This window comes from Maniola hyperantus, chromosome 26 (assembly GCF_902806685.2).
Source record: "Maniola hyperantus chromosome 26, iAphHyp1.2, whole genome shotgun sequence".
Classification (NCBI taxonomy): Eukaryota; Metazoa; Arthropoda; class Insecta; order Lepidoptera; family Nymphalidae; genus Maniola; species Maniola hyperantus.
Window position 1 is genome coordinate 5,728,239 of NC_048561.1, and position 122,791 is coordinate 5,851,029.

A 122,791-nucleotide genomic window follows, 5' to 3' on the forward strand; every position below is an offset into this window, starting at 1 on the left:
CACTCCTCCTTATATTCATAAGCTCGTCACTTACTCGTTCTGATTTACTATCACACATTTGCACTCTATACTCATGCATCATCTAATCCCATTCCTCTTACACACCATTCAAATTTACCTCTCATCAATCCTTTCGTTAACACATCTGCAACCATACGTGAGGTTTCTTTATATATCAGAGAAATCTCACCATTTTCTATTGCTTCTCGAATAAACTGATATCGTACATCTATATGCTTAGTACGTTGATGGTGTACAGGGTTTTGTGCGATAGCCATAGCTGACTGACTATCAGTGTATAGAGTTATCGCTTCACAAGGTTTCCGTGTTAGTTCAGCCATGAACCGTCGAAGAAATACAGCCTCTTTAGCAGCCTCCGACAATGACACATACTCTGCCTCTGCAGTAGATAATGCTATTGTTTTCTGCTTCTGACTATTCCAGCATATAGCTCCTCCTTGGCACAGAAAAACTGATCCCGAGTATGACCTGCGATCTCGGTCTCCGGCGTGGTCGGCATCTGCGTATCCCACAATCCATTCTCTCTGTACTGCTTCTCTAGAGTACTTAAGTTTTAACGATTTGGTTCCTTTTAGATATCGGAGAACTCTTTTCAATGCTATCCAATGGCAATCATCATAACACTCGTTAAACTGACTCAGACTATTCACTGTATGTGCTATGTCTGGCCTCGTGCACACGGCAACATACAAAAGTGAGCCAATTAATGCTTGATAAGGTACATTAGGTGATACATGATCGGGTCCAGGTTTCTCTAACCTCTGCCCTTGAACCGAAGGTGTGGTCACTGGTTTAGCAGCTTCCATTCCATATGCATGTAATAACTTGCCTATGTAATCTTCTTGGTCAAGACTTATCCCATCTTTCTCCTGTGTTATGTTAATTCCAAGCATAAGTTTAGCGCTTCCCAAATCTTTCATTTCGAAATTCAACGTTAGCTCTTCTTTAACCTTCTTCATTTCTTGCTCTTCATTCCAAAAAATAAGTATGTCATCTACATACACTGCAAGTATGATAATTTTTTGCTTGTCACCTCTGTAATAAACACATGATTCATTTTTGGATCTATGAAAGCCAAGTTTTTCTAACGTCTCATTGAGTCTTTTGTTCCATGCTCTAGGAGCTTGCTTTAAACCATATAATGCCCTGTTCAGACGACAGATGTAATCTCCTTGCTCTTCAAAGCCTTTAGGTTGGTTCATATATACTTCCTCTTCAAGATGTCCATTTAAGAACGCCGTTTTCACATCCATTTGATCTATATGAAGTCCTAGTTTAGCTGTCAAAGCTATTAGTAACCTTAACGAACTGTGCCTGACCACGGGCGCAAAAGTTTCGAAGTAATCAATGCCTCTTCTCTGACTGAAGCCTCTTGCAACTAAGCGAGCTTTATATCTTTTTCCTCCCGCCTCTTCTTTAATTCTAAATAACCATTTAGAATCTACTATGTTGCATTTTCTCTCAGGTGGCTTCACCAAAGTCCATGTGTTATTCTTTTTTAAAGCCTTCAACTCCTCCTGAATTGCAGCTCTCCACATGTGACTGTCTTCTCTTGACAAGGCTTCTTCTATAGTCAGTGGCTCATCTCTAGCTACTGCTACTGTATGATATAGAATACAATCTTTGAACACTGTAGGTGTACGTTCTCTTAAAGGATATCTCCTACCTTCATCAACGTTCTCCATTTCTGTTTCTGGATTACTCTCTATAACCCCAGATCCAGGTTCTTCTCTCGTCTCTATATCATTCTCCATCTGAATAACTTCTTCTGAACTAATTGGTATTTCTGGTATTGTGGGTATATCTTGCACATCCGGTTCTTCTATATTCCCTAGAGGTATTATTACTTCCTCAACTAATCTCTCCTCATTTTTAGATGTGTCGATATCTTTAGAGTTTTCGAAGAATACAACATCTCTAGATTTGTATACCTTATGAGTTTTCGGGTCTAATAAACGATAACCCTTTGTTGTTTCGAAGTAACCTACAAAAACTAACTCCAAACTTTTTGGATCAAGCTTTTTCCTCTTTTCATCTGGAATGTGCATGTATGCTTTGCTCCCAAAAATACGCAGAAAACTTAAATTTATTTTCCTTCCAGTCCAGGCTTCTTCTGGAGTCTTTCCTTTAACCGCCAGTGTAGGTGATCTGTTTTTCAGAAAAACAGACGTTTGAACAGCTTCCGCCCAATACACTTTTGGTAAGTTTGCTTCAGCAAGCATACTTCTTGCTCGTTCCACAATCGTTCGATTGGCTCTCTCGCTCACTCCATTTTGAGCTGGTGTATAGTCCACAGTTAGCTGATGAACAATACCATTTTGTTTTAAAAACTCACTAACTCTTTTATTGACATACTCGGTCCCGTTGTCGGTTCTAATAATTTTAAGCTTTCTGCCAGTTTGTGATTCAGCTAAAATCTTAAACTCAACCAACACAGAAAAAACTTCACTTTTTTCTCTTAAAAAATAAACGAAGGTTTTTCTTGTTTTATCATCAATAAAAGTAATAAAATATCGTTTGCCTGAGAATGACGGAGTTTCTATAGGTCCACAAACATCACTATGTACTAACTCAAGAATTTCAGTAGCTCGCTTCGCCTTCTTCTTTGGAAAAGGTAGCTTAGTCTGCTTACCTTTCAGACACGAAACGCATTGTACTTCTTCGGCATCCTTAAAGTTAATACCTTCAGCCATTTCGTCTCTCAATATCTTCATATAGTTGAAACTTAGATGACCGAGTCTCTGATGCCATAATCTAAAACTATTATCAGCAATTGTGTTCAAAGCTGAAACATACGAGTTATATGTACAAAGTTTTGATCTAAATTTATAGATCCCTCTCTCTTCCTCGCACATCTTTTTCCCAGAACCTTTTATCTCACAATCATTCTCTGCATACATCTCACAACCTCTCTTTGAAAATACTACTACAATACCTCGATTAACTAATGTACTTACACTCAATAAGTTCACAGTTAAATCGGGTACAAACAAAGCTTCACTCACCGTAAACTCTAACTCTCTAGTCGAACATACATCACCACGACCTTCTCCATTTATTCTACTCCCGTTCGCGCATGTAACTTGTACAGGCTTCTCTAGCTCTACATAGTTTCTAAACCAATCCTTGCGACAAGTCATGTGAGATGACGCGCCCGAATCAAGGATCCACTCTCCTTTGCATGAACTCTCTGTAGTAGATAATGCAGTGAAATTGACTTGATGACCATTATTGTTCGTCTTCTTCTTCGATGGGTTAGATGGACAATTTATTGCTTTGTGGTGTCCTTTACAAATGAAACATTTCAGTATTTTCTGTTGTTGTTTGTTTCTGTTTTTCGAAAAATTGGTTTTCGTAGAAACTAAGGCACTCGTAGACGGCTCCTCATTGTCGCCTTGCTCCTTCTTCTCCAATTGTAGAAGCTTCATTTTTACGTAATCAGTAGTTAGTACTATATTACTGTTTTCCATTGCCATTCGTAGAGGTGCGTATTTTTCTCCTAAACCTTGTAACATGAGCGCTGCTAACAACTCGTCGTCCAGCTCTTTTCCTATATCATTCAGTTTTTGAGCGATACTCATGATCTCAGTTACATATTTTTGTGAAGATTCGTACATACTGAGTTTCTGACTAACCAGTTTGCCCAGTAAATAGCATCGATTATTTACGCCTCGATCTTCGAAAGTTGAGCACAAGGCATCCCAGCACTCCTTTGCCGTTTTTGATTGACGAACGTGAATTAAACAGTGTGGTTTTAGCGTTAAGCAGATTTTTGCTCTAGCCTTCTGATCATTTTTAATACCTTGTACATCGGTAGCACTTGGTGTTGTCGCTGTGTATTCCCAAAGGTCTTCATGAATTAGATGTAGTTCCATTTGGAACTTCCATGTTCCATAATTCGTACTACCGTCCAATTTTTCCATACTTGGAAGACCTGACATATGGGAACTTTGCGATCTCTCAACATCTCTCGTTTCCATCACGATTTCCTTAGATACTGTATGCTATGCTATGACCCATAACCTGTTGGTAGTTGATTCAACTACCAATTGTTAAAAGAAAATACGTAAGGATATTCTTCGTCAGTTTTTATTTAGTTGACATGTTGATGTGAACAGCAAACAAAAGAGAATGACATATTTATTATTGAGCTTATAAATAAACCTAATACCTACGAAGAAGTATTTATTCTAACAACTTGACTTGTAGAAATCTCGGCCGAGGTCGTGCCACCGTGCTCGTTAACTAATGATAGAGTTATTTTTCCGGTCGGACGTCGTCGGCGGACTGAGCCAGCGTCTCTTTCATTACACTCCCAGTCTCTACTCGAGTAAAAATAATAATCTTGCCTTTCCTCCTACCTATATAGTTTCGCTTTTTAAAAATACCGTTATTTTATAAATTAGAAGGTAAGTACTAAAAAAAATCATTGGTGTAAATATTATCTTGATTTTATTTCATTTCACTACTAGAATCATAAAGTAACATATTACACAAAAATGTAATGTAAATAACGGGTATGTACCACGATAACTAGCGTAGATTATTACAGTAATATAATAGTACCTCTATATTATTTATATGCAGTACGCGGCGGAAAGTAATGTACATCGGCTTTTAGAATAACATTTCGGCTTTTGTCGGTCTCAACGACAGAGACAACGCTCTAATCTGCTATCTTCTTCTAAAGATCGATGTACATTATTTTCTGCCGCTTGCTGTACTTGCTTGCGAACCGCCCAATAGAAATAAATAATATAAAGCCTACACTCTATTACATAAGCTGTGATAGCCTAGTGGTTAGGACGTCCGCCTTCCAATCGGAGGTCGGGGGTTCGATCCCGGGCACGCACCTCTTAACTTTTCGGAGTTATGTGCGTTTTAAGTAATTAAATATCACTTGCTTTAACGGTGAAGGAAAACATCGTGAGGAAACCTGCATGCCTGAGAGTTCTCCATAATGATCTCAAAGGTGTGTGAAGTCTACCAATCTGCACATGGCCAGCGTGGTGACTATGGCCAAAACCCTTCTCACTCTGAGAGGAGACCCGTGCTCTGTAGTGAGCCGGCGATGGGTTGATCACGATGACTCTATTGCACCTGCAACTCAGGATGATGCGTTTTGATATGCCCTTTCAAGCTGCAGTTCTGTACAAAAGCCTGCCCACACTCCTGACACGCGTACCGTCTGTCGTTATTGTGTATCCGCATATGCTCGTGCAATGTTCTCTTTCTCGCATAAGTCTTTTTACACACTGAGCACTCGTGTACCCGTTCCCCATTATGTTTTATCATATGAAGTTTCAATGTAAAGTTCGTGAAACAGGTGTACGAACATAACTCACACTGGTAATCTTTTTGTTTTAAATGATACCTCTTCTTGTGAGCGGACAGACGGATTTGTCTGTCGAATACCTTGTCGCACACCTTGCATTTATACTCCAGTTTAGCAGCACCGTGCGTTTCCTCCATATGCTTTTGTCGTTTCAAATACTCAGTGAACCGTTCATCACACTTCATACATTTAAACCTTTTAACCATTTTGTGAACGATATCAATATGATTTTTCAACTTTAGGGGGGTAGCGTAAACTTTTTTACACGTCTCACATTGAAAACTACCCTCATCGTGCTGTTTTGAATGTACTTTGAATCGACTTTTAGTGACAAAGCCCGTACCGCATTCTTTACACACGTAATTTCTAAAATGTACGTTCATATGTCGCTCCATAGCTCCGAAAGTTTCATAATTGCATTTGCAGACTTGACACTCGAATATATTCGGGGTTAATTTAAAAGGGACAATACGGTCGGGGGAATCCTGCATTTTCTTGTCGTGTTTCTTAACCAAATGGGATTTCAGCTCTGTCAGACTTGGAATTTCTTCGTTACATATCGTACATTTCAGATCTGTGACATCGACATAGACTATGAATGCTTCAGCTCCTATTGAATTCAGTACATTCTTTAGTTGGGTTTTAGTATGTTTCTGTTGATGCTTCCTCATAGCTGCTAAATCTTGGAGTGCCACGGAGCAATAGAAGCAAGGGAAGCCGTTCTGGTATTTAGGTTTGAACGGAGTGACATTGGAGTTCTCTATAATGAGGGTAGTGTTGTGAATGTATGCGAGTTTCTCCTTCCTGTTGTTGTTTCTTATTTGCCACGGTGATGGACGGGTGTCTTTAAATTCTTTTGTTGTCTCTGTGGACAAAATTGGACAATTGGTTGGTTGGATGATGATGATGATGATGATGATTTAATATATACTTATAAATAAAATTGAAGTGTCTCTCTGTAACTGTACAGTTTTTCGGTATAGTTTCGGTGAGGTTTCGGCGAGGTTTCGGTACTGTTACAGCCGGTTCACACATGTTTCCGTTTTACTGTTCCGTTTTATCGAATACGTTTTTTTTTCGTCGATGGCGTATGTAGTTGTATGAGCGACTTCACACATGGCACAGTATTCTGTATACAGTAAAAAATATCGTTCCGTAAAAAATGACATTCCGTTTTGTCATCGAATACTGGACGGACGGAACGGAAATACGTAGAATTTTAACGGATATATACTGTGTGTTTTACTGCGTGTTTTATTGTGTGGTATACTGCGAGTTTTCTGTTCACACATCGCATCCAGTAATGACGGATCCGTTGAACGTTATACAGTGCCTATGTGTAAACAGAGCATAAATTTATGACGTATCCGTTAAAAACGTACCAGTAAAACGGACTCCCATGTGTGAACGGGCCGTCACGGCGCGCAATTTCAGTACGTTTTCGGCGCGGTTTCGATGCGATTTCGGTAAGGTTTCGGCTGGACATCAGTGAGGTTTCGGCATACTGTCAGTACTGTTACGGCGCAGTTTCAGTACGGTATCAGCGTAAAATCGCGCGCGGTTTTAGTACGTTTTCGGCGAGATATCGGTGAGGTTTCAGCGCGTTTTCGGTACAGCCTCGGTGAGTTTTCGGCGCGGTTTCAGTACAGTTTCTATACAGTTTTGGTAAGGTTTGGGCGAGGTTAAAACTAAAATAGAGCAAAATAAAACAAATTGATAATTACCTGCTTCTTCCTGCTCAGGCATAGAATCATTATCAGAGTCTTCATCATTGCGTTCTGTTTCAGTTGATTCTAATTGTTCACTCTTTATTTCCACAACAATCGACGACATATTGTCTGATGGGTCTACTGCATCTGTAACACCAATACACTTTATTTAACACTGGCAACCCGCCCCGGCTTCGCACAGGTAACTTGAGAGGAACTTGTACCAGAATAAATAAATAAATAAAAGTTTATTCAGCTTACAGAACAAAAGAAAGCATAAAAAAATTAAAACTAGGTAAACTTAAGACTACGAGTGCCCTAGTGTCACAACCTGACAACGAAACAGTGTTCTCTATAAAATAAAAGTCAACAAAAAACTTAAGTATTAAAAAAACTAATATAAGTGTGTGTGTGTGTGTGTGTGTAATATAAGTGAATAGTAGTGGTAATAAAAAAAACTATTTCACTATACATTGTTTTCATTTAACTTAAATTAAATAAAATCTTACCAGTTCCAGCATCTTCTTGCTTCACCTCACAGCTGGTCAGGCTTCGCTCCGCTTCCAGCACCATCTTCTTGAAGCTGGTGGCATCTCTCAGCCGCAACACGCAGGATGTGCAGATCAGGTTGCTCTTACTAGTGTTTGTACAAAGCTAAAAATTGTAATTTATATTGTCATAATTATATAGTTATATTATATTGTCATAGAAAGAACTGCGCCTACGAAGTAAAAACAAAAAACATATGAAAATAATACTTACAAACACATTAAAACACTCCAGAAATATTTTGAAATAAACTTCCCGGGTCCCGTTCCACTCGTACTCCTTCATCAGATCGCAGTGGTTACCCAGCGTGGAACAACACCTGCATTCACCGTATTTCGTATTATCTTCACTTTCATTCATTTTTCTAGTAAAATCATAAATATATTGAAAAAAAACAGTTCATTGCATGGGAAAAATTACTCTTTTTAACCACAGACCAATAACATTTTTTGATACTGACTTTTTCCCAACTAGCTAGTTTTACGGCTCTGGATTCTAGCCGATGCTGACATTTTTATCCCAGCTGGCTTTACGGCTCTGGATTCTAACCGACAGTGACTTTTTACGACTCTTTCGAGCTGATACTTTTCCTTTACAGCTCTGGATTCTAGCCGTCAGTGACATTTTTGCCACTGGCTTTACAGGTTCTTGCTTTTTGATCCTTATAAAAATAGGATGAATTTCAGTTTAAACCACTATCAAAAATTAAGGTATTAATTAAACTCAAGTCAAAATAATAAATTATTTATTAAATAACTACATTTTATACAGTTTTGATAGAAAATAGATTTAAATACTATTAACTCAGCAACATTTCTTTAATGCGCATTTATTGATATATCACTAAAAAATTATTACACCTGCAATTCAGGATGGTGTGTTTTAATATGCCCTTTCAAGCTGCAGTTCTGTACAAAAGCCTGCCCACACACCTGACACGCGTACCGTCTGTCGTTATTGTGTATCCGCATATGCTCGTGCAATGTTTTCTTTCTCGCATATGACTTTTTACACACTGAGCACTCAAATATACGCGAGCCATTATGTTTTATCATGTGACATTTTAATTCTTTATTAGTAAAACAAGTGTATGGGCATATTTCACATTTATAATCTCTCTGTTCTAGGTGATCTCGTTTCATATGTGTAGACAATATATATTTTTTGTCAAATATTTTATCGCAGACGTTGCACTTATACTCTAGTTTGGCCTCGCCGTGTGCTTCAACTAAATGTTTTTGTCGTTTAAAATAATTATTAAAACGTTCACCACACTTCATACATTTTAACCTTTTAACCATTTTGTGAACCCCGTCAATATGATTTTGTAGCTTTTGGGGGGTAGCGTAAACTTTCTCGCATGTCTCACATTGAAAACTACCCTCATTGTGTGACTTCGAATGTGCTTTGAAACGACTTTTAGTGACGTACCCTGAGCCGCATTCCTCACACACATAGTTTCTAAAATGTACATTCATATGTCGCTCCATTGCTCCGAAAGTTTCAAAATTGCATTTGCAGACTTGACACTCGAATATATTGGGGGTTAATTTAAAAGGGACCATGCGGTCGGGGTAATCCTGCAGTTTCATCTTGTGTTTTTTGACCAAATGTGATTTTAATTCAGCCAAACTTGGAATTTCTTCATTACATATTGTACATTTCAGGTCTGTGACATCGACATACACTATAAATGCTTCAGCCCCTAGTATATTCAGTATAGTCTTTAATTCAATTTTCGTATGCTTCTTTTGATGTTGTTTCATTTCTGATATATCCTGGAATATCTTAGAGCAGTAGAAGCAAGGGAAGCCATTCTGGTATTTGGTTTTGAACGGAGTGACATTGGAGTTCTCTATAATGAGGGTAGTGTTGTGAATGTACGCTAGTTTCTCCAGTCTGTTCTTGTTTTTCATTTTGCAAGATGCTGAGCATGCATTTGCTCGGCACGCACTGGGATCGCATACTTTAACTTTGACTGTGAACAAAATAGAAAATTACTATTATCAGTAACGAATAGTTACATTATTTAATTCTATCTTACATAATTATTCTAGAAAATTGGTAACACCAGCACTGATTTATGGATAGTAAAAGGAAAAGCTGTCTGACTGATCTATCAACGCACACCTCAAACTACTGAACGGATCGGGCTGATATTTGGCATGCAGATAGCTATTATGACGTAGACAACTGCTAAGAAATGATTTTTAAAAATTCAACCCCTAAAAGCGTAAAATAGAGGTTTGAAATTTGTGTAGTCCACATGGATTATGTCGCGAGAATAAGCTAGTTCATGGATAAGGTTGTGCTCCTTTAAGACCTAGTTACTATCTGAAGTGAAACATGTAATACCTGGTTCTCTCTGCTCAGGCATGGACTCCTCGTCCGAGCTGTCATCCTTCTGCTCTAAGTTTGATTCAAAGCTCACATCCAGTTCCCTTTTTATTTCCACTTTTAACATTGATGACGATGGGCTTATGGGATCTGAAACATAACATGTTATCATAGAAAAATGTGTAAGACTGAAATATCCATGCTAATACAATAAATATGAAAGTTTTTTTATCTGTCAGTCTGCTAGCTTTTAACTCCCCCATCTGTTAAAATTTGGAGATAAAGGCTAGTTTTTGTCTCAGAAAATTGTAGAGTTCCCACTGGATTTTAATCCAAGCAGATAATAAAGTTGTGTACATCTTCTATGAATACTATAGAGGTCTTATAATTATATCGGAAGAATTTGGCTCTTCATACCATAATAAAGTATAAGTCCCGCAAATTGCTAATGCGCCTGGCCGCGATTTTAGTGACGTCAGCACTAGACTGAAGTTTCGAGCTGATGGTATATTTTTATTTCGGCTGACGTCAAAACGACGTTATTTCGATGTTAATGAGACATTAACATAGCGCGCGTGAGGTTCCAGCGCAATAGCAATTTGCGGGACTTATACCATACACTGAAATCAAATAAAATATTCATCTCACCAGTCATGGAACCTTCTTGCTTCACCTCACAGCTGATCAGGCTCCGCTCTGCTTCCAGCACCATCTTCTTGAAGCTGGTGGCATCTCTCAGCCGCAGCACGCAGGATGTGCAGATCAGGTTGCTCTTACCACTTTTGGTGCACAACTACAAAATATATCATGACTAGCGTATGCTCGCGACTTCGTCCGCGTGGACTACACAAATTTTAAAACCCTATTTCACCCCCTTAGCTGTTGAGTTTTCAAAAATCCTTTCTTAGCGGATGCCTACGTCATAATAGCTATCTGCATGTCAAATTTCAGCCCGATACGTCCTGTAGGTTGAGCTGTGCGTTGATAGATCAGTCAGTCAGTCACCTTTTCCTTTTATACATACATATATTTAGATAAATACCTTACCATACCATACCATTTGATTTACACCTCTAATTAAATATCACATTAGACATCATTTTTTGTTTATAGTACTTTCTACAAACTTCAGATTGGCTTGTAGGTTCACTCTATAGTAACAGACACCCACTAAAATTTTGAGAAATTCCAACAGGATCATTTAAAACCTAATCCACGAGAACAAGGCGCAAGAAAAGCCAGTTGTGTATGTAAATAAAATATGATGTTTGATCACACATTTTTTTTGTGGAAACTAAAAATCTAATAAATTTAATGTGAGTATCTAAAATAGTATTCTATACTTACAAACACATTAAAACACTCCAAAAATATTTGAAAATAAACTTCGCGAATGCCGTTCCATTCGTACGCCTTCATAAGATCGCGGTGGTTGCCCAGCGTGAAACAACACCTGCATTCGCCGTATTTCGTATCTTCACTTTCATTCATTTTTCCAATAATTTATATTCAAGTTCATTACAAAAATGCATTATTTGTATGCATTTATTTCATTTCCTCCAGATTTCCTCAAAAATATACCACAGCACCGAGCAGAAAAATAAGCATTCCACCATAGAGCAAGATATGGATGATACCACCACAGCCACAGACAATAACATTTACCACAGCAAAGAGTTACAGTCTCTAGTAATATAGTAGATAAAATCTGTGGTTACAGTTATATCAGTGACAGTTCATAGATTTTTTTTTGAACTCACTTTGCAGCTCTAGCCTCTGTGTTCTAGGCCCCTACCGCGGTTGTTTGACAGCTACAATGTCACGATCGCAATCATCTCTGATTGGTTAATGCTCGCTTACTATTGGCCACAATGCATTGTTGCTACAAGAATCGCACAAATTCAGCCAATCAGAACAATTGAGATTGTAATAATGATTGATGCAGGTTTTAGACAATCGCCCTACTAATTTCACTAGTCTGGCTAACGAAAAGACTGGAAAAGCGCGGCAAATTTAAAAAATATCAGTATGGCAGCTCCAAAGAAACTGTATGTAATATTATGTAATACTCAACAAAGGTTCCTCCCAGTGTTGGCGACGATAATGTTGGAGTATATAATATGGGGTGCCAGCCAGGTAACCTCCCAGTGTGCCTGGGTGCTGCTGGTCCCTTTTGGATGCATCGGGCATCAGAGGGGAAGAACAGTATTCGGGCCGGTGCACCCCGGTAACATGGGTAATAATCTCTCTTCGGGGATATTATTATGGCTGATGACCTGGCAGGGGGGAGGTTTCTCCGCGTGTCCCTCTGACTAGCAGAGGGAACAGTGGACGAGGCGGAGGATGAGACGCGGGCGACGTGCGCGGGATTGCGTTATCGCCCGTTGTCTCCGGGGGAGGTGAGGTGCACATAGTTGGTGCACTTCGGACGAGTGGCGGGGGACCTCGTGAGTGGGTTCCCGGTGGAGGGTCCGCCTCGGCGGACGTCGCTGGCTGGGTCGCGGTGGTTTGCTTCGGCGTTCCCGTGACCCAGTCGCCAGGCGATATGCAGGAGTGCCACTGGGTTTTTAGTGGGTATTCCGGTCGCTTCTCGGCCGGTGAGTCCCACATACCTTCCCTCCAGTTGGTTGGCTGGCTGGCTTCCAGGAGGGGGGTATGCGTAAATGCATTTCCCAGCGTTAAAAAAAAATGGAGTATATAATGTACTCTGTGTTGGGGGCAATACACAGAGAAACTTTCAGCTTTTATAAAATAACGAAGGTCTGGCATGCGCTGGCCGGGCGCTGGCCCTCTCTATAATAAACAGGATGATATTTTGGGAGTGGTCAGTGAATCAAACAGATCTAAGAAGAATGATTTGGTTATTTGTTACAACTATTTTTTTATACATGGCATAATCTTGTACCTATATCAAATATTTGAAAAGAGCAACCGCCGAGTTTCTTGCTGGTTCTTCTCGGTAGGACAGGCATTCCGAACCAGTGGTAGATGCATCCGACTATTCGAAAGTACTTGTAAAAGTTTATTTGAATAAAAACAAAGATAATGTATCACATAATATATTTCATTTCATATTACTTTCACTTAAACTATTTTATTTTAAAAAAAGGAGAAAGAAGTGAAACTTGGTTTATATTCGTAACAATATGCTCAAATGACAAAAAAATAATTGCTTTTAAATATTTTTTTTTTATTACAGGGAACACCTGATGTCGATTTAAAATTGGCGTAATGTTATGTTATTAATTTCATACTATAATGCCATACCAAATTATAAACCCATCTTCACAACAAAATGAGGACCTAAATAGTTACGTTAAGATAAAATTCAAGGAGAAATGTTGAAGACAGCGGGTCGCGGTGGCACCATATACAGTGCGACAAGGCTCTCTTGGCACTTGAATGACATTGACAGGGGGGCGCTGTTGGAGAACAAAGGCTTAGAATATTCAAACAAGAACAAAGGGGACACTTGACGGCAAAGTTAGTTCCGATTTTCGCCACGCGCCAAGATAGCCTTGTCGCTCTGTAGCCGCGGTGTTTAAAGCCACTTCCTTCAATCTAGATATTCAGCAGTCATATCCACGCGGATAACGAAGTTTCACTTCAAGAAAATCAGTACCCTTATTATAAAGGCGAAAGTGGTGTTTGTTTGTTGGTTTGTCCTTCAATCACGACGCAACGGTGCAACGGATTGACGTGCTTTTGTTGACTAAAAAAAAAATCTTAAGGAAAATAAGTATTAAAAGGGCTTATTTTTTTATTTTTTTTATTCAGATACAAGTTAGCCCTTGACTGCAATCTCACCTGGTGGTAAGTGATGATGCAGTCTAAGATGATAGCGGGCTAACCTGGAAGGGGTATGGCAGTTTTTATTAAACCCATACCCCTTTGGTTTCTACACGGCATCGTACTGGAACGCTAAATCGCTTGGCGGCACGGCTTTGCCGGTAGGGTGGTAACTAGCCACGGCCGAAGCCTCCCACCAGACCAGACCAGAAATTTAGAAATTATAAAATTCCAAACCCCTGCCAGGAATCGAACCCGGGACCTCCCACTATTAAGACCACAGCGCTCACCACTGCGCCAGGGAGGTCGTATAAATCTAATGAATAAATAAACCAGCGCCCCAATTGTGTAAGAATAACCATTTCATGGCCATCGCAATCGTCAAGAAATTCTGCCCTTTGATTGGTTGATTCGCTGTTTACATTTTTTCACAGCCAATCAAAGGGCAGAATTCTTGACGATTGCGATAGCCATGAAATGGTTATTCTTACACAATTGGGGGCCAGATTCCACATAGTAAATAGTTCGCGACAGGTCGACATGGCAATTGGGGTGGGGACGCCGTGCACACCCGCGCTGTCCCGGTGCGGGTTAGCGCGGGCACCTCCTCATACCCCAATTGCCATGTCCACCTGTCCCGAACTATAGTTGTGCTTGTGAGATAAAATTAGGTTATAAATAATTATAATACATTTTCTCTACCGAAAATTGGGGCAATATACACACGCGGAATTTCATTATAAACCTCTTTCCGCCGTACTCAGAGTCGCTTAATCGTTAAGTTTGATTATAACGAGACAGAGCTCTCACATAAATCTGTCTCGTTTTAACTCAATCTTAAGTAACGATTAGCGGAGGATGTTACTTCAATTCCAGTCAAGAAGGTGCTGCTGTATTTGGTGACCATAGGATTTGCCAAGGAAGTGTGAAGCGGAGGCAAACACAATAGATCGGAGACGGTCGCAGTGATACAGGGATATCAAGGACCTGTATAACCCCAAAGAAGAAGAACGATTAGCGACTTAGTACGGCGGTTAATACCTAACCTACGGCATCTGCAATTCAGGATGATGCGTTTTAATATGCCCTTTCAAGCTGCAGTTCTGTACAAAAGCCTGTCCACACTCCTGACACGCGTACCGTCTGTCGTCATTGTGTATCCGCATATGCTCTCGCAAAGTTTTCTTTCTCGCATATGACTTGTCGCACAACGAGCACTCAAATATACGCGACCCATTGTGTTTTATCATGTGATATTTCAAATCATTTTTAGCGAAACACGTGTACGAACAGATTTCACATTTAAAATCCCTCTCTTCCAAGTGATCTCGTTTCATGTGTGTGGATAATAGATATTTTCTGTCAAATATCTTATCACAGAAGTTGCATTTGTACTCCAATCTCGCCTCCCCGTGCTCTTCCACCATATGTTTCTGTTGTTTGAAATAATTAACGAAACGCTCGCCGCATTTCATACATTTCAACCTTTTGACCATCTTGTGAACGAGGTCAACGTGTTTTTTCAGTTTTAGGGCGGTAGTGTAAACTTTTTTGCACGTCTCACATTCGAAACTACCCTCATTATGTTGCTTAGAGTGTACTTTGAAACGACTTTTAGTGACGTAGCCCGTCCCACACTCCTTACACACGTAATTTCTAAAATGAACGTTCATGTGTCGCTCCATTGCTCCGAAAGTTCCAAAATTGCCTTTGCACACTTGACATTGATATACATTGGGGGTCAATTTAAAAGGGACCATACGGTCGGGGCAATCTTTGACTTTCTTCTTGTGTTTTTTGACGAAATGTGATTTTAGTTCGGCCAAATTTGGCATTTCTTCATTACAAATTGTACATTTCAGGTCTGTGACGTCGACATAGATTATAAATGCTTCAGCTCCTAGTGTATTTAGTATATTCTTTAGTTCAGTTTTCGTATGCATCTGTTGGTGTTGTTTCATTTCTGATATATCCTGGAATATCTTAGAGCAATAGAAGCAAGGGACGCCGTTCTGGTATTTGGGTTTGAATGGAGCTACATTGGAGTTTTCTATAATGAGTCTAGTATTATGAATATATGCTAGTTTCTCCTTTCTATTCTTATCTTTCACTTTGCCGGGTGTTCCAGGTCTTTTTTTTCGGCATGCAGTACTGGGATTGCTATTTTTTACTTTGACTGTGAACAAAACAAAATTATTTTATCAGTACAAAATAAAAATCAAGTCACATTATGTTTCACTTCTTTTTCACTACAACCCGTCGGAAATATCTCAGAACCTGGTTTATGACATATATGGTCATGCAAAGGCATAAGTCCCGCAAATTGCTAATGCGCGTGGCAGCCATTTTAGTTACCGTCAGCACTAGATTGAAGGTATATTTTTATTTCGGCTGACGTAAAAAATGACGTCATTTCGATATTAATGAGACATGGTTCCAGCTCAATAGCAATTTGCGGGACTTACAGTTAAAGGCAAGTATAAAATAGAATTACCTTGTTCTTGGCTGGAATCATCATTCTGCTTGGCGTCGTTTGATTCAAACCCTGCGTCCCCTTCTCGTTTTATTTCCACTATGAGCATCGATGAGGGATCTGTAACATACAATGCTATCATGAACAGAAGTGTGTGTTAGCATTCTCATAGAGTAAGTGAGCTCTCTGTTTGATCCTGAATCGACATCTTGTAAGTTACATTACCTTTGCTCAGTATTTAATTAAAAATAAAAAGATAATTGCTTTGGAATAGTCAAATTATGTAAAGTAAAAAGAAGAAAGAAAGAATCTATTAGTGGCAGCAAAATGCTAGAATCCATAGATGTAATATGGATGATTATTAAAAAAGAAACATATCAAAAAAGGCACTGTTGAAGAACCTGAGAGAAAAAAACATGGTGTCAGAGAACGGACACCGTAAAAAGGGTTGAATGTAAAAGTTGTACTATATGCAATGGAACAAAGAATATAAGTGTCATATTGAATTAATACAGTGTATTTAATTAGTATTTGGTGTTTAATTTAGGTGTATATTACAATCTATCAAATTAGGTATTTAGACTGAGGTGAAATCAAAAATTTAAAAAATATTTTAAAATAGCTATTATGACGTATGCTTGCGCTAAGAAAGGATTTTTGAAAATTCAACCCCTAAGGGGGTGAAATAGGGGTAGTCCACGCGGACGAAGTCGCTAGCATAAGCTAGTCTAAATATATAAAAGGATTGACTGACTGACTGATCTATAAACGCACAGCTCAAACTACTGGACGGATCCGGCTGAAATTTGGCATGCAGATAGCAGTGGCGTGCAGGTCATAGAGGCATAAATGCACTGCTTACCCCAGTTGTAATAGCTTAATGCAAATTTTACATTATGACCTGCCAGTAAACAGGTTCCTACCTAACTAATGCCTATCCTGGCTTCAAACCCTGTGCACGCCACTGGCAGATAGCTATTATGACAAAGGCATCCGCTAAGAAAGGGTCTTTGAAAATTTAACCCCTAAGAGGGTGAAATGGGGGTTTGAAATTTGTGTAGTCCACGCAGACGTAGTCGCGGGCATAAGCTAGTCTGAAATAATACTCGAGAGATTACCCAGCTGTTCCTGCCCATGCATGGAATCATCATTGGAGTTCTCGTCATTCTTCTCTCCGTTTGAGTCGGAGCTGTCTTCCGGTTCACATTTTATTTCCACCATCAGCATTGTTGATGATGATGGGGTCACAGGATCTGAAACATAAAAAGCTATTGTACAGAAGTGTAGGCTCGAGCGGTTGTCTGTGCTCGAGCGGTTGTCTGTGTTCGGTAGCGCCAGCTGGGCCGACGGTTGTGTCCTGAAACTTCTATATATAATGCATATCTCTACATAGTATAAAATAAAGTAGCTTCCCACTGTCTGTATGCATGTTTGAACTTTTAAACTATGCAACGGATTTTAATGCGGTTTTCACTAATAGATAGAGTGATTCAAGACGAAGGTTTATAGGTACTGTTCAATTCTCAAAAAGTAAGGGAACCCTAGGTAAATTAAAATAAAGGGATAATTCCCATTATTTCAATTTACATAGGGGTCCCTAAGGGTCGGTAAAAAATCGAAGGTAACGCACAATAAAACGAGACGGAGGAGGCGCGGTCGGTCGCATTTATAATATTAGTATGGAAGTATCGATTATTAATCACTCCTCACTGACACCACATTAGTATCTACATTGCACCCAAGCGAAGCCGGGGCGGGTCAGTTAGTTCTTAAACATTTAAAAACCTAATTCCACATGGTCCACACTAAGTCACGGGCCTCAGCTAGTAAATAATAATTTAACCTCACCAGTCACAGAACCTCCTTTACAGCTGGTCAGGCTCCGCTCTGCTTCCAGCACCATCTTCTTGAAGCTGGTGGCATCTCTCAGCCGCAGCACGCAGGATGTGCATATCAAGCTGCTCTTACCAGTTTTGGTGCACAACTACAACATAAATTGTACTCAACCCTGGGAACAGGCTACCATTTTTTGAAGTACGCTTGTAGCTGTTAAACAACATGCATCACATATAGATGCATCAGCGAAAGCTGATTAGTTTATCTAAATATATAAAAGGAAAAGGTGACTGACTGATCTATCAACGTACAGCTCAAACTACTGGGCGGATCAGGCTGAAATTTGGCATGCAGATAGCTATTATGACGTAGGCATCTGCTAAGAAAGGATTTTTGAAAATTCAATCCCTAAGGGGGTAAAATAGGGGTTAGAAATTTGTGTAGTCCACGCGGACGAGTCGCGAGCATACGCTAGTTACCTATAATAGTAATATATAGTATCTCACAGACAATTCTCCCCTATAAACAAAGACTTATAAAACTTAGACTCAGCACCCTAAAGCAGGCGAGAAAGAGGTGATCTAATTGAAACTTAAAAATACTAAATAATTATTATAATGTCCCAAATTTTCAAAAGGAGCAATCCTAGATTTAGGGGACATGATATGAAGCTACAATATCAATTGCCATCGTCAAATCCATAAAAACACTTTCTGACCAATAGTGTTGTTTACATTTAGAATAAATTGCCTAAGGATGTGGTTATGTCAAGTTCTGTTAACCAGTTCAAGAATAGATTGGACAAACATTTGGAAGATTCGAAACACTTCTGATATAGATGCATCAGCGAAAGCTGCTTAGTCTATTAAAAATAATAATAATAACAAGTGTGTGAATGTCTTCACTTTTTAAAATACAATCATACGAACTCTACCTATCTAGAGTTTTTTAATATCTTATATCCTAGTAGGTATGTACTTACTTTAATAATAATTCTATTATAAGTAGAAATTCCTGATTGCATCAATGTACAGCTAAAACTACTAGGTCTTGAAGCTTGAAATTTTACATGAAGATTCTCTCTATAAGAAAACATTTCCAGAAATTCCTACAGGTTCTTCAAATTCTTAAATCCACGAGAAAGAAGTCGCGGAAAAGAGAGTGTTGATTAAGGTAATGCTCTAAGTCTAGGTGTTATAATGCAGAGTATGCAAGGACTACGTTTGATAGAAAAGGACTCGTAAACGAAGTAGTAAAGTAACGTAAGGAAGTTCACAGCTGAATTTTTTTAGTACCTAAATACCTAATTAATATTTTTTACTTACAAACACATTGAAGCATTCCAAAAATATTTGAAAATAAATTTCTCGCGTGCCGTTCCACTCGTACTCCTTCATCAGATCGCGGTGATGGCCCAGCGCGAAACAACACCTGCATTCACCGTATTTAGTATTGAGTTCGCTTTCATTCATTTTTTCAACAATAATATTTACAAAACATTAAAATGCATTTCTACAAAAAATACCACAGAAAAATCCATGAAAAATAAAGTCAAACGAAAAATTTGAGATGCTATACCTATTCTCTATCTACGTCTATAAAGAGGAAATAGGGATGCACATTACGATTCGATTTGTAAGATCGAGAAGATCTAACGATTTTTTTGTATCGATTTAGAATCAGGATCTTTAAGTCGATCGATTACAAAGTGATACTCATCAAATCAAATTTATTCGTCGCTAAGAAAACTGTGATAATTATACAATAATTGTGGCTAATTCCGTTGTACACAATCTCTAAACTAAACTAAAATGGAACGTCTAAATCGATTGCTATCCCTTTCATAATTTTGCCTGCAGAAAAGGCTAGCACTAGATTTAGACCTGTTAATTTAGTTTAGTTTAGAGATTGAGTACAAGGAAATCGGCCCCAATGTAATTTTTAACACTTATGGGATCGATTCAAGCAAGATTCGAAGATGACTCGATCTGAGAAAATCGTTAGCTGAAAACTCTACTGTGCCCTAAACTGAAGCTTCAACGTAGACAAGACTAAAAGCTTCATGACCGTTCTAATTAAATAATAAATAAATACCTACATAATAATAATAAGACAGAGAACAACAATAATTTATGATAATAAAATACGTCATAATAGAGACCAAACGAGATCAACCCTCAACCATAAATTAGGCACCACAGACCAAGTACAACACAACAACTCTCAACTTTTTAAACTGGCTTTTCAGCTCTGGATTTTAGGTCCATGCCATGGTTTTAGCATGCGCATTGTATGTCCCGCAAATTGCTAAAGCGCTTGGTCGCCATTTTAGTGACGTTAGCACTAGACTTAAGTTTCAAGCTGATGGTATATTTTTACTTCGGCTGACGTCATTTCGATGTTAATGACATAATTCCAGCGCAATAGCAATTTGCGGGACTTACGTGCTTCGTACAATATGTTGACAGAGAAACCTAAGAAGTAAGATATATTTGATTTAAGTTTTTAAAAATCCCGCGGGAACTCTGATTTTCCGTAATAAAAAGGAGCCTGTCACTCTCCACGTCTTCAACTATATCTATGCAAAAAACAGGTCGATCCGTTGCTCCATTGCGCCGTGATTGAAGGACAAACCAACACACTTTCGCATTTATAATGTGGGTAGTATGTAATATTCTGTGGCACTGGCCAATGAGGCAATGATAGAAGAATTAAAACCAAATTAACTTATCATAATTTATTATGTATTGGTTTGACTTAAAACTAAATAGACATAATTAGGTATAACAGCCGTTCTCAGAGTCACTAATCGTTACTTAAGATTGGGTTAAAACGAGACAGATTTATGTGACAGATATAGCTCTGTCTCGTTTTAACTAAACTTAAGTAACGATTAAGCGACTCTGAGTACGGCTGTTAGACTCATAATTAATAAATTAAGTAGTAATTCTGACTTTCTGTAGAAAGTAGAAACTAATTCTACAAGATCAGTTTTTAACCGACTTCAAAAAAGGAGGAGGTTCTCAATTCGTCGGAATCTTTTTTTATAATTTAAAATAAGGTATAACGAACCATAAGTTTTATTCAATTGTATCCGCCAAAACCTTGGACGATCTAACCTAGATCGTCCAAGGCCAAAACGGACAAATCTGTACAAGTCCCGCAAATTGCTATTGCGCTGTAACCATGTCTCATTAACATCGTAATGACGTCATTTCGACGTCAGCCGAAATAAAAATATACCATCAGCTCGAAAGTTCAGCCTAGTGCTGACGTCACTAAAATAAGACAGGTCGGCACTTGTCGGATCTAGGTCTATTAGGCTGAATGTTCTTGCATATCAAAAAACTACAAGGTCTATATTCGGCCTTACAAGACCTACTTATTAAAGTCTGAGCCATACTGAAATCTTGATTTTCTGAAGTTATTGTCAAAAATGGTAAAGCAATTTTATGGCAGTCGCAGGGAGCCGCTGGATGGCGGCGGCGCAAGACCATGGCGTGTGGCAGTTCCTACAAGAGACCTATGGCCAGCATAAATGTGTTCCCTTTCCCTTTAGATTACAACATGGGGTTATTCAAGGGGCGGACCAACAAATTCCTAAAAGGCCGTCAAAGCATCGGCGGCGGTTCCTCTGGTGCTGCAAATGTTCATGGGCGGCGGTAGTCATTTAACATCAGGTGACCCGCCTGCTCGTTTTAAAAAAAAACCGGCCAAGTGCGAGTCAGGCTCGCACACTGAGGGTTCCGTACTACAGTCGTATTTTTTCGACATTTTGCACGATAATTCAAAAACTATGATGCATAAAAATAAATAAAAATCTGTTTTAGAATGCACAAGTAAAGCCCTTTCATATGATACCCCACTTAATATAGTTATCTTACTTCGATAATTGAAAATACTAATTATTAGTTCATGACCACAATTTAATTTTTTTTTGTGTGATCTAACCCTAAATTCACGGTTTTTAGATTTTTCCCCTAAAGCCAGCCTATAAGACCCACCTACCTGCCAAATTTCATGATTCTAGGTCAACGGGAAGTACCCTGTAGGTTTCTTGACAGACAGACAGACAGACAACAAAGTGGTCCGATAGGGTTCCGTTTTTCATTTTGAGGCACGGAACCCTAAAAAAATGTCCATCTTGATGATGAACACTCACGAAAATCACTTAATTTCTAATCTATTGCACCTGCAATTCAGGATGATGCGTTTTAATATGCCCTTTCAAGCTGCAGTTCTGTACAAAAGCCTGTCCACACACCTGACACGCGTACCGTCTGTCGTTATTGTGTATCCGCATATGCTGGAGCAAAGTTTTCCTTCTTGGATATGACTTATTACACACCGAGCACTCAAATATACGCGACCCATTATGTTTTATCATGTGACGTTTTAATTCGTGTTTAGCAAAACAGGCATAGGAACAAATTTCACACTGGTAGTCTCTCTGATCTAAGTGATCCCGTTTCATATGCGAAGATAATAGATATTTAATATCAAAAATTTTATCACACACGTTGCACTTATACTCCAGTTTCGCATCCCCGTGTGCTTCCACCATGTGTTGCTGTCGTTTGAAATAATTAACAAAATGTTCACCACATTTCATACATTTCAACCTTTTTATCATTTTGTGAACAAATTCAATATGATTTTTTAACTTTAGGGGGGTAGTGTAAACTTTTTTACATGTCTCACATTCATAACTACCCTCGTTATGTTGTCTAACATGTCCTTTTAAACGACTTTTAGTGACGTAACCCGTCCCACATTCTTTGCACACATAATTCCTAAAATGTACGTTCATGTGACGCTCCATCGCACCGAAAGTTTCAAAATTGCATTTGCACACTTGACACTCAAACAAATTTGGGGTTATTTTAAAAGGGACAATACGGTCGGGGCAATTGGCCATTTTCTTCTCGTGTTTTTTGATTAAATGTGATTTTAGTTCGGGCAGATTTGGAATTTCTTCGTTGCATATTGTACATTTCAGGTCTGTGATATCAACGTAGACTATAAATGCTTCAGCTCCTTGTGTACTTAGTACTGCCTTGAGTTCTGTTTTCGTATGCTTTTGTTGATGTACCCTCATCTTTGGTAGGTCATGGAATAACATTGAGCAATAGAAGCATGGGAAGCCGTTCTGGTACGAGTATTTGGGTTTAAACGGAGTGACATTGGAGTTCTCAATAACCATTATGGCGTTGTGAATATATGATAGTTTCTCTATCCTGTTGTTTTTTTTCATTTTGCAGAAAGTTGCACGTACCGTTTCTGTGTTTGTACTGGGGCTGTAATTTTTTAGTTTGACTGTGAACAAAACAGAAAATTTGTTACAGTAAAGATCAAGTCAGTGGGAGTTCACTGTGAGTGGAAAAAGGACAGGATCATAAGCGAAGACATCAGAGATAGAACCAGGCTCACAGGCATGTTAACTAGGATGGATAAGCTGAAGTGGAGGTGGACAGATCATAAGCTCCGAGACACCCAAAGATAGTGGAGTACCCTTATGGCACAGTGGTACCCATAAAAGAAACAGCATTCGGCAGCAAAGACATTGTGAGGAGGAGCTGCAACTAACATTTTGTGTATTCTGGAGAAGCGGGCAGCGTGAACACTGGCGTGAACAAAAAGGAACCCTTATAGGATCACTTTGCTGTCTGTCTGTTTGTTTGTTTGACTGTCTGTCTGTCTGTCTGTCTGTCAAGAAACCTACAGGGTACTTCACGTTGAATCGTGAAATTTGGCAGGTAGGTAGGTCATATAGCAGACATTAGGGGGAAAATCTGAAAACAGTGAATTTGTGGTTACATCACAAGAAAAAATTTAAAATGTGTTCATGAACAAATATTGCTATTTTCGACTTTTTAAAGTAAGATTGCTATACCAAGTGGGGTATCATGTGAAAGGGCTTTACCTGTACATTCTAAAACAAACTTTTATTTATTTTTAGGCATAATAGTGTGGCTAATTCTCTTGTACACAATCTCTAAACTAAACTAAAATTACACGTCTAAATCTATTGCTATCCCTTTCATAATGTTGCTTGCGGAAAAGAATGGCACTAGATTTAGACCTGTTAATTTAGTTTAGTTTAGAGATTGTGTACAAGAGAATCGGCCCCATTATTTGATTTAAAAATTGAATATTCATTTTGTCCCTTTTTTGCAATATCAAAAAGAAAAAGATGCAAATACTCTAAAGTTAGTTTGGAGATAAACATCAGAAACTACACCAATATTTCGTAAAACCATGATATAAGTTTTCAGTAGGTAGTTGTGTAAAGCTATTTTTTTTTAATGTTTTTATTTCCACAAAAAACAATTTTACAATGTTGGTTTCTTTGTGCTCGTAAGCGCTTGGCAGCTTGTCTGAGCACTGCACATTCCTCTGTCGTTAGCTTAACAAAGTATATATAATAAAATAATTACCTGGCTCTTTCTGCTCAGGCATGGAATCATCATACAAGATTCCGGCATTCTGCTCTGCATCGCTTGATTCTGAGCTCAACTCTCGTTCACTTTTAGTTTCCACATCAAGCACTGATGATGATGATGGGTCTATCGGATCTGCAATGTATAATGGCAGTATGCTTTGATTATTCCTCTGATACTTCGGACTATGAGAGTGAGGGAATAGAGAGTGCACTATAATATCTAAAAAAGCTAGCTCGACAAATTAACAAGCTGAAGTGGCAATGGGAAGGAAATGTCGGTTAATTTCCTCAAAATCAGTTAAACAGATGGGCTCCAAAAAGCTAGCAGCCAAACACTAATAAAATAATCCATCTAAAACCTATAAATTAAAATGTCAAACTTTTAGATATCTGTTGGTCAAAAAATATTTTTACTAGATGATGCCCACAACTTCGTCCGTGTGGATTTAAGTTTTTAAAAATCCTGTGGGTTCTCTTTAACTTTTCCGGGATCAAAGTAGCCTATGTCCTTCCCCAGGATGTAAGCTATCTCTATACCAAATTTCATCAAAATCGGTATAACTGGTGGGCCGTGAAAAGCTAGCAGGCAAAGAGACAGACAGACAGTCGGACATACACACTTTCGCATTCATAATATTAGTATGGATTTTGAAGTTAATTTTAAAGAAATCTCACCAGTCACGGGATCTTCTTGTTGCATCTTACAGCTGATCAGGCTCCGTTCCGCTTCCAGCACCATCTTCTTGAAGCTGGTGGCGTCTCTCAGCCGCAGCACGCAGGATGTGCATATCAGGTTGCTCTTACCACTTTTGGCGCACAACTACAATATAATATATACTCAACCCTGGGAACGGGCTACCATTTCTCCAAGCACTCTCATAGCTGTCACAAGATTCCTACACTGTGCCAATATTTATGTAGTCTATGTTACTACAGTTATCATCATCATCAACCAATAGACGTCCACTGCTGGACATAGGTCTCTTGTAGGGACTTCCACACGTCACGGTCTTGCGCCGCCTGGATCCAGCGGCTCCTTGCGACTTGTCTGATGTCGTCCGTCCACCTAGTGGGGGGTCTTCCAACGCTGCGTCTTCCGGTGTGAGGTCGCCATTCCAGCACCTTGGGACCCCAACGTCTACAGTACGCAGCAGAAAATAATGTACATAAAACTTTAGGAGATAGTGGTTTTGTAGAGCGTTGTCTCTGTTGTTGAGACAGACAATGCGTCATATAGATATGAGTGATAGGAACAGCGCTCTACAAAGCTGAAATGTCATTCTAAAGGCTGATGTACATTATTTTCTGCTGCATACAGTACATGTAGAAAATCATTGTCTTTACTTTTAAAAACAATTGTATGACATCTGCCTATCTGGAGTTTTATAAAATCTTTGTATGAAAATTGAATGTATATTCATGGTATGCACTTTAATTCTATTAAAAAGATAAATTCCTGATTCCATGTACCTACGTATCCCATGTAGCTCAAACTGCTGGGTCAAAAAAGTTGAGAGTTTACATGAAGGTTCCCTCTTTAAACATTTTATACGATTCGATACGGTAATGCTATCTTAAGTACCTTATTATGCAAAGGACTCGCAAAGTTCACGTCAACTTTTTTTTAGTGAATAGTAAAAAATCAATATCCACTCTGAATACCTAAATAATTTATTTATTTTACTTACAAACACATTAAAGCATTCCAAAAATATTTGAAAATAAATTTCGCGAGTCCCGTTCCACTCGTACTCCTTCATCAGATCGCGGTGATGGCCCAGCGCGAAACAACACCTGCATTCACCGTATTTAGTATTGACTTCGCTTTCATTCATTATTTCAACAAAAATATTTACAAAACATTAAAAATTAAAATGCATTTCTTCAAAAAAAAAAATACCTACAACAGAAGAATCTAAAAATCCCGTAGATAGAATAATAGGTAGATTTAAGTACTGTGTAACCGCGTATGAGATAGCGATAGCACGACGTAACGATGAATAACACTACAATTATTACCATTGTTTAGTAGTCATGGCCCCGATTCTCTAGTCTCACTCTAAACTAAATTTAGAGTATCTGCATCCTTTTCTTTTTACTAATGCTAAAAAAGGAACGGAACTTGACTTTCACATTTAAAGACTCAAAATTTTAGTGCACAATACAAATTTAAACAGTAGGTTCGCAAGTGCGTGCTAAAATCACGGGTTTTACCATCTAAAAATTAAATTTAGAAATGTCAAACTGCTTCTGTCCTTTTCATATTACAATAGTAAGAAGAGGGTGCGAATACTCTAAAATTAGGTTGTGCTTAGAATCGGTGCCAATATTTGTATTAACCGATCAACAATATTTGTATTTAAAAAAATTACGTTGTATGGGAGTCTCCTTAATTATTTATTTTATTTTGTTTTTTAGTAAGTACCTATTTGGTGTTATAGCGGCAACAGAAATACATAATCTGTGAAAATCTCAACTGTCCAACTATCACGGTTCACGAGATACCGCCTGGTGACATACGGACGGACAGCGGAGTCTTAGTAATAGAGTCCCATTTTATCTTTGGGTACGGAACCCTAAAAAAGCAGACGTAACATCAAGTTGGTCGGCAATTAGAAGTCCAGCGAACAGTTAGTAGAGGTCAGTGGCGTAAACTACCGGATCCCGTAGATAGGGACAAAAAATAGCTTAGCTGCGTCTCTGTTTATCACATTAGTAACTTTATCTGTGCTCTCTTTTTAGTGCGAATGAGAAAGCAAACGTTCCTGCATCTACCTTTATTACTCTATCTACGGTCGAGACTCGAGTCGCATGTCGCCTATAATCCTTAATCTACGCATGTCGCACTTCGCCACAGAACACTATTAGAATAGAATAGAATAGAATAGAATGTTTTTTTATTCATGTAAACTTTTTAAAAGTGCTTATGAATAGTCAGGTAGTTTTAATTTACCCTAGCCGGGCACTTCGCACCATAGAGTAGGATTATATGCTTCGCACTGCAGGCTCAAAAGGTCATTACCAGAGCCGTAAAACAAGTCAAAAAACCAGACACCAGTTAAAACGTAGTGATTATATTCTCTTTGACACCAGTTAAAAAAAATCTTTTATCAAAAATATCGAGGAGTCTCATGTGGTGTTAAAAATTAAATTTAATATTTACGTCTTTTATCCTGGTCGGTGATTTATGTCGAATTCACAGAGTTTATAATACCGGTTCAAGCTTGAGATTCAAGGCAAAACAATAAACATCGACAATGCGGTGTTGTGTGCCTTTCTGCAAAAATACTTCGGACAATGTATCAGAGGGAACAGGGAAGGAGATTAGTTTTCATGGGTGAGTATATCATTTGAGTCATAGTCATGATGATTTGAACTCGCAAGTAATCGTAACCATAGTCGAGTTCTCACTAATTGTGTAGTCAGTTCTGTGCCGACTGCTGGTCTGAGCAGTAGTCAGTCAGTACAGATCAGCTAGACACGCTGGTGCTCCTTGAAACACTGTCCTGCAGCCCACTTGCAGCAAAGCAAGAGCATTCAAGTGGTTGTCATATGTGTTACAGTACTTTACTTAAAACACGAGTTCACAGTTGAGTGTTTTTTCAGTAGAACCACCTATACATATAGGTGGTTCTACTGTGAAACACAAATACTACGGGTACAGGTTTATTACGTACTAGCGACCCGCCTTGACTTCACACGGGTAGCTTATTACAATTTTCACAGGGATCTCTAGTTTCTTACAATAAAATATAGCCTATGTCACTCAGGAATAATGTAGCTTTCTACTGCTGAAAGAATTTCCAAAATCGGTTCAGTAGTTATACAAACAAATACAAATACAAATTTCTTTATTGCCAATCTGGGTAAACAGTGGAGATGTTACAAAAAACAAAAAGGTACAGCCAAATTGTGCCTATTAGCATGCAATATGTTATGATATATAACTAAGATTAAGAGATTACCCCCTACAAACAAACTTACTTTACCTCTTTATAGTATTAGTATAAATAACATAAAAGGTAATTTCCAGTTTCCCCAGTGAAGCGCATCTCCGTGCTGCTTGGCTCAGAGCCCTCGGCAAACAGGATAACCTACCAGGCTCTGCTGTGGTCTGCTCGCAGCACTTTCTACATGATGTCATTTTTGAAACGGAAAGCGGCTTAAGGCAACTTGGTACTGGTGCTGTTCCTTCAACAATGCAGGTAACTCATAATGTCATGTTATGTATTGTTAGTTGTAAGTAAACCAAAACCTGTTGCAGCATTGTATGGAAACAGTAATGTACGTGTAACTAGATACATATGTATTTACAGGTTTGCATGATATGCCTAGACACTGACAGCAAGCTGTTTCTAATGAGCAAACACAAATTGGACGAAGCATATGAAAAGTTAACTGGACATCCTGTAAGTTGTTAATGTATGATGTTGTTATGTGTTGTATACACACACAGGATAGAGCCATGTATATTGTATACACACAGGATAGAGCCATGTATATTGTATACACACACAGGATAGAGCAATGTATATTGTATACATACACAGGATAGAGCCATGTATATTGTATACACACACAGGATAGAGCCATGTATATTGTATACACACAGGATAGAGCCATGTATATTGTATACACACACAGGATACAGCCATGTATATTGTATACACACACAGGATAGAGCCATGTATATTGTATACACACACAGGATAGAGCTATGTATATTAAAGTTAAATCCCTAGATTGAACCTACCTCGCTGTACACTGTCAAATGCTTTTGATAAATCTGCAAACAGTGCACGGCAAACCAGGATTATTTAAGGAATGTCTGATAACTTTAATTATGTGTTGTTTCAGCCGTGTGATCTAGGAAACCTAAAACAGACACTTTGTGTACAATGTGCTCAGAGATTGATGAATTTCAGTAGATTTAGAGACAAGAGCTTGAGAGCCCGTGCACTGATGATGGACTTAGTTGAAAAACATGAATTAGTGAGTACTTAATACATAATGTGAACTTATTAGTTCCACTTTTGCTCTTAGCCGTGCGTTCTTTCTATATTGTTGAACTGTACACATTGAATATTTAACTTATCTCTCAACAGATAACACGACAACATATCAAAATGATAAACAGCACAGAACACCAACTAAAGAGTAATATGGCGTTGACAACGCTAGGACCTGACTACTGTGACTTACACATACTAGAACCCTCAGAAGACATACAGACAGAATTAGAGGAAACAGGCCACCAAGTTGTAGTGAAAGCTGAAGGGAGTGATGACTCTATGTCGGTTGATGAGGACATAGATGTGGTCAATGAAGATGACAACAATGCAGACAATATCAAAGATGAGTATGTAACTTGTAATGATGAAGACATATCCGACTATAGCATTATGGTGGAAGCAAGAGCAATGGATGAAGCTCTTTACAAAGCTCTCAACATGAAACATATGAGCGCCAATCTCGAGGTGAGATAGTTTTTCACATTAAACACTTCAATAAATTCATATAGTAGCTTGTTTAATAAAACATGCTACATGTTTATGAAACTACAAGGAAGGGAATGAATCTTGAAGTAAAAATTCTTTACTAGTTATAGTAAAGAATATTCCTATATATTATTATATATAAGAAGAATAATATTCTAGTTAAGTTTTAGAGATAGACACAGTCACAAAAATGGTCTAAAACTGACAAGTTTTCCATTATTATACGCATATATATATTCATATAGTTCTTCTTTCTTTCTTCACTCTGGGCTGGTTTCCGCACTATGTTTCCGTCTGTTGTACGTGCATTGCCCCTCCCCGCTGAAGTCTTCACTCCAGCCATCCAAGTTTTGCTCCAGGAGCCGAGTAGACCGCCCATGGCGTTCGCGTTGTTGTGCCACGCCCGTGCACTCTAGGAGCACGTGCGTCGGTGTTTCATCGACCTCCGTACATCGACTTGTGGAGGGGAATGAATTTTGAAATGAAAATTCTTTAGATGCGACTTGAGAGATTGCTTGAGAGTAATTCACATCTTTTTTTGAAGTAACATTCAAACATCACTTCTGCAAGAAATATAAACAGATCAGCTGTTTTGAGACCACCATCTTTTATTGAGGTGGCCTCAAGTAGTTAGTGCCATAGATTTTAATCTTAACCTACTTTTAACCTTTTCGAGCCAAAATGCAATGTAAGTTATCCTTCGATCGTGCTTTAAGGTTGCACACTAACTTTTTAGTATTTGGCAGAACGGTGACAGTGATGCTGAATGTGACATGTCACAAGTATGCAAGCCTCATACAGCTGTGAGCTCCAGCTCCTCACACTCTTCACTCATCACTGGGAACAAGTTAGTATACCTGCCAGTACCAATAACGTTTAGTTCAAGTTAGAGTTAGAATATACCCATACTAGTATCAGAAATCATAATACAAAGAGTATGTGTTACCTTTTCTCTAACCTGCTATAATATGCAGTACAGCTACTTGCCGGCTGGTAGCTTCCCAGTACACTCTAGTAGTGATGTTCCGGATATCCGCGAGAGAAAAAGATCCGTATCCGTTTCTTTTTTGGCGGATCTTTAACCCTAAAATTTTTTGATAGGTACATACATTAAATTCTATTATTATGTGATTAGGCAGCAATAAAATACTATTAAATAACTCCACAACAAACAACAAACAAACACAAACGTTATTGCTGCTCAATGTCACACGAAATTATAAACAAAACAAAAGAAAGACACGCGCAATGCAAGTCGAAACATGTCTCAAAGCGTTAAGTGGCGTCAAGATCTGTATCCGTATCCGTATCCGCGGATCTTGATGCCAATGATCCGTATCCATATCCGCGGATCTTGACGCCAATGATCCGTATCCGTATCCGCGGATCTTGACGCCAATGATCTGTATCCGTATCCGCGGATCTTGACGCCAATGATCCGTATCCGTATCCGCGGATCTTGACGCCAATGATCTGTATCCGTATCCGCGGATCTACATTTTTAATGATCCGGCACATCACTGCACTCTAGATACATTCTGATTATTTCACAGGCAGGCAGGCCCCAGCCCTTCGGCACATTCTGCTCAGACCTTCGGTAAGATACGGCGTTATTTATCATTTGACATTTTACATATTTTTATAAACAAGGTAATAGTTAAAATGTTTCATTTCAGACACTCCTCTGCGCGCGAGTCTAGCGACAAGTAACGAAGTAAATGTGCCTCCAACTGAAGAAGCCGATACAACCGTCAGTCGTCGTTACAACAAATTAACAGATTGTTTTGTCAAATTATATGATGTTTTCTCTAAGAAAGTTGTACCAAGAGGAGACGGAACAGCTGTTAGGTCTTGTTTAAATCAAAACATTGCATCTGAAGATATCTGTTATCAGGCAACAATTAGTCAGGATGACATCTCTACATCAGAATACGTTGAACCAGGCACTAATACAGTACAAGTAATTGTATCGAAAACTGTACAAAGTAAAACTGATTGTTTGAAGAATGACATTAATATACAATGTCCGTTACAAAATAGTTCACACACTGAGGAAAGAGGGTTCATTTGTGATATTTGTCGCAAAATATTTACACGAAAAAGTCTCTTAGTTAAACACATAAAGACTCACGCTGAAGTAAGACGGTTCACTTGCAAGATTTGCCAATACAAATGTAAATATCAAAGTAATTTGAAGAAGCACATGAGATCCCACACTGGTGAAAGACCTTTTTCTTGTAAGTTATGCGATTACAAATGTACACAAAATAGCAATCTAGTGACGCACATGAGAACCCACACTGGTATTAAGCCTTTCTCGTGTAAGTTATGCGATTACAAATGTACAACAAATAGTAATCTAGTGACGCACATGAGAACCCACACTGGTATGAAACCTTTCGCGTGTGAGTTATGCGATTACAAATGTACACAAAAGAGTGCTCTAGTGATGCACATAAGAACCCACACTGGGATAAAGCCTTTCTCGTGTAAGTTATGCGCTTACAGATGTACAACAAATAGCGCTCTAGTGACGCACATGAGAACCCACGCTGGTATGAAACCTTTCGCGTGTGAGTTATGCGATTACAAATGTACACAAAAGAGTGCTCTAGTGATGCACATAAGAACCCACACTGGTATAAAGCCTTTCTCGTGTAAGTTATGCGCTTACAGATGTACAACAAATAGCGCTCTAGTGACGCACATGAGAACCCACGCTGGTATGAAACCTTTCGCGTGTGAGTTATGCGATTACAAATGTACACAAAAGAGTGCTCTAGTGATGCACATAAGAACCCACACTGGTATAAAGCCTTTCTTGTGTAAGTTATGCGCTTACAGATGTACAACAAATAGCGCTCTAGTGACGCACATGAGAACCCACGCTGGTATGAAACCTTTCGCGTGTGAGTTATGCGATTACAAATGTACACAAAATAGCAATCTAGTGACGCACATGAGAACCCACACTGGTATTAAGCCTTTCTCGTGTAAGTTATGCGATTACAAATGTACAACAAATAGTAATCTAGTGACGCACATGAGAACCCACACTGGTATGAAACCTTTCGCGTGTGAGTTATGCGATTACAAATGTACACAAAAGAGTGCTCTAGTGATGCACATAAGAACCCACACTGGGATAAAGCCTTTCTCGTGTAAGTTATGCGCTTACAGATGTACAACAAATAGCGCTCTAGTGACGCACATGAGAACCCACGCTGGTATGAAACCTTTCGCGTGTGAGTTATGCGATTACAAATGTACACAAAAGAGTGCTCTAGTGATGCACATAAGAACCCACACTGGTATAAAGCCTTTCTCGTGTAAGTTATGCGCTTACAGATGTACAACAAATAGCGCTCTAGTGACGCACATGAGAACCCACGCTGGTATGAAACCTTTCGCGTGTGAGTTATGCGATTACAAATGTACACAAAAGAGTGCTCTAGTGAGGCACATGAGAACCCACACTGGGATAAAACCTTTCTCGTGTAAGTTATGTGATTACAAATGTACTACAAATAGCTATCTAGTGAGGCACATGAGAACCCACACTGGTATGAAACCTTTCGCGTGTGAGTTATGCGATTACAAATGTACACAAAAGAGTGCTCTAGTGAGGCACATGAGAACCCACACTGGTATGAAACCTTTCTCGTGTAAGTTATGCGATTACAAATGTACAACAAATACTAATCTAGTGAGGCACATGAGAACCCACACTGGCGATAAGCCATATTACTGTAAGATATGTGATTACAAAAGTACAACAAATAGCCATCTAGTGAGGCACATGAGAACCCACACTGGCGATAAGTCATATTCCTGTAAGATATGCGAATTCAAATGTGCAGATAAAAGTAATCTAATGAGGCATATGAGAGCTCATACTATCACTGCCGAAAAGCCTTTATCATGTTTGTGAGCCGCATGTCTCACTCCGCCGGAGACGGCTCAGGGGAAGAAGTATACAACAGACAGCGAGTGGTGTGCTTTGTGTAGTGTAGAGTGAATGTTGGAGGGTCTGGGGGTGACGCGCCCGCTGCGGGAACCATTTAGCGCAAGTTAAAATGTACTCGATCGTAGAACGGTGAAGTATTGACGCACACTACGATGGTCTCTGTGTGCTTGAGCGTTGAACCATCTTGATACTTTTTTTACCATTATGATATTATTTTGATTATAATTATTAAATAAAAAACCGGCCAAGTGCGAGTCAGGCTCGCACACTGAAGATTCCGTACTACAGTCGTATTTTTTCGACATTTTGCACGATAATTCAAAAACTATGATGCATAAATACAAATAAAAATCTGTTTTAGAATGTACAGGTAAAGCCCTTTCATATGATACCCCACTTGATATAGTTATCTTACTTAGAAAATTGAAAATACTAATTATTAGTTCATGACCACAATTTAACTTTTTTTGTGTGATCTAACCCTAAATTCACGATTTTCAGATTTTTCCCCAAATGCCAGCTATAAGATCTACCTACCTGCCAAATTTCATGATTCTAGGTCAAGGGGAAGTACCCTGTAGGTTTCTTGACAGACAGACAGACAACAAAGTGATCCTATAACGGTTCCGTTTTTCCTTTTGAGGTACGGAACCCTAAAAATGATGGGGGTTGGTATTTCACGTATTGATCGCGAATGGATCATATAAATAAAATTATTAGCATAAAATTAATTCCTTGTGGGTGCCATTAGGTTGACACAAACTGCGACACACTGGCCGTGTGATTTTGGAACAAACCCAATCTATAAAGCGTGAAAAATCTGTTCTACAAATATCCAAAACACATGACACCGTAGCCACCATGTTAATTCTGACAGTGACGTCATATGGATTGAAATCGTTATGTATTTCACTAACACCGTTGCTTACCAATCCATGTGACGTCATGACAGCTCATGAACCTAAGATGGCAGTTAACGTATATTCGCGGCGAAATTTGACATGCAAAATTTCAATGCTTTTTTGCATTTATCGATCAAATAAAATTTTAGATTTTTTTTGGTAGTTTATTATCACTTTATGATCAAATTAAGACACCCTATTCTGTGCCACTGGCCAATGAGGCAATGATAGGGGAATTGAAACCAAAATAACTTATCATAGTTTATTATGTATTGCTTTGATTTAATCTAAATAAATATAATATAGTTACTAGACTCCTAAATTTTAATAAATTAAGTATAATAAACCTCATTCTTTAAGTTCAGTTTTAATATAAAATAAAGTATAAGGAACAGAGGGCTGATTCAGGCGGCGCAAGACCGTGGCGTGTGGAAGTCCCTACAAGAGATGTCCGGCATAAGATGTCTATCAGTTTATAATTATTCTGATGATGATCACTCACGAAAATCACTTAATACCTAACCTACTGCACCTGCAATTCAGGATGATGTGTTTTGATATGCCCTTTCAAGCTGCAGTTCTGTACAAAAGCCTGCCCACACACCTGACACGCGTACCGTCTGTCGTTATTGTGTATCCGCATATGCTCTCGCAAAGTTTTCTTTCTTGCATATGACTTTTTACACACCGAGCACTCAAATATGCGCGACCCATTATGTTTTATCATGTGATGTTTCAATTCGTTTTTAGCGAAACACGTGTAGGAACACATTTCACACTGGTAGTCTCTCTGTTCTAGGTGATCCCGTTTCATGTGTGTAGATAACAGATATTTTCTGTCAAATATTTTATCACACACGTTGCACTTATACTCCAGTTTTGCTTCCCCGTGCGTTTCCACCATGTGTTGCTGTCGTTTAAAATACTCCGTGAAACGCTCATCACATTTCACACACTTGAACCTTTTTATCATTTTGTGAACAACGTCAATATGATTTTTCAACTTTAGGGGGGTAGCGTAAACTTTTTTGCACGTCTCACATTGAAAACTACCCTCGTTATGTTGTTTTGAATGTACTTTGAAACGACTTTTAGTAACGAAACCTGTACCGCACTCCTTACACACATAATTTCTAAAATGTACGTTCATGTGACGCTCCATCGCACCGAAAGTTTCAAAATTGCATTTGCACACTTGACACTCAAACAAATTTGGGGTTATTTTAAAAGGGACAATACGGTCGGGGCAATTGGCCATTTTCTTCTTGTGTTTTTTGATTAAATGTGATTTAAGTTCAGGCAGATTTGGAATTTCTTCATTGCATATTGTACATTTCAGGTCTGTGATATCAACGTAGACTATAAATGCTTCAGCTCCTTGTGTACTTAGTACTGCCTTGAGTTCTGTTTTCGTATGCTTTTGTTGATGTACCCTCATTTTTGGTAGTTCATAGAATAGCATTGAGCAATAGAAGCAAGGAAAGCCGTTCTGGTATTTGGGTTTGAACGGAGTGACATTGGAGTTCTCTATGACCATTGTAGCGTTGTGAATGTATGACAGTTTCTCTGTCCTGTTGTTGTTCTTCATTTTGCAGAAAGTTGCACGTACCGTCTCTGCATATGTACTGGGGCTGTAGTTTTTTAATTTAACTGTGAACAAAACAGAAAATTTGTTACAGTAAAGATCAACTTAGATTAGAGTTATCTTAAACTTTGCTGCTTTGTTGCTTTCAACACTGCAAATCTGTGAGCAATGAGCCTCAATAGGTCAACGCTTAAGAAGCAGACTGAATTCCGAATGGTCGGCACTCGGCGGTTCAAACCCCACCCATTGCACTATTGTCGCACCTTCTATTCTACTACCCACTCTCTCTCTCCCACACACAAACACACCCACACACAGAGACACACACATGCATATGTTGTGAATCACCTACTGGGTATTTTTACTAGTTAATTGACATTTATTTCATATTATTATATTTTAAAGCTTGAAAATGAAAATGAAAATCTTTTTTATTTGTATAAACTTTTACAAGTGCTTACGAATAGTCGGATGCATCTACCACTGGTTCGGATGCATCTAACACTTGCTTAAATTATGTGGTCTCTTCAAACATACTCAACAAAATTGTAATCCTATTTGGCCTTATTTTAACTCTGAAATGGAAAATTATATTATCTGTAACGCTGTTGATTACAAATAAATGAATTAAATAAAATAAAAGTACTCTTAGCACAAGCTTTACGCTTAGTTAGCGGGGAAAGGGGGAATATTAGTCATAAAATATTAACGTGGAATATTAGTAGTAAAATTACTTTTATACCCAATATTACTTTTATTTAATCCCGACGGAATGCAACTGGGTCGTTTTTTTTTTATATTTTTTTAATAGAGATAGCGAGCGAGACAACGAGCAGGCGGGTCACCTGATGTTAAGTGATTACCACCGCCCATGAACATTTTCAGCACCAGAGGAACCGCCGATGCGTTGCCGGCCTTTTAGGAATATGTTGGTCCGCCCCTTGAATAACCCCAATATCTAGTGGGAACACCGCCGATGGGAGTTGGTTCCACAGTTCGATTTTTTATATCGATAAAATTCAAAATCATAGTATTAATTGTGGTACTTACCCGTTATTTACACTATCATAATATTTTGTTACCTGGCTGTTTCTGCTCAGGCATGGAATCATCATCCGAGTTCCCAGCATTCTGCTCTGCATCGCTTGATTCTGAGCTCAACTCTGGTTCACTTTTAATTTCCACATCTAGCACTAATGATGATGACGATGATGGATCTATCGGATCTGCAATGTAAAATGACACCATGCTCTGAGTACTTGCACCTCACACTATGAGAGTGAGGGAAGAGAGAGTACACATATTGTTCAAAAATTCAAAATTCAAATAATTTATTCAAAATCTATAATATAAAAATGAATCACGTGTTGCTCATCGCAAATCTCGAGAACCGCTGAACCGATTTCGCTAATTCTTTTTTTATAATATTCCTTGAAGTACTCGGATGGTTCTTACGGAGAGAAAAATTTAAAAAATTTGAATCGGCTGTTAGGCGGAACGAAGTTCGCCGGGGCAGCTAGTTGTGTAATAAATTACACTTTTTGATTGTTGGTTGTTAGATTTGTAAGATATAGTGGTGATAATTATTTGCGTATACTATAATATTTTGTGCAAACAATTTTTGTGGATATCAATTATTGCCATCGGCAAATCCATTAAAACACTTTCTGACCAACAGAGTTGTTCACATATGGAATAAATTGCCTAAGGATGTGGTTATGTCAAGTTCTGTTAACCAATTCAAGAATAGATTAGACAAACATTTGGAAATCTCAAAGCACTTATGATAAATAGACGCGAAATCAGCGAAAGCTGCTTAGTCTATTATATGTATACTAATAATTATAATATCTAGGAAAGTAACCGACGTAGCTCAATGAGTTGGGGATTTGAGTTAAATACATTTTGACAAACAAAAAAAAGTGGCCACGGTGATAAGGACAAAACATAATCATTTTGTCACGTTCTAACAAGAGCTTAAATGCATTTAGCTATCTCGCTCTAACAGTAAGTGTCACAATAGGGCTACTTCTAATAGTCCTTGTTCTGAGGTGCTTTAACTGTCGCGTACTGAGCTTTGAAGATTAAAAAGAAATCTCACCCGTCACGGGACCTTCTTGTTTCATCTTACAGCTGATCAGGCTCCGCTCCGCTTCCAGCACCATCTTCTTGAAGCTGGTGGCATCTCGCAGCCGCAGCACGCAGGATGTGCAGATCAGGTTGCTCTTACCAGTGTTTGTGCATAGCTAAAATACAAGCTATAAATAAATGTACAATACATACTAATATTATAAATGCGAAAGTGTCTGTCTGCTAGATTTTCACGGCCCAACGGTTTAACCGATTTTGATGAAATTTGGTACAGAGATAGCTTGCATCCCGCGAAGGTCATAGGCTATTTTTTATCCCGGAAAATCAAGGAGTTTCCACAGGATTTTTAAAAAACCTAAATCGAATCGAAATCGAAAAACGAAGTTGCGGGCATCATCTAGTTTTATATATTTAGATTCCCAACTCGCCATGGTTCTTGCAGATATCGGAACACCCATGATTTTTTTAATTTTTTTATTCACATACAAGTTAGCCCTTGACTGCAATCTCACCTGGTGGTAAGTGATGATAGCGGGCTAACCTGGAAGGGGTATGGCAGTTTTTATTAAACCCATACCCCTTTGGTTTCTACACGGCATCGTACCGGAACGCTAAATCGCTTGGCTGCACGGCTTTGCCGGTAGGGTGGTAACTAGCCACGGCCGAAGCCTCCCACCAGACCAGACCAGAAATTTAGAAATTATAAAATTCCAAACCCCTGCTAGAAATCGAACTCGGGACATCCCACTAATAAGACCACAGCGCTCACCACTGCGCCAGGGAGGTCGTTGTATGAGCACTTTATCAACATAGTAAAGGAAGAAAAATATTAAAAGCTATAGTTGCAACCACAAAACAAGACTTACTAAATACTAACCATCCAAATCACCTGGCAGTGCAGTTGACAATGCTGCAGGTGATCTGTCGACTAAAGAGAAAGCATATACTGGATACTGGAAGCCGAGACTCATGGAGTTTTCCCGCTGGGGAAGTTTCCAATCACGGAAATCTGTCCTCCAACCAATCTGCTCATAGTCCTCTGACTGATCGCATGATAAGGCACAAAAAAAACTGGCCAAGTGTGAGTCAGGCTCTCGCAACGAAGGTTCCGTAATACAGTCGTATTTTTTCGACATTTTGCACGATAATTCAAAAACTATGATGCATAAAAATCTGTTTTAGAATGTACAGGTAAAGACCTTTCATATGATACCCCTCTTGATATAGTTATCTTACTTCGATAATTAAAAATACTAATTATTTGTTTATGACCACAATTTAATTTTATTTGTGTGTTGTAACCACAAATTCACGGTTTTCAGATTTTTCCCCGAATGTCAGCTATGAGACCTACCTACCTGCCAAATTTCATGATTCTAGGTCAACGGGAAGTACCCTGTAGGTTTCTTGACAGACAGACAACAAAGTGATCCTATAAGGGTTCCGTTTTTCCTTTTGAGGTACGGAACCCTAAAGAGATAAAACAATCAAGCTATCTCCGTACCAAATAGATGCAGCCCGCAACGTTGTCCACAGAGGTTTTTTAAGAATCTCCCATGGGATCCATAACTCTGTTTTCCGGGACAAAAAGTATATAGTTATATCCTTTGCAACGCAAGCTACTCTGTACCTTTCGCCAGAAACGGTTACACAGATGGGCCGTGAAAAGCTAGCAGACTGACAGATAGACACTAATATTAGTATGGATTACTTACGAACACATTAAAGCATTCCAAAAAAATTTTGAAATAAACTTCGCGAGTCCCGTTCCACTCGTACTCCTTCATCAGATCGCGGTGATGGCCCAGCGCGAAACAACACCTGCATTCACCGTATGTAGTATTAACTTCTCTTTCATTCATTATATACGGTTTTAATTTACAGTTAGTTTCAGACAGAAACCCAGAAATTTTCATCGGTGATTTTCATTCTTGTTTCCATTATTATTATTTTTAAACTGGTTTTACGGCTCTGGGTTCTAGTCATAGATTAATATGTATACCTGTTCTAGTCTAGTCTTTTTGATCTTTATTATTTTCCCAGTTTCCTTTCTGACAAAGAGTATGTAACCACCAACCACTACGAATTTCTCTCAGACTAAGAATCAAGGAGACTTGTGTGACGCGTATACCCGAGAGCCCGAAAGGGACAAAACAACAAAAGAAATCATACTTACGTATGCAAGGTTATGTTTCATAATAATTATTTGCGTTCGCTACAACTTTTACAGTCGATCACACAGCAATTCACCATAAATGGATTCTACACACCTTCAATAGGTACTAAATTTAAAACAGAGAACTAAATAAAAACTCGTAATATTCGCAATAAATTACTATTACAGAGGTTTGTTGGGCACAGATGACAGCTGTGCCCAACAAAAAAAAGCTTAACTATGACAAAGATATACACATAACTTGCTCTAATAAGGTATTATCAAAGAATTACTTCGTATATATACTTCGTAGTACAACTCCTATGTCGATGGGTATTATTATTTCGATGCTAAGTCTCCTTGATTCTTAGTCTGAGAAATTCCTTTCCTTTTTTCTGGTTTTACGGGCCACAGCTCTGGGTTTCATTTCCATTCTTTGTCATAATAATCAATCTGAGTAATTATTAATAATTTACAGTGCGACAAGGACAATTTCATAGATTGGAAAAACCCGAATATTGCTCGGAAGGGAATTGATTTTTCAGTATTTTATAGGATTCCGTACTCGAAAATTGCCAACGGGACCCTAGTACTAAGCCTCCGCTGCCCGTCCATCCGTCTGTCAGGGGGCTGTATCTATGATGGTGAACCATAATAGGTAGAGAGATGAAATTTTCACAGAATATGTATGTAGGTCATTGACTTATATTATATACTAGCTGATCCCCGCGTAGATTTAGGTTTTTAAAGATCCCGTATAGCCTATGTCACTCAGGAATAATGTAGCTTTCTACTGGTGAAAGAATTTTTAAAATCGGTTCAGTAGTTCCAAAGATTACCCCCTACAAACAAACTTAACGACATTACCTCTTTATATAATAGTATAGATTACTTCGCAATTCGCATGGACAGGGCCATTGAACAAAATGGCACCGACTCATTGGTGCTTTAGCATAGAGTAGGATGTATATAGGGTAGTACTTTAGCACCAATGCAACCTCAGTGACGTCTGGATTTCAAAGGGTCGTTCATTAGCATAGAGATAGAGATAGATTAGTATCTAACAGGTGGCGCTGATTTATTTGGTTCCAAAACCGTGAAAAATTTTGTTCGCTTGGGTATACCTTGTCATTTATATCGATGATGTAGGTATTAATTATTGCTGCCACATTGCTGCTAGTGCTATAACAACAAATAATAAAAATAACAAAATGGCCGCCATGAAAATTAAAAAAATGTGGTTTTGTACGACGAATGGTACGAAAAATGGCTGTCCCAGGGCGTACAAATAATAAAAATGCACATATTTTATAACTTATGTATTTAATTTTACTAATACCTAGGTAATGGGGCCAATTCTCTTGTACTAAATCTCTAAACTAAACTAAATTAACAGGTCTAAATCTAGTGCTATCCTTTTCCGCAAGCAACATTATGAAAGGGATAGCAATAGATTTAGATTTGGCATTTTAGTTTAGTTTAGAGATTGTGTACAAAGGAATTAGCCACACTAAGTTAATACAAAACTAAAATTAAATACCAGCGTACCAGAAGTAGTAGTAGTGACAGAAATACCTATTAGGGTTCCGTAGGTACCAGGTAAAAGGAACGCTATCACTAAGAATCACTTTGTTGTCTGTCTGTTCGTCTGGTCCGGTGTGTCTGTTATTTCCCGTCGACCTAGAATCATGCAGGTCCTGTAGCTTACAAGTAAAGGAAAATTTTAAAAAACCGTGAATTAGTGGTTACATAATAAAACAAAAATTAAAATGTGTTCACGAAAAAAAAATTCACCAAATCACATTAACACCCTTAATGTGATTTAGTGAATTTTTTTTTCGTTCATTCAAATCAGCCGCAAAGTGCCGCGTAGACTTCACAAAGCACACCACTCGCTGTCTGTGGTACACTTTTTCTCCTGAGCATGGACTTACCCAGGGGAGGGCAGGTTGATCAAAGTTAGGACTTTTTGTCATTTGCAAAACAATATTTTTACCAGTTTTGTTTGTAATTATATCTAAAATTTCGCGGTCGCTTCGCTCGCCCTTGTATTTTGTGTTGCTTGCTGACCTCAACTTCATCAATTTAGGTTTTTAAAAATCTCATGGAAAATCTTTGATCTTCCGGGATGCATATCTCTGAATAGTACCAAGATGGGCTGTGAAAAGGTGACCAATAGATAGACAGACAAAAGCACAGTCGAATTTATAATATTAAATAACAATATACGTACCTAGATTATTTTGTACTTAAATATTATATTTTAAAAATTCACGCTCGTTTCGCTCGCGCTTTTCTTTTGTATTGGATGATGCCCACAACTTCGTCCGCATAGATTTAGTTTTTAATATTCCCGTGAGAACTCTTTGATTTTCCGGAATACAAAAGCCTATGCCTATACACTCACACATTCACTCTACACTACACAAAGCACACCACTCGCTGTCTGTTGTACACTTCTTCCCCTGAGCCGTCTCCGGCGGAGTGAGACATGCAGCTCATAAACATGATAAAAGCTTTTCGGCAGTGGCAGTGTGAGTTCTCATATGCCTCGTTAGACTACTTTTATGTGAACATTTGTATTCACATATCTTACAGGAATAAGGCTTATCGCCAGTGTGGGTTCTCATGTGCGTCACTAAATCGCTATTTGTTGTACTTTTGTAATCGCATAACTTACACATGAAAGGCTTTATACCAGTGTGGGTTCTCATGTGTGTCACTAGATGGCAATTTGTTGTACTTTTGTAATCGCATAACTTACACATGAAAGGCTTTATACCAGTGTGGGTTCTCATGTGCCTCACTAGATGGCTATTTCGTGAACATTTGTAACTGCATAACTTACACGAGAAAGGCTTGACACCAGTGTGGGTTGTCATGTGCGCCACTAGATGGCAATTTGTTGTACTTTTGTAATCGCATAACTTACACATGAAAGGCTTTATACCAGTGTGGGTTCTCATGTGTGTCACTAGATGGCTATTTGATGTGCTTTTGTAATCGCATAACTTACACGAGAAAGGCTTGATACCAGTGTGGGTTCTCATGTGCATCATTAGATTGCAATTTCTTGTACTTTTGTAATTGCATAACTTACACAAGAAAGGCTTTATACCAGTGTGGGTTCTTATGTGCATCACTAGAGCACTCTTTTGTGTACATTTGTAATCGCATAACTTACACGAGAAAGGCTTGATACCAGTGTGGGTTCTCATGTGCCTCACTAGATTGGTTTTATTTGAACTTTTGTAATCGCATAACTTACACGAGAAAGGCTTAATACCAGTGTGGGTTCTCATGTGCGTCACTAGAGCGCTATTAGTTGTACACCTGTAAGCGCATAACTTACACAAGAAAGGCTTTATACCAGTGTGAGTTCTCATGTGTGTCACTAGATTGCTATTTCTTGCACTTTTGTAATTGCATAACTTACACGAGAAAGGTTTTATACCAGTGTGGGTTCTCATGTGTGTCACTAGATGGCAATTTGTTGTACTTTTGTAATCGCATAACTTACACGAGAAAGGCTTTATACCAGTGTGGGTTCTCATGTGCCTCACTAGATTGGTTTTATTTGAACTTTTGTAACCGCATAACTCACACGAGAAAGGCTTAATACCAGTGTGGGTTCTCATGTGCCTCTTCAAATCACTTTGATATTTACATTTGTATTGGCAAATCTTGCAAGTGAGCCGTCTTTCTTCAGCGTGAGTCTTCATGTGTTTAACTAAGATACTTTTTCGTGTGTATAATTTTTGACAAATATCACAAGTGAACCCTTTTTCCTGAGTTTGTGAACTATTTTGTAAGGAATGTTGCATATTAATGTCATTCTTCAAGCAATCAGTTTTGCTTTGTACAGTTTTCGATACAATTACTTGTACTGGTTCATTATATTCAGTTGAAGATACTTCATTCTGACTTGCTGCCTGACAACGGATTGCTTTAGACGAACAAACAACATTTCCTTCTCGTCTTGGTACAACTTTCTTAGAGAAAACATCACATAATTTGACAACACAATCTGTTAATTTGTGGTAACGGCGTCTGACGGTGGTATCGGCTTCTTCAGTTGGAGGCACATTTACTTCGTTACTTGTCGCTAGACTCGCGCGCAGAGGAGTGACTGAAACAAGACATTTTAACTATTTCCTTGTATCATCATAATCATCATCATCATCAACCAATAGACGTCCACTGCTGGACATAGGTCTCTTGTAGGGACTTCCACGCGCTACGGTCTTGCGCCGCGGCCATACAGCGGCTCCCTGCGACTCGTCTGATGTCGTCCGTCCACCTAGTGGGGGGTTCCAACGCTGCGTCTTCCGGTGCGAGGTCGCCATTCCAGCACCTTGGGACCCCAACGTCTCTTACACTAGCTCTCCTACATCTCCTCATTTCTGATTTGATCACGTAGAGAAACTCCAAGCATAGCTCTCTCCGTCGCCCGCTGAGTGATTTCTTTGTATATAATTGTGTAAATTGTAAAATGATAAATATTGTTGTATCTTACCGAAAGTCTGAGCAGAATGTGTGGAGTGGCTGGGGCCTGCTTGCCTGTGAAATAATCAGAATGTATCCAGAGTGCACTGGGAAGTCAGTAGCTGTACTGCATATTGTAGCAGGTTAGAGAAAAGGAAAGGGTTTTATGTTTTCTGATACTAGTATCAGTGTTATTCTAACTGTAACTTGAACTAAAAGCTATTGGTACTGGCAGGTATTATTATTATTAACTAGCTGACCCGGCGAACTTCGTACCGCCTAACAGTCGACTCTTTTTTTTTTTTTTATACTTATAATTTTCTCGACATAAGAACCATCCTTGTACTTCAAGGAGTATTATAAAAAAGAATTAGCGAAATCGGTTCAGCTGTTCTCGAGATTTACGATCAGCAACACATTCAGCGATTCATTTTTTTTATATAGAGATTTTTTATTTATTTATTTAATTTCAACAGCAGCGCCACTTACACTAACTAGATGGCAAATGATAAATTTAAATACAAACACAAAACGATAAATTATTCAAGGACTTTAAATGTACGCTGAGAACATTGAATGACCTGTTCATGCAATTCTCTCTGCGTACTCCAGTACCTCCCGAACTAAAGTTATACATCAGTCAGGTATACTGACTTGTTCTCAGTGATGAGTGAGGAGTGCGAAGTGCTCGGTGTAGGAGGCTGGCGTACTTGTGACATGCCACATTCAGCATCATCCGCACCATTCTGCCAAATACAAAAGAAAAATTGGTGTTTGTAACCTTAAGGCGATTAAAGTATAACCTACATTGCGAGGGAATCAGTTTTTTGGGTTCCGTACCCAATGGGTAAGTAAATAGGGAGCCTTAATTAATGTCACTCTGCTGTCTGTCTGTCTGTCCGCGTGTCACAGGTCACTAGCTCGTAAACAAAATGACTTACATTGCTGAAATTTTGGTATTTTGGTGTAAAACGTTGACCCAAAACCGAATATTTAATTAGAAATTCAATTAAATTAATTTTCAGGGGGGCTACCGCCATATATGAAAGAGGAGCCAAAAAATCTTCTTACCCTTGCAAGTCGGGTATCATTGTTTACCCTAACTGTGTCTTTCTCAAAAACTAAACTAGTAATAGAATGAAAACCACTTGATATACTTTTTCATACTTTTAATTACGGTTCGCTAATTAAATTGGTTTCCAAGTAAGTACAATGCACTGCCGCCATTCCGCGCGTCACCAGCGACAGTAGAGTCTACCTTAAACCATAGACTCTCGGAGAATGTCAGAGGTTGCTAGGACGAGTCCAGACTATCCACAATTCGTCTAACACACTATCAACAAAACCCAGCTAACACTAGTATTCATTACTAGTTATACTAAAGAATTTTTACTTCAAAATTCATTCCTCTCCACTATTAAACAAGCTACTATATGAATTTATCAAGTCGATTAAAGTATTTAATGTGAAAAACTATCTCACCTCGAGGTTGGGCCTCATATGTTTCATGTTGAAAGCTTTGTAAAGAGCTTCATCCATTGCTCTTGCTTCCACCATAATGCTATAGTCGGATATGTCTTTGTCATTAGAAGTCACAAACTCATCTTTGATATTGTCTGCATTGTTGTCATCTTCATTGACCACATCTATGTCCTCATCAACCGACATAGAGTCATCACTTCCTTCAGCTTTCAGTACAACTTGGTGGCCTGTTTCCTCTAATTCTGTCTGTATGTCTTCTGAGGGTTCTAGTATGTGTAAGTCACAGTGGTCAGGTCCTAGCGTTGTCAACGCCATATTACTCTTTAGCTGGTGTTTGGTGCGGTTTATCATTTTAATATGACGTCTTGTTATCTGTTGAGAGACAAGTTAAATATTCAATGTGTACGGTATCTAATATATATAGAAATAACACAAACTTAAAAGCTAAGAAACAATAACTTCATATTTTTTAGTAATTAAATATCATTCATTAGCTTTAACAAAGGAAAACATCGTGAGGAAACATGCCTATCCCGACTAATATTATGCGAAAGTTTGTATGTCTGTGTGTGTGTGTGTTTGTTACTCCTTCACGCAAAAACTACTAGACGGATTTGGCTGAAATTTGGAATGGAGATAGATTATACCCTGGATTAACACATAGGCTACTTTTTATTCCGGAAAATCAAAGAGTTCCCACGGGATTTTGAAAAACGTAAATCCACGCGGACGAAGTCGCGAGCATCAGCTAGTTCTCCATAATGTTCTCAAAGGTGTGTGAAGTATGCTAATCTGCACTTGGCCTGCGTGGTAGACTATGGCCAATACCCGTCTCACTCTGAGAGGAGACCCATTCTCTTACAGACCCAAGTTGGTAATGGGTTAGTTATGATGGTCTTGATGATTATGTATTAAGTACTCACTAATTCATGTTTTTCAACTAAGTCCATCATCAGTGCACGGGCTCTCAAGCTCTTGTCTCTAAATCTACTGAAGTTCATCAATCTCTGAGCACATTGTACACAAAGTGTCTGTTTTAGGTTTCCTAGATCACACAGCTGAAACAACACATAACTAAAGTTATCAGACATTCCTTAAATAATCCTGGTTTGCCGTGCACTGTTTGCAGATTTAACAAAAGCATTTGACCACTGATGTAGGAGTGTTATTCTATGCAATTGACAATGTACAGTGAGGTAGCTACTACCACTATACTCGTACATAGCTCGATAGCTCAACGGTTAAAGGAGCGGACTGAAAACCGAAAGGTTGCCGGTTCAAATCCCACCCGTAGCACTATTGTCGTACCTCCTTCTAGCATAAGCTTTACGCTTAATTAGAGGGGAAAGAGGAATATTAGTCAGCAATTAACTTGGCTAATATTCTTTTTTTTTAAAGAAAAAATAGGAAGGGCTCTATCCTGCGTGTGGATATAAAAAACAAGGAATATGTTTTTGTTCAAAGAAACTTTTACAAGTGCTTTTGAATCGTGAAATAATTTACCACTGGTTCGGAATGCCGTTCCTACCAAGAAGAACCAGCAAGAAACTCGGCGGTTGCTCCTTTTAAGTGCCCAATTTACAATAAAATTGGGCCATACTGTACAAGCAATTGCAGCCCAGTGCATTGCTGGTGCAAATCAAATTCATGCTTTTTTTATTATTTACATAATCTTCGATTATACAATAATATTGTTTTTTTAGAAACATACTTTTAATTTTTTTCACTTGTGTAAAGGCATAACAACGTAACATCATAGATTAACAACTTACAGGATGTCCAGTTAACTTTTCGTATGCTTCATCCAATTTGTGTTTGCTCATTAGAAACAGCTTGCTGTCAGTTTCTAGGCATATCATGCAAACCTGTTAATATATGTACTACTAGTTACTTCTACACTTCTGTTTCCATACAATGCTGTGACAGGTGAGGAAAAAAAGGAATATTCAGACCCAGTATGTCTTAGCTGCTTCTCCTTCGTCAGTCACACTTGATTTGATTTACTTACAACTATGATGAGATGGGAAGAGATTGAGATGATGGCCACAAAGAAGATGGGAAGATGACCTACCAAAAGGATGGCACAGATTACCACTAAACAGAGGAAAATGGCGAATTCTAGAGGCCTATGTACAAAGAGGACAACCTGATAAGTTAGTGCTGGTGTTTTGTAGAATATAAGATAGAATAATTAAATAATAAGAATAGGAAATTTGTAATATACTGTTAGTAAGTAATATATGTAGATCAGAGAATAATGGCTATTTTTTTAACAATAGGTACATATCATGACACGAGTTACCTGCACAGTTGAAGGAATAGCACCAGTACGAATTTGCCTCAAACCACTGTCTGTTTTGTAAATGTCATCATTGAGAAAATGCTGCGAGCAGACAACAGCAGAGTCCGGTAAGTTGTCTTGTTTGCCGAGGGCTCTGAGCCAAGCAGCACAGAGATGCACTTCACCGGGGAAACTGGAAATCACCTTTTATGTTATACATAACAAACCTATACCATAGTGGATTGTTTTACACAGTAGAACAATGTATGCTTGTTTTATAGTCATCATAACATAATAGAGCACGGGTCTCCTCCAGAGTGAGAAGGGTCTGCCACGCTAGCCCAATGAGGATTGGCAGACTTCAAACACCTTTGAGAACATGAAGAACACTCGGGCATGCAGGTTTCCTCACGACATTTTTCTTCACGGTTAAAGTAAGTGATATTTAATTGTTTTAAAAAATCCTACTAGTATTATAAATGTGAAAGTGTCGATGTTTAGATGTTTTTTACTCAATCACGCAAAAACGGCTGCTCGGATTTGGATGAAATTTGGAATGGAGATAGATTATACCCTGGATTAATTAATAGGCTACTTTTTATCCCGGAAAATCAAAGAGTTCACACGGGATTTTTAAAAACCTAACTCCACGCGGACGAAGTCGCTGGCATCAGCTAGTCAGTTATAATTCAAATACCTACATACACATTTGATAACTCCTTGAAAGGTCTCGCGTTGCTGCAAGTGGGTGCAGAACAGTGCTTCAATGACCACCGGCGTGACTAGCTGATCTGTACAGACTGCTTACACTGGTTCAGACCAGCAAGTGAGAACTCTACTACTCGAATATACCGTACTAGCTTATGCTCGCGACTTCGTCCGCGTGGACTACACAAATTACAAACTCCTATTTTCCCCCCTTAGGGGTTGAATTTTCAAAAATCCTTTCTTAGCGGATGCCTACGGTACAATAGCTAGGTATCTGCATGCCAAATTTCAGCCCGATCCATCCAGTAGTTTGAGCTGAGCGTTGGTAGATCAGTCAGTCAGTCAGTCACGTTTTCCTTTTAAATACTTAGATAAGTACTCACCCATGAAAACTAATCGCCTTCCCTGCGCCGTCTGATACATTGTCCGAAGTGTTTTTGCAGAATGGCACACAACACCGCATTTTCGATGCTTATTGCTTACTGAATCTGTGTTTACTGAAGCAGCAACAATTTATTACCTATTCTTTGCTGTAATTCAATTAAATTTTGTTTTAAGGCGCGAGGCGCGAGGCTGCACCCGACGAGCCGAATTCACTTCGCCAATGATGTGGAATTGAATAGACACGTTATGAATGGAACTCCTTGGATTAATTTCTATGCACGTTATGAACGGTTGGTGATAGCTGGGAATATCGACTATAGGTACCTCAATTTGGATAGTTAATTTCTAATTTAAAGTGGCACTTGGCAGCTTGGTGAACTTGGCAGGTTTTCTTAAAGAGTATATTACTTATTATAATCACTACGTTTTAGTTTTCTCCATTCAAAGCACCGACCAGAAAAACCTGATTCAAAGTAATTTACCTTCGTAGTTAGAGAATATATTATGTTTACCCCAAAGAATTTGTATGTACCTACTACTAGGTGTATTTCGATTGTACGGATTGTGTGTCGATTGTTTACCCTTATGTACACAAACCTATATTAAAACGTAGTGATTATATACTCTTTGCTATATTATAATTTTTGATTTTTAATCATAGATTAAGGATTATAGGTACACATACTACACTATGTTTTTAACACGAATGAGATATTATACCAATGTACTCTGTGATCGAGCCTCAGGAGGTCACAGGAATCAGGATGGTCCCGTAGATAGAATAATAGGTAGATTTAAGTACTGTGTATCCGCGTACGACGTAACAATGAATAACACGACAATTATTACCATTGTTTAGTAGGTAGGTAGTCGATATTTGTATTAACCGATCAACAATATTTGTATTAAACGTTTTTATGTGAAAACAAGTAAATAACTCATGAGAAATACAATAACGCCACGAATTCTCAAAGTTTGTTTTGCAACTTCTTGTATGTATTCTTGAAAAAAAACCAGTTACACGATAAGGGACAAAAAATAAGTTAGCTGCGTCTCTGTTTATCACATTAGTAACTTTATCTGTGCTCTCTTTTTAGTGCGAATGAGAAAGCAAACGTTCCTGCATCTACCTTTATTACTCTATCTACGGATGGTCCATAATAAAACTTGACGTTGACGGGCAGTGGGCACCAACCACCATTTTTTTAAACTGGTTTTAATGCTCTGGATTCTAGCGTTTTTGAACCTATGGATCCGACCAGAGACACTAGGCAAGCGCGGACTTTACCTATGAGCACCATGAGCACGGGACACGGGTTATAGTGGCCCCAAGGACCTCTGGCGTCCTTTTTGTAAACTTCAATACTGAACTTAGTTAGTCGGAAAATAATAAAACATAAAATGGGTTCAGAAAACTCGGAGATTTCAGTGAACATAGGTATAAAAACACAATCTCCTTTTTTGAAAGTTTGACAGACGGACAAAAATTTTAAAAACGTGTGATTCAGTTATTACAGTTCCAATAACTAATCTATATGACGAGCTTAATATGAGGTAGCTATTTCGAAATTACAGGCAGACACTTCAATTTTATTTATAAGTAAATAGGTATAGGTAGATTAGTATAGATTGCATATTTGAATACTTATTCCTGTTGAGTCACGCCCCCGTGAGTAACAGTGTGACTCAACGGGGGGAAAAAATCTGTTGAGTAACAGGTGAGCCTATGTTATGCAGATTCAGGAAGTGTTCATAGTTAATTAGTATTGTAGGTATCAAGCAACGACTTCATGATCAGACTTCAAGCCCCAACTCCTCAACCCTGGAGTTCAGTATCCTGCATCATCATGGTTGAGGAGTTCGGGCTTGGAGTTTAATCGTGAAGCCGTTGCTTGGTACCTACAATATCAATTCACTATCAGAAATTTCCGAATCCCCTAAGCTTAGGTGTTCAGTACCTTGCAGCATATGGATTGAAGAGTTGGGATCCAAAGGTTAATGATGTAGTCTATGCTTGGTACCTAACATAATATTGCACCATTCGCAGTTCCTAAATCACTTTAGTTTTTAGGGTTCCGTGCTTCAAAAGGAAAAACGGAACCCTTATAGGATCACTTTGTTGTCTGTCTGTCTGTCAAGAAACCTACAGGGTATTTCCCGTTGACCTAAAATCATAAAATTTGGCAGGTAGGTAGATCTTATAGCTGACATTTGGGGAAAAATCTGAAAACCGTGAATTTAGGGTTAGATCACACAAAAAAAAAAATTGTGGTCATGAACTAATAATTAGTATTTTCAACTTTCGAAGTGAGTGACTATATTAAGTAGGGTATCATATGAAAGGTCTTTACCTGTACATTTTAAAACAGATTTTTATTTTATTTTATGCATCATAGTTTTTGAATTATCGTGCAAAATGTCGAAAAAATAAGACTGCAGTACGGAACCCTCATTACGCGAGCCTGACTCGCACTTGGCCTGTTTTTTGGTTGCAAAGTCCAGACTGTCCAGGGCAAAAATGATGTTAAAGTACAAATAATATACATAAATGCATAATAACATTTTTATAACTTGTCTATTTAATTTCACAAATATGTAACTACTTAATTAATACAAAAACTAAAATTAAATACCACACCTTACCACAAAACATTATAAAGGCGAAAGTTTATATAAATGTGTGTGTATGATTGTAACTCCTTCACGCAAAAACTACTGGACGGATTCGGCTGAAATTTGTAATGGAGATAGATGACCTATACCTTGGGTTAATACATACCTACAGTATGTACATATCCATGGTTCCCGCGGGATTTTTTAAACATAGACCTATCAACGCGGACGACATCGCGGGCATCATCTACATAGTTTACATTTTTTTTTTTGTAAAGAATATTAGCCATGTTAAATGACTAATATTCCCCTTTCCTCTCCAATTAAGCGTCAGGCTTGTGCTAGGAGTAGGTACGACAATAGTGCAACGGGCGGGGTTTGAACCGTCGACCTTTCGGTTTTCAGTCCACTCCCATACCGGTTGAGCTATTGAGGCTCGATTTTTTTTTTTAAATTATTATTATTATGTTAACCGTTTATGCAGACCAGTTACCATTATTTTTTTTCATTTTCATGTGCCTGAAGGCAGGAGCATATGAATATGCTCCTGGCATGTGACATCATATGGGTTGTAGTTGTAATCTATTTCACAGAATATGCCGATGTTTACCAGTAGGGCGATTGTCTAAAACCTGCATCAATCATTATTACAATCTCAATTGTTCTGATTGGCTGAATTTGTGCGATTCTTGTTGCAACAATGCATTGTAGCCAATAGTGAGCGAGCGTCAACCAATCAGAGGTGATTGCGATCGTGACATTGTAGCTGTCATTCTCCCGCAATCGCGCAGCAGACCAATCCGTGTGACGTCATGACAGCTTACGAACCTAAACACAAAGGCAACTGGCGTTTTCGCGGGGAAAGAAATACAGAAAAATAAATTTTTATTGCACTTATCGACCCAATAAAATTTTAGTAAATTTTTTGGTAGTTTACAATCACCTTAGAATCAAAGACAGTTTTCAAAAATGGGGTGAAATACCCTATTATTGTGTTAACCGTTTATCATTTTCATGTGCCCGCATATGCTCCTTCAGAGTATAACTCCTGGCATATGACTTGCAACAAAAACTGCAAGTAAACGCCCGTTCGCCTGTATGTTTCAACATGTGCTTCTTCAAACTATGGTTAGTAATAAACGCCATGTTGCACACTTTACACTTCTTATTCTTATGTCCATGCGTTTGTCTTATGTGTGTAGATAAATAATGTTTTATATTGTATTCCCTGTCACAAAATGGACATTTGAATGTGTGTGTTATGTTGTGTGCTATAGACATGTGTTTGATTCTGTCGTTGTAGTGTTTCATAGGTTTGAGACAGATTTGGCATTTGATTATTCGTTTAGAATGTGCACTTTCCATGTGGTTCGATTGGGAGATCTTAGTTTTTAACACTTTACCGCATGATTTACACGGGTATGTGCCGAGTTCGTGAGTCCTTTTATGGACTTTAAGACGTTTGGAATTCATGAAAGATTTGCCACAGATATCACAAATGCAGTTCGTATAGTGCTCATTGAGATGAGTGGTTAGCGTCCTAAAAACATGGAATTCTTTTTCACACAAATGACACATGTACGGACTCGAATTAACTTTGTAGTCAGCTATGCATTCTTTGTAAACAGTTTTGTCATGGTTTTCGAAGAAATGTTGGATCATTTTATCGACATCTGTCAAATTTGTACCACAATGGCGGCATTCCAAATTTGAAATTTCGATTTGGAGGGAACGCGGGTACCGTTTCATTTTTTTTAATTCGGCTTCGACATCCAGGTGCGATTGGGTGTAGTGGCTTTTTAATGAATTTATATCCATGAAGTCTTGGGTGCAGAAAAAGCATCGGAACCAGCTTTTGTGATGGCGGAAGGGACATGCTGTTGTTTCTATTAGAACGATGCTGCAGGTTAAGATTATGCGTTTTCTTTCGGACACTTGTTTGGTACTTTTCTTCAGCCTTATTTCCGATTGACCTGGAATGAAATGATGAAATATCAAACCCTCCTTAGTCCTTATTTTTTTTAGGTTCTGTACCTTAAAAAGAGAAAATGATCACCTTATAGGATCACTTTGTTGTCTGTCTGTCAAAACCCCTTTTTCTCAGAACGTGTGAAGTTAAATATAAGGCAGTGTCTAAATATGTCTGTCGGTCTGTCAAGAAACCTGCGAGGTACTTCCCGTTGACCTAGAATCATGAAATTTGGCAGGTAGGTAGGTCTTATAGCAGACATTCGGGGAAAAATCAGAAAAACGTGAATTTGTGGTTACATCACACAATAAAAATTAAATTGTGGTCATGAATTCAACTTTCAAAGTAAGATTACTATACCAAGTGGGGTATCATATGAAAGGGCTTTACTTGTACATTATAAAACAAATTTTTATTTATTTTTACGCATAATAGTTTTTCATATATCGTGCAAAATGTCGATAAAATACGATTGCAGTAAGGAACCCTCAGTGCGCGAGTCTGACTCGCACTTGGCCGGTTTTTAAATCAAAGAGATTCTCTTTATTCCTTCACTCTCATGGCGCCTTAGAAGAAAAACAAAAATCTTACTATAGTCCGCAACAGTTCGAGCTGGCAATTGGGGTACGAGGCGAAGGGACGCCCCGCACAACTGCAAGTCAGCGCGATGGCTGTGCAGTGTGCAGCTGTGCGGAGCATTCCCTTTCCGATTGCCATCTCAACCTGTCGCATACTATATTTGGCCTGATCTGGGAATCGAACCCAGGACCTCGTCATCCACAATCGAACATGCTAATCACTAGACCCCTCTCTCTCTCCGATCGTTCCTTCATTGCTGAAGATCGTGGTCCTAGCAAACTTCCCTCGAATGGATTATCTGTTTCCACCGGCTTGTGGTGGTGGCCATTTTCACTATGTGATAAAACCCACACCTGCTGGATCCCTTGAACTGGTCTGACCACCTAGTTGGTGAGAAACAGAAAGAAAAACGCTTATTTTTTAAAGCTGTACCACACATTACCAGTAAGAACTGGTTAGGTTATCCCGGCGCCTCTAATACTTGAGTAGTAAAGTGAAAAGTATTAGAGGCGCCGGGATAACCTAACCAGTTCTAACTGGTAATATGTGGTACAGCCAGCTAATCACTCGACCAGCGAGGCAGTAAAAAACTAAATCCATAAAAACGTACCCGTTAAGTCAATTTCAACTTCATGTTCATACCCCTGAAGTCTATTTTCTTTTACTTCTTCAGGTAAATAATCATTGTCAACAAAATCTTCTTTCATCACCGAACTACCCCTCAATCTTGCTATAGGGGTGTCGGAATCACAATCATACTCTCCATCAATCTCTTTTTGTTCCCATTTCTTTGCCTTCACATTATTTTTTTGTCTTATCTTTTGGGTTTTCTTCTTATATGATTTTGATTGTGGATTTGTTGAATAATCTGCACAGAAACTAGAATTAACCAACACTATTACAGTACCGACCAAAATTAGAAAATCACAGGTGTCAGATGTCGCAAAAAGAATTAAGAAACTTAAATGGCGTTGGATTGGCCACATGATCAGATCTCCAAAGGATAAATGGACCAAAGAGGTCACCCCAGAGATGGGAAGAATGCGAGAGGACGGCCACAGAGGAGATGGGAGGATGACCTGCCAAAGGGTTGGCGCGGATTGCCGTTAGATAGGGAAAAATTGAGAAGTATAGAGGAGGCCTATATCTAAAGAGGACAACCTGAACTGTAAATTGAACTGGTGTTACCAATTTTTAGGGTTCCGTACCACAAAAGGAAAAAAGGATCACTTTGTTGTCTGTCTGGCTGTCCGTCTGTCTGTCAAGAAACCTACAGGGTACTTCCCGTTGACCTAGAATCATGAAATTTGGCAGGTAGGTAGATCTTATAGCTGACATTTGGGAAAAAATCTGAAAACCGTGAATTTAGGGTTAGATCACACAAAAAAATTAAGTTGTGGTCCTGAACTAAAATTGGTATTTTCAATATTTGAAGTAAGATAACTATATCAAGTGGGGTATCATATGAAAGGGCTTTATCTGTGGATTCTACAACAGATTTTTATTTATTTTTATGCATCATAGTTTTACTCTGGAGATTCCCTAATAAAAATGACTTTGATTCTTACCTTTTCTAGTCGTCCAATAATGTGAGAACCGTTCATCAGCTCGGACAACTTGCTGGTGGAAACTGGAAGCCCCACGAAGTTGCTTCACACACAAATCACAGACCAAGCGGCTGACATCCATTTCATTCATACAGGAAAGCTGGAAAAAGTACTGTACAAGTCATCATCATCATCTCAAACCAACACCAACCCATGACCAGCCAGCAGCCACCAGCCAGTCGCCTTCTCATTTCCAAGATTAGTTTTGGAAGGAAGAATTGAAAGCAAAAGGGCTCCAAGTCACCAAAGACGCAAATGGTTGGACGATATAAGGCGGTGGACAGGGCTTAGTTACCCAAAGTTAAAAGAGGCGGCTTGAAATAGAGAAGCTTTTCGCATGATGACCTCCAAACTTCGTTTCAAGAAGGCACGCGATGATGATGATGATTCCAAGCTTGGATTAACAGACTTTACATAACACCTTACCTTTAACAACATTATGGGGAACTCTTAGCATGCAGGTTTCTTCACGATATTTTGCCTCGCCGTTAAAGCAAGTGATAGATATTTCAGTTGTACTTTTTTACTTGAAATGAACTGCAAGTGTAAAACTAATGTGCTAATAAACTAGTTAAAGGTATATTTCATCAAGAGACTAACAGAAACACCAAAACAATCCTGTAATATATTGGCAAACACTTCTTTTCCGCCTGAGTCTGTTATATAAGCCGTTGTTAAGTCCCACGTCCCGGTACCAGATAAACAGCACCGGCATACATCTGGTTGCAAAATCCAGCTCGAAATACTCTCAACATCCATGGTTTTAATTTAAAAAGTTCAATTCAAGGCGATTTGTTCAAAATGTATACCAAAACAAAACAAATTGCAAAATACACCACAGATAGAGACAGTTTTTTTTTTTATTTTTTTTACGGCCCTGGAGACAGAGACAGACCACTAAGAAACCGCAGACTACATTTAATATTAGACTATATCACAAAAATCGTTCGTCTGTGGTTTGTGCCGTGGCGGCATAAGATACCTACCTAAGTACCTACCTAACGAGCGAGATAGGTACGGATTTCTTCATAGTGATTAGTACCAACATTATAAAAAATAAATTGGTTCTTGTCTGTGTTTTGTTCTTGAGTAATTATTGAGTAGGCTCAAAAGGGCAGAACCCAGAACCATAAATCCAGTTAACAAAAAAATCTTGATTTTTAAGCGGGAAAATTGTTTTGCTTTTTGTCAACTTTCCGTTCATATTATAATCATATCACAAATATTTGTTTAGTATTTTCATTTAGAGACATACGAAGTAAAATCCAGTTTTAATAACATTAGAAATGCGTAACGTAGAGATAAAAGCAAAAATCAATGATTACGACGCAATTTGCGAGATTGCTGAGGCGCTGAGTGGTTCGACGCCAACTGTAATCCAACAAGACGACACGTTTTACAAAGTAAATCAAGGCAGATTGAAAATGAGGATTTACGCCGACGACACTGCAACCCTCGTGAGGTACGATCGAGATGATGAAGAAGGTCCGAAGCTGTGTGATTACGATCTGTTGCAATTTTCCATCAATGAAAGCAAGAAGGCAAAGGATTTGGATGGTATCTTGCAAAAGTGTTTGGGAATACGCGGCAGAGTGGTTAAAGAGCGGTAAGAACCATGAGTAGCTAATGTAATAGTTGTATAGAAGTAGGCGTTACTTTGCGGAAGTCCATGATATACAGTGAACCAACGACGTCGACGTTTCCGGTGTGCCTATTTGCCTGTCTTTCCCTGGGATGCAATCTATTTATGTACCAAATTTCACCAAAATTGTTTGAACGGATGGGCCGTGAAAGACTAGCAGACAGACACTCACATCTAAATAATATATAAAAGGAAAAGGTGACTGACTGACTGATCTATCAATGCACAGCTTAAACTACTGGACGGATCAGTCTGAAATTTAGCAAGCATAGCTAGCTATTATAACGTAGGCATCTGCTAAGAAAGGATTTCTGAAAATTCAACCCCTAAGGGGGGGGGGGGGGGGGGGTTGACATAGGGCTAGGGTGTAGTTCACGTGAACGTAGTCACAGGCATAATAAGCTAGTTTATAATATAAGTATGATTTCCTTAAAGTGTAAGTAAAAACACTATCACAAAAATTATAAAAACACAGTCTAACAGCAGTACTCTGAGTCGCTTAATACTTAAGTTTAGTTAAAACGAAACAGAGCTATATCTCTCACATAAATCTGTCTCGTTTTTACTTAATCTTAAGTAACGATTATTAGAGACTGAGTATGGCAGTAAGCCTTCATATAGTCTGGATTTGCAGGAGATTGTACATGGTTGGGCAAACCCGTATACACATAGACAAGGTACAAGACCTTGGCAACTTCATGGAACTAGAAGTGGTGCTTCGACCAGAACAGAGCTTGGAAGATGGTCAGGACATAGCAAGGGACCTGCAGACCAAACTTGGTGTAAAGGATGAAGATTTAATACAGTGTGCCTATGTTGATTTGTTGGATGGAAAAGATTAATTATTCTTCAGTCAATTTTGTTGTTTGTCCAAGGTGTTATTATAGACCACAGATTAATAGGGATACTATAGACTAAGAAATGTGATGTTATTCAAATCTTATAAAAATAAAGCAAACTAATTTGTTATCTGTTTTATTTATTACACCTGTGTAAATACTAGCTCTAGTAGCCCTATTGTGACACTGTTAGAGCGAGATAGCTAAATGCATTTAAGCTCTTGTTAGAACGTGACAAAATGATTATGTTTTGTCCTTATCACCGTGGCCACGTTTTTTTGTTTGCCAAAATGTATATTTGTACGTGAGTATTTGACAAACAACGTGAAATGTAGAAGGAATGACATTTCACAAGTAAGAAAATCTGCCTGGGCGAGAGGGACTGAGGGGGCCACGCTAGTTGCAAATCTGGACATATCTGTGATATGTATCTTGAATTATGTAATTTTTTTTATACTTATTAAATTTATATACTAGCGCTTGGCTGCTGGTGGCAAGTGATGATGCAGCTTGAGATGGAGCGCGCTTGCCTAGAAGATGCCTTTTCACTTTTTAGACTTGAAATGAAATGAAAAGGTCAAACAAGAACAAAGGGGACACTTGACGGCAACGTTAGTTCCGATTTTCGCCACGCGCCAAGATAGCCTTGTCGCACTGTATATCCGTCTCGCCTGTGGCTTGTCCGCAAGGCAAAATGGCAATCGGGCAATGGCTCACCGGCGGGATGATTACGCATCTTGCGACAGGCGTAAATCTCGCGATCATTGCTGTCAAACGTCCGGCTAGAGAGACAGTAATAGCCACAATGCAAAATAAGAAGAGAGACAGCAAATGAACTATCGCATCGCTACTGCAACGTTTTACGTTATCGCTCCCGCGCCGGTTAACGCGGGGGGTGTGCGGGGCGTTCCCTCCCCGATCGCCATCTCGACGTGTCGCGTCTTATACCAAGATCCATAATTAAAAAAAACTCAAAAAATGAAAATTTTTGTATTTATTAACTACCTAACTCGCCCTGGCTTCGGGTGGGGAGCCTTTTACAGTACGCGGCAGAAAATAATGTACATCGGCCTTTAGAATGACGTTTCGGTTTTGTAGAGCGTTGTCTCTGTCGCGCATGCTTATATGACGTTTTATCTGTCTCAACGACAGAGAATGCTGTACAAAGACAAATAAAATTCATACTAAACAAAAACAGTACAAATAAATTAAATTACAATATTTATTATATTATTTTATTATAAACCTAACTATAGTAAATTAATAACAAATCGATTGACACATTTCATCAAAATCGGCCCAGTAGTGTAGCCGCTACAGTGGAACACACATAAATACAAACCTACATACATACATACATAGACTACGAAAATCATAACCCTTTTTGGCTTAGCCGTAGTCGGGTAACATTCAAAATTCAATTTGAAAACATACTTTAAAAAATCGTCGTATTTACACTTCGTAAATGCGAGAAAATTAATAAAAATAATTAATTCAAATTATTTACACATTAGAGCTACAGCACACGAGTAGATATTATAGACCAGAGGGGAAGCTTCAGCTTTTAGAGGGAAGGGGGAGTAGATATATATATCTACTCGTGTGGCTGAGGGTGAGGACCTTTGACTTAGCTTAGACTTAAGACACAGTTAAAACAAGACAGAGCTATATATTATCTCACATAAATCCGTGTCGTTTTAACTCAATCTTAAGTCTGAGCAAAGTCAAAGTGCGCTCTATAGATTTTAGCCTCAGATCTCGTCATTAAGTACTTTTAGCAGATTCTGACTCTTCTTGAAAGCTTCCTTAATGACGTCCAGGATTCTTGTTTCTGATGGTTTCGCATCCTCTTCACACCTGAAAGTTGTCAGTACCCTTATTATAAATGCGAAAGTGTGTTTGTTTGTTGGTTTGTCCTTCAATCACGTCGCAACGGTGCAACGGATTGACGTGATTTTTTGCATGGGTATAGATAAAGACCTGGAAAGTGACATAGGCTACTTTTTATCCCAGAAAATCAAAGAGTTCCCACGGGATTTTTAAAACCCTAATTCCACGCGGACGAAGTCGCGGGCATCAGCTAGTCTATATATAAAAGGAAAAGGTGACTGACTGATCTATCTACTGGACGGATCAGGCTGAAATTTGGCATGCAATAGCTATTATGACGTAGACGTCCACTAACAAAGGATTTTTGAAAATTCAATCCCTAAAGGAGTAAAACAGCGGTTTGATTTGTGTGGTCCACGCGGACGAAGTCGCGGGAATAAGCTAGTTTTCATAACTAAAGTAAGGTCAACTGCCAACTTTATTTTTAGGGTTCCGTACCTAAAAATGAAAAACGGAACCCTTATAGGATCACTTTGTTTTCTGTGTGACAGTCCAGAAAACTATAGGGTACTTCCCGTTGACCTAGAATCATGAAATTTGGCAATAAGGTAGGTAGGTCTTATATAAATCCCGCAAATTGCTATTGCGCTGGAACCATGTCTCATTAACATCGAAATGACGTCATTTTGACGTCAGCCGAAATAAAAATATACCATCAGCTCGAAACTTCAGTCTAGAGCTGTCCGATCTCCTCGTTGAGCCGTTTGTCCTGCTCCCTGTCCGATTTGCCTCTATGATGATGAAACGAGCTGGGTATACGTACGACTGTCTGTTCTGTTGACGGCGCAACTGCTGTTCTCGGGCCTGCTTCTGTAGAAGCTGTTCGATCTCTTCGTTGAGCCGTTTGTCCTGCTCCCTGTCCGATTTGCCTCTATGATGATGAAACGAGCTGGGTATACGTACGACTGTCTGTTCTGTTGAAGGCGCAACTGCTGCTCTCGGGCCTGCTTCTGTAGAAGCTATCCGATCTCCTCGTTGAGCCGTTTGTCCTGCTCCCTGTCCGATTTGGTGATGATGAAACGAGCTGGGTATACGTACGACTGTCTGTTCTGTTGAAGGCGCAACTGCTGTTCTCGGGCCTGCTTCTGTAGAAGCTGTTCGATCTCTTCGTTGAGCCGTTTGTCCTGCTCCCTGTCCGATTTGCCTCTATGATGATGAAACTAGCTGGGTATACGTACGACTGTCTGGTCTGTTGAAGGCGCAACTGCTGCTCTCGGGTCTGCTTCTGTAGAAGCTGTCCGATCTCCTCGTTGAGCCGTTTGTCCTGCTCCCTGTCCGATTTGCCTCTATGATGATGAAACGAGCTGGGTATACGTACGACTGTCTGTTCTGTTGACGGCGCAACTGCTGTTCTCGGGCCTGCTTCTGTAGAAGCTGTTCGATCTCTTCGTTGAGCCGTTTGTCCTGCTCCCTGTCCGATTTGCCTCAATGATGATGAAACGAGCTGGGTATACGTACGACTGTCTGTTCTGTTGAAGGCGCAACTGCTGCTCTCGGGCCTGCTTCTGTAGAAGCTATCCGATCTCCTCGTTGAGCCGTTTGTCCTGCTCCCTGTCCGATTTGGTGATGATGAAACGAGCTGGGTATACGTACGACTGTCTGTTCTGTTGAAGGCGCAACTGCTGTTCTCGGGCCTGCTTCTGTAGAAGCTGTTCGATCTCTTCGTTGAGCCGTTTGTCCTGCTCCCTGTCCGATTTGCCTCTATGATGATGAAACTAGCTGGGTATACGTACGACTGTCTGGTCTGTTGAAGGCGCAACTGCTGCTCTCGGGTCTGCTTCTGTAGAAGCTGTCCGATCTCCTCGTTGAGCCGTTTGTCCTGCTCCCTGTCCGATTTGCCTCTATGATGATGAAACGAGCTGGGTATACGTACGACTGTCTGTTCTGTTGACGGCGCAACTGCTGTTCTCGGGCCTGCTTCTGTAGAAGCTGTTCGATCTCTTCGTTGAGCCGTTTGTCCTGCTCCCTGTCCGATTTGCCTCAATGATGATGAAACGAGCTGGGTATACGTACGACTGTCTGTTCTGTTGAAGGCGCAACTGCTGCTCTCGGGCCTGCTTCTGTAGAAGCTATCCGATCTCCTCGTTGAGCCGTTTGTCCTGCTCCCTGTCCGATTTGGTGATGATGAAACGAGCTGGGTATACGTACGACTGTCTGTTCTGTTGAAGGCGCAACTGCTGTTCTCGGGCCTGCTTCTGTAGAAGCTGTTCGATCTCTTCGTTGAGCCGTTTGTCCTGCTCCCTGTCCGATTTGCCTCAATGATGATGAAACGAGCTGGGTATACGTACGACTGTCTGTTCTGTTGACGGCGCAACTGCTGTTCTCGGGCCTGCTTCTGTAGAAGCTGTTCGATCTCTTCGTTGAGCCGTTTGTCCTGCTCCCTGTCCGATTTGCCTCAATGATGATGAAACGAGCTGGGTATACGTACGACTGTCTGTTCTGTTGAAGGCGCAACTGCTGCTCTCGGGCCTGCTTCTGTAGAAGCTATCCGATCTCCTCGTTGAGCCGTTTGTCCTGCTCCCTGTCCGATTTGGTGATGATGAAACGAGCTGGGTATACGTACGACTGTCTGTTCTGTTGAAGGCGCAACTGCTGTTCTCGGGCCTGCTTCTGTAGAAGCTGTTCGATCTCTTCGTTGAGCCGTTTGTCCTGCTCCCTGTCCGATTTGCCTCTATGATGATGAAACTAGCTGGGTATACGTACGACTGTCTGTTCTGTTGAAGGCGCAACTGCTGCTCTCGGGCCTGCTTCTGTAGAAGCTGTCCGATCTCCTCCTTGAGCCGTTTGTCCTGCTCCCTGTCCGATTTGCCTCAATGATGATGAAACGAGCTGGGTATACGTACGACTGTCTGTTCTGTTGAAGGCGCAACTGCTGCTCTCGGGCCTGCTTCTGTAGAAGCTGTTCGATCTCTTCGTTGAGCCGTTTGTCCTGCTCCCTGTCCGATTTGCCTCTATGATGATGAAACTAGCTGGGTATACGTACGACTGTCTGTTCTGTTGAAGGCGCAACTGCTGCTCTCGGGCCTGCTTCTGTAGAAGCTGTCCGATCTCCTCCTTGAGCCGTTTGTCCTGCTCCCTGTCCGATTTGCCTCAATGATGATGAAACGAGCTGGGTATACGTACGACTGTCTGTTCTGTTGAAGGCGCAACTGCTGCTCTCGGGCCTGCTTCTGTAGAAGCTGTCCGATCTCCTCCTTGAGCCGTTTGTCCTGCTCCCTGTCCGATTTGCCTCAATGATGATGAAACGAGCTGGGTATACGTACGACTGTCTGTTCTGTTGAAGACGCAACTGCTGCTCTCGGGCCTGCTTCTGTAGAAGCTGTCCGATCTCCTCGTTGAGCCGTTTGTCCTGCTCCCTGTCCAATTTGCCTCAATGATGATGAAACGAGCTGGGTATACGTACGACTGTCTGGTCTGTTGACGGCGCAACTGCTGTTCTCGGGCCTGCTTCTGTAGAAGCTGTTCGATCGCCTCGTTGAATCGTTTTTGGCACAACTGCAGCTCTTGGGCCTGCTTCTCTCCAAGCTGTTCGATCTCCTCGTTGAACCGTTTTTGGCACAACTGCAGCTCTTGGGCCTGCTTCTCTCCAAGCTGTTCGAGCTCTTCGTTGGACCGTTTTTCCTTCTGCTCCATGTCCGATTTTATCTGTGCCAGCACTAATGCGATCCTGGGAAATAATACAAATTACTTTATTCGACTGCAAATACATCTATCTCTCTCTTACGCGTTTGCGCTTATTTAGGGGGAAAGGGGACTATTAGTTACGGTTAACATGGCTAATATTCTTAGTAAAAATAATAATATTAATAGACTAGCCGATGCCCGCGACTTCGTCCGCGTGGAATTAGGGTTTTAAAAATCCCGTGGGATTGGACAGCCTATGTCACTCTCCAGGTCTTTATCTATATCCATGCAAAAAATCACGTCAATCCGTTGCGACGTGATTGAAGGACAAACCAACACACTTTCGCATTTATAATAAGGGTACTGAATACTGATGGTGCCAAAACGCAAATTGCTTGAATGTGAAATCCTCAAAGTCATCCGACTATGTCTTTCTCTTAAGACATTTTTAAGATTCCGTCCGTTTGTTGGAAATTGTTAAAAAAAACCGAGTAGAAACTTTCACAGAATATGGATTTCTATTCTCACGATAAGGGTCTCATAGAATGCTACTCACGATACGGGTTTCATAGAATGCTACTCACAATAAGGGCCTCATAGAATGCTACGCACGATAAGGGTCTCATAGAATGCTACTCACGATAAGGGACTCATAGGATGCTACTCACGATAAGGGACTTACAGGATGCTACTCACGATAAGGGTCTCATAGAATGCTACTCACGATAAGGGTCTCATAGAATGCTACTCACAATAAGAGTCTTATTGAATGCTACTCACGAATTGCGCATATCCCGGAAGATTTCCTGCTGTGTGGTGTTTAGTTTTTCACGGACACCCGCCAGAACTTCGGCTCTCGCATCTTCTGAAATAAATCAAATTAAACGTTTGACGGACGACATCAGACGAGTCGCAGAGAGCCGCTGGATGGCGGCGGCGTAAGACCGTGGCGTGTGGAAGTTCCTACAAGAGACCTATGTCCAGCAGTGGACGTCTATGAGTTGATGATGATGATGATGATAAAACATTTTTAAGAGCACCCTACAACGAGGTATCACTCGAAGGGGTAAATCAAAATGTTAAATGTAGCAAATGAGACCAATCATTACCGATATACACCACATATGTTAAAACACCATCTATATTAATCTATCATGATCATCATCATGATCAACCCATCGCCGGCTCACTACAGAGCACGGGTCTCCTCTCACAGTGAGAAGGGTTTTGGCCATAGTCTACCACGCACGCCATGTGCGGATTGGTAGACTTCACACACCTTTGAGAACATTATGGAGAACTCTCAGGCATGCAGGTTTCCTCACGATGTGTTCCTTCACTGTTAAAACAAGTTAAAGCAATATTTAATTAATTAAAACGCACATAACTCCGAAAAGTTAGAGGTGCGTGCCCGGGCTCGAACCCCCGACCTCCGATTAGAAGGTGGACGTCCTATCACAGCTTCGACTACTATACTAATAAATAAAATTAAAGTGTCTGTCTGTAATTTCGAAATAACTACCTCAAAAGCTCAATATTATAAATGTGAAAGTGTAGATGTTTAGTTGTTTGTTACTCAATCACGCAAAAACGGCTGAACGGATTTGGATGAAATTTGGAATGGAGATAGATTATACACTGGATTAACACATAGGCTACTTTTTATCCCGGAAAATCAAAGAGTTCCCGCAGCCTCCTCCGGGATACAAGCTATCTACCTTTCGTCAAAATCAGTCGAACGGATGGGCCGTGAAAGGCTAGCGGACAGACAGACAGACTTTCACATTTATAATATTAGTATGGATAGATTTTACCCGCGGTAGTTGGCGCGCAGCGCTCGTTTCGCCTAAACCAATCGGTGATATTCGAGCCGCTCGACTGAGCTTCAAGCGCCTCTCCCTCAGCTCCTTTGCCGAACATCACGTCACTGAACGATATCGGCGATATCAAAGATTTGTAGATCCTTGTGTTGTTATTGACGTGCTTATCCAGTTCTTTTTGCGATAATCTTGGTATCGAAACGAAAGGAGTTTTATCATTTATGTCTTTGTTTGAACGTCTAACGCTTTTATCATTAGTAAGTTTATTGTAGAAGTCGAGGGCGCTTTCATTGAAGTTCTCCGTTTCTAAACTCCGTCGTGTTATCGTTTCGTCGATGTCTTCGACTTGCGGCGGAGATTCGTCGATGATGCCGTGAGCGGTTATCGGACTTGTTCCTGCAGTTGATAATGATTTTGTTGCATGTATATCGAGTCGAGACAATACGACTACCAGTGTTCTCTCTTGTGTGCTGTCAGAAGATGACGATCTTGCGGTAAGGCCCCGTTCGGTATCGATGACTGTTTTATTTTTTTGAATGGAATCGTCGGTGCGAGCAGTGACTATTTGAGATTGTTTTTCATGTGGAATGATTTCCATTATCGGTCTCTTATGTGCTGGTTCCATATCAATGTTCGATTCTTTACCAGAATCGATTATGAGAGACATGTTTAATGCATCAGCATTAGCTACCCTCATTCGCTCGTTTACTAAATCTGTTGTGTGTTTGGGTGCTGTCAGTGTTTTATGCATTTGTTTAGATTTAGATCGTGTGACTTTTATCGGTTTACAATTTGAATTGGAATGAGGTTTAATTCGCCCACGCTTTGTTTTTTTCGCTTCAACAGAGTTGGCTTTGTTACGAGGGACATGTTTCTTTCTTTTAATTTCATCCTCACTGCTGCTCGATACATTGTACACAGAGTCTTTACTGATATGTTTCTTATCAACTAGCACGGTCTTTAGTTCATTTTCGACAGTTTTTGTAATTCGGTCGAACAAATTTGCGGTACAGTCATCTTTTTCTGAATACAATTTACGTTTCCTTTTATTAAGTGGAGTGTCTATTCCTTCATCAGTCAGCGATTTCTTGCCGGGTAATATGCGGTGTCTATTTTTTGAACCTAATTCGCTTTCTTTTTCCTCGATTGGAGGCACTTTATCTAAAGATTTTGTTTCTAGTTCGTTAGTCTTCTTAAATATTTTTGTTTGTTTTTTGTTATGTTTAAATTTTATCTTAATTCCTGGGGTTGTCTTAGTTTTTTCCTTCGCCTTCCCAGTAGGAAGTTCTCTTTCTTCCTCTACTATATTTGTATTTTGTAAATTATTACAAACTTCATTGACAATAAAATTGAGGCATCCTACGACTTCCGCAGAGAAGAAATGAGGTTCAGTATTAAACGTTGCTATTGACTCTGAATTTGATTTCTTTTTTCTTTTTACTAAAGTAGGACTGGCATTTAAATTACGGCGTCTATTTTCAGCAAAGTGGTGAGACGAAATGTATCCAGCAGTTTCACTATCATAGAACTGTTGCCCAAAACCACTGTCCCTGGATTTGTATCCCTCCATAGTTTTGTCATTTTCTTTGAGATTAGGTGTTGTCTTTCTATTCGTCCTACGTTCAATAACTGCTGCAGAGGTTGAGTCATCAGTTGTAATGAAATCACTTGCACTGGTGGGTTTCCTGTTGAATTCTCTTTTATCTAACTGTGTTGATCTAATAGTTACATTTCCAGAATGCGTGTTATCTTTTAGTGTACTGTGATCGCGATTCTTCCCGAGATGAAGTCGTTTGTGCTGGAAGGCTTCTTGGGCGAGTAGTTCTACTACGTCCGGATTTTTTGTCCTACTTCCTTCACCTACTGGGGTGTTTTCTATGAATGCAGAGGTAGAGTCATCAGTTGTTGTGAAATCACTTGCGCGGGTGCGTTTCCTGTTGAATTCTCTTTTATCTAACTGTGTTGATCTAATAGTTACATTTCCAGAATGTGTGTTATCTTTTAGTGTACTGTGATCGCGATTCTTCCCGAGATGAAGTCGTTTGTGCTGGAAGGCTTCTTGGGCGAGTAGTTCTACTACGTCAGGATTTTTTGTCCTACTTCCTTCACCTACTGGGGTGTTTTCTATGAATGCAGAGGTAGAGTCATCAGTTGTTGTGAAATCACTTGCGCGGGTGCGTTTCCTGTTGAATTCTCTTTTATCTAACTGTGTTGATCTAATAGTTACATTTCCAGAATGTGTGTTATCTTTTAGTGTACTGTGATCGCGATTCTTCCCGAGATGAAGTCGTTTGTGCTGGAAGGCTTCTTGGGCGAGTAGTTCTACTACGTCAGGATTTTTTGTCCTACTTCCTTCACCTACTGGGGTGTTTTCTATGAATGCAGAGGTAGAGTCATCAGTTGTTGTGAAATCACTTGCGCGGGTGCGTTTCCTGTTGAATTCTCTTTTATCTAACTGTGATGATCTAATAGTTACATTTTCAGAATGCGTGTTATCTTTTAGTGTACTGTGATCGCGAGTCTTCCCGCGACGAAGTCGTTGATACTGGAAGGCTTCTTGGGCGAGTAATTCTACTATGTCCGGATTTTTGTTAGATGGATCACTATTGCCATTTTCATCTGGTATATTTTTAATGTTTTTCATACAACTTTGTGAGTTTAGGTCGTGGCTGTTACGGCTGCTCGGATCAGGTTTGCTAAATGGTGGATGTCTCATCTTCTCCAACACCTCAGAGTCACTCTGCAGCATTGGTATGTCACGTACCGTAGTCCTCTTTGCTTTGTTATGTGCCATCTAGAATGTTTTCCAACCCTTCCCGAACCTGAAAAAAAATCACAACTTAGTAAAAGGCTATCTTTTTGTATGTTGTCTTTCCGTCGAAATCTATATTTCTATACTATTATCTATACTATTAAATAAAATTGTCTATCTGTAATTTCGAAATAACTAACCCAAATAGTACTAGTGACCCCACTAACTTCAGACCGATATCTGTACTACCCACTTTTAGTAAAATCTTTGAAAAAATAATTTTAACTCAACTGCTTAATTTTTTCAACATTAATGATTTATTTCACACCAAACAGTTTGGTTTTACACGGGGTCGCTCAACAACCGATGCTGGTGTTGAGTTAATACTAAATATATTTGAAGCCTGGGAGGAATCACGTGATGCGCTTGGCGTTTTATGTGATTTATCCAAGCCTTTCGACTGCGTTGATCATGAAACATTGGTCGCGAAATTGCACCATTATGGAATTAGGGGTGCAGCATTGGAATTGATGAGTTCTTACCTAAATGATAGAATACAAAGGGTAGACGTGAATGGAAAGCGATCTCCCGGATCCGTTGTAAAAATGGGGGTGCCACAAGGTTCCATCTTAGGACCTTTTCTGTTCCTTATTTACATCAATGACCTTCCTTACCTCGCTAAGGACAATTACGGGATAGTCTTGTTTGCTGATGATACATCACTTTTATTTAAAATCAATCGATACTTAACAACTTTTGATGAAGTAAACAATTCTCTCACCAAGTTAGTACAGTGGTTCGAAGCTAATAACCTGCTTCTCAACGGGAAAAAGACAAAGTGTATTAAATTCACTTTACCAAATGTTAAGCAGGTGAAAACCACTGTGCAACTTAATAATGAGGAATTAGATTTAGTGGATACCGCTATTTTTCTTGGAATAACGTTAGATGCAAAACTTCAATGGGGCTCTCATATAAATAACTTATCGAACAGACTTAGTTCTGCCGCATATGCGGTAAAAAAGATTCGCCAGTTGACAGACATAGAAACTGCGAGACTAGTATATTTTAGTTACTTTCACAGCATTATGTCATATGGTATATTATTATGGGGTAATGCTGCTGATATTAATTCTATTTTTGTGCTGCAGAAAAGGGCTGTTCGAGCCATATACAGTATGGGGCCACGAGAGTCGCTGAGAACTAAATTTAGGGAAGTTAAAATTATGACAGTGCATAATCAATATATTTTTGAAAATTTACTGTACGTACATAAAAACATAAATAAATTTAAAAAAAAAAGTGACTGTCATAATATAAATACTAGAAATAAAAATAAACTTGTAATTCCCGCCTCTAGGCTCAGTAAAGTTAGCAATTCATTTGCTCGTAATTCCATACGTTTCTATAATAAGCTTCCAGAAGACATATTGGAGATGTCTCTCAACAAGTTCAAAGTTTTCATAAAACGTAAACTAATTGAAAAATCCTATTACAATGTAAAGGATTATTTAAATGATAAGCAAGCTTGGGAATGAGTTGCTTAACGACTTTGTGATAGTTCTAATAAGTTTCAATAAATTTGTAAAGTGGTGATAATAAAAAGAATACCCGGCTGAGTTTGTTGTGGGCTCTTCTCAGACCTGGGCGCGTTTGGAACCCTCGTAGCTTTAGTTTTAAGTTTGCGTTATAATTATCACCACTATATTATCTTACAAATCGAACACTATACCAGACAATCAATAAGAGTAATTTATTACCTATTTTGAATAAATCATTTGACTTTGACTTTGACTTTGAATGAAGCTCATATGGTTATTTGAATTGTACCCTAACTAAATCACACGTTTTTAAAATTTTTGTCTGTCTGTCTGTTTGAACGGGCTAATCTTCGGAACGGCTGACGGGACTTTCACAGACAAGTAGAGGATTAACCGGGAGTAGGTATATAGCGATTTTTTGAAAAACTAATTGATGGGTATAAGAAATCGGACGCGAACTATGTAATTTCAGTCGATCACGTGTCTTCCCAGCGGGTGGACGTACCTACAACTTTTTGTGACGACTGCTGCAAGCTTACGTAAATTCACCGATAGTGTAAAAAGTACTATAGCGCAACCAACACTAAGCTCCCTAGAGTGCACGGGCGTAGCAGAACAACGCGAATGCCATTTGGGTTCCTCAACCTCACTCCATGAAGTCCTCAACAACCTGGGCGGTCTACTCGGCTCCTGGAGCAAGCTTGGATGGCTGGAGTGAAGACTTCAGCGGGGAGGGGCAATGCACGCACAACATACGCAACACAATAATTTAAGGAAATAGATATCCTTACTGTAGCCTCTCAATATATTTATAATAACATAATTTTTGTAAGACAAAATATTCTTAGTTACAAGAAAATTGGTGATCTACACAATAGGCTAACTAGAAACAAAGACAAGCTTGCAGCTCCTACCTTCCGCCTCAGGAAAGTCCAAAAGTCACTTGTGGGTATGGGTATTACCTTTTATAATAAAATCCCGCAAACTATTTTGGACTTACCTTTGCACAAGTTTAAAAAATCTATTAAAAATATGCTCCTGAAAAAAGCATATTACACAATTGAAGATTATCTAAATGATAAAAGAGCGTGGATTTGACCTGCAGCTCGTTCCAGCAACGCACAAGACTGCAAATACTATTTTATACATGGCATAATCTTGTACCTATATCAAATATTTGAAAAGAGCAACCGCCGAGTTTCTTGCTGGTTCTTCTCGGTAGGAAAGGCATTCCGAACCAGTGGTAGATGCATCCGACTATTCGAAAGTACTTGTAAAAGTTTATTCGAATAAAAAAGATTTTTATTTTATTTATTTATTTATTTATACTGAAACGTTTAAGTGCGGAAACCAGCCCAGAGCAAAGTTAATGATATTTTCCTAATATTGTTTTGTTGGCAGTAATTGGTTGAAATTTTGCACGCATGTGTGGTTTAGTAGATGACAATAGATGATGATCGCTGAGCGTGTCTGATGATCGAACTGGAAGGAGACATATATGTACTATATGACAAATTATATCAAACTTACTTCTCAGAAGGTCCAGATGTGCAGCGTAGCCTTGACACCCGGTGGAGTACAAGCTCTGTCTTGTAGGTAGTCGGTACTTGGTGTGCGCGAACCTCGCGAGCAGCTGTTAACTCTTCTATTTCCTCATCTGTGTGCTCTGGGTCTAATAAAACGAAATACAAGACGAAATTATAAAACAGGCCTAGACAAAAAACCGGCCAAGTGCGAATCAGATTCGCGCACTGAGGGTTCCGTAGTACAATCGTATTTTATCGAGATTTTAAACGATAAATCAAAAACTACTTACTACTAGTTCTCTTTCAAACCAATTTTCGGTGGAAGTTTGCATTTGCATGGTAATGTACATCACATATTTTGTTTAGTTTTATCATTCTGTTATTTTCGAAGTTACGGGGGGGGGGGGGGGGGGGGACACATTTTACAACTTTGGAAGTATCTCTCGCGCAAACTATTCAGTTTAGAAAAAAAATGATATAAGAAACCTAAATATCATTTTTGAAGACCTATCCATCGATACCCCACACGTATGGGTTTGATGAAAAAAAAAAAATTTGTGTTTCAGTGCTAAGTATGGGGAACCCCAAAATTTATTGTTTTTTTTTCTATTTTTGTGTAAAGTTTCAACAGTAAAGCTCTTATAGTTTCGGAAAAAAGCGGCTGTGACATACGGACGGACAGATGGACAGACATGACGAATCTATAAGGGTTCCGTTTTTTGCCATTCGGCTACGGAACCCTAAAAATGTGTTTTGTCTTTATCACTCTTCAGAGCTTTTCTATATATACCTAGCGCCTGAGAGATCGTCACATATCACTACTTAGGAGGTAGAATACCAAACTCCGACTCACCAATTTCAACATGCTCTTCAAAGAAGGAGTAGTCCTCGTCCGCAGCCACGTCCGTCGGCTCCTGCTTGACTGCCGGCTGCTCCGACTTGACCTGCAGAATGCTGATGTCACCCACTGCGGACATTGTTACGGTATCTTATGTATTATTATATATTATTTGCTCTCACGAGTCACGCCCGTGTACAAAATAGATGTAAATATACATATAAAAGCCAAAAGAAATATAATATACTTACATACATAAAATTAAATAAACATTACATAAATACATATTTGTACCGGGCGGAGGATTACACCTCGGTGGGGAGACCAAATGGCCGGGGGTCCAGACTCCAGAGGCGTCTTTACCTATGGTGCAGGGTGTGCGGCGCACACGGGCGCCGGGTCTAAGGGGGCGCCGAGCGCCCTCTAATGCGACACCTCCAAAGATGCGTCGATGCCGGCGCTCTCAAAGACCCTGCGCTCGTGTAATGGCCGACATCATTTAAAATTGCACCATTTGCATCCGAATTTCCGTGCTCCTACTAGACTAGAGGGCGCCAGGGTACTGGTTGCACACGGGCGCCACAAGGGCTAGAGACGCCTCTGCGGGGGTCAGGGCGACAGGTTGAGAAAACGGCGGACTATCCTAGCCAGGTCCAACAAGACCGCTTTTTGCATCCTGGCTACGAGCGAACTGCCACGGAACCCCAGTCGCCTCAGATGGTGAGTGAGGCTGATTGGGATCAACTGGGTATTTTTTTTATATAGACTAAGCAGCTTTCGCTGATGCGTCCATATCAGAAGTGCTTGGAGTTTTCCAAATGTTTGTCCAATCTATTCTTGAACTGGTTTACAGAACTTGACATAACCACATCCTTAGGCAATTTATTCCATATGTGAACAACTCTGTTGGTCAGAAAGTGTTTTAATGGATTTGACGATGGCAATTGATATTTGATGTATTATTTTCATAAGTACATACGTTTCAATACTTTTCAGTAAATTAGAACAATTTTTAGGTACGGACTTTAAAACGAAAAACCGGCCAAGTGCGAGTCAGGCTCACTCACCGAGGGTTCCCGCACTACAGTCGTATTTTTTCGACATTTTCCACGATGAATCAAAAACTATGATGCATAATAATAAAAATAAAATCTGTTTTAGAATGCACAACTGAAGCCCTTTCACATATGATAATAATGAAGACTTATTCAGATTCTAATGTACGATTTTATTCTAATTATTCACAATTTTATTATTAACGTATCAATAACTTTTTTTCGCGAAATGTTCATAAATTATTGCTTATTATCTTGTCAGATACCCATTGAAAACCGTATGAAAATCCGTAGAGTAGTTAAAATCCGTATGCACCCCAAAATAAACTTAAAAAACTCATAGTAAGTAAATAAACACTTGTCGCGAATTAACGACCAGAAATAAAAGCCGCGAATGGTTAACCGGCCGGCGACAAAATATGGCGGCGGCGTTTGAACAGGTCAAATTTAAGCAATGTTTTAATGTTTTAAATATTATTTAAAAAATAATTTGAGCATTTCCAACAATATTAATACTTTTTACTATGTTTTAACGATGTAAAAAGTGTATTAAAATTACAAAAAAAATTATGCATATTCCCTATTTAAAGTTGCGGAGACACACGCGTATTAAAAATAGAGATTTATACAATTTTTAAATGATTTACACTATAGCTATATTTTATAAAATAGAAAACATGATTATTTACTTCGTTAATATTCACTGGAAAGAGATTAATTTGCACTAACCTTTACGTAATTTCCACCACCGCGCCGACCAGAAATAAAAGTATTTTCCACGTCTTGCACAAAACCACCACAAAACCGCGAAGCGAAGAAAAAGCGAAGTGCCATAATGAATGGCACCGACCAAATAAAAGGCACTAAAAGGGCATAATGGTAAATGGTGATTGGTGGGTTGATGGTGGCATACTGTATTGTTTTTTTTTAAATTTATTTTACGGCCTTGGATGTCAGCCCTTTAAGGCCATCCTACTCTATGGTGGCATACTGTATTGTATTATATTTTCATATTATATATTTAACCTGAGTATTTAACTCAGAGAATCAAAAATTCGTGCGTGCCCTTCAATGTCTTCTTCTTCATGTCATTAAAGTGCCAAAAGAGCCTTGGGACTTTTTTTTAAACTGGTTTCCTAGCTCTAGATTCTAGCTCTTTTGAGGTACAAACTTAATTCAATTCAATTCTCAATTATTGGCTTTTAGGTGTGCCAGCTGGGCACAGAGTGTTTCGCCAGTGTCACGTTTATGGAAGAGGCACGAATGAGATTGTTCGGTGAGAGCTGCTGTAGGTACAAACGTAGCTAGAATCTATCTACGGGCACTATCACAAAGCCTTGGCACATGAATGACATTGACAAAGAGTTTTGTCTTTGTCTGACTCTGATACATACTCTTTGATTTTTTGGATTGTAAAATTGTAAATATTTATATTATATTTCTGAAAAAAGATCATTTACTTAAAATTAAAAATATTTGCAAGGTTAAAATGGAAACAAGAAATAGTACAATATATGGACAATGCCGGTTTTGCCTATTAAACGGTCACCATAAAGACCTAATGAAAGAATACTTTGTGAATGGAACAAGAGAAGTTTATATTGATATCATTATGGAATGCTTTAATTTATACGTAAGTAGATACAGTGCGGTCCTTCAAGCCATCTTCTAAAGCATTTTGATATTATTTTTAGGGTTCTTTCTGTAATTTTCCGTGGTTCGCGTGGTTCCAGTTGTCGACAAACAACGGTCTAAGCACCCTGATATGTTGGTCGTGCGTTGGTCGCCTGCGCGAGGCACACAGCTTCCGAGCGCTGGTGGCGCGCTCCGAGCAGCAGCTGTTGGCCACTCTCAACGAGAAGGACACTGTATTCATCAATGGTATTTTCTCCCACTAGCTCGGATTTCTATTTATTACGTACTTGTTGACGCCCGCGACTTCATTCGCGTGGATTTCGGGTTTTAAAAATCCCGTGGGAACTCTTTGATTTTCTGGGATAAAAAGAAGCCTATGTCTTTTCCCGGGATGCAGTATCTCTGTACCAAATTTTGTCAAAATCGGTTGAGCGGATGGGCCGTGGACAGCAGACAGACAGACACACACTTTCGCATTTAAAATATTAGTATGGATTTTCTCACACTGCTGCTTCATTATTTAAAAAAATTGGTCAAATGGTCACGAAAGATTCCATACCATAGTACAAGAAAAAACTTTATGTTTTTTGTGATGCAACCACAAATTATCGGATTTCGGATTGTACCTTTTTCTTGCACTATAAGACATTGCTATTTGGGAACCAGCCCAGAGAGAAGAAAGAAAGAAGAAGACATTGCTATCTGCTAAATTTCATGATTCTAGGTCAACAGGAAGTACTCTATAGATATACGACCTCCCTGGCGCCGCTTCCATCTTAGACTGCATCATCACTTACCGCCAGGTGAGATTGCAGTCAATGGCTTACTTGTATCTGCATAAAAAAAAAGATATTGGTATCCTGTTCTTCAGACACCATAGAAAGACAGACAACGAAGTGATCCTAAATGGGTTCCCTTTTCCCTTTTAAGGTACAGAACCCTACCCTAAGAACGTCTACACTAAGATACTATAACAATGTCCGCAGTGGGTGACATCAGCAGTCTGCAAGTCAAGTCAGAGCAGCCGATGGTCAAGCAGGAGCCGACGGATGTCGCTGCCGACGATGACTACTCATTCTTTGAAGAGTCTGTTGAAATTGGTGAGTCGGAGTTTGGTATTCTATTGCGATAGTGGTGAGCCATGTGGTTTAATAAGTGGGAGGTCCCAGGTTCAATTCCCGAGCAACCCTTCCACCTCACCTCTCGGTTATATGGGCCGAATTGCGGGAGGGCGCCCGTTTGGTACTTGCTCTTGGCGTTTTCCTGGGGAGCCTTCTTGACTCCCTACATATTACTTTGTCTCTTGTCCCTTATGCTTACTCTCCCCCCTTGGGGGCTAGATGTCACTAGCACAGCTGAGATCCCCGCTGCTGCTCCTCTGTGCCTGGCACCTGTACGCTCCGAGCTGCTCTTGTGCCAATGGTGCACGAATTCCCGTAGCCGGTTGTAGTTCCCCGCCGATGAGACGAGGTTCGTGTAGAAGACCGGCCCCGCTTCACCGCGTACGATCCCATCCAACATTGTCACAAAGGGGACACTCCCACAGCACATGGTGCCTATCCTCGTCGCAAAAGCCGCACTCCCACGCCGGGCTCTCGCACAAGTCTTCAGGTCAAGCAGGAGCCGACGGACGTGGCTGCGGACGATGACTACTCATTCTTTGAAGAGTCTGTTGAAATTTGTGAGTCAGAATTTGGTATTCTACCTCCTAAGTAGTGATTTGATGAGCTTCCTTGCGCAGTGGTGAGCCCTGTGGTCTAATAAGTGGGAGGTACCGGGTTCGATTCCTGAGCAGTCTGCAGGTCAAGTGCACCCGACGGTCAAGCTGGAGCCGACGGACGCTGCACTTCACGATGGTAAGCGCCCAAAGATTTTTGCCTCTATTATTTGTATGGGATTATGCAACAGAGAGAACCCTATCACACGAGTAGATCTACTATCTTCTTCCCGCAGATAGGGTATAGATTAAGATTATACTATGTACTTTTTTAATTTTGTCTTGTATTTCGTTTATTAGACCCAGAGCACACAGATGAGGAAATAGAAGAGTTAACAGATCGCGAAGCGGCGCTGCTCGCGAGGTTCGCGCACACCAAGTACCGACTACCTACAAGACAGAGCTTGTACTCCACCGGGTGTCAAGGCTACGCTGCACATCTGGACCTTCTGAGAAGTAAGCTTGTGATAACTTATTTTTTCCACTTGCTCTTCCACACGCCACGGTCTTGCGCCGCCGCCATCCAGCGGCTCCCTGCGACATCTGATGTCGTCCGTCCATCTAGTGGGGGGACTACAACACTGCGTCTTCCGGTGCGAGGTTGCCATTCCAGCACCTTGGGACCCCAACGTCTATCGGTCCAGTATTTTACTTGGTCATAATCTGGCCTGGTTAGTAATGTATTATTTTCTGTTTCCAGGTAAACTGATTGTGCCAAGAACCATAGAAGCATTGCTCCAAGAGGAGCAAGAGAAAACCAGCGTCAAAGTCTACATCACGGAGAAGGTAGCTCACATCAAGAACTCTTCCCTCATGCTTGAACATTCCAATGTAACGCCGTTCAAGAGCAAAAACAAATCCGGGTTCCCTTGCTTCTATTGCCGAAACATTTTCGAAAATTTGGAAAAACTACAGGAACATCAGCAAAAAACGCACAAAAGATCAGAAATCAAAAAAATTCTAGCTACTTTCGGTGCTGAAAGTTTAATAGTATACGTCGATGTAACAGACTTAAAATGCACCATATGCGATAAATCTATACAAAATATAAACGAGTTAAAATCGCATTTAATTAAAATTCATGACAAAAAATTTCACACTGAATACCCCGATAGAGTCATACCGTTTAAGTTATCTAATAACAACGTGTTTGAGTGTCAAGTCTGTGGTTTCAACTTTGAGACTTTCGGTTCTATTGAGAGACATATGAATGTACATTACAGGAATTGTGTTTGCAGTCAATGTGGGACGGGATTTGTTACTAAATACCGGTTGAAAGTTCATATTAAAAGCATGCATGTGGGGGGGAACTTCCCCTGTGATATATGTAAAAAAGTGTATACCACTCAGCAGAAACATAAAAACCATGTCGATACTGTTCACAAGATGGTTAAAAGATTTAAATGCCCGAAGTGTTCCGAGCGTTTCACTGAGTATTTTCGTAGACAGAAGCATTTAGTTGAAATCCATGGGGTCGCTCCTTTGAGGTATAGGTGTAATGTATGTGATAAGGCGTTCGAAAGGAGATATACGTTATCTAGGCATATGAAAAGAGATCATTTGGAGGAAAGGGACTTTCAGTGTCAATTGTGTGCGTACAAATGTTTCACTAATGTGGAGTTGAGGGTGCACATGGTGAAGCATAATGGGGAAAGGATTTTCGAATGCTCGGTGTGTAAGAAATCGTATGCTCGTAAGAAAACTCTGAAGGAGCATATGCGTATACATAACAACGACAGGCGGTTCGCGTGTGCTGTGTGTGGACAGGCCTTTGTACAGAAGTGCAGTCTGAAGGGACATGTTAAGACTCATCACGCGGAGTATGCTCTTTTTAACAGCGTATGAGTGTGACTCAACGGGACAACTATTTTTTTAAATTCCCGTTGAGTAACAGTGTTACACACGGGGGTGTGACTCAACGGGAATAACCCGAACTTTTTGCGTCGTAAATTATAGTACGCGACAGGTCGAGATGGGAATTGGGGAGGGGACGCCCCGCGCTAACCTGGTGCGGGTGAGCGTGGGTGTGCGGGGAATAGTTTAAAATTTTGTTGCCATCGAAATCAGTACCAATGACGCACCCTCAGAAAATGTTGAGAATTGTTAATTTACAGAGAATAAAATATTCAAAAATTATTTCTTTTTTAATTCTATATTCACACCCCAATCTCGAAATTCACAAACCTCTATCTCTTGAAAAATATCGAAACGAAATTATCAACACTGTACCCTGTGAATATCTTATGTACATATTACGCTCTGGTGAATATTTTTTATTTTTATTTATTTTTTATTTAGACAAAAAAAAAAGCGAATAATTCACACCACACTTCCAGACCAAAGCACTAGACAAAAAGCCGAGACTGGTGTTGGCAGTTTGCAGCCCAAATAGACCGTAGTCTGTGCTAGGGCTGACAAAGTTCATCGACCTCATTCATACTATATTATATACTATACTATATTTATACTATACTATATATATATTCATACATTACTAAAACTATATTTTATTTGGTGCAAAGTGTTAATGCATACAGAGTTTAGTTTAGTTTGCATATTGCGGTGAATTATCAATATTCACCACAGAGTACTGTGAAAAATTGTGAATATCCCATGTACATACATGGGATATTCACAATTTCACAGAGTACAGTGTTGCTAACTTTGGCATTTCATTTCATGAGATTCTGATGTACCTATGGTCTATCTCCTAACAAATATGAAAGGAAAGGTTACAGACTGACTGGCAGCAACATATTATGTACTAGCTGCCCTGCGAACTTCGTTCCGCCTAACAGTCGATTCAAATTTTTTAATTTTTTTTAAAATATCAATTCACTATCAGAAATTCTAAAATCCCCACGATTTAGGACTTCAGTACTTTGCAGCATCAGGATTGAGGAGTTAGGATTCGAAGTTCAATGATGTAGCCTATGCTTGGTACCTAAAATAATTTTGCATCATCCGCAGTTCCTGAAACATTATAGTTTAGGAGTGCTGTACCCTACATCATCAGGGTTGAGGAGTTGAGACTTGAAGTCTGAGAATAAAGTCGTTGCTTGGTACCTACAATATGAATTCACTATGAACACTTCCTGAATCTTGATAACTCAGGCGGGCAGTAACCCTGCAGCATCAGGATTAAGGAGTTGAATCCAGAATTTTTTATGTGACCACCACGAAAACTTTTTTGTTGATTTAAAAAAAAAAATTGCAAATCGGTCCAGAAACTTCGAAAAAATGGATGTAGAAAAAAGAACCACCTCATTTTTGACAGTCGGTTAAAAACCGATTACCTTGAAATATTTACGGAACAATTTTTAAAATATCCCCTTTCTAACAAAAAAAGAATGAATGAAATCGGACTACGCGTTAATGAATTACAACTCAGTATACATTTTAACTTTCATCCCCTCTCCTACGGGAACCATGCTGAATTTCGGGATAAAAAGTATCCTATATTCTTCCTCATAGTATGACCTCAAATCGTACCAAGTTTCATTGGAATCCATTCAGTAGTTTCAGCGTGATGCGCGGCCGTGATACAGACAGACAGACAGACAGACAGATAGACAGACAGACAGACAAAAATGAAAAAAATTACAGTTTTGTGTTCAGTATCGATTATAGAGTGCCCTCGAAAAAAAATTTTCAAAATATCTTCAATGTACAGAATTTGACCTGTTACAGTTTTATTATAAGTATATTGATAACGCGTAAAATTTAACTCCTCACGCGCCAAACTTTGTGTCCAATTTCATGTCAAAAGTACGATTTTAGTCCTTATTGTAAAGGTGAACTCTGTTAGAAGTGGCCCTATTGTGACACTTACAGTTAGAGCGAGATAGCTAAATGCATTTAAGCTCTTGTTAGAACGTGACAAAATGATTATGTTTTGTCCTTATCACCGTGGGCACTTTTTTTTGTTTGTCAAAATGTATTTGTATGTGAGTATTTGGCAAACAACGTGAAGTGTAGGAGGAATGACATTTCACAAGTAAGAGAATCTGCTTGAGCGAGAGGGACTGAGGGGCCACGCTAGTTGCAAATCTGGACATATCTGTGGGTGAACTGTACTTTTGACATGACAGTTGACCCATATAGTTAAATTGGCGCGCGAGGAGTTATTTTGTACGGACTATACCTACCTATAGTGCGTGCAAAAGTAGTCCGCGACAGGTCGAGATGGCAATCGGGGATAAGACAGGGGCTCCGCACACCCGCAACGGGTTGGCGCAGGGGCTTCGCGAGTGCTGCCGCCCCGATTGCCATCTCAACCTGTCGTTAGTTGAAGGAAAAAGGGACTAATAAAAATAATACACAAATTGTGACGGAAGTACCTAATATTTATTTCTCAAAATTTAAAAAGTTGATAAAGGTAATAATAGCTATAATACGTATAATCCTTTTGCAAATTACGAAAAATTATGGCGGGAATTTTGAACATACGATATGATTGTAGGTATTTAGAAGGAAATCGTCTTTCTCAGCGTAAAAATTAATAAATTATAAAATTTTAGATTTACTAATTGATTAAACTTAAAACTATACTACATTTTTACCTAACACCTAGGAAAGCCTTAAATTACTAGATTGACCTTTTCACTTTCGCATTTCATGTAGTAAAAAAAAAGAAAGTAAAATTTGTACTGATAAAAAAATTAAAAACGAAAAGATTAACTTTTGTTCAACTTATTTGTACAAAATGTAAGTATTTGAAACTAGAATGTCCTAACGAAAATTTTATATTGCATAATTACATACAAATCTAAAATTATTATTGTAAATAGGGATGTAATGGCTGATAATAAAGATTATATTATTATTCAATGAACCAAAAAATACTTGAATATTTTATGAATGAATATATTATTATTAACAATGACGACAGCATGAATCCTAATTTTTTTTGTAGCTCCATTAATCTACAGAAATCTAACAATTTATGAAAAAAAGTGTAGACAGATTATATATTAGATGATATTTTCGATCTGTAATTTTTATGTTCTAGAATAAGTTTGGTATTTTTGTTTATTGTATTTTCATTTGAATAAATTATGCTTTCTATGTTAAAGGTTTTACATTTTTGTTTTAACTAAATTTCTTCGACATTTCTATGGTTAATTTTTAAACAAAAGAAAATAAATAAAAACAAAAGAAAAGATTTATATTTTTAAAGTGACATACGACAAAAGTGACGTTTTGTTTTTTTTAAACTACAATATAATATGGCTTGGATTCATGGCTTTTAGATGTCCATGCCAAGGAGTTTCTTGTCGTAGATGAACTCTCCCAGGGCGGAGTGGCGGTCCATCATCTTCTTGAGCGTGGAGGCTCTGCCCGCGATGTCGCGTTGTCCCTTGTATTGCTCTTCGAGGAACTCTCCGGTGAGGTAGTCGACGAGCTGTCAAAGTCAAAATATAAACAGATTAAAAATTGAAACAACAGCGCTGATTCTGTTGTTTTTCGCTAAAGTAAATTTATCTGCATCCTCTTCTTTTTAATATTGCTAAAAAAGGACAGAACATGATTTTTACATTTAAAGACTCTAAATTTTAGTGCACGCTAGGCTTAGGACGAGGTCTGACTACTCTAAATTAAACTATGTCTGTCCTTTAATTTAATATTAGTAAGAAGAAGATGGGAATGCTCTAAAATTTAGTTGTGCTCAGAATCAGTACCAATTGGTGTTTTTTTTTCTCTTGGCCTGGCTTTACGGCTCCAAGTTCTAACCCTTTTGAGCTTAAATATTGGTGATGCTTTCTTGTAATGCAATAAATTAATAAATATAAATCTCGATAGACTAAAAAAATAAATTAAATAAAAGACTTGACTACAGGGTGGACTAAAAAAATGCAATCTTACGTGATAGTCATTGTTGTCGTTGTCCTCGCGGTCGTGCTCGCACTTGATGATGACGTTGCGGATGGCGTTCGTCACCGCCGTCTCCATCTTCAGCGCCTCCTCCAGCGCGGCTTGACCGGACGCCCAGAACTTGTGCTCGGGAGGCTGCAATGGACAAAAAAAGTAAGTACAGTGCCACAAGGCTCTCTTGGCACTTGAATGACATTGACAGGGGGGCGCTGTTGGAGGACAAAGGCTTAGAATATTCAAATAAGAACAAAGGGCCACTTGTTTGCGTGTTTGTCAAACAAACTGCGTGTTTGGCAAATTTGTTTGTCAAACTGCTTGAAGGTGTACGGCTGTGTTTGTCAAACAAACTACGTGTTTGCGTGTTTGTCAAACAAACTACGTGTTTGTCAAACAAACTACGTGTTTGGCAAATTTGTTTGTCAAACTGCTTGAAGGTGTACGGCTGTGTTTGTCAAACAAACAACGTGTTTGCGTGTTTGTCAAACAAACTACGTGTTTGTCAAACAAACTACGTGTTTGGCAAATTTGTTTGTCAAACTGCTTGAAGGTGTACGGCTGTGTTTGTCAAACAAACAACGTGTTTGGCAAATTTGATTGACGGCGTGTTTGACCGTTTGCGGGGCACTTTAGCTGCATCATCACTTACCAGTGAGTCTGATTGCAGCCAAGCGCTAATGTATTTTTTTAAAGTACTTCGAGTTCTTACCCTGATGGTGATCAGAGAGGTGACGTTGGTGGTGAGCTCTCCCCTCATCAGCAGGTATTCGATCAGCTTCAGAGCATGCTCGCGTTCCTCCGAACTGGCTTCGAAGAACATCTTAGCGAAACCAGGGCGGTTCACCTGGTGACAAAAAAGACTTCAAAAATCTACTTCAAATGCGACTTTAAGGGCGACGGGTAAAGGAGTGGACTGAAAACCGAAAGGTCGACGGTTCAAACCCCGCCCGTTGCACTATTGTCGTACCTACTCTTAGCACAAGCTTGACGCTTAGTTGGAGAGGAAAGGGGAATATTAGTCATTTAACCTTATTATAAATACGAAAGTGTTTCTTTGTTGGTTTGTCCTTCAATCACGTCGTAATGGTGCAACGGATTGACATGATTTTCTGCAAGGGTACAGATAAAGACCTGGAGAGTGACATAGGATACTTTTTATCCCGGAAAATCAAAGAGTTCCATTGCTTAGTACACAATAACAACTCACGGAATCTTTGGAGAAGTGCGCGCCCATGGCCAAGTACTGCACGGAGGCGGCTACCTCCATCTGGATCTGTTTGTGCACCGCGTTCCGGCATCCTTGCGACATGGTGATCCATTGCTCAGTACACAATAACAACTCACGGAATCTTTGGAGAAGTGCGCGCCCATGGCCAAGTACTGCACGGAGGCAGCTACCTCCATGTGGATCTGTTTGTGCACCGCGTTCCGGCATCCTTGCGACATGGTGATCCATTGCTCAGTACACAATAACAACTCACGGAATCTTTGGAGAAGTGCGCGCCCATGGCCAAGTACTGCACGGAGGCAGCTACCTCCATGTGGATCTGTTTGTGCACCGCGTTCCGGCATCCTTGCGACATGGTGATCCATTGCTCAGTACACAATAACAACTCACGGAATCTTTGGAGAAGTGCGCGCCCATGGCCAAGTACTGCACGGAGGCGGCTACCTCCATCTGGATCTGTTTGTGCACCGCGTTCCGGCATCCTTGCGACATGGTGATCCATTGCTCAGTACACAATAACAACTCACGGAATCTTTGGAGAAGTGCGCGCCCATGGCCAAGTACTGCACGGAGGCGGCTACCTCCATCTGGATCTGTTTGTGCACCGCGTTCCGGCATCCTTGCGACATGGTGATCCATTGCTCAGTACACAATAACAACTCACGGAATCTTTGGAGAAGTGCGCGCCCATGGCCAAGTACTGCACGGAGGCGGCTACCTCCATCTGGATCTGTTTGTGCACCGCGTTCCGGCATCCTTGCGACATGGTGATCCATTGCTCAGTACACAATAACAACTCACGGAATCTTTGGAGAAGTGCGCGCCCATGGCCAAGTACTGCACGGAGGCGGCTACCTCCATCTGGATCTGTTTGTGCACCGCGTTCCGGCATCCTTGCGACATGGTGATCCATTGCTCAGTACACAATAACAACTCACGGAATCTTTGGAGAAGTGCGCGCCCATGGCCAAGTACTGCACGGAGGCGGCTACCTCCATCTGGATCTGTTTATGCACCGCGTTCCGGCATCCTTGCGACATGGTAATCCATTGCTTTGGGATGTTTACTGGGTTCACATTACCTGGGCAAGAGAAAAACTAATTTATTTACGGTAAGAGTGGTATTGAAATATAACTTTTCTTTGTTGGTGGTTAAATGATAGAGACGGCGTTGGTGCAGACGTGTTTATTGAGTGATGTCTTATGATCAACCAACTTATGGACTAACAGTAATTGTAACTAAATCTTACATGCTATTGTTTTAATAATAATTCTTAATCTAACCTACATAATTTTGCATTACCTTTCTTCTAATTTGATGCGTTTGCAACCTACATTTTTTTTATTTTTTTTTATTCAGATACAAGTTAGCCCTTGACTGCAATCTCACCTGGTGGTAAGTGATGATGCAGTCTAAGATGATAGCGGGCTAACCTGGAAGGGGTATGGCAGTTTTTTTTTTAACCCATACCCCTTTGGTTTCTACACGGCATCGTACCGGAACGCTAAATCGCTTGGCGGCACGGCTTTGCTGGTAGGGTGGTAACTAGCTGTTATATATCTGTGTACGAACTAAAATGTTATTTGTTATCTGTGGTTGTAAATTCTGTCTATAAAATTTTGTCTGCGACATAAAAAGTAAATTTGTAACGTTTTCACATTTTGGCCAGATTTTAAGTATAGTATAACAAAGAAATAAAGTTAAAGGAATATTTAATAAGTGGTGTGGTTTAATTTATAACAAATTGGCGACGATTCATACGTGCAAAAAGACGGTTACAGATCGCGCGGCGAGAGTTTGGCTTTGACCTTCGGGTGGAGGGGATTACTGCGCATGGGTACTGTCACGCACACAATACTTTTCCTTTTTTATGTACCAGGTTGGATATTTGAGTGGGTCAAAATTCATGTACAGTGGTAATAATGCTAGAAAATAATACGAAATAGATAAACTTCTTCATTTATTAAAACTATTGATAGTTATTTTACTTATATAAAATGTTTATTTCCTTTTAAAGTTTACAGAGACAGCGATGAAAATTCTAAATAATTGTTTTTTAATAAAATTATTTATTCCAAGATACATGTAAAATTGGTACATACAAACAAAAGAAAACTTAAAATAATTATTAAATACAAAAGTTAACATTAAAAAAAAGTCTTAGCAGCAGTGCTATTCAGATTCTGAATCAGTTAAAGGTTTAACGCCTTCTATGAAATCACCGCATGGTCCAGTGGTGCTGCCGCGACACGAAATTGTGCAACGTCTTTTGCTTGTTGAGGGTCCGGGTTCAGGGCTTCCTCGGTTGCAGTTGTCATCATCATCATCTTCATAACCATCATCAGAATCATCGTCTTCGGAATTATCATCGACGCGAATTATAAATTGCTCGGTAAGTAAATCAACTACATGGTCACTCTTGACGTACTCTTCTTCTATATCTTTTACCTTTTTACATATTTTTCCCCATTCCTGGGCACCCATTAAGGATACTTTTTCTTTGATAAGTTTGGTACATTCTTGTAAATTCCATTTAACATTTTTGCTAGCTACATATTGTTTAATAGTAGCCCATGCCATTTCTATGGGGTTGAGGTCTGGATGGTAAGGCGGTAATCTCAATATGCTATGGTTTGCTTCTGCTAAAATTTGATCTATTGAAAAAGTTTTAAATCTTTCTTTATTAGCTTTTATCAAGTTGTACAATTGTGGCTTGAGCATTGTTGAATCATATTGTATGCCTTTATCAGTTAGCCAATTCTGCATATCGGCTTTTTTGGTATTGGAGGACGGTGCTAAATCCCATTGTTTATTGTGGTATGAAGCGTTGTCGACAACCACTACAGAATTGGGTGGTAGGTTGGGAATTAATTGTGTCCTAAGCCATTTTTCATAATTCTCGTAATTCATGTTGTCGTGATAGTCCCCTGTTTTGGTGCCGGCTTTAAAAGTTAATAAAGCATTTGGTATAAACCCAGCTTCAGATCCTGCGTGGACTATCACGACTCGTTGTCCTTTAGAAATGGGTTTTTTTAGTCCTTCCGTAGGGCCATCGCTCCAGGCTTTGGTTGTTGAGTGCGATGAATCTACGTAGGATTCATCTGTGTAAACAATGGGTCTTCCTTCTTGTCGATATTTTCTTATTTTACTTAAATATTCAATGCGTTGTAATCGGATATTCGATGTTTCTATTAGTAATTTACGGCTGTTTTCTGTTTTTTTCCAGCGAAATCCTAACTCCTTTATAATTACACGAAGACTTGTTTCTGACCCTTTAAAGTTTATATCTTCCTCAAGTTTCTTTTTTAGTTTCCCAATGGTGGGAAGTTCATTATTCGTCTTGTGAAAATTGTGTATACATCTTTTTATAATACCTTGGTCAAAATTATCAATATTCGTAACTGGTTTAGCTCTGGGACGTTTTTTTCCAGGTGTTCTGAAAGTAATTAGCAAATCGGAACTCTTGGCTTGATTTGCGATATTTTTTACAGTTCCAATTGAAGTCTTAGTGGCCTCCGATGTCCGTTTTTGAATTTTAGCTAATTTACTGACTACACAATTTAATTTAGAAACAGTTTCCGTTTTCATTACCTGCATAGTCTGTATAGTTTGGTTATTCTCCGACTGACTGAGTAAAGAAGCAACTTCCTCAATCTGACTTCGAATTTGCTTCAATGAATCGACACATTCGTCAGCTTCTTTCTTTAAAAAGCAATTCACGTCATATATCATTTTCCGTGCTTGCCTTTTTAAAACAATGTTTTTTTTACGCATTTTCAAATCACTTTTTAATATTTAACAAAAAAAACTTAACTGACAAACTTAAACAAACAAACTCAACAAATAATAACAATCGACAACAATAAACAATTAACGAAAATAGCAATTCACTTGTGAACGTGATTGTACAACACGAGTGCGCGGTACGTCGGAGCAGTGGAGCGCCAATCAGAGCACCGCGTGCGCCTACACACCCGCCCCGCACCCCACTAATTGCCCGTTGATACCCAATTTCTGATTTCTGCGCAATAACGGTCAAAGCCAAACTCTCGCCGCGCGTACTGTACCATCTACAACTTCGTTGAGGTAAATTGGCGTGGTTCGTGACAACTCCATGGACGCAAACCTCTATTATAGAGAAATTCTTGACAAAAAGACCAGTTTCCTACAAAAATTATCAAAAAACGAATTACTCTCGCTGTGTAAAGAGTTACAAGTGGTGGTGGATGTAGAAACAATAGAGGAACTTCGTAAGACTTTACGAGAGGTAGTCAAGAGTGGATCTAGATTGGAGGAAGTAAAACAACTGCTGGGTGAAGATCATTCAGAAATAAAAGGGCTACAAAGTCCTCCGACGATGTCCGTAAATATTTATAACATTGAGCCGTTCGATGGCCGTGATTTTGACACCTTCGAGACTCAGCTGCAATGTCTAATTACTTTAAATGAAGTACCAGAAGAGAAGAAAGTAGCGTTATTAATTACAAAATTAACACCAAAAGTGTTCGATACTCTAAACCACAAGTGTGCGCCGGAGAAACCTACAAAGAAAACCTTTGCTGAATTATTGACAATTTTAGAGGTTAGATATGCAAAATCAACTTCAGTGGCATTAGATAGGGCAGAATTCAGGAAGTGTAATCAAAAGTCTGATGAAACTATAGAAGAGTACATTATCCGATTAAAAAAATTAGCAAAAAAATGCTCTTTTAAAGACTATGATGATCAAGTGAAAGAAAAACTAATAGATGGTGTATTTTCATCTTTAATCAAGTTTGAACTTTTGAAAAATGGTAATCAAAATTTAGAGGAATTAATAATTTTAGCCCGTACTGTGGAGTCAGCATTATTACATTCAAAGGTTAAGGAGCCAGCCGAAGAGCAAACTAGTAGTATGTTTCAAATTAGGAAAGGTACCCAATTAAGGAATAAATCATTTAATAAGCCAAAGAGTGAATCCACAGGTACCACACCTATGGGTAAGTTAACCAAATGCTTTTGTTGTGGAAAAAATAATCATCTTAAGAGTGAATGTTCATTGAAAGATAAATTCTGTTCGGAGTGCGGCCTGCGTGGACATTTATTTCGAATGTGTGCTAAAAACCGTAGGGTCAACATGTTAGAATGTGATACACAGGACGACTCAGACGATAAAGGAAACGTAGAGCAATCAATAAAAGACTTATTCCCTGAAAGTGATGATTATTATAATGTTTATAATTGTAATTCAACTACAACTAAAATACCTCCTTGTTTTGTAAATGGTAGTGTAAATGGCCTAAAATTAAAATTTGAATTGGATACAGGGTCGGAAGCAACCACTATTTTGTTTAAAGATCTAAAGATGTTAAATCTAACCGGTAAAATAAAAAAAACCAATATTCACTTTAAAAATTATGATCAAACTGTAACCCAACCCATGGGAATAATTAATATGGAAATGAATTTAAATAACAATAAAAAAAATGTGAATTTGTTTGTTGTCGAAGACAACAAGCCGAGGCTATTGGGGCGAGATGTCCTTAGTATCTTTGGCATGTGGCCATTACAGTTAAATTCAAATGAAATATATGATCCGGTAAACCTGATCAAAGAAAAGTTCTCAGATGTGTTTAGTCCGGGGTGGGGAAATGTAAAGGGTGAATGCATAAATCTAAAATTAAAAGACCATGCACAACCTAAACGCCTACCAGTTAGACAGGTTCCATTTGCACTTAAAGATAAAATTAATCTTGAAATTAAAAGATTGTTAGAAAATGGGCGAATTGAACCTGTAAAATACAGTGACTGGGGCACACCAGTAGTACCTATATTAAAACCGGATGGTTCTGTTCGTTTGTGTGGTGATTACAAAGTTACTCTAAATCCCCAATTAAAAGTGGATCGATTTCCTCTACCCCATGTTGAGGACATTTTTAATAAATTGAGAGGAGCTGAATTTTATTGTGAATTAGACTTAAAAGAGGCTTATTTGCAAGCACCTCTTGATGAAGCGTCCCAAGAACTAACAGTTATTGTAACTGAAATTGGAACATTTAAATATAAATTTTTACCATATGGTGTAAGTACAGGACCAGGCTCTTTTCAGCGACTAATGTCACAAAAACTATCAAATATCCCAAATGTAATAGTGTTTATAGATAATATATACATGTGTGGTAAAACACACGAGGAAATGATACAAACTTTAGAAAGTGTTCTGTCTAAATTAAAGGAGTGTGAATTTAAACTTAAGGTAGAGAAGTGTAAATTTTTTCGAAAAAATATTGATGTTTTTGGCTATAGAATCAACAAAGACGGTATACAAATTATACGAGAAAATATAGAACCCATATTAAACATATCACCTCCCGAAAATATCACCATGCTAAGATCTTTTCTTGGAAAAATCAATTACTATGGTAGATTTTTAAAACATCTAGCCACAAATCTGTACCCATTGTATGAATGTACCAAGAAAGGAAATTTTGTCTGGACTGATGAGTGCCAAAACGCGTTTGAGTTAGTAAAACAGGAATTAGCTTCGGCTAAGAATTTGTCACATTATAATCCAGAGTTGCCGTTAATTTTGACTTGTGATGCATCTGCATATGGGGTTGGAGCTATAATCTCTAACAGAGGATTAGATAATGTTGTGAGGCCCATTGCTTTTGCTAGTAAAAAATTTAATGAGTCTGAAAAAAAATATACTGCGTTAGATAAAGAAGCACTAGCAATAATTTTTGGGATAACAAAATTTTATAATTATACATATGGGAGATTGTTTGAATTAGAAACTGACAATGCTGCTCTAGTACGTATACTAGGCCCACATAAAGCAATTCCAAAAATGGCTGCCAAACGTCTACAACATTATGCTATATTCCTCTCTGCTTTTAATTATACCATAAAGCACATCAGTACAGACAGAAATCCTGCAGATTATTTATCTAGAAAGCCTAATATGAAAGATAACACTAATTTTCATACTTTATGTAAGACTGACAGTGATGTAAATGTATACTATCTCGAGGGGTCAGACTTGAGTTCCCTGAACTGGAAAACCATCCAGACAGAAACAAAAAAAGACATAATATTATCAAAGGTTCTGGTATTCTGTCGGGATGGTTGGCCAGGCACAGTGAATGATAATTTAAAACCGTTTTATTTGCGAAGACACGAAATTAGCATGGATAGAGATTGCATAATGTGGGGTCATAGAATTATAATACCTTCAAGTTTGAGAGAAGCAGTTTTAAAAGAACTTCATGTGACACACTTCGGAACTTCTAGAATGATTGAAATGGCAAAAGCCTATTTTTGGTGGCCAAAATTAAATGAAAATATAGAAAAAATATCTAATTCATGCGAATTATGTTTAAAGAATAGAAATAATCCTTCTAGAATAATTCCAAGGTGTTGGCCGATTCCACCTGGACCCTGGTATCGCATTCATGCAGATTTCCTGGGCCCATTATTGGGGAAGATGTATTTAATCATTGTCGATAGCTACTCCAAATGGCCAGAGGCTTTTCAAATGGCAAATATAGCTTCAAGTTTAACCATAGCTAAATTTAAGGAAGTATATGTCCGTTATGGGTTTCCGGTCCACCTGGTGACAGATAATGGAAGTTCGTTTACGAGCCAAGAATTTCAAGAGTTTTGTAAAACCACTGGTGTAAAGCATAGTTACACTTCACCTCACTACCCTGCAACCAATGGGGCTGCAGAACGGTTCGTAGAGACATTTAAATCACATCTGACAAAGATAGTAGAGAGTGGTAAATCACTTAATTATGCTTTAAGCATATTTTTGTTTGATTATAGGACCACCCCTCACAAGAGTAGTGGTGTTTCACCGGCTCGCTTAATGATGGGTAGGGAACTAAGGAACCGTTTATCATTGCTACGGCCTGCTCCTATTTATCAAAATCTGGTGGAATCCCAAGAGAAACAGCTGAAATATGCAAAGGGGGGTAGAGTTTTAGAATTGGATACGGGGGACGAGGTCATGGTTAGGGATTATAGAAAAGGAAAAAAATGGTCAAGAGGTAAAATCAGTAGGGAAATTATTTCGGGTACAACTTACGAAGTAGACGTGGAAGGGTACAAGTGGAAGAGGCATGGTAATCAAATACAAAAAATAATTTAAATATACCTTTATTCTTAAAAATAAAAATCTTTTTGTTCTATTGTTAAATTTAGTTAGGACGGGGGAGAGTGTTATATATCTGTGTACGAACTAAAATGTTATTTGTTATCTGTGGTTGTAAATTCTGTCTATAAAATTTTGTCTGCGACATAAAAAGTAAATTTGTAACGTTTTCACATTTTGGCCAGATTTTAAGTATAGTATAACAAAGAAATAAAGTTAAAGGAATATTTAATAAGTGGTGTGGTTTAATTTATAACACTAGCCACGGCCGAAGCCTCCCACCAGACCAGAAATTTAGAAATTATAAAATTCAAAACCCCTGCCAGGAATCGAACCCGGGACCTCCCACTATTAAGACCACAGCGCTCACCACTGTGCCAGGGAGGTCGTCAAATATAAAACATATTACAGTATGCCTATACTGACTGATCTCTCAACGCACACCTCAAACTACTGGATGGATCGGGATGAAAGGACAACCGCAGCTTTCTAGAGAGGGTTGGTACCTAAAATAAATTAGAGCGTTAAGCAACGATATATGGCCTACTACATGATGCCCGCGACTTCGTCCGCGTGGATTTAGCTTTTTAAAAATCCTGTGGGAACTCTTCAATTTTCCGGGATAAAAAATAGGCTATGTCCTTCCCCGGGATGTAAGCTATCTCTGTACCAAATTTCGTCAAAATCGGTTGAACGGTTGAGCCGTGAAAAGCTAGCAGACAGACAGACAGACAGAGAGACAGACACACTTTCGCATTTATAATATTAGTATGGATTGGAACATATATTTTTCTTTAATTTAGGTGTATGGGTTTAATAAAAACTGCCATACTCCTCCCAGGTTAGCCCGCTCCCACCTTAGACTGCATCGTCACATACCATCAGGTGAGATTGCAGTCAAGGGCTAACTTGTATCTGAATAAAAAATAAAAAAAAATTTTTTTTACTTTTTAGTATATATTTTGTTTCCAAAAAGCCCATCCGTTTAAGGGATTTGTATGAAATTTGGTACAAAGGTAGCTTGCATCCCGGAAATTGACAAAGGCAACTTATTATCCCGGAAAATCAAAGCATTCCCACGAGATTTTTGAAAACCTAAATCCACACAATAAATAAACCAGTCAACAAATAAAATGATTTGTATTTGTGTTTTTGTTTCTGCAACAAAGTCACTTAGTCTGTATTTTGCGCAGTAACGCCTAGGTAGGTACGTATCTGACCTGACGCATTATCTAGAACACATTGCAGGCTATTAGTTCATGTTTGTGTTACAGCAGATAACAAAACCAATCCCAATATTAATAAATAGGTATTAAAGTACTCTTTAATATTGTTCAGATAAAGTTTATTAAAAAAACCGGCCAAGTGCGAGTCAGACCCGCGCACTGAGGTTTCCGTACTCTACATTTTTCACGATAAATCAAAATCTATTATGCCTAAAAATAAATAAAAATTTGTTTTAGAATAAACAGGTGAAGCCCTTTCATATGATACCCCACTTGATATAGTTATCTTACTTTAAAAATTGAAAACACTAATTTAATAGTTAGTGTTTTCAATTTTGCAAATTAAATTGTGGCCATGAACTAATGTTCATGACCACAATTTAATTTTTTTTTGTGTGATGTAACCACTCATTCACGGCTTTTCGATTTTTCCCGTTATGTCTGCTATAAGACCTACCTACCTGCCAAATGATTCTAGGTCAACGGAAAGTACCCTGTAGGTTTCTTGGCAGACAGACAACAAAATGATCCTAAAAGGGTTCCGTTTTTCCTTTTGAGGTACGGAACCCTATAAAACGGCTAAGTGTGAGTCTCTCTGTTTGTGTATGTACAGTACCTACGCGGCAGAAAGTGATGTATAGTTGTTGTCAGTTGTCATATCTACAGAAACCGCGGCCCTACCGCGGTTGTTTGACAGCTACAATGTCACGATCGCAATCATCTCTGATTGGTTAATGCTCGCTCACTATTGGCCACAATGCATTGTTGCAACAAGAATCGCACAAATTCAGCCAATCAGAACAATTGAGATTGTAATAATGATTAATGCAGGTTTTAGACAATCGCCCTACTGTATTTTTTGAAAGTCGTCAGATCTAATGATTAGACTAAAATTTGGAACACATGGATCTGATTGCCTATTCTACCTAATCTCTTATCTTTAATAGTTTAATACCTTTCAATAACATTCAAGTTAGATTACAAGTAGGTACATAAGATAACTTTAGATGACTAGATGATAATATGTGTTCCGAGACATTCTAAGATAGGCTTTGAGTATGTAGCAGGCTTAGGGAAAAGTATAATGTACTAGCTGATGCCCCTGGCTTCGCCCGCGTTGAGTTAGGTTTTTGAAAATCCCGTGGGAACTCTTTGATTTTCCGGTATAAACTAGCCTATGTCACTCTCCAGGTCTTTATCTATACCCATGCAAAAAATCATGTCAATCCGTTGCACCGTTGCGACGTGATTGAAGGACAAACCAACATACAAACACACTTTCGCATTTATAATAAGGGTAGGGTCTTGGACTGTAGAGGTAGATGATGCGCGATTGCGGGAGAATGACAGCTACAATGTCACGATCGCAATCATCTCTGATTGGTTAATGCTCGCTCACTATTGGCCACAATGCATTGTTGCAACAAGAATCGCACAAATTCAGCCAATCAGAACAATTGAGATTGTAATAATGATTGATGCAGGTTTTAGACAATCGCCCTACTGGTTGACGCTCGCTCACTATTGGCTACAATGCACTGTTGCAACAAGAATCGCATAAATTCAGCCAATCACAACAATTATGATTGTAATAATGATTGATGCAGGTTTTACGAAATCGACTTATAATCGAATATCGTGAAAAATACAGATACGAAATTCCAAAGTAAGCAGTGAAAAAGTGATCCTATAAGTATTTATTTGTTCTTTTTGAGGTACGGAATCTTAAAAAAGATTTTAACGAATTGAGAAACTCCTACTTTTTTGAAGTCGGTTAAAAAATACAACCAAATATTGATGGAAACTTTGCACTACTTATGCAAAGTCAGGGTGGGTTGCTGGTTTAGTTATTTTAACATTAAACAGTATTTCTATTCACTAGATAGGTATTTAGTTAAATTAACATGTGGATTGGTTTGGTTTTTGCAACGCATAGGTACCTAACTATACCTGAGTTGGTTTGTTAATCAATCAAGGTTATAATAATATATACCTATACTTAAATTAGTAATTAGTTGTGAATTAAAATTATAAGTATTAAATTACTAGCTGATGCCCGCGACTTCGTCCGCGTGAAATTATGTTTTTAAAAATCCCCTGGGAACTCTGATTTTCCGTGATAAAAAGTAGCCTATGTCACTCTCTCCGTCTTTATCTATACCCGTACAAAAAGTCACGTCAATCCGTTGCGACGTGATTGAAGGACAAACAAACACACTTTCGCCTTTATAATAAGGGTACTGATTTTATTGAAAAAAGATCATTTTTGAGAAAAAATTATAATGTAATTCAAAAACCTATTGAAATCAAAAACAGATTCTATTCCGTAAAAACGTAGGTTGAAACTTCCTTGTCAAAATATTATTACTATGCAATTAGACTGCAGGCAACCTTTGTCACTAATTAGCACAAAGAAAAAAGTAAAAAATAATCAACTTACATTGTGTGGCAAATGCTGATGAGCAGACAGCCAAAACAGCGACGATGACCAGCAAAAAGGTCTTCATGGTTTTCCTTTTCTATTTCTACAATAAAATCACAGATACTTTGACGATGATACAAGGTTGCGATGCAACGAATTGACGATAGTTATTGATAGGAGCCTTTACACTCACTGGCGCAGAAGGCTAACTTATCAATACGAAACAAAATGAAAGACAACCGCTATTTCTGAATGTTCTGAATTAAAAATATTGAACTACGCAGCGATAACGATACCATCTCGTGTTGACAAGTGGTTCACAATGAAAATGACACACGGTGTGCGAGTGAGATGGAAGATTCGCATACAAAAATCCCCTTGAGGTTTTGTGTTCCGAGCGTTTAATGGAATATTTCTTCGCTCTCAAACGGGTTTTTGTCTAATCCTGAGAGGCTTTTTGTTCAATTTTTAGATTCTTTATTTAAAAAGATGGGTTCCAACAATAAAATGGAAGAAAAAAATCATTTGGAACCGATGATAAATTGTGACGAAATCCCTTGAAACACAAAACCTCAGCATATCAGATTGTGCGAGTAGGTGAGAAAACACGTCATTCCTATAACCCAATGAGGGGGTGAAGTGAAGGGAGGCGGGTGTATTTTAATACCAGTTATCAAAGTTTCCTCACATTAATGGTATTTACATACAAAAGGACAAAGCTAATTGGAAATAATATCCGGGTTTCAAATTACACTATCATAACACTATCTTACGAGGAAAACCACACAGTGCGGAAATATGTATTCAATGGTAAATTCCTTTGTTTTTGACCACTTTTCGGCAAATAAGTTCAGAAAACTGGTCACACAGTGCCAAGTAGCGAAGTTCACGGGGAGATAAAATTAAAGTACCTTTGTATTTGGTCGCTGTCAGTCGGTAAACTACGCGGAAAAACAGTGATAAAGCATTAATATACGTTGTTTGTCTCTTCGGAGAGTTTATTATCAAATCGAGTACTTTGTATTGAATTGAAAGTCGCCTTCTGCGCCAGTGTGTGTAAAGGCTAGACTTTTGACGGAACTGTTCGTCTCGCAATTCTAGTATTTTATTTAATCTTCTCGAACGTCGTAATTAAATAAAGGTAAGTTTTTTTGTTTTAATTAGTAGACGAATGCCACATGTCCTTTGTCGATTAATTGACCATTGACCTTAAAAATGTTTTGTTCGATATTCAAATCTCGGCAATGACTGTCAAATGACAAATCTGTCAGTACCTTGAGTTTTGACCAAAGGAGGTTATCAATAAATTCAGCTGTTTATTTGAATTATTGCGGACTATGAACAAAACCGCAGTACAAAGAGTCATAGAGAAATAAATAGTTTATTTGTACCCCTTCCTTGTTGTAACACTTCCAACAAGGGGGTGGTTCTCAAAAATAATTCGGCCCAATTTGTACAAAAGTTAAAAGTTATGTTGTTTGTAACATATAATCACTAATCAGTAGGTACCCTTATTATAAATGCGAAAGTGTGTTTGTTTGTCCTTCAATCACATTGCAACGGTGCAACGGATTTACGTGATTTTTTGCATGGGTATAGATAAAGTCCTGGAGAGTGACATAGGCTACTTTTTATACCGGAAAATCAAAGAGTTCCCACGGGATTTTTAAAAACCTAATTCCACGCGGACGAAGTCGCGGGCGTCAGCTAATGTTTAATAATAATGTATTTATTTTGATCAACAAAAAAAAAGGTAGTTTGTGTTGGTACAAGTAACTTGAACCTATTTGTTAATTAATAATCTTAAGGTGACGCTGGATGCACGTCCGAACTGCTCGGCCCACGTGGGTAACCTGTATGCTATTTCACCTAACATTGTGATAGAAAGAAATAGACTCAGTGATGAGCAGTGTAGCGAGTGCATGCGCTCACACTAGCGTCCGGATATATTGATGATGGCACACAGATAGTTGGACAGATGTCACCGATGAATTTTTGTAAATATATGATTTATGAAGGAACTACTTATTTCAATTATTATTGTATAAGATTTTATGGAAGAGCGGGGTCGCCTGCCACGAGTACTCGTAGCAATACTAAAACACTTACTGGGATGGTCCCAATTACTACGCACTATGTGAAATTGTTTTACCTACTGAAATAGATATTTTTAAATTTTTTTTGAATGATAATGATTACCTACTTATCTTTTGATGAATACTATAAAATCTCACTTACATACATACCTATTAGGTAACTACTACCTCAGCGTGTATAAACAACTCGTACTTATATTATATTATAGAAATCCATACTTCTATGAAGTGTCTGTCTGTAATTTCGAAATAACTACCGCAAGCTCATAATATTGTTATTTGAACTGTACCATAACAGCTGAATCAAATGTTTTTAAAAACTGTCTGTCTGTCTGTCTGTTTGAAGTTTGAACGGGCTAATCTTCGGAACGGCAGAACCTATTTTGACGGGACTTTTACAGACAAGTAGAGAATTAACAAAGGATACTTTTTTAACCGACTTTTAAAAAAGGAGTTGTGTTTTTCTACCTATGTACACAGAAATCTCCGAGATTTCTGAACCGATTTGCGTATTTTTTTTAATTGATAAAGAAACTTTGCAACATTGTCCTATATAAAATGTGGATTTCAACTCCTCAATCCTGATGCTGCAGGGGACATGACCACCAAAACTTATGGGATTTTGAAACTGTCGGTTATAAATTGATATTGAGAGGTAGGTACCTATATCTACCAAGTAAAGACTTTATCATTGAACTCGAAGACCCACTTCTCGACCCTGATGCTGTACCTAAGGAATTGCATTGCTAAATCGTGGTGATCCCACGGAATTTTAAATGAATCATCGCCCACGCCCGTTCGGTACCCTCATTCCGCACATTGTTTTTATTAGTCAGTCCACCAATCACAACAAAGCATTCTCCCCTGTCCCCCGCCAACATTTTACGATTTTGTTTTCATGTAAATCCTTGTATATGCGTACTCTAGGAGTTGAATTCTCTGTGCTGGCGGATTACCTATTAGGAACACATGATTACACATTCGTTTGTCTGTGAAAATAAATTTTGTTGCCTACACTTATCTATTAGTAGCGACTAAAAACTATATATACCATCTACTTGTGTATAAAAAAGTCTAAATAAATTCCACTTTGATCTCAAAAATGAAAATTTTATTTTTATAAGTAGGAAGTAGGTACAATTCAATTTCCCTCTAAAAGCCCACTACACACATAAACACAATATGTATCATTTTCTGTTTCAACAGTCACATTAGATGTATCATTCGACGCAGAACTATTGAAGCTCTCCATTTCATTTCTGGAATTAATAAACATACAATCAACGTAAATATATTGTGAGTATTATCTATATAGAATGTATGCAAAAAACATAGCATAACAACTTACAAGTATGGTATGGGTAGACCTTTCAATATTTAGTACGGAATTGAATGTTGCAGCATCATGTTGGATTTCAGTGGTACGTATATTGGGCACATTCATTTTATTTTCCTTGTTTTCTTCTAAAAGGAATGTCTTGAGTCACTAAAATACAACATAATTCAGCATTGACAAATCTGACAACAAATAGTAAATCTCTATATTATTATATAAAAATGAATCGTTGAATGTGTTGCTGATCGCAAATCTCGAGAACAGCTGCACCGATTTCGCTAATTCTTTTTGATAATATTCCTTGAAGTACGGGGATGGTTCTTATGGAGAGAAAAATTTAAAAAATGTCCTGAAAAAGAATCGACTGCAGGCGGTGCGAAGTTCGTCGGGGCAGCTAGTAACATAATAATTATATTATCCTAATCCTAATTCCTAATCTAAATATATAAAAGAAAAAGGTGACTGACTGACTGACTGACTGACTGACTGACTGACTGACTGACTGACTGATCTATCAACGCACAGCTCAAACTACTGGACGGATCGTGCTGAAATTTGGCATGCAGATAGCTATTATGACGCAGGCATCCACTAAGAAGAGATTTTTGAAAATTCAACTCTGGAGGGGGTGAAATAGGGGTTCGAAATTTTGTGTAGCCCACGCGGACGAAGTCGTGGGCATTTGCTAGTATCTAAATAATATCAACTTACAAACACAGTGTCAAACTTTCAGAAGCTGGCTCTAAATGGTACGGTGTGATAGCATCATAATCTAATTCAATTCGATTTTTTGCTTTGTCGTTTCCTTGCCAAAGAAAATCCCGTGATCCACTAAAATAGAAGTATAATATATAAGTATTTATTAAAAATAAATAAATGTCATCATCAAATTCACCATCCTGGAGAACCTTGAAAACGACACTCGCGTCTATTTTTTATAAAAAGTGCTGGCCCGCCATCTTAGATTAAAAAATTAATGTCATTATCAAAACCAGCATCCTGGAAACCCTGAAAACGACACCCATTTCTATTTTTTGTGAAAAGTGCATGTCTACTATTTTGGATTTGAAAATAAATGTCATTATCAAATTCAGCAGCCCGGAAAAGTACATATTCAGTCAAATAAAATTCCCGTCGAGTCACATTGTTACTCACGTCGGGTGTGACGCACGGGAATAACCCCGAAAAAGTAATGGCATTATCATCACAAGATAATATTATGGTTTGGAAAGATTCTGATGAATTTTAATAGATCTCCTCTTTGCAAGGGATTTGCTTTTGCGAGTCTAAACCGTTTCTTTTTCCTCTTCCGCCAATCCATTTTTGTTTCTGTTACACGAAAACTCAAGTATATAATTAAATTGTCTAAGCACACAATATGACCTACATACTTATATTTGTAACTAGATGATATACGCGACTTCGTCCGCGAGGATATAGTGGTTTTTTAATCCCGCGAGAACTCTTTCAAAAGCGATCACTATTTCAAATTTCAGCCAAATCCGTCTTGTACTTTTTGCGTGAAAGGGTAACAAACCTATACACACACACACGCAGATACAAAATTTCGCCTTTATAATGTAAAGTGTGATTTGACAACCCTGACTTTCGGAATTCGGATAAGTCCAAATTATATTTTATTACTAGTTGATGCCCGCAACTTCGTCCGCGTGGAATTAGGTTTTTAAAAATCCCGTGGGAACTCTTTGATTTTCCGGGATAAAAAGTAGCCTATGTGTTAATTTAGGGTATACCCTAAATTAACACTTTTATCTATCTCCATTCCAAATTTCATCCAAAACTGTTCAGCCGTTTTTGTGTGATTGAGTAACAAACATCCAAACATCCACACACACACATCACTACACCTATTATAAATGTGATAGTGTGTTTGTTTGTTGGTTCGTTGGTTTGTCCTTCAATCACGTCGCAACAGAGCAACGGATCGACGTGATTTTTGCATGGGTATGGTTGACCTGGAGAGTGACATAGGCCACTTTTTATCCCGGAAAATCAAAGAGTTCCCACAGGATTTTTAAAAATCTAAATCCACGCGTACGAAGTCGTGGGCATCACCTCATCATCATCATCATGATCAACCCATCGCCGGCTCACTACAGAGCAGGGGTCTCCTCTCAGAGTGAGAAGGGTTTTGGCCATAGTCTACCACGCTGGCCATGTGCGGATTGGTAGAATTCACACACCTTTGAGAACATTATGGAGAACTCGGCATGCAGGTTTCCTCACGATGTTTTCCTTTACCGTTAAAGCAAGTGATATTTAATTAATTAAAACGCGTATAACTCCGAAAAGTTAGAGGTGCGTGCCCGGGATCGAACCCCCCGACCTCCGTTTAGAAGGCGGACGTCCTAACCACTAGGCTATCATAGCTTCACCTAGTTTATAATATTAGTAGGATATATGTAAACTACTACCACCAGCTGTCGATACGATGCATTCTAAAATAAATCGACCGACCGACCGACAGACCGACCGGCCAAGTACGAGTCAGACTCGCGCCCCGAGGTTTCCGTACTACAATAGTAAAATGTTTATCTCTAAATCTCCGTTTAGAGATAAGCATTTACAATGTAACTTAATTTATTACTACTATGTAACTAGAATTTCGGTACATATAAAAATGAATCGCTAAATGTGTTGCTGATCGCAAATCTCGAGAACAGCTGAACCGATTTCGCTAATTCTTTTTTTATAATATTCCTTGAAGTACGAATATGGTTCTTACGGAGAGAAAATTTTTAAAAAATTCCTGAAAAAGAATCGACTGTTAGGCGGTACGAAGTTCGCCGGGGCAGCTAGTGAAAAATAAAAATAAATAAATAGGTAAATAGTATTTTTTGACATTTTGCATGATAAATCAAAAACTATTTATTATGCACTAGATGATGCCCGCAACTTCGTCCGCGTGGATTTAGGTTTTTTAAAAATCCCGTGGGAACTTTGATTTTCCGGGATCAAAAGTCAAAGTCAAATGATTTGTTCAAAATAGGTAATAAATTACTCTTTTCGATTGTCAGTTGTTGGATTTGTAAAATATAGTGGTGATAATTATTTCGCAAACGCTACGAGGGTTCCAAACGTGCCCAAGACTGAGAAGAGCCCACAGCTAACTCAGCCGGGTATTCTTTTTATTATCACCACTTTACAAAATCATAAATTAAACTTATTAGAACTATCACAAAGCCGAGCAACTCATTCCCAAGCTTGCTTATCATTTAAATAATCCTTTACAATGTAATAGGATTTTTTAATTAGTTTACGTTTTATGAAAACTTTGAACTTATGACAGTCACTTTGAACTTATGACAGTCACTTTTTTTGTTAATTTATTTATGTTTTTATATACGTACAATAAATTTTCAAAAATATATTGATTATGCACTGTCATAATTTTAACTTCTCTAAATTTAGTTCTCAGCGACTCTCGTGGTCCCATACTATATATGGCTCGAACAGCCCTTTTCTGCAGCACAAAAATAGAATTTATATCAGCAGCATTACCCCATAATAATTCCGTGGTGCCATCTGAATCAGGGTTTCTACTGAAAACCAGCGCTGTATGTTTTTGTACTTGTGCAAGACAATATGCATTTATGCTGAGTAGGGACCTTTTTTTTTGGGTTGTGCCACACATGACATACTTTATTCCGGCGCTTCTTCTACTTGAGGTTTTTTGACTTTATTACTCAAGTATAAGAGGCGCTGGGATAACCTAACCAGTTGGTAACTGGTAATGTGTGGTACAGCTTTAAAAAATAAACGTTTTTCTTTTCTTTCTTTTTCTTTTCTAATAATATGCCATATGACATAATGCTGTGAAAGTAACTAAAATATACTAGTCTCGCCGTTTCTATGTCTGTCAACTGGCGAATCTTTTTTACCGCATATGCAGCAGAACTGTCTGTTCGATAAGTTATTTATATGAGAGCCCCATTGAAGTTTCGCATCTAACGTTATTTCCAGAAAAATAGCGGTATCCACTAAATCTTATTTATCATAAAAGTAGCCTATGTCCTTCCCCGGGATGCAAGCTATTTTTGTACCAAATTTCATCAAAATTGGTTAAATGGATGAGCTGTGAAAAGCTAGCAGACAAACAGACGGACAGATAGACAGATACACTTTCGCATTTATAATATTAGTATGGATAAAAATAAATAAAATCGGTTTTTGATGTACAAGTAAGGTCCTTTTATATGATATCACACTTGGTTTACTAATCTTACTTGAAAGTTGAAAATACTAACTATTCGTTAATGAACACATTTTTATTTATTTTTCGTGATGTAACCACAAATTCATTGTTTCAGATTTTTCCCCTTACGTGTGTTATAACTGTTATTACCTACCTGCCAAATTTTATCATTCTAGGTCAGTGGGAAGTACCCTACAGGTTTCTTGACAGACACACTGACAGACTGACAGATAGACAGACAGACAGACAACAAACTGATCCTATAAGGGTTCCCTTTTCCTTTTGAGGTACGGAATCCTAATGATCTCTCTTTTTGCACTGCATTTAATCTGAATCCAAGAATTCCCGATCCGAAATAGCCGTAAGCAAGACTGTATCGTCACTTACCACCAGGTGAGATTGTAGTCAAGGGCTAACTTGTATCTGAATAAATAAATAAAAAAGTACTATTTGTACGAAGCGTTGCGTACTTTATTTGTAAGACGGACAGACAACAAACTGATCCTATAAGGGTTCCTTTTTCCTTTTGAGGTACGGAATCCTAATGATCTCTCTTTTTGCACTGCATTTAACCTGAATCCAAGAATTTCCGATCCGAAATAGTCGTAAGCAAGACTGTATCGTCACCTACCACCAGGTGAGATTGCAGTCAAGGGCTAACTTGTATCTGAATCAATATTATTATTATTATTTTATTACTTATAATAAAACTGTAACAGGTGAAATTCTGTACATTGAAGATATTTTGAAATTTTTTTTTCGAGGGCACTCTATAATCGATACTGAACCCAAAACTGGAATTTTTTTCATTTTTGTCTGTCTGTCTGTCTGTATCACGGCCGCGCATCACGCTGAAACTACTGAATGGATTCCAATGAAACTTGGTACGATTTGACGTCATACTATAAGGATATAGGATATAGGATACTTTTTATCCCGAAATTCAGCATGGTTCCCTTAGGAGAGGGGTTGAAAGTTAAAATGTATACTGAGCTGTAATTCATTAACGCGTAGTCCGATTTCATTCATTCTTTTTTGTTAGAAACCATACATGTTAAAACTTCAAGTGCCAACTTCTCAACCATCATCATAATAATCACGGGTAGCTTTTGTACTTTTGGATTTCAATCAGCTGTTTTAGGAATAGTTGATGTTGAATTGATATTAAAGGTACGCTTAGAATAAACTATCTCTGGTTTAGGTACCAAGCAACGACTTCATAATTCAACTCGATATCCCAACTCTTCAACCCTGATGATGCAGGGTATTGCACTCCTAAGCCACTGTTGATTGTGAGATAATATTGTAGATGCCAAACATATATACCATTATTGAACTTTAAGTTCCAACTCTTCAATACTGATGCTGCAGGGTACTGCACTCCTATTCTATGGGTTTTAGGAACTGTTGTTGGTGAATTAATATTGTACCATTTACTATTGTACCAAACCACGACTACATGGTTGAACTCCGTTCACAAAAATCCACGCACTCCATCGAAATCCTATTCTATTCCAAACTTATTCGCCAGCGTGACAGGAGTGGAGAAGGCGGATAGGGACGTGTGAGGGGTGCAACGGATCAACGTGATTTTTTCCATCATCATCAGCCTGCGGTCGTCCACTGTTGGACATAGGCTTTCCCTAAAGAGCGCCACCACCCCTCAGCCTTCCTCACCTAGCCACTTCCCGCCAGCCTCTGTATATCGTCGGTCCATCGTGCTGGAAGGCGTCCCACACTACGCTTACTTATACCTACGCGGTCTCCACTCAAGAACTTTCCGGCTCCAACGGCCATCACCTCTACGACAGGCATGACCTGCCTTCTTTTATCCCAGAAAATAAAAGAGTTCCCACGGGCTTTTAAAAACCTACATCCACGCGGACGAAGTCGCGGGCGTCAGCTAGTAAATAAATAAAAAAGTACTATTTGTACGAAGCGTTGCGTACTTTATTTGTAAGACGGACAGACAGACAGACAGACAGATAGACGGACAGACAGACAGACGGACAGACCGACAGACGAACAGACGGACAGACGGACGGGCAGACGGACCGATGGACGGACCGACAGACGCATGGACGGACGGACGGACTGACGGACGTACGGACGGACGGACGGACGGACGGACGGACGGACAGACGGACGGACGGACAGACGGACCGACAGACAGACAGACAGAGGGTTCCGTTTTTTTCCTTCTGAGGTACGGAACCCTAAAATACAAAGAAATACCACCAGGTAGGTACCTACCTACCTATATTATTATACATATACAGGTACCTTTTTAGGGTTCCGTACTTTATAAGGAAAAAAGGGACCCTTAGGATCACTTCGTTGTCTGTCTGTCTGTCCGTCTCTCCGTCTGTGTCGTATCTGTCACACAAACCTATAGGATACTTCCCGTTGACCCAGAATCATGAAATTTAGTAGGTACGTAGGTCTTAGAGCACAAGTAAAGGAATAAATCCGAAAACCATAGATTTGTGATTACAACTTACAAAAAAAAATTAAAGTGTGTTAATGAAAAAATAATTAGTATTTTCAATTTTCAATGTATAATAAGTATACCAAGTGGGGTATTATATGAAAGGGCTTTACTGTATTGTGTGTATTCTAAAACACATTCTTATTTATTTTTATGCATAATAGTTTTTGATTTATGGAGCAAAATGTCAAAAAAATACCTGAGTACGGAACCCTTGGTGCGCGAGCAACTCGCACTTGGCCGGTTTTTTAAAATTAGATAAAATAAATAACTAAACAAAGTTACTTACCTATTGTACTAGGACCACACGAGTAGATATCCCTACTAGGACCTCAACAACAAAGTCAGGTCAATAAACCAATGAATAAAATTGGTGTCCAAATTTCAAATTCCAGAGGTCAATGTACAAAATGCAATAAGTATTTGAAGGACTTATTGACTCTGCTCTGCTCAATCTTCTACACATTTGCATAGCCACTGAATAAAAATTAATTTTATAAAATCATTACGACTTTTGTTTTTGAAAACATATTAATAACAACAGTTGTCGTCATAGAAACCACAATATTACACGCGCAGCCGCGCGCCGCTGGGCTGGCCCTTCCCTCCGCCACCCGCGCGGTGTCTAATGTTTTGGGGTGAGAAGCATGATGATTTTAGCCGAAATCTAGCGCTTGAAAAGGGTTGAACAGTAGTTTGGGAAAAGTATTTTTGAGAAAAAACTACTGAATTTAGGTTTGCAAAGTAAAGTTATTTCAACTAATGAATAAATAAACTATGTCTAATGATAATTTTTTTTAGAATTTTCCTATTCCTAATCTTATTTATTTACGCCCAAAGTTGACATAAATTAGTGTTAAAATAGGAATCTTTTGAGGCTCGTAACTTTTAAATCAATATTTTTTTCAATGTTTTAGATATCATTGAACCTAGATAATGACGAGATAAATCGATATAATTCTTAGTTTTGTGCGTACAATATCGAATATTGTTGTATTTTCCCTCCTACGTTTGTATGAAGAAAGCACCGAACTGAGCTGCCTTAAATTAGGACAGGATCCACTGATGACATGACAATCATGTATCACTTTGTAATCATACAAAGTGATTATATGACAATTAAAACATATATTCTTATCTGACTTAAAATATAAACAAACTAACTGATGCCTGCGCCTTCGCACGCGTGGATTTAGATTTTTAAAAACCCAGTGGGAACTTAGATTTCCTGGGATTAAAAGTACCCTATGTCACTCTCCAGGTCTTTAACTATACCCATGCAAAAAATCCGTTGCTCTGTTACGACGTGATTGAACGACAAACCAATAAACCAACAAACAAACACACTTTCACATTTATAATATGTGGGTACAGTGCAGTCAAGGGCTATCTTGTATCTGAATAATAATAAATCAGACACAACAGACGGACAGACAAGTCAACAATGTGATCCTATAAGGGTTCCTTTTGAGGTATGGAACCCTAAAAATAGGTTAAGCTACTGTATGTTTGTGTTATCAAAATCTTCTATATATATATATATATATATATATATATATATATATATATATATATATAAAAGAAAAAGGTGACTGACTGACTGACTGATCTATCAACGCACAGCTCAAACTACTTGACTGGTGGTGGGTAACCCTAATGGTGTTAAATAGGGGTTTGAAATTTGTGTTGTCCACGCGGACGAAGTCGCGGGCATAAGCTAGTGTAATATAATTATTAACTGATTTAATCACTATGTATATGTTATATGTTATCTATACAATGTGTAATCCCTACCAAATCAGACTTTACTATGTACAGTTATCATTGTATTGATCTTGTATCATAAAATGTGTTTAACTTTTATTATAGTCAAGATTTTATATCAATAACTTAATAACTTGATCTATCTATATTAATGACTAGCTTATTTTCGCGAGAACTCCTTTTTTACCCATTATACTCTCAAGCAATATCTCAAGAAGTTTTTGAATGGTTTGATGAAATATTTGATTGAATACAAAAGTCCCCTCGAGGTTTTGTGTTCCAAGCGTTTAATGGAATATTCGCTCTAAAATTCTAATCCTGACAGGCTTTTTGCTCAATTTTTACATAATTCATATTAAAAGATACATAATTTTTCATATATATAAAGTTTCCAATATAAATAATAAAAATAATTTGGAACTGATGATAAATTGTGACAACCTTGCAACACAAAACCTCTGCATATCAGATTGTGTGAGTAGGTGAGAAAATACGTCATTCTTGGAACCCAACAATGAGGGGGTGAGGTGACGGGAGGCGGGCGTATTTGGCGGCCATTTTTAGCGGAAGTGACCTATTAAAGTTACTCCCGTCTGAAAAAAAATCTGAGTTACTCGCAAAAAGCTCTCAAACAATCTTTCATTAAGTTGCGCCTAAATAAGGTTTTGATCTATTTGACGGCCATTGCCAGCGGCAGTGACGTATAAACGTTACTTCCTACTGAAATAAAATACATACTAATATTATAAATGCGAAAGTGTGCCTGTCTGTCTGTCTGCTAGCTTTTCACGGCCCATCCGTTTAACCGATTTTAATGAAATTCGGAAGAGAGATAGTCTGAATCCCGGGAAAGGACATAGGCTACTTTGATCCCGGAAAATTAAAGAGTTCCCACAGGATTTTTAAGAATCTAAATCCACGCGGTCGAAGTCGCGGGCATCATCTAGATTCTAGTCTGAAATAAAATACTCTCAACCAATACGGTATTTGACAACTAGTCAAATCAGAAACTTTTTATCAAACGTCAAAACGCGCGCTTAGTATGCGCGATTCTATGAAATACCGGTGTGTGACGTCACAATCATTTGACGTGCTTTTTTTAGTTTAATCGATAATTTAAAATGGTCATTACACTTAAACCAACAAAAACGTGGATTTGACGTGTTTTGGAAGACCCTCTATTTAGTAATCACTGAGAAAGAATTTATTTTTGATGTAGTCAAATACCCAATTTCTCAAGTCGCAGCACCTATAAAAGTTTTACTGAATAAACTTTTTTTTTGCAGAATGATGAAGGCTGTGATCGCTCTCGCCTGCGTGCTGACCGTGGCTGCTGCCGAGGTGTGCTTCAACGAGGTGTCCATGGAGTGCGGACGGGCCAGCAACAGTTTAGGTGAGACCACAGACCTATCATCATCAACCGATAGACGTCCACTGCTGGACATAGACTTCCACACGCTACGGTTTTGCGTCGCCGCCATCCAGCGGCTCTCGCGACGCCATTCCACGCGACGCGACGGTCGCCATTCCAGCACCTTGAGACCCCAACGTCTATCGGTTGTATTTGGAGTTTCCATCCTTATGTCGTCGACATTCCATCTACACGCACGAAACCACAGACTACTCGGTTTTCACGAAACGTTTTGCGTCATCATTCCTCCTACGCATGGCTCAGTATAGCCGGGTGAGAGATATTATATATAATGGAAATCACTCACGATAGTTTAAACGCTAAAATAACATTTAAATTTTTATAGGTATTTACTTTTAATTTGAAAATCCCAAAAAAACGGTTTTTCATAGCTTTCACTTGTGTCGGTGGTCCCCAATTGACTGCCAATATATATTTTTTAAATTTTAATTTTGATTATTCTCCACTAGCCCTGCCTAGCTGTAACGCGGTGTACGGCAACTTCGGTCGCCAAGGCAACGTCGCCAATGAGATGCAAGCCTACGCCAACCTGCACCTGCGGAGGTCATATGAGTTCCTGCTCTCCTCCGCTTACTACAACAACTACCAGACCAACAGGCCTGGCTTCAGCAAGCTGTTCCGGAAACTGGCTGACGATTCCTGGGCTAAGACTATTGAGCTCATCAAGCATGTGACCAAGAGAGGTAAGTCTCATGTCATGGGACCTGAGCTGTGTCATGATACATGATTTGTGTCATGATACTTGATTTGCGTCGTGATACCTGCTTTGTGTCATGATACTTGATTTGCGTCATGGTACTTAATTTGTGTCATGATACCTGATTTGTGTCATGCTATATATTATGTTTTAGACAACATATACCACTACTCTCATCTCTGCAGGTGGCACCATGGACTTCCACAGCCGCAGCACGCAAGAGACCGTAGAAGAGAAGAACAACACCATCGAGCTGCAAGAGCTGGAGTCCCTCGCCAGATCCCTGGACATACAGAAGGAGCTGGCCGAGCGCGCCTTCTTCATCCACCAGGAGGCTACCAGGAATAACCACAAGACTCACGACCCTGAGGTAAGAACTCATGTCTCTTTTTGTGAGCTGGAATCCCTCGTTAGATCCAGAATGGAGTTCATATGCAGGCATTTGCAGTTTGAAGCTTGGCGTTATAAATTGACCCAACCGAGGATCGAACGCGAGCTATCATAAGTAGGAGTACCTTGGCACCCACCACTACTAAGCCATATAAAAAATACAAAACATTTATACTTATTGCTTTTTATGTGTTTTTTTTTTGAGTAAAAAGTGATTAACATAGACTATATTTAATTTCAAAAAATTAGAAATGCTTACGAAAATTGTCTTAAGATACCCGTGCGAAGCTGAGGCGTGTCGCTAGTACTTATACATGTATCACTTCATCAACAGATCGCGCAATACTTGGAGGAGGAGTTCATCGAAGACCACGCCAAGACCATCCGCGACCTTGCCGGCCACACCTCCGACCTCAAGCAGTTCATCACGGCCAACGAGGGCAAGGATCTGTCCATCGCCCTCTTCCTGTTCGACGAATACCTCCAGAAAGTCGCTTAAAACAATCAATTCTCAAAAATAATAATAATGTCATTTATTATTTGTGATTTTAATACCTATTTTCCAATCCTACTATTTTTCATTTTATGAAGTCCGTCGCCCTCTTACCTATTAGACGAACACCTCCTCAAACTCGCTTAAAAACCAGTTCTCTAAAATAAATATAGTTGTCATTTATTATTGTGATTTTAAAAGTTATTTTCCAATTTGATTTTATGGACGGATAAAAAGTCAAATTTCACAATTTCCGGTAGTAATTTATATTAAAAACTACCAATATAGTAGAAATTAGATGTCCTGGCAACATCGTTGCGTACAAAGTAACTGGCTGTTTGTGTGTTATATTTAAATTAAATTAAGTTCAAAAATTGTATTTTTAAGTGTAGAAAATTGTATTGATTACTATTTTAGGCTTTTTTCAGTTAATTTGAAATAAATATAAATTAACCACCGTTAGCTGTTTTTTATTTACCTTGAATTTTTTAGTTACGTTTATTGTAGTTACTTACATAGTTGTAGTTATATTTCTAACTATTCTGCTGCGTTATATTTCTAATGAAGCTGTGGTAGCCTAGTGGTTAGGACGTCCGCCTTCCAATCGGAGGTCGGGGGTTCGATCCCGGGCACGCACCTCTAACTTTTCGGAGTAAAGTGCGTTTTTAAGTAATTAAAATATCACTTGCTTTAACGGTGAAGGAAAACATCGTGTGGAAACCTGCATGCCTGAGAGTTCTCCATAATGTTATCAAAGGTGTGAAGTCTGCCAATCCGCACTTGGCCAGCGTGGTAGACTATGGCCAAAACCCTTTTCACTCTGAGAGGAGACCCGTGCTCTGTAGTGAGCCGGCGATGGGTTGATCATGATGATGATGATGATGATGAGTTATATTTAGTTACTAGCTGCCCCGGAGAACTTCGTACCGCCTAACAGTCGATTCAAATTTTTTAATTTTTTCTCTCCGTAAGAACCATCCTCGTACTTCAAGGAATATTATAAAAAAAGAATTAGCGAAATCGGTTCAGCTGTTCTCGAGATTTGCGATCAGCAACACAAATTAATAGTGATTCACTTTTATATTATTGAGATGTTGCAATTGCGCAAAGGACTTTTAAAATGTATTAAACATCGGGACCGTTTGGACAAAAAACATAAGACTTCACCTGATAATGAAATCTTAAAAATAACGTATTATCGATACAAAATTTTTTGTAATAATCTTTTAAAACGACTAAAGAGAGACTATGAAAAGCTAGAATTTGAAAAAACTAAGAACAATTCAAAAGGTACTTGGCAGGTTATTAAGAAAGTTGCAAATATTACTTCTACACCGTCTCCTCCAAATGAACTACTACAACTTCAAATTGATCCAAAAACTTCTCTCAATTCTGTAAACAGATATTTTGTAGATGTGGGAAATAGTTTAGCGACACAAATACTCTCAAAACCGAACTTTTCCCAAATTGACAACACGGATGATTACCTTTCCCCTGTTAACTCTTTTGGGATCTTACCAGTAGATCAAAAAGAAATAGAAACAATTATAATGAGTCTTAAATTAAATAGTGCAGTTGGATATGATGGTATTCCAACTAAGGTTTTAAAATTAAGTTGTTCTACCTTAGCTCCAATTATCACTAAAATTTGTAATATCTCTTGGTCAAAAGGTATCTTTCCGAACTGTTTCAAGAAGGCATTAGTTACACCAGTACATAAAAATGGCGATAGAAGCAGTGTCAACAATTATAGACTTATATCTATGCTTACAGCACTTTCAAAGATATTTGAGAAGGCCTTAAATAAAAGATTAATCAACTACTTAGAAAATCAAAATATCTTATCTCCAAATCAATATGGTTTCAGGAAAAATAAATCTACGGAAGATGCTGCTCTTGACCTTACTGAAAGCATTACTAGATCACTAGACCGGAGATTAAAATGCATTGGTGTATTTCTGGATTTGTCCAAAGCCTTTGACACTGTTTCTATCCCCATACTACTGGGAAAATTAGATAAAATAGGAATCAGGGGAATAGCACTGGACATTTTCAAAGACTACTTGACAAACCGTACGCAGCAAGTTAAGGTAAATGAATACCTTAGCGACGACATGCCACTTTCCTATGGTGTTCCTCAGGGAAGCATTTTGGGCCCTACGCTATTCCTTATCTACATAAACAATCTCTGCCGCCTGTCTATTCCGAACTGCAAAATTATAACTTATGCAGATGATACCGTTTTATTAATTACAGGAAATACGTGGGAAAAAGCATTCGAAAATGCCGAGATTGCCTTAAAAAAAGTATCAGTTTGGTTGGCGTCTAATTTGCTTAGCTTAAATATTAGTAAAACTAAATTCCTCACTTTTTCACCCTCAGCTACCTCTCAACCTTCCGCCGATAAATGCGTACTGAAAGCGCATACATGCAATTCTTTTGTTAAGAACTCATTTTGTTCATGCCCTGTTGTAGAATATGCTACTAATATAAAATATCTTGGGCTACTTATAGATAATACTTTGTCTTGGAAATTGCACATATCTAATTTGACATCAAAAATAAGGAAATTGATATATATATTTAAAAATCTTAGGTCGTCAGCAAATAAGTGTACCTACTATCTTTATGGTATATTCTGCAATAGTAAAATCGCTACTCATGTATTGCATATCGGTCTGGGGAGGTAGCAATAAAACATTGCTGTTACAGCTAGAGAGAGCACAAAGAGCTATTTTAAAAGTTATGACAAACAGACCTTTTAGATTCCCAACAATAGATCTATATAGAGATTGCAAGGTTCTTACGGTTCGCCAGCTCTATTTACTACAAATTATAATACGTAAACATAATTCCCTAAATTTCGATACAAACCTAGAAAAGAGAAGAATGGATCTAATATTTAAAACGGGTACCTAGACATAAAAGTAAACTTGCAGGGAGACAATACTATATCATTAGTAGTAGAATTTATAATGAAATTAATAAAGCCTTAAATATTTATCCCTTAAATAAAAACGAATGCAAAAAAAAGTTAAAGAATGGTTGCTTACACGAACATATTCGGAGACTGAAAAGCTGTTGGAAATTTTAATATAATATATTATATCAAATATATATTACAATATATTATTAAAATATACATTATTATTTACAAAATAAATATATAATACACACACCCACACCCACACCCACACCCACACACACACACACACACACACACACACACACACACATACACTCACTAATAGTTATAGTTCTAATAATTATAGTAAACATGTTAAATTTTATAATATCTACCTTACATGCAGATTCCTTTTCTTTTGTATATAAAATGAGCCATCAATTTTAAGGAGAGTGCTGTCGCCTAAAACACAGGTGTATACCTAGCTTAGGGACAGTCGATTTTTCTGTATACCTACCTACTTAACAAATTGGTTTTGTTATTATGTATTTTATGTATTAGTTCTCGTAAGTAAGTATGTTTAAGTGTACCTATGTTTGATCAATAAATAAATATATTATTATTATTAAGTAGAATATCAAAGTTGAGGCAAGAAAAATGCCGCAAAGTGCACTCAATGGATCTCCACTCCACCTTAGGCTTCCCGCTACGATCGTGGTTGAGAACTGTAAAGCGTACTTTGAGCCGCCTTTGTTATTAATTGTTTTTACTTTATAGTTGTTACATATCCCAACCTAGTTCAAAATTCAAATCACTTGCGCAGCAAATCATCACCGAAGGCTAAGTCAGTAGGTAATGAGTCCAGCGCGCCGTCAGCAAGAAATCACCTCGTTGCCACACGTGACTCCAATTAATTGGGACTTATCCACATTTTTAGTATTAGTTGCTAGTTAAGGTATTAAAACCAAGTGAGAGATGTGAAGAGGGGCATTCTGTCGTCACACCTCGACGCAGTCTCTTAGTTAGATTAGATTAGATTTAGACTAGATGGGCCTCATAAGAAAGCTCATAGTCACTTAGCGGGCGATGGAGAGAGCTATGTGCGGAGTTTCTCTACGTGATCAATGAGGAAATGAGGATATAACCAGGATACTCGTAGTCGTTTCTTAGCTGACACCTAACCTCAAGAAAAAACCTACTTTCCAAATTTCAAGTCAATTATAATAATTAAAACTTTCCCATACAAACTTACATCCCCTATTTTATCACCCTTATGGGCGAATTTTCCAAAAATCCTGAAACACGTATTTCTTCATTTGTGACCGAAAACCCAAATACCAATTTTCATGCAAATAACTTGAAAAATGACCGACTTTCATACAAACTTCCATACCCCATTTAACCCACTTAGGGGTGGAATTTCGATAAACCCTTTCTTAGTGGATACATACTCTTCACAAAGAATAGACCCTCCAAATTTCATGTCTTTGGGACCAGCGGTTTAGGCTGTGCGTTGATATCTATGTCAGTCAGGACTTTGAATTTTATATATATAGATTAAAATATGTCGTTAAACCACAAAATAAGCTTTTAAAAACGGATGGGTATTTTTATTCAGAAGTAGGTTTAAAGTATGTACTTACCTATTCCGATATTATATTATGCAGGTTTAGGTATCGTTCGATAACTCTTGTTTCATCATTTTGCCGCGCTAGCTTCGAGTTATTCATCTCACGATAAGGTTCAAGTTTCAAGAGAATCGAGATTATAATAATTTCGAGATAAGCTTATATTGCGGGATGAGTGGATGACAGTTCATATCTTTGTATCGTACGTGAACGATAACACGCGTTTGACCCGGCGTCGTCGGCACGTACGTGATTAACGCAAGGGATCAACCTTTTTGACCTCGATTTACTTTATCGTTAATACCTACGCATATATGTAGATAGGTACAATAATATCTACTTACCTATTGACCATGATATCATTACCTCCTCTAAGTAACCCAAAACGAAATCTAATCATCCCGACTTCACGCAGTCTGGTCTGTCGTATTGGTCGTACCTATGAGTTATTCCCGTTGAGTCAGTCACACCCCTGTGTGCAACACTGACTCAACGGGATTTTTAAAAATTGTTGTCCCGTTGAGTAACACTGTTGCTAATGGGAATTTTTTGAGATTGTTGTCCCGCTGAGTCACACCTACATGTTTTGATGCTTACATTTTACCTCGAAGTAAAAGTCCATGTCCACCATCTTGGATTTGAAAATAAATGTCATCAATCATCATCAAATTCAGCATCCTCGAAAACACCGAAAACGACACCCATGTCTATTTTTTTGTAAAAAAATCCATGTCCGCCATCTTGGATTTGAAAATAAATGTCATCATCAAAAACACTTACTCAATGGAACAACAATTTTAAAAAAATCCCGTTGAGTTATAGTGTTACACACGAGGGGTGTGACTCAACGGGAATAACTCCACTTAATTAGTGAGTGTAGCTCTATTTCTTAAAGAAATTGAATATAGGTAATATAATTGGGGAAGCTTCAAAGTCTTGATCACCGCTGAAAAGTTGCCGGCCTATCGGTGTTTTACAGGATATATTTCGGAGAGTGTGCTCAGGAGCTGTTCGATCTTGTCCCTCCCTCACCTTTCTACCACCGTACCGCAAGACACCGGGCGAGTTTCCACCCCTATGTCGTCAACATTCCATCTTCGCGTACGAAACGCTTTGCGTCATCATTCCTTATACGCATGGCTAGGGTCTGGAATACTCTTCCTAGATCTGTGTTTCCTGCCAATTATAATCTGGGTATCTTTAAAACAAGAGTGAATAGGCAAACGCGTCCCATCTTAGGCCACATCATCATTTCCCATCAGCAGTGGCGTGCACAGGGTTTGAAGCCAGGGTAGGCACTAGTTAAGTAGGAGCCTGTTTACTGGCAGGTCATTATGAAAAATATGCATTGAGCTATTCAACTGGGGTAAGCAGTGCATTTATGCCTCTATGACCTGCACGCCACTGCCCATCAGGTGTGATCGTCAAGCGTGCGCCTATAACGAATTAAAAAAAAAAAAAATAGGTGAAGGACTATAACAAATAAATAGGACGACAGTAAATATTAAAATTTCACAATTTATTTCGATATTTGTATACGGCTAGATGTTGTAAACTACTCGGAGTCGCTGGAGTCGGAGGCGGCGTCCTCGACGTCGACGTTGAACTTGTACTCCTGGTCGGCGCCGAGGTACGCGTCGGACATGAAGTACAGCGTGTAGGTGTGGCGGCCGGGCGCGCCGCACACGAAGTCGAGCCGCAGCTTGGCGGCGCGGCCGAGCGACACGCGCTTGATGGACAGCAGCGTGTTGGTCTTGGGGTCGCCGATCACCACCCACCAGCCCTCCTCGCGTTTCTGGAAACCATTAGAATAGAAATAGAATAGAAATAGAATGTTTTTTTTATTCATGTAAACTTTTTAAAAGTGCTTATGAATAGTCAGGTAGTTTTAATTTACCACTGGTTCGGAATGCCGTTCCTACCGAGAAGAACCAGCAAGAAACTCGGCGGTTGCTCTTTTTCCAATTATTACAATGGAAACTGGTAATATAAAAATAAATAAATAAATAAACTTCTATTTCAGGCATAGGTACACCCATACCCAGTAGCGTGCAGGTCATAGAGGCATAAATGCACTGCGTACCCCAGTTGTAATAGCTCAATGCATATTTTTCATTATGACCTGCCAGTAAACAGGTTCCTACCTAACTAATGCCTATCCTGGCTTAAAAGTAGTGCACGCCACTGCCCATACCCATATCATCATCATCATGATCAACCCATCACCGGCTCACTAAGCACGGTGCCCAGAGCACAGGTCTCCTCTCAGGTGAGAAGGGTTTTGGCCATAGTCTACCACGCTGGCCAAGTGCGGATTGGCAGACTTCACACACCTTTGAGAACATTATGGAGAACTCTCAGGCATGCAGGTTTCCTCACGATGTTTTCCTTCACCGTTATAGCAAGTGATATTTTAATTACTTAAAAAACGCACATAACTCCGAAAAGTTAGAGGTGCGTGCCCGGGATCGAACCCCCGACCTCCGATTGGAAGGCGGACGTCCTAAGTACTAGGCTACCACAGCTTTTGCCCCATATTTACACATATTAGATGTTTTACCCCATATTAACTCTTTTTTGAAAACTGTCCTAATTTGATCCTAAGGTAATAAATATAATAAACTGCCAAAGAATTTACAAAAATTTTATTCGATCGATAAGTGCAATAAAATTCATTAAAATTTTGCATGTCTAATTTTGCCGTTTGGTTCAGGTTCATGAGCTGGGATGACGGCAAGCTCATTTGACGTCATCCCAGCTAATGAACCTAAACTTTTTGGTATTCGATGTCATTTTGTTAGCCATGTGTAAAAGCAATTTAAAAAAAAAAAAAAATTGAGTTACAGATTCGGAAAAAAGACGTACTTCAGATTTGACAGTTTAAAAAAAGATGTAAAAAAATAAAAGGGGGTTTGTTTTGGTAAGCTGAAAAAACGATACATTTATGGAAAAAGGTCTGAATTAAGTTTGGTCTTGATTCAGGATCGAAACGAGAGTTTCCTCACTCTGGTTATTACCAGAGGGTCCCGTTGGCACCCTTCGGGTACAGAGCCCTGAAAGTGGTCACCCTCACCTGTGGGAAGAAGGGCGCGATGACGGGCCCCACGATTTCATCCTCTCTCTCCAGGGACACCTCCACCACTATGGGCTTGCCGGCGCGCAGCCGCCGCTCGTTTTTCACCTGGGATAAATATAATATCATTTTTATGAATTTAGTCGTTATTTAATAAAAATAATTATTATGCCACTAGTGAAGTTGTTCGTTTTTGAAACAATTTGTGTGTGTGTGTGTGTGTGTGTGCGTGCGTGCGTGCGTATGTGTGTGAGAGTGTGTGTGTACTGTACACCATCCCACTACACAATCGTAGTAATAAATCTCGACAAAAACATAGATATTTCCGTTAATATTTTTCTATATTTAGCAATTGCAAATTCAAATTATTTTTTGTGATTTTGGTTAATCATAAAATAAAGGATTTTTAATTTTATTTTTTAAATAAATAATCTTTATTTTTCACACATAATTTCACAGACAATAAAAGATGGGAACGATGATCCTGCAGAAGTATACACTGTGTTGCAGTGATCATCGCCCTCCTCATACAATATGACAAAATGAGTGCGCGTGCGCGTGTGTGTGTGTGTGTGTGTGTGTGTGTGCGTGTGCGTGTGTGTGTGTGTGTGTGTGTGTGTGTGTGTGTGTGTGTGTGTGTGTGTGTGTGGAAATGTTATATTATGTGAATTAGATTTAATTACAATGCCAAGACTTTATGAGTTGTTCTGATTGATCGTAAGAAAGAGTTAAAAGCCATTTAGTACATATCTTTTTAACTCTCGCCGCAGTTAGGGGATATATGTGTAGGATTTTATTGACATGGTTATACAATGAACAACTAAAGTGATAATAATGGCGACTCGCAATAGCGGTTTGACGAGGTCTATAAGTGCACACCATGTAAGATCTCCGTTGTAAGTTACCCACTGTAAGGGTGGTAAATTGTGCGGAATAGAAATATACCCGGATACGGAATAATCTACCACCTTACAAAGATTAGAGGAAAAAAAAATAATTTTAATTTACTTTACTTGATCTATCTACCTAGTAAAGAATAGAAGCTAGCCGTCGACTCCCTTGTAATGCATATGAGGTGTTATAAATGAAATTTGCTAGATGTTAGGCAAAATTGTTTTTAATGTAACTTTTACCGGGGTCGCTTAATACATAAGGATGGCTAATAATGCTTAGTTATTCTAGCTTAATGCCAAGACTTAATTTAGATACATTAGAATGACTTAGGTAGATAGTACATAAGATCTATGTTTTAAATTTAAGATGCCATTGGCATGGAATAGACAATGACACAGTAAAATTCATAAAATTGTTTCAAAATAAAAGCTCAGTAGTAAAGACAGGGTTCTTACTGTACACATACACTAAGAAGGTTCACTAAACTGTACCAGGATACAAACATTGCTTACTTGTAGGTGCGAAGACTGCAAGGTAGCTGGACGGCATCGGCCAAGATCCAAAACTCAATTTATTTGATTCTTCACAACCGAAATGTTTCATTACAAAGATTTTTACCAAGTCTTATCCATAGCAATTAAGTTGTCAACGTGAATGTGCAAAAGAAATAAATACGAAAACCGAAAACGTAAACGTAAAACCTAAAACGGAAAACTGAAGCTAAACGTAAACGTAAACGTAACGTAAACGTAAACGTAAACGTAAACCCTGTAACAAAGAAAAACAAGATTATAATTTGTGCTGTGTGAAAATTTCGACACGTGGAATTTTCCCGATCAAACACAACTCACCTATTGAACTCCTGGCCACCAATGGTTTTCAGAAGTCCACCCACAACCCATTATCCTCATTTATTTGGGAAGTTAAAATAACTGGAACTGAAAGAAATCATGAGATTAGGATTTTCTCTAACCAAACCGCCATTTTGTCGAATCCACATTACTTGATTTTTCACTCACCATAACTGATGAAACATTGAAAATACGTTAGGATGACTAAAATTTATGACTATTGTATTTTTCCAGGCGAAGCCATGGGCGAAAAGAAGTGAGATTTTCCTGGAACGAAAAAAATTCGTCTTCACATGTTGACTCCAGGAAAATTCTAAATCTCAGCAATCGGTGTTGCCAGACGCAACCCGAGTGTGGCCGCACTCATTTAGTTTGATCATGAAGCCAATTCATTTTTGAATATTTGCGGAACCTAAGGATATATTATAAGAACCGTTTTGTTAATGACTTAACAATAAACAAATGATATTATGGTTTTATTTAATTATTTTGTTTTATTTTTACGACAATTGACAACGAAGCAAACGCCATCTATTGTGGCTCGAATGAACTCTGAACATCGACCCACGCGTAGTTCTGCACCTTGATGCTAGGTGGCACCAACATACTTTGAACAAAATTGATTTTTATTAAAAGCGAAACGCCAGTTAGTAGTTCAAAATTTACAACGTCACAATACTTCCCCTCCTACGAAAAGGTTCAACAGGTTGAACCACGCTGCCCTCAGCGTCATCCAACAACTACTAACAATTTGCCTGAAACAAACAAAAAAAACACAGAAGTTACGCGTGAACGCACATCTACTACTAACAAGGAAAATTGTCTAACAAAATAAATTTACTGAAAACAGTGTAAGGTTTTATACATTATACTTAACTACACAACCCTAACTTCTAAAAAGAATATATACAAAAAAAAACTTCATGGTGTCTAAGACACTTGAGTGGAAACATCTTGGCATCATTCTTCAGCTGACTGATAGAATGCGTCTAGGCCTACGGTGGTTCACTCTTTTAAACTACCATCGTAATATTTGTTACTCAACAAATACGGAAAATCTGGTTGTGAACGGGTCCATCTGATATGGCAACCGTTCTCTATCCCATTCGGAAAAATAAAACCGAATCAAAATCGGAATATGAGAAAAAAAAAACGAAATAACTCTCCTAGAAAATAGATCTCGGAACAGAATCGGAAAAATAACAGAAATGATCCATTATCTAGAAGGAAAACGAAAACAAAACACAAAACCCCCCCTTTTCGTTATCCCCAAAGTACGATATTTGCATTTTTACTTTCTCAACCGGTTGGTCTACCACAAGCATTCCCATCATCACATATTCATCCCTACATACATCCACTACATTCATCCTCAACTGAACCATGGTAATGTAACTGTTAACTCAGAACATCACTACACTCATACAAATTCCTAATTGAATATTGATAACTTAAATATTCAAACAGTTTAGACCAAACTAAGTAATGGCAAATATCTACTTCTTAATATCCTTAATATGCCAAGTGCCTATTGGGTGGTTGTCAGCTACTCTAACTAGTTCATAAACCAAAGGTGACAAAACCTTGACAACCCTGCACTTTTCATACTTAGGTGCCAGCTTAGCTGCGAAAAAATTTGTAGCGTCGCTTTGTGGATAGGTCTTTTTCCACACTATATCCCCAACAGAATAGCTTGCAGACCTACGCCTTAAGTTGTAATGCGTTGCATACTCTGCATGAGCCTGAAACAAATTTCTCCTAACCTGACCAAATATGTCCTCCAAAGTTCCAAACTTTCCTGCGTATTCCTCCCTTGGAATTCCGGCCTCGTACTCCTTATCCGTGTCCTTATAGAAGGAACCATTTAAGACCGGTTCTCTAGCGTGGACAAGGAAGAACGGGGAGAATCCAGTGGATTCATTAACCGCACTGTTTATGGCGAACTGGACCTTGTACAGGTTTTCGTCCCAG

The 122,791-nt window shown here is 38.8% G+C and overlaps 14 protein-coding genes across 21 annotated transcripts in view; 4 read left to right on the forward strand and 10 right to left on the reverse strand.

Moving 5' to 3' along the window:
- Positions 1-4,906: 4,906 nt before the first annotated feature.
- Positions 4,907-8,039, reverse strand: LOC117994261 (PR domain zinc finger protein 5-like). Of its 2 annotated transcripts, XM_069507760.1 has the most exons (4): positions 7,828-8,039; positions 7,575-7,719; positions 7,081-7,212; positions 4,907-6,221 (listed from the first exon to the last, which is right to left on the reverse strand). In XM_069507760.1, the coding sequence occupies exons 1-4, from the start codon at positions 7,972-7,974 to the stop codon at positions 5,113-5,115; spliced, it is 1,533 nt and encodes a 510-aa protein (XP_069363861.1). In that variant the 5' UTR covers positions 7,975-8,039; the 3' UTR covers positions 4,907-5,112. The 2 variants fall into 2 exon arrangements, with proteins under 2 accessions (XP_069363861.1, XP_069363862.1); XM_069507761.1 differs by lacking the exon at positions 7,828-8,039 and having other exon boundaries at positions 7,081-7,228; positions 7,575-7,713.
- Positions 8,040-8,342: 303 nt separating this feature from the next.
- On the reverse strand, positions 8,343-11,569 carry LOC138404241 (zinc finger protein 431-like). The gene is made up of 4 exons (XM_069507755.1): positions 11,299-11,569; positions 10,600-10,744; positions 9,970-10,101; positions 8,343-9,592 (listed from the first exon to the last, which is right to left on the reverse strand). The coding sequence occupies exons 1-4, from the start codon at positions 11,440-11,442 to the stop codon at positions 8,469-8,471; spliced, it is 1,545 nt and encodes a 514-aa protein (XP_069363856.1). The 5' UTR covers positions 11,443-11,569; the 3' UTR covers positions 8,343-8,468.
- Positions 11,570-12,994: 1,425 nt separating this feature from the next.
- LOC117994262 (zinc finger protein 799-like) lies at positions 12,995-26,408 on the reverse strand. 4 transcript variants are annotated; one of them, XR_011238253.1, is made up of 7 exons: positions 26,180-26,408; positions 25,167-25,311; positions 24,487-24,624; positions 22,242-23,365; positions 19,375-19,480; positions 18,062-18,197; positions 17,332-17,466 (listed from the first exon to the last, which is right to left on the reverse strand). XR_011238253.1 is itself a non-coding variant. In XM_069507750.1 (6 exons), exons 2-6 carry the CDS (start codon positions 19,444-19,446, stop codon positions 14,787-14,789), a joined length of 1,572 nt encoding a protein of 523 aa, XP_069363851.1. In that variant the 5' UTR covers positions 19,447-19,480; positions 24,487-24,559; the 3' UTR covers positions 12,995-14,786. The 4 variants fall into 4 exon arrangements, 3 of the variants coding, with proteins under 3 accessions (XP_069363851.1, XP_069363849.1, XP_069363850.1); XM_069507750.1 differs by lacking the exons at positions 22,242-23,365; positions 25,167-25,311; positions 26,180-26,408 and adding exons at positions 12,995-15,916; positions 16,235-16,333 and having other exon boundaries at positions 24,487-24,559; XM_069507748.1 differs by lacking the exons at positions 24,487-24,624; positions 25,167-25,311; positions 26,180-26,408 and adding exons at positions 12,995-15,916; positions 16,235-16,333 and having other exon boundaries at positions 22,314-22,561.
- A 1,192-nt stretch (positions 26,409-27,600) lies between these two features.
- LOC117994265 (zinc finger protein 271-like) lies at positions 27,601-34,251 on the forward strand. The gene is made up of 8 exons (XM_069507663.1): positions 27,601-27,828; positions 28,525-28,696; positions 28,808-28,900; positions 29,349-29,483; positions 29,597-29,968; positions 30,736-30,836; positions 31,543-31,586; positions 31,666-34,251. The coding sequence occupies exons 1-8, from the start codon at positions 27,749-27,751 to the stop codon at positions 33,918-33,920; spliced, it is 3,252 nt and encodes a 1,083-aa protein (XP_069363764.1). The 5' UTR covers positions 27,601-27,748; the 3' UTR covers positions 33,921-34,251.
- An 855-nt stretch (positions 34,252-35,106) lies between these two features.
- LOC117994293 (zinc finger protein 54-like) lies at positions 35,107-40,500 on the reverse strand. Its single transcript, XM_069507753.1, has 5 exons — positions 40,250-40,500; positions 39,412-39,462; positions 38,545-38,689; positions 37,526-37,669; positions 35,107-36,508 (listed from the first exon to the last, which is right to left on the reverse strand). The coding sequence occupies exons 1-5, from the start codon at positions 40,448-40,450 to the stop codon at positions 35,382-35,384; spliced, it is 1,668 nt and encodes a 555-aa protein (XP_069363854.1). The 5' UTR covers positions 40,451-40,500; the 3' UTR covers positions 35,107-35,381.
- A 1,502-nt stretch (positions 40,501-42,002) lies between these two features.
- On the reverse strand, positions 42,003-50,887 carry LOC117994266 (zinc finger protein 182-like). Of its 2 annotated transcripts, XM_034982158.2 has the most exons (9): positions 50,512-50,887; positions 50,029-50,175; positions 48,959-49,130; positions 48,429-48,521; positions 47,580-47,714; positions 46,657-47,028; positions 45,829-45,920; positions 45,206-45,249; positions 42,003-44,818 (listed from the first exon to the last, which is right to left on the reverse strand). In XM_034982158.2, exons 2-9 carry the CDS (start codon positions 50,106-50,108, stop codon positions 43,188-43,190), a joined length of 2,619 nt encoding a protein of 872 aa, XP_034838049.2. In that variant the 5' UTR covers positions 50,109-50,175; positions 50,512-50,887; the 3' UTR covers positions 42,003-43,187. The 2 variants fall into 2 exon arrangements, with proteins under 2 accessions (XP_034838049.2, XP_069363771.1); XM_069507670.1 differs by having other exon boundaries at positions 50,029-50,871.
- Positions 50,888-52,578: 1,691 nt separating this feature from the next.
- Positions 52,579-57,646, reverse strand: LOC117994294 (zinc finger protein 502-like). The gene is made up of 4 exons (XM_034982188.2): positions 57,398-57,646; positions 56,759-56,897; positions 55,801-56,058; positions 52,579-54,615 (listed from the first exon to the last, which is right to left on the reverse strand). Exons 1-4 carry the CDS (start codon positions 57,554-57,556, stop codon positions 53,630-53,632), a joined length of 1,542 nt encoding a protein of 513 aa, XP_034838079.1. The 5' UTR covers positions 57,557-57,646; the 3' UTR covers positions 52,579-53,629.
- Positions 57,647-57,926: 280 nt separating this feature from the next.
- Positions 57,927-59,402, forward strand: LOC117994295 (uncharacterized). Its single transcript, XM_034982190.2, has 2 exons — positions 57,927-58,403; positions 59,074-59,402. Exons 1-2 carry the CDS (start codon positions 58,084-58,086, stop codon positions 59,279-59,281), a joined length of 528 nt encoding a protein of 175 aa, XP_034838081.1. The 5' UTR covers positions 57,927-58,083; the 3' UTR covers positions 59,282-59,402.
- Positions 59,403-60,257: 855 nt separating this feature from the next.
- On the reverse strand, positions 60,258-75,203 carry LOC138404237 (putative leucine-rich repeat-containing protein DDB_G0290503). Of its 2 annotated transcripts, none has more exons than XM_069507662.1 (7): positions 75,054-75,203; positions 73,285-73,398; positions 72,436-72,577; positions 66,607-69,434; positions 65,573-65,654; positions 64,572-64,835; positions 60,258-61,135 (listed from the first exon to the last, which is right to left on the reverse strand). In XM_069507662.1, exons 4-7 carry the CDS (start codon positions 69,404-69,406, stop codon positions 61,030-61,032), a joined length of 3,252 nt encoding a protein of 1,083 aa, XP_069363763.1. In that variant the 5' UTR covers positions 69,407-69,434; positions 72,436-72,577; positions 73,285-73,398; positions 75,054-75,203; the 3' UTR covers positions 60,258-61,029. The 2 variants fall into 2 exon arrangements, with proteins under 2 accessions (XP_069363763.1, XP_069363762.1); XM_069507661.1 differs by having other exon boundaries at positions 65,573-65,657.
- Positions 75,204-75,688: 485 nt separating this feature from the next.
- LOC117994267 (zinc finger protein 25-like) lies at positions 75,689-79,814 on the forward strand. The gene is made up of 5 exons (XM_069507751.1): positions 75,689-75,957; positions 76,058-76,205; positions 76,946-77,059; positions 77,977-78,132; positions 78,377-79,814. The coding sequence occupies exons 1-5, from the start codon at positions 75,814-75,816 to the stop codon at positions 79,519-79,521; spliced, it is 1,707 nt and encodes a 568-aa protein (XP_069363852.1). The 5' UTR covers positions 75,689-75,813; the 3' UTR covers positions 79,522-79,814.
- Positions 79,815-82,001: 2,187 nt separating this feature from the next.
- On the reverse strand, positions 82,002-96,895 carry Fer1HCH (Ferritin 1 heavy chain homologue). 2 transcript variants are annotated; one of them, XM_034982440.2, is made up of 5 exons: positions 96,576-96,895; positions 85,714-85,856; positions 84,257-84,391; positions 83,542-83,685; positions 82,002-83,080 (listed from the first exon to the last, which is right to left on the reverse strand). In XM_034982440.2, the coding sequence occupies exons 1-5, from the start codon at positions 96,640-96,642 to the stop codon at positions 82,925-82,927; spliced, it is 645 nt and encodes a 214-aa protein (XP_034838331.1). In that variant the 5' UTR covers positions 96,643-96,895; the 3' UTR covers positions 82,002-82,924. The 2 variants fall into 2 exon arrangements, with proteins under 2 accessions (XP_034838331.1, XP_034838330.1); XM_034982439.2 differs by lacking the exons at positions 85,714-85,856; positions 96,576-96,895 and adding an exon at positions 84,755-85,018.
- On the reverse strand, positions 86,569-88,891 carry LOC138404117 (uncharacterized). The gene is made up of 3 exons (XM_069507350.1): positions 88,823-88,891; positions 88,367-88,477; positions 86,569-88,114 (listed from the first exon to the last, which is right to left on the reverse strand). Exons 1-3 carry the CDS (start codon positions 88,889-88,891, stop codon positions 86,948-86,950), a joined length of 1,347 nt encoding a protein of 448 aa, XP_069363451.1. The 3' UTR covers positions 86,569-86,947.
- Positions 96,896-97,431: 536 nt separating the features above from the next.
- Positions 97,432-111,931, forward strand: Fer2LCH (Ferritin 2 light chain homologue). Its single transcript, XM_069507619.1, has 5 exons — positions 97,432-97,698; positions 109,744-109,850; positions 110,339-110,572; positions 110,772-110,956; positions 111,311-111,931. The coding sequence occupies exons 2-5, from the start codon at positions 109,745-109,747 to the stop codon at positions 111,473-111,475; spliced, it is 690 nt and encodes a 229-aa protein (XP_069363720.1). The 5' UTR covers positions 97,432-97,698; position 109,744; the 3' UTR covers positions 111,476-111,931.
- A 5,569-nt stretch (positions 111,932-117,500) lies between these two features.
- The window catches only part of Brr2 (U5 small nuclear ribonucleoprotein l(3)72Ab), a 56,792-nt gene continuing 51,501 nt past the window's right edge, over positions 117,501-122,791 (reverse strand). The window contains exons 41-42 of the mRNA XM_034982405.2: positions 119,076-119,183; positions 117,501-117,797 (exon numbers count right to left, since the gene is read on the reverse strand). Of these exons, the coding sequence (XP_034838296.1) occupies positions 117,558-117,797; positions 119,076-119,183 (348 nt within the window). The 3' untranslated portion in view covers positions 117,501-117,557. The remainder of the gene's footprint in view (positions 117,798-119,075; positions 119,184-122,791) is intronic.

Bases quoted from the DNA above. Each gene is read 5' to 3' on its own strand.
- LOC117994261 (XM_069507760.1), bottom strand. From the start codon at position 7,974: ATGAATGAAAGTGAAGATAATACGAAATACGGTGAATGCAGGTGTTGT. The intron at 7,213-7,574 runs GTAAGATTTTAT...TTGGTGTTACAG, and splicing joins GCAAGAAGATGCTGGAACTG to ATGCAGTAGACCCATCAGAC. The intron at 6,222-7,080 runs GTAATTATCAAT...TTTTGTCCACAG, and splicing joins GCCTGAGCAGGAAGAAGCAG to AGACAACAAAAGAATTTAAA.
- LOC138404241 (XM_069507755.1), bottom strand. From the start codon at position 11,442: ATGAATGAAAGTGAAGATACGAAATACGGCGAATGCAGGTGTTGTTTC. The intron at 10,745-11,298 runs GTAAGTATAGAA...TATATTTTGTAG, and splicing joins TGGAGTGTTTTAATGTGTTT to TTGTGCACCAAAAGTGGTAA. The intron at 10,102-10,599 runs GTGAGATGAATA...GTTATGTTTCAG, and splicing joins GCAAGAAGGTTCCATGACTG to ATCCCATAAGCCCATCGTCA.
- LOC117994262 (XM_069507748.1), bottom strand. From the start codon at position 22,423: ATGGGTCGCGTATATTTGAGTGCTCGGTGTGTAATAAGTCATATCCAA. The intron at 18,198-19,374 runs GTAAGTAAAAAA...TTTATGTTGTAG, and splicing joins TGGAATGCTTCAATGTGTTT to TTGTGCACCAAAACTGGTAA. The intron at 17,467-18,061 runs GTGAGGTTAAAT...TTTATGTTTCAG, and splicing joins TAAAGGAGGTTCTGTGACTG to ATCCTGTGACCCCATCATCA.
- LOC117994265 (XM_069507663.1), top strand. From the start codon at position 27,749: ATGCGGTGTTGTGTGCCTTTCTGCAAAAATACTTCGGACAATGTATCA. The intron at 29,484-29,596 runs GTGAGTACTTAA...ATCTCTCAACAG, and splicing joins TAGTTGAAAAACATGAATTA to ATAACACGACAACATATCAA. The intron at 29,969-30,735 runs GTGAGATAGTTT...AGTATTTGGCAG, and splicing joins ATATGAGCGCCAATCTCGAG to AACGGTGACAGTGATGCTGA.
- LOC117994293 (XM_069507753.1), bottom strand. From the start codon at position 40,450: ATGAAAATTTCTGGGTTTCTGTCTGAAACTAACTGTAAATTAAAACCG. The intron at 39,463-40,249 runs GTAAGTAATCCA...CTTTCTCTTTAG, and splicing joins TGGAATGCTTTAATGTGTTC to TCGACAGATCACCTGCAGCA. The intron at 37,670-38,544 runs GTGAGATTTCTT...TTTACATTGCAG, and splicing joins ACAAGAAGGTCCCGTGACGG to ATCCGATAGATCCATCATCG.
- LOC117994266 (XM_034982158.2), bottom strand. From the start codon at position 50,108: ATGCGGTGTTGTGTGCCATTCTGCAAAAACACTTCGGACAATGTATCA. The intron at 49,131-50,028 runs GTGAGTACTTAT...GGTGATTTCCAG, and splicing joins AAGGCGATTAGTTTTCATGG to TTTCCCCGGTGAAGTGCATC. The intron at 45,250-45,828 runs GTCAGTATACCT...ATTATTTCACAG, and splicing joins TCACTCATCACTGAGAACAA to GCAAGCAGGCCCCAGCCACT.
- LOC117994294 (XM_034982188.2), bottom strand. From the start codon at position 57,556: ATGGATGTTGAGAGTATTTCGAGCTGGATTTTGCAACCAGATGTATGC. The intron at 56,898-57,397 runs GTTAGTCTCTTG...TACTTTTTCCAG, and splicing joins AGGATTGTTTTGGTGTTTCT to CTTTCCTGTATGAATGAAAT. The intron at 56,059-56,758 runs GTAAGAATCAAA...GTTTCTGTGCAG, and splicing joins TTATTGGACGACTAGAAAAG to ATTATTCAACAAATCCACAA.
- LOC117994295 (XM_034982190.2), top strand. From the start codon at position 58,084: ATGCGTAACGTAGAGATAAAAGCAAAAATCAATGATTACGACGCAATT. The intron at 58,404-59,073 runs GTAAGAACCATG...CTGGATTTGCAG, and splicing joins GGCAGAGTGGTTAAAGAGCG to GAGATTGTACATGGTTGGGC.
- LOC138404237 (XM_069507661.1), bottom strand. From the start codon at position 69,406: ATGGCACATAACAAAGCAAAGAGGACTACGGTACGTGACATACCAATG. The intron at 65,658-66,606 runs GTAAAATCTATC...GATTTATTTCAG, and splicing joins CTGCGCGCCAACTACCGCGG to AAGATGCGAGAGCCGAAGTT. The intron at 61,136-64,571 runs GTACGTATACCC...GACAACTTTCAG, and splicing joins CGTCAACAGACCAGACAGTC to GTGTGAAGAGGATGCGAAAC.
- LOC117994267 (XM_069507751.1), top strand. From the start codon at position 75,814: ATGGAAACAAGAAATAGTACAATATATGGACAATGCCGGTTTTGCCTA. The intron at 75,958-76,057 runs GTAAGTAGATAC...GCGTGGTTCCAG, and splicing joins TGGAATGCTTTAATTTATAC to TTGTCGACAAACAACGGTCT. The intron at 78,133-78,376 runs GTAAGCTTGTGA...TTCTGTTTCCAG, and splicing joins ACATCTGGACCTTCTGAGAA to GTAAACTGATTGTGCCAAGA.
- Fer1HCH (XM_034982439.2), bottom strand. From the start codon at position 85,003: ATGGATCACCATGTCGCAAGGATGCCGGAACGCGGTGCACAAACAGAT. The intron at 83,686-84,256 runs GTAAGAACTCGA...TGTCCATTGCAG, and splicing joins CCTCTCTGATCACCATCAGG to CCTCCCGAGCACAAGTTCTG. The intron at 83,081-83,541 runs GTAAGATTGCAT...TGACTTTGACAG, and splicing joins ACGACAACAATGACTATCAC to CTCGTCGACTACCTCACCGG.
- LOC138404117 (XM_069507350.1), bottom strand. From the start codon at position 88,891: ATGGAGTTGTCACGAACCACGCCAATTTACCTCAACGAAGTTGTAGAT. The intron at 88,478-88,822 runs GTTTGGCTTTGA...TGCTTTTTAAAG, and splicing joins GTACAGTACGCGCGGCGAGA to AAAGAAGCTGACGAATGTGT. The intron at 88,115-88,366 runs GTAATGAAAACG...AATTTTCACAAG, and splicing joins AAACTATACAGACTATGCAG to ACGAATAATGAACTTCCCAC.
- Fer2LCH (XM_069507619.1), top strand. From the start codon at position 109,745: ATGATGAAGGCTGTGATCGCTCTCGCCTGCGTGCTGACCGTGGCTGCT. The intron at 109,851-110,338 runs GTGAGACCACAG...ATTCTCCACTAG, and splicing joins ACGGGCCAGCAACAGTTTAG to CCCTGCCTAGCTGTAACGCG. The intron at 110,957-111,310 runs GTAAGAACTCAT...CTTCATCAACAG, and splicing joins ACAAGACTCACGACCCTGAG to ATCGCGCAATACTTGGAGGA.